General features: G+C 48.9%; 6 protein-coding genes across 16 annotated transcripts; 3 read left to right on the forward strand and 3 right to left on the reverse strand.

Annotated features, from left to right (window-relative positions):
- Positions 1-4,925: 4,925 nt before the first annotated feature.
- On the forward strand, positions 4,926-32,853 carry NHSL3 (NHS like 3; the record flags this gene model as incomplete). 3 transcript variants are annotated; one of them, XM_080657000.1, is made up of 7 exons in its annotated part: positions 4,926-5,151; positions 26,419-26,589; positions 26,673-26,728; positions 27,014-27,137; positions 27,705-27,821; positions 27,913-30,450; positions 30,845-32,853. In XM_080657000.1, the coding sequence occupies 7 exons, from the start codon at positions 4,926-4,928 to the stop codon at positions 30,865-30,867; spliced, it is 3,255 nt and encodes a 1,084-aa protein (XP_080513126.1). In that variant the 3' UTR covers positions 30,868-32,853. The 3 variants fall into 3 exon arrangements, with proteins under 3 accessions (XP_080513126.1, XP_080513127.1, XP_080513128.1); XM_080657001.1 differs by lacking the exon at positions 4,926-5,151 and adding an exon at positions 14,821-14,942; XM_080657002.1 differs by lacking the exon at positions 4,926-5,151 and adding an exon at positions 24,421-24,507.
- A 306-nt stretch (positions 32,854-33,159) lies between these two features.
- Positions 33,160-55,294, reverse strand: YARS1 (tyrosyl-tRNA synthetase 1). Of its 2 annotated transcripts, none has more exons than XM_080657003.1 (13): positions 55,033-55,294; positions 51,525-51,671; positions 51,210-51,385; positions 47,900-48,029; positions 45,535-45,615; positions 42,137-42,229; positions 39,709-39,844; positions 39,132-39,217; positions 38,605-38,740; positions 37,572-37,669; positions 36,216-36,409; positions 35,577-35,718; positions 33,160-34,029 (listed from the first exon to the last, which is right to left on the reverse strand). In XM_080657003.1, exons 1-13 carry the CDS (start codon positions 55,204-55,206, stop codon positions 33,919-33,921), a joined length of 1,704 nt encoding a protein of 567 aa, XP_080513129.1. In that variant the 5' UTR covers positions 55,207-55,294; the 3' UTR covers positions 33,160-33,918. The 2 variants fall into 2 exon arrangements, with proteins under 2 accessions (XP_080513129.1, XP_080513130.1); XM_080657004.1 differs by having other exon boundaries at positions 51,525-51,731; positions 55,033-55,229.
- A 127-nt stretch (positions 55,295-55,421) lies between these two features.
- On the forward strand, positions 55,422-93,596 carry S100PBP (S100P binding protein). Its single transcript, XM_080657005.1, has 7 exons — positions 55,422-55,541; positions 62,282-62,398; positions 63,826-64,532; positions 65,607-65,689; positions 67,907-68,010; positions 88,131-88,212; positions 90,201-93,596. The coding sequence occupies exons 3-7, from the start codon at positions 63,828-63,830 to the stop codon at positions 90,298-90,300; spliced, it is 1,074 nt and encodes a 357-aa protein (XP_080513131.1). The 5' UTR covers positions 55,422-55,541; positions 62,282-62,398; positions 63,826-63,827; the 3' UTR covers positions 90,301-93,596.
- A 2,454-nt stretch (positions 93,597-96,050) lies between these two features.
- On the reverse strand, positions 96,051-106,010 carry FNDC5 (fibronectin type III domain containing 5). The gene is made up of 7 exons (XM_080657006.1): positions 105,857-106,010; positions 103,859-104,164; positions 102,167-102,282; positions 101,516-101,714; positions 101,032-101,121; positions 98,487-98,620; positions 96,051-98,124 (listed from the first exon to the last, which is right to left on the reverse strand). The coding sequence occupies exons 2-7, from the start codon at positions 104,064-104,066 to the stop codon at positions 98,119-98,121; spliced, it is 753 nt and encodes a 250-aa protein (XP_080513132.1). The 5' UTR covers positions 104,067-104,164; positions 105,857-106,010; the 3' UTR covers positions 96,051-98,118.
- An 11,891-nt stretch (positions 106,011-117,901) lies between these two features.
- Positions 117,902-126,478, forward strand: HPCA (hippocalcin). Of its 7 annotated transcripts, none has more exons than XM_080655929.1 (6): positions 117,902-118,126; positions 118,451-118,550; positions 119,533-119,625; positions 120,894-121,292; positions 125,333-125,438; positions 125,554-126,478. In XM_080655929.1, exons 4-6 carry the CDS (start codon positions 120,915-120,917, stop codon positions 125,649-125,651), a joined length of 582 nt encoding a protein of 193 aa, XP_080512055.1. In that variant the 5' UTR covers positions 117,902-118,126; positions 118,451-118,550; positions 119,533-119,625; positions 120,894-120,914; the 3' UTR covers positions 125,652-126,478. The 7 variants fall into 7 exon arrangements, 4 of the variants coding, with proteins under 4 accessions (XP_080512055.1, XP_080512053.1, XP_080512054.1 ...); XR_013959919.1 differs by lacking the exon at positions 117,902-118,126 and having other exon boundaries at positions 118,445-118,550; positions 119,485-119,625; positions 125,554-126,020; positions 126,154-126,478; XR_013959920.1 differs by lacking the exon at positions 117,902-118,126 and having other exon boundaries at positions 118,457-118,550; positions 125,554-126,020; positions 126,154-126,478.
- TMEM54 (transmembrane protein 54) lies at positions 126,470-131,346 on the reverse strand (the record flags this gene model as incomplete). 2 transcript variants are annotated; one of them, XM_080655926.1, is made up of 6 exons in its annotated part: positions 126,470-126,706; positions 127,068-127,202; positions 127,341-127,529; positions 127,672-127,731; positions 129,646-129,839; positions 131,076-131,346. In XM_080655926.1, the coding sequence occupies 6 exons, from the start codon at positions 131,089-131,091 to the stop codon at positions 126,632-126,634; spliced, it is 669 nt and encodes a 222-aa protein (XP_080512052.1). In that variant the 3' UTR covers positions 126,470-126,631. The 2 variants fall into 2 exon arrangements, with proteins under 2 accessions (XP_080512052.1, XP_080512051.1); XM_080655925.1 differs by lacking the exon at positions 131,076-131,346 and having other exon boundaries at positions 129,646-129,867.
- Between the last annotated feature and the right edge of the window lie 8,686 nt (positions 131,347-140,032).

Genomic DNA, 140,032 nt, shown 5'->3' on the forward strand with positions numbered 1-140,032 from the left:
ACTCCGTCCGCAGGCCGACACGCTATTCACTGAACCAAACCAGCTAGGGCTAAAAGCAAAAGTTTGAAACCACTTTTCTACACGGTGTATAGAGTGAGGAGAGTGACAATGTGGTCCCAGAACCTGGTCAGTCTGGAAGCCTGGAGCACAGAGCTGGTCTCAGGAGTCTGGGCAGAGGCAACAGCTACTTTTCCTTTCTCTTGTCTCCCCCTGATCTCCCACGTCTTCCCCCTCCTCTCTGGAACCCTCCCTCCCTCAGCCTCCTAGGAGCTGGCATCCACTCAGAGCTGGGAGCCCGCAGCACTCCATTGATCCAGCCACACACTACTAACATCTTGCGGGTATTTCACCTTTCAACCCAGCAGGGAAAACGGGTGGAATTAGGCTTGGGGCCTGATTCTAAGAGACACGGGAGGATCAAAGAAGACCTCCGCAGGGCTGGTGTTTGAAATGTTAACACACTGCACAGATGTCAGGACACAGGAATGCCCGCTGTAGAGATAGGACCAGCAGAGTTCTCCCCTCACCCTTGGGTTAGGAAGGAGGGGGGGAGGCGCATCTGATGTCTGGAACCCCTTCCTATCTTTTTTTAAAATATATTTTTATTGATTTCAGAGAGAAAGGGAGAGGGAGAGAGAGAGAGAAACATCAATGAGGAGAGAGAACAAAAACAGTCAGGGTTGGGGAGCACAACCCAGGCATGTGCCCTTGACCAGAATTGAACCCGGAGCCCTACAGTCCACAGGCTGACGCTCTATCCACTGAGCCAAACCAGCTAGGACCCTGCTGACCCTTTCCCCAGATAAACACATGAAGGTGCATCCAAATGAATCAGAACATTTCCAGTGGTTTCTGGAGGCCCAGCTATGGCCCCCGGATAGATACTCCCCTTTTCCAGGGTCTTAACTGCCAACTCTTTTTTTTTAAATCCTCACTCAAGGACATTTTTTCCATTGATTTCTAGAGAGAGAGTGACAGGGAGGGAGGAGCGGGAGAGGGAGAAAAACATCAAAGTGAGAGAGACACAGCCATGATTGGTTGAACTGGGAATGGAACCTGCAACCCTTTAGTCCACAGGCCGATGCTCTGAGTCAAACTGGCCTGAGCTTAACCACCAACTTTTGAAAGTAGCTTGCGTGGAGAGGGGGAGGGTGCTTGACACAAAGCAGGTGCCTAATCACACACGTAGACACAAACACACATGAACACAAATCACTTTTATTTTTTTCACAGCCCCAAGCCAGAGCAGACCACATAACGTCCTCCCTCAGCCATTTCCTGGTTGTTCCCATGCTTTCGGCACAGAGTCCTCCACCTGAAGAATAACCCTGTTTCCTAAGCTGGGGTTTAGTTTCAGCTCACCACTGGATTGCACCAGCCAAGAACACAAATCACTTTAAAACCCACCTCTGGGCTGGCTGGCAAGTCACCCCACCTCTCCTTAGGCTTTCTTGTCCATGGAATAGGAATACCATTAATCTCTCAACATCTTCAACTTTGCAGAACTGCCCCGCTTTCCACTACAGTTCCAGCCCCTCCAATTGGTCTCAGCTCTGAGGGAAGCCACAGGTACTCCCCACCCCTGACTGTGTGGTTTGCAGGCTCTTTCCCTTCCTGGTGTTCCTATAAAATGAGGGAGGCTGCCCTAACTGGTTTGGCTCAGTGGATAGAGCGTCGGCCTGCGGACTCAAGGGTCCCCGGTTCGATTCCGGTCAAGGGCATGTACCGTGGTTGCGGGCACATACCCAGTAGGGAATGTGCAGGAGGCAGCTGATCAAGTTTCTCTCTCATCGATGTTTCTAACTCTCTATCCCTCTCCCTTCCTCTCTGTAAAAAATCAATAAAATATATTTAAAATAAATAAAATAAAATGAGGGAAGCTCAGCCACACCTTGGCCTTGGCCTGACTGTCCAGGCTGGAGTGTGTGGGAGGAGGCCAGGCCCCAGGAAGGGACAAAGCGACAGAGCTGTTGTCCCTTTGTGGGGGTAAGGTCTCCCAAGGTGGACGGTGAGGGAAGGTTGGATGGGTGTGAGGGCAATATCTGGGTGGTCCTGGGTTTCCCAAAAACAGAGGGGGCAAAGCTAGAGGGTGGTGTGGTGTGGTGTGGGGCTGCTTCCCTAAACCTGGCTGTTGCTGGTTCCACCCTGGGGACAGGCTGGTGCACTTCCTCCCTGGTCAGGTGATAGCCTGGCTCCAGGATGGACTTTGGGCCCTGCCCACGGGGATGCTGGGAAGTCAATTTTCTCAGCTGCTTGTAGGGCCAGCAAAGAAATGTAGCTGAGCTGAGCAACCGTGAATCCAGAGAGCAGGGTTGCAGGTTAGCCCTTCCCAGGCTAGCCCTCTCTGGGAGTCTTAGAAGCATGTCTGTCCATTAGGTCAGAGGACAAGCGGGAAAGCTAGGAGATGCTGGCCTGAAGTCGGTCCAGGTTGGAAATGGGAGATGAGAATGTCTGAGTGGGAATATAACCCGGACCCCTTGCCACCACCTACCTTCCCCTCCTGACTTCCAAATCAGGGGACCCTCTCTGTAGGTTAATTCCTGGGCATCCTGGTTTGAGAGGAGCCTTCAGTGAAAAATTATATGAGCCACTGGCAGGGTCAACTTCCTGGGTGTAGTCACACATTGTCCTGTATTTGGAATGGCTCATGTTTGGTTGCATGCTGTGCTGTTTTGCCCTCTTGAAATTTTTAGTGAATTTTGAGCGAAAGGCCCTGCATTTTCATTTTGTATTGAGCTCTACAAACTATGTAGGCATCCTGACTTCTGGGAAGAGAGTGCTGAAAGGGTTGGTGGGAGCAAGACTAACCAATATTCCTCTCCCGATCACCCTTCCCAAGAGCCTTCTTCTCTCCTCCCTGCCCAATGCATCCAGACTATCTAACAGGCCAAGACCCGCACCCAGCTTTCTTTCCAAGTCTCAGCCCTGCCCCTAACACCAAGAGGCAGGGTCCTTAGGGCTAGCGTTGGGCTGGGAGAGAGCACAAGGACAGGGCCCAGCGTGATTCCTGTGCTGACAGTGCTTGAGCCAGAATGGGTGCTCTGGGATTGTGGGTCGGATCAGAATGAATGGCTATTAGATGGGAAACAGAGGCTCAGCAAAGACAGTGATCGGCCTCACACCCCCCCAGGTGGGGAGAGTGTCAGTGATGGTCCAGTTTTGCCACAGCTGAGCCCCTCGGGACCCGCAGGGGGCTAAAGCAGGTGAAGGAGGTTACACTCTACACTCTAATCATCCTACAATATTATAGTGAGTGCTGTTTACATTATGCCAGGACTGACTGGCTGGGTGCCCCCCACAAATGGGTCTTTGCCTTCCTGGAGACCAGGACCAGGAGAAAGCTACCTGACCAGGGTCAAGTGGGGTGACTAAGACAAACTCTAGGGGGCGGAGTGATGATGATGCCCTTCTGGGGACCCAGAGAGGGTGTGCAAGGCCTCTGAACCCACGGCTAGCCCCTAGCCCCTGGGGACCAGGCACAGATGAGACCAGCATTACTGGTCTTCTCTGCTCCCGACCACTTTTGTGCTCTCAGGCAAGCATTGTCCCCTCCTGGCCTCAGTTTCCCTTCTGTATTATGGGGGTAACACCCTCTGCCCTGCTTCCCTCTTAGCTTGTTGTGGGATTAAATGATATAGAAGAGCTTGTTAGCTATAATAAAGAGCTAGAGGCACAACCTTTTCCTGATTGTTTTTTTTTTTTAAAGATATATATTTTTTATTTCAGAGAGGAAGGGAGAGGGAGAGATAGAAACATCAATAATGCGAGAGAGAATGCTCGATTGGCTGCCTCCGGCACGCCCCACAATGGAGATTGAGCACTCAACCAGGTATATGCCCTGACCAGGAATTGAATCATGAACTCCTGGTTCATAGGTCCATGCTCAGCCACTGAGCCATGCCCACCCGGCACTTTTCATGATTCGTAAAGGCTTTCCTCCCTATCAGTTTCCTGGGTCACTTCTCACCTACAGAGGATCTCAAAGCACTTTATCCCTTGTGAGTTAATGAAGGCCAGATTAGCCCTAATCAGTGTTGAGCATATCAGTGGGAAACCCAGAGCCAGGCAAGGGGAGTCTTGGGGTCTCACAGCCTAGCCCAAGGGTAAACTGAGGCACTGCTCTCCTCAGTCCCTCACCCGGGAGACGGATTCCAGCTCCACACTGAGGATTGTAGGAAGCTGGGGAAGGTGTGGGGAGGGTGGGGAAAGGAGCAGAGGGGCGAGTTCTAATCGCCACAGGAGAGAGGTCTGTCCACTGTCCATCACGGGCCTCGGGCGCTCCTGAATCCCCAGTCTTTATGCCCGGGTCCTGGACAGAATTCTTAGAATTCCCTTATTCCAGGTGAAAAATTCCAGAACCCCCCATCTCTTTCCAGACCAAACTCAGGACACCAAGCTCTCTCAGGTCCAGCCCAGCATTTCTCCTCGCCTTCCCTGAGCAGCCCCCATCCTCCAGCCACCGCGGGCGTCTTCCTCCAGCGAACCCAGCACCCCTCCGTGGCCCCGCCGGGACGGAAACTCTGATCCGCCCCCTCGGACCCGCCCTGCGACCCCGCCCTCTCGGTCCCGGGCCGTCCGCGCGATTCCGGGGGCTTGGGCCGCCGTCCCTCGCCACTCGACCTCGCCCTCCTCCAGCCTCGAACCGCGCGGGCCGGGCGGCGGGGAGGAGCAGCAGGCAGCGCCACTCCCGCCCCGCGGCCGCTCCCTCCCCGGGCTCCTTCCCTCGGGCGGTCCCCGCGCCCCGCCCGCCGCCGGCCGGCCCCTCCCGCCGCCGCCGCCACCCACTCACTCCTCGCTGGCTCGGCCTCCGCCGCCCAAACTTTTCTCCCGGCGCGTCTCCCGCGGCAGCCGCCCGCCCGCCCACCCCACGCATGGGCGCCCGGCCGCAGGGGGCCTGACCCCGCCGCCAGGTCCGCTCGCCGCGCATGGCGGCCCGCGCGCCCCCCGCCGCACCTGCGGCCGAGGAGCCGGGGGGCCCTGGGAGCCCCCCGCGCAGGAAGAAGTCCCGCTCCGGCCTCCGACGCGCCTTCAACTGGCTGCGGGGCAAGCGGCGCAAGAAGAAGGCGGCGGGGGCTGAGAGCGCCGAACCGGCCGCCCCCCGGGCCAAGAAGGCGGACGACAAGGCCAGGAGGGCCAAGGGCAAAGGCCGAGGTAAGGCGCCGGGCACCTGGGCTAGGCGCCGGCCAGCGCCCAGGTTGCAGCCAGGGTGTCTCCGCTGGGGATCCGCGGCTGCTGGAGGCGGGTGAGCCCCTAGGCGCTGATGCTGGGGCAGTGAGGGCCCAGGGCTCAGCCCAAGCAACCCCATTCTGTGCCGGCCCGCAGCATTTCCCATCCTCAGCCTTGCCCCACTTTAGGGGGTCGCGGGGAGGACCCTCTGCTGGGGCAGGGATCCCTGGCTTAATCACGAAGTGCAGGCAGTCTAGCTCTTGGGGATGAGGCAATCCCCCATCCCCCAGGCTCACACAGGTTCTGCCCTCTGCTGAGTCAGGGGGTCAGAAATTGACGCTGGCCTGGGGCCAATAGGAGAGGCGAGTGGCCCTGTGGCTTTGGTGGGGGTCCCTCTGGGTCTGGAACATCAACTACACTCAAAAAGTGTTTCAGCCGGCTAGGTGGATCTGGGTTTCCAGCCCCACAAAGGACCCATCACGGAGCATATGCTTTATTTAGGTTCTTAAAAGCTAACAGTGTTAGCTTTTCCCACCTGGTCCCTCTCACCACTCACCTGTGCCAAACCACAAACATTGACCTTCCGGGTGGTGAGCTGTTGGATGTGTTCTTACAGATGGGGGAAACTGTGGCCCAAGTTCACCAAGAGGCTGCACCTGGGCTGGGTGGGTACTTAAAACACATCAGCTAATTCCTGCCTCTGGGCTCCCTCTGGCCTGACCCATCCCAGCGGGGGCCACTTTTCTGTTGTCCACTTGCTTGGTTCTTCCCTCGTTTGTCCCTCATGTGAGGGAGAGGACGTGAGTCTCTGTAAGAGGGTGGGGCTCCCTTGGGGCTTGCCATGCTGTGAGGTCTATCTTCACCTCGATGTGGCTGCTGCGCTGGAGGTGAGGAAATGGCGGTGTGTGTGGCCCATCCCATTTTGCCCGTGTTTACTCTCCCAGTGTCCTTTAACCATCTCCTCTGGAGGAGAACTGAAGGACACTTTCGGGATCAGGAAGAGGGTGAAAAGCCTCTTGTGTGCTTGCATCCGGCCTGATCTTCCTTTTGGATGAGGGCCCTGCTCCCCTGCAGCCCAGCCACAAATAGAAGTCAGGGTGCTGGGGCTAGATGGCTGGGCTAGGTTCTGAGGAAGGGTTGGGGGAGGGTGTGGGGGGGTGTTTCCAAGTGCTCTGCAGTCTCAACAGGACCTGGGGTTTGTCCCAGGGCTGCCCCACTGGGATTCCATCCGAAGTCATCCCTGTCTCCCTCAAGAGTGGTGGAGCAGAAGTGCAACAGGATGGATTGTGGTCAGACTATCAGGATTGGAGATGGGAGGCTAGTGGTGGACCCTTTTCAGGGAGACCAGCCTAGAGGCAAAAGCTGGAAAAGCTGACCTGTAGGTCCCTCCTCCAACAGCCTGGGTTAGAGGTCATTGGGTCAGAGGCCAGGCCGCCCCTTGCCTTGTGTTTTGGCATCAGGTAGCACTGGGCTTTCTGGGCAGCAGGTCAGCCTGACTTGAGCCCACGTGCAGGAAACACCTCCCCTGCCCCACGCTGTTGTTTCCGCAGGTCTGGGGGTGGCCCCAGGTACAACTGGTAGAAGTCCTGCTCCTTTTTGCTCCAGCCTCCTATTATTCCAATTGTTTCCTTGTCGCCTGCCTGGCTCTCCTTCTTTTCTGTTTATTAAGAGAAATAAATCTGATCTCTCTAATCTCCACTGGCACTGCTGGTCCGGAAGGGGAAACCCAAAGAAGGCTTAACTCTTTCTGGGGAAAAGATCCAAATGGAGATGAGGAGGAGGGATACACAGAAAATTCCTGGGAGCTTGGCTTTTGCTGGGAAGGACATCATCTCCCTTATCACTTTCTTTCAACCAAAGACCCAGAGATGCAGGTCTTGGCTCCCTTAATCTGAGTCCTCTACTATAAAATGGACAGACTGAGTTTGGAGTAGAATTTTGAGCACCTGTCTTCCAGAATCTCCTTACTCCCCTCACTGGCCTGCACAAATTTCTAAAGAAAAGAGAGGAAATCTGACATTTATTGATTATTCGGAATGTGCCAGGAGGCCTATATCCATGATCTCATTTGAGCCCATTTGCAGATGAAAAAAATTGAGGCTCAGGGACAGTGAGTGAGTGATTTGCTTGAACCAGTGATTTTCAACCGGTGTGGCGCAAGAATTTTTTAAAACATGCAATAATACCTGACTGTGTAGTCAGGGGACTGACCTCTTTTCCCTTAGACTGTCAAATAAAAAAATGACAACAGCCCTGGCCGGTGTGGCTCCATTGGGGTTGGTTGGGTGTTGTCCTGTTCACAGACGGGTTGCTGGTTCTACTCCTGGTCTCCTGGTCAGTCGGAGAGGTGGGGGTGGAGTTCTATTCCTGGTGGGGCACTGGGGCAGGTGCCTGAGTTGCGAGCTCCTCGGTGGGGGTCGGGGGGGCCCATGGCTCTCACATCAATGTTTCTTTCTTTCTCCCTCTCCTTGCTCTCTCTTTAAAAATCAATAGAAATATTAAACACACACACACACACACACACACACACACACACAAAAAAAAAACAACAACAAAAAACAGCCAACCCAATAGCCGTCCCATGTGAATGAGTCAGAATTATACTTAATGTTTTGTCCGATCAGCAAAACATATAATAAACTTTTTGGTGTGCCATGAGATGAACAAGGTTGAAAATTGCTGGCCTAAACTGGGATTTGAACTCAAATCATCTGTCTCCCAAACTGGTACTGTTTTCATAACACTCCCAAGGACATGGACCAGTGGTTAAGGCTTAAAGATCTTCTCACCCAACCCATTCTACAGATGGGGAAAGGCCCAAAGAGAAGTGAGGGAACTTGATAGAGTGGGAAGAATATCAGAGTCAGGAAATGAGAGTTCAAATTCTGGCTCAGCTGCTAGCAAGTCCCGTGACAAGCAACTTCTCTATGGCCTCACCGATTCCATTGCTGTTACAGGAAAGAGAGGGGACATTGCCTTGATGGGTCTGTGACCTTTCTGTCTCTCCAAGATTCTCACAAGAGACGATGTGAAGATTATATAAAAGTGAAGTCACCATAAAAATGCAAGGGATTGCTATTATAGTGTTTATAAGTTTAATCACCTGTGATCTAGGACAGCGGTCGCCAACCTTTCGGATCTCACGGACCACCAGTGGTCTGCGGACCACTGGTTGGCGACCGCTGATCTAGGACACAGTCTGGAGGGAATGAGCTCTGAGGCTTATTTGGACAATTCTGCTTCCTTTTGGTCTGCCCCCCTCGGGCCATGAGACTGGGAGACACAGGCAGGTTATCAACTACCCGCCCCCAAGCCTCAGTTTCCTTATCTGTAAAATAGAGATAATAAATCCTGGCTTTACAGGGCTGTTTCAAGGATCCAACTAGAGAACAGACATGCAAGTGCTTTGTGAACTGTGCAGCATGGTCCAGACAGTGGCAGGTTTCTGTGGTTGTGATGCTGAGGATGTGGCATTAGCTAAGTTCATCCTGATCCATGTTTGGAAAGCAACTAACTCACTTTGTTACACCTCACATACCCGTGGTGCTGAGGATTATTGAGGGGGGATCCACAGAAGTGGAGTCTTACCTTTGTCCAGGATGCAGGCGTAAGAAAAGGTAAACAAACATGAATCCATATTTTCCAGAAATGTCATCTGATCTCGAGACAAGTGTGGGGAGGAAGTGTTTCTGGGCCAGATGCCTGGAAGGGAGCCCATTAATCAGGGGAGGCTTTCTGGAGGAGGCGAGCAGGGTGTGGAAGGGCAGGGTGCTGGCTGGTTTGAAGAGAAGTAACATGAAGGTTCTATGTGCCAGACCCTGGCCAGGCATTTTCATGCATGTTTTCCCTGTCCTCAAAACAACCTGGGAGATAGGCGTTTATCACCATTTATAGGTGAGGAAATAGGCCCGAAGGGGAAAAGTAGTTTGATCAAGGTCACTTGGCCTCATTCACTTGAAAAGACATATTCTTGACTAGATAGTGTTAAGCACTGTTCAGGGTAGTGTGAATATCTGGGCCAAGACAGGCCACAACACCTGTATGGAAGTGATGTTCACAGCATGGCAGTGACAGAAACGCTCAGTCTGCTACCAGATGCCACACTCTCCTAACAAAGCAATATGAGGTTGGATGTGTGTCTGACTCTGCAGAGGAGTTGCAGAGTCATTGTAGAGTCTTAGATAGGACCAGCTTTGGGGAAAGGAATTTGTTGCCCTCCTGAAGGTTTCTGTTGGGGAATGGGCAGTGGCTGGGCGTGGGAGTGTGAAGGGCTTCTATACTGATAGTGAGAATTCAGGAGCCATCCTGCCAGGCCCAGCAGATTTAACCGAGGCACTTTGGCCACTCATTCAGGGAGAACTGCCCTTGGTGTGGGGTTGTGGAGAGATCCCTGAGGTTGAATTCTGCTCTGCTGTATGACCTGGGGTAAGTCCCGCCTCACTCTAGTCCAGACATGCCCTGTTTTGAGAAAGAGGGTTTTATAGCCTCTGAGATCCTTTCTAGTTCTAGAATTCTGTGAGTGTGAGAATGGGCTGAAGGAGCAAGCTGGTAGGTGCTGGGGGTATGTGGGTGGGAACTATGTCCAGGAAAGGAGAGCCTACCTTTGGTCATGGACAAGTCATGGGGACCCAGTGGCTTGGATGTCATTGAAAAGTGGATGAGGAGAGTGCAGTGTAATAATGCCACGTCTCCCTGTTGAGAAAGAGGTCTGTGTATCATCCACTGGAGTCTGGGTTCATCTCCTCCAGGCCCCTGTGAAGGGATGGGCATTGTCTGTCTTGGGTCCAGATGGGAGAAGGAGCCTCACTGGTGTATTTCACAAATACTTATTAATTATTTAATATTATATATAAGTACCTATTGTGTGCCACTGTCTTGGGATGAATGAGAGACAAGGTCCCAGTCCTCACAATTTGAGAGGAGCAGGAACCTGGGTCAAGGAGGCAATTAAATTAAGGGTAAAAAATGTGACAAAAGAAGGAGCATAATGATCCCAGAGAGAAACCAGAGATGGCTTCTCTGAGGAGGTGACACATGAACTAAAATCGAAGGATGAGGAGACGGTGGGGTAGAGGGATTTGCAGCGCTGGAATCAGGCAAGGCACCTGCTGGGGACTGGGACCGGCTGACTGTCTGGGTCCCATGGGGTACAGAAACCACCGTACCTCACTGTTCTACACACCCTGAGGGCAGGAACTGGGCTGACTGTCTTTTCCCTCTCCTCAGCACAGGGCCTGGCACTAAGTGGCTTTGGGTGATAGGTGGGTGACCGGATATGGGCCCCCAGTTTATGGGCATCTCTGGATCCTAGACACTCAGAATTGATGGCGTGAGATATCACAGGGAGCCCTCACAGCACATGTAGGTGGGCAGCGGAGGCCCAAAGGAGGAACAGGAGCCCACACCTGTCAGCTTTCCCATTTCTGTTCAGACTTTAAATGGAAAATCCCATCCCAGAGAGGTGCCTCTAGCAGGGGTGGAGTGAGATGAGCAGGAAGCTGAGGCTAAGAAGACTGCCATCCCCTCCCCTACCTCCGACACCTTCTGGTACCTCGGGTTCCAGCTGCCTCTCCCTCCTCTGCATCCGCGGCACCCATCCCAGCATTCTCCTGGAAATCCCCTCAGGCAGGGGCCCCTCCCCCGGTATGCTCTTCCTCTGGCCCCTGAACCCGGATGGCCAGCAAAGTTTGCTGAACTGGGGTGGCTAATCCTGTGGCCAGAAAAATCTACACTCTGTTTTCAGCAGAGGGCTGAGGGGGAGCCTCCCCTCACCACTGCCCCTGGGAAATCCCCCTCTCCCCAAACCCTGAGAGCCGTCTCAGCTGCTCCTGGCCTGTCACATGCTGCTGAAACTAATGAGAAGAGGCATTGTTTATTATGTGGGCCACCGTGAACGTGGTGGGTGGGGAGAGCAGGTATACACACCTCTACCTTCCATACAGACCCCATGGCCACCTCTAGCCCTTGGGCTGACTTGGGGAAGGAAGCAGGTGGAAACATTCCTTGGGCAGGAGGGGGACATCTATGTCCACCTCCCCAGTTATTACATTCCACTTCTGTTCACTGTCCTCAGGGACCGGCTCATCAAAGGCTGTCAGCTCCACTGACGGTGCCCGGCTCTGTGCTTGGCATGATGTGCTGTAGAATTTTAGTAATTAGTTTATGCGTGCCATGAGATGAAAAAGGTTGAAAATCACTTGCAAAGGGTTTAAACCTCAAGTCTTCTGGCAAAATGCATGATTCCCAGGAGGCTACTGGTGGGGTCTGCTCCAAGTAGGGCTTCCTGGGTGCTTAGGACACCCTCTCCTCCAAGCCTTTAGCCAGGTGAGGCCTTCGCCACCATTACCCAAGAGGGTCATGAGGCACTCAGGCTCAGTGTTGTGTTTCCAGGAGTTCTGGTGCATTTGCCTTCCATACTGCCTACTTCTTCCCACCAGTCCTACCCCAAGCTCTCCCAGGCTCATGGCTGTGGCGTACTCCTCCTCTAAGATCCTGGAGCAAGCACAGCCTTTGTAGCAAAAATATGTAAGACCAGGAGAGTGCCCTGGGCTCTCCTGCTCATGCCTCTTCACCTCCACCAGTACTTACGTGCCATCATCACCACCTCCACCAGTAAGCAAGCCCAACCATCTGCACTGCCCCCAGTTTCTGTTCAACATGTATGGCATGCCTACTGTATCGACTGGGCCTGGGGTTACTAAGAGAAATGAGACCATCACTACCCTTGAGAAATTTGTTTTCTGGTTGAGACAACTGCCTGGGAGTCCTGAGCTGTGATCAGGTCTATTTCAGCAGGCAGCACTAATGCCTCTGGGAGTAGGGAATGCAAGGAAAACTTCATGCAGGGGTAAACTATGGATCGGGCCTTAAGGATAACAAGGAATCTCCCAGGCAAAGGTGGAAGAGGAAGGGGCATGTGTGAAGGTCTGGAGGTGTGTACTGGGGAGTGGCAAGCAGTTTTGTGTAGCTGAAATTCTGAAATGAGAGGGGTGTAGTTGGAGATGAAGTTGAACTGGTGGGCAGGGACAGCTCCTGCATGGCCTTCTGTCCTCACTCAATTCATGCTGAAGGATTTGTACGTTACCCTTTTTTTAAAAAAATATATATTTTATTGATTTTTTACAGAGAGGAAGGGAGAAGGATAGAGAGTTAGAAACATCGATGAGAGAGAAACATCGATCATCTGCCTCCTGCACACCTCCTACTGGGGATGTGCCTGCAACCAAGGTACATGCCCTTGACTGGAAACGAACCTGGGACCTTTCAGTCCGCAGGCCGATGCTCTATCTACTGAGCCAAACCGGTTAGGGCATGTTACCCTTTTTTAAAAAAAAAATTTTTTTTTATTGATTTTTTATAGAGAGGAAGGGAGAGGGATACAGAGTTAGAAACATTGATGAGAGAGAAGCATCGATCAGCTGCCTCCTGCACACTCCCTACTGGGTATGTGCCCACAACCAAGGTACATGCCCTTGACTGGAATGGAACCTGGGACCCTTGAGTCTGCAGGCCAACACTCTATCCACTTAGCCAAACTGGTTGTACGTTACCCTTAAGTGTTCTTTCTGTTCCCCTACACCACCTTTCCCCTTATGGGCCTCTGTTTCCCCATCTGTAAATTAATGGAATTGCGCTAGGACAGCGGTCGGCAAACTCATTAGTCAACAGAGCCAAATATCAACAGTACAACGATGGAAATTTCTTTTGAGAGCCAAATTTTTTAAACTGAAACTTCTTCTAACGCCACTTCTTCAAAATAGACTCGCCCAGGCCGTGGTATTTTGTGGAAGAGCCACACTCAAGGGGCCAAAGAGCCGCATGTAGCTCGTGAGCCGCAGTTTGCCGACCACAGGGCTAGGAGATCTCTGACACTAGGACCCTCTTCTCTGTACAAAGCAGGGAGCCTTGTGTATACAGCTTGGTATATAGCGTGTGCTCAATGAGTATTTTCTGGATGGAGGAATAAAATACAGCCCCTCAGAGACTGCACTGTTGGCAGCCTCAGACTCTTAGCAAGAGATGGGCATCAGAGAGTAGGGGAGAACAGCTGTGACTCTCCCATTTTGCAGAGAAAGGGTGTTCTGGAGCCCCTGGGCCTAAGAGGCAGCATGGTGTAGTGGAAGGGTTTGCCTAGGTGGCAGAAGGGATCAGCCATATAGAGATTAGAACTGAGGGCTCTGGATTCCCAGCCCAGCATTCTGTCTGCTACACCATGCTGCCCCTAGTTGGAGAGACAGAGCAGAGTGATAGTAAAGGAGAATAATTTCCCAGGCTGTGGGGCTCTGGGAAGGTCCCTGGGCACAAGGGTGCTCATGAGGACACAGAGACGGGGGGCAGCCTGGCAGCCAGGAAGGCTTTCCGAAGAGGTGAGGTTTGGCCTGGAGTTGAAAAAACAAAGGCTTGTATAAAGGGAGATGCATGAGGGGCACACATCTCTACAGATGCACAGACATGGCTGGTTTCATATATGTCTATCTGCTATACTTTCCATTATTTAAATTTACACACACAAATGTAGATATGGGCATATGTTCAATAAACATAATTGTACAATCATACCTATACACAAAAGCACATGCAATTACACAATTTGTAGATAAACAAATTTACACTTACATGCACACAGGCAGGTTGTTACCCACACAAATGCATAAAACCAGTGATATCCAGCCACCTTGAGCGAGACAGTCACAGTTACATAGGCAGATACACAAAAATGCACATCCAGACACTTGAAAACAGACTAAATGATGTGGATATAGGCACACAGTTACACACAGATGATTACATAAAGAGGAAACCATATATTCAGGGTCACAGATGTACACACAGGTACAAAACTAGATAGCCACATTCAAGCACAGTTACAAATGCCCAATTACATGCCCTTCTTCCAGGTCTAGGGGCATAGATAAACTGGAGGAGTGGTAGCACGGAGCAGTGGGCATTGGAGTCAGTTCGGATTTGAATCCTAGCTCTGTAGTTTAATGTTGTTTGACTTTGGACTAGTCAGTTGACTTCATGGAACTTCAATTTCCCCATCTGTAAAATGGGGATGATAAAAGTACCTACCTTAGATAATTGTTTTGTGGATGAATGAAGTAATGCATGAAAGCGGTTACACAGTGCCTGTACACACTACATAAAAGGGTACTACTATTATTTGGAACACCATTATTACAGAAATACGGTCAGATTGATACATTTGTACCGCAGGCACAGAGACAGGAGATACACACACAGACACGTGACACTCACAGTGTAGTGTTTAGTGGGCCTTAGCAGCAGGAGGGCTCCAGAACCCGCCTGTCTGGATCCTGGTGCCCAGTTATCTCCATTCCACTGCAGTCCTCAGATTGGAGGCCCCTGGGCTGGGAGAGCGAGCTACCTGCTTGCCTCACCTGGACAGGCCCTGCCTTTCCGGGGAGCATTCAGGGCGGGGCGGCTCCGCTGGTCTCCCAGGTCCTGGGGGCGGAGCCTATGGGACGCGAGCCAGGCCCCACCCCTCCGCCTGCCCACCCCTGGCCCGGCCATTGGCCACAGAGCCCGGGGGCGTGGCCGAGCTGGGGCTGGGGGCGCCTGCGGTGGCCGCCCGCGAGTCTCTGCCTGCCTCCCGGGGCTGCGGGCCCGGTGGCCCGGCTGGTTGGGCTGTGCTTGGGTTCCCGCGCCGGCTCCTGCGCCCGCCATGGGCAACTCACACCACAAGAGGAAGGCCCCCAGCGGCCCCCGGGCCCGCAGCTTCTGGCGTTTCGGGCGGTCGGGGAAGCGGCCCGCAGGTAGGGGCTGGGGTGGGGGCGGGGCAGGAGGGGAGGAGGGTCTCCCTGCCGCAGCAGCCGCCACCGCTGCTGCCCCCTCCCGGGGCTTGGCGCGTGTGAGTGTGGGGCCGGGTATTCCCCGCATAGACCCGACTCCTCACATGCACACACAGACACATGTAATACCTACCGGGCAGGCACATGTACATGTTCACAATTTACAGTCACACACAACACTCAGATGTATGGACATACAGACCCAAAATCACATACACATTTACACCCACACCATCGCTGTAGGACGCACAGATCCTGAGACACAGACACATATATCTATGCATATGATTTACACAGTCACACGAACTACATCACATCACAGATTCAGACACAGTCATACACACAGAGTCATGTAGGTACAGTTGTCCAACGTGTTAGGTACACACAGATGTACCCACAGGTTCAGAACTGCACAACCAACCAGACTCACACTCAGGGTTAAAGGCAGACCCTAAGGAATGTACACACACACACAAACACTTGTTTCTCAGGCATTAGCCCCCAACAGGCTGAAAGTTTGCAGGAGGCAGGGGAGACAAAGGTGAAGGGGAGAAGCAGGAAACCAGAGGCTGGAGGCTCGGGGCCACCTCCATCTGGCGCGATCGGGAGTCAGACTGGTTCTGGTTCTCTGGGCTCCCTCCCCACCCCCACTCCCTCCGCCGCAGCCTTTCAGGCCCTGCGCCCCCCCGACCCCCCCGCGGTCCCTGTGGTCGCTGCCGCATCTCCCCCTTTCAGTGCAGCCACCCAGCTGGAACACAGCCTTTCCCGGCGTGCTGCGGGATCCCTCCGCGGGTCACATTCCAGCCTCCAAGTCGGGGGGGAGGAGGGAAGAATGGGGAAGGCTTCCCACCCCAGAGCTGGGAGAGGGGATTCCTGGTTTCCCCCAGCGGGTACGGCAGTTCAGGGTATACCTCAGAATCCCAAGGGCTGCTGGAGGAGGGACTGTCGAGGGTACCTAGTTCCCCCACCTGGTGAATCTAGAGAAGGGGCTGGGGTGGGATTCAACCCTCCCCCTCCCCCCAGGATGATAAAGGGTCTCCAACAGAGGTAGGTATCAGCTGGTCTTTGGAAGTGAGAGGATCACGGAAGGGATGGGGTGGGGCCCCCCCTTTGCTGTGGTGGGAGAATCCACCCATGGCTTCCCAGGATGGCCCACATTCCTAGAAAATTCTGAATGAGATGATCTCATTCCTTTGGGCTGGGAATTTGGGGGTCTGGGTTCTCAATGTGGCTCTGGTATGGGCTCCCGTGACCTTGAGCAGATTGCTTTCACTTCTCTGGAACTACCTGACTCCAATGGCAGGGTGTCTTTCTTTGAAATTAGGGGGGCTTAGCTTAGGTGACTGCTTGGGACCCTTACAGTGTGGTTAGCCATTTCATGGATAAAGAGACTGAGGTTTAGAGAGGGTGGGCTTATCCGAGTTCATTTGCTTGCTGTGGTTTGAAGATTAATCCTGATAATCAAAATAACAGTAGGAAAAGGGTTAAGTCCTGGTAGGCTCTCTAAGGATTCCTCAGAAGGTGTGTTGATGAGAGATTCCAGGACTTTCCAATAGACTCCCTGTCCTAGCAATGCTGAAAGCCAGGCTCTGCCCACCTGCCTCTCCTCTGAGATCTGCATTGAGGGGGTGGGGCCGGGCTGGGGCTCTTCATCTGCCCTCCCATGGCCACTCTAAACTGATGGTTTCCTGAGAACCAACTGTGGGTCCAGCCTTGTGACCATTTGTGGGGGGAGAGAGATTAGGAGGGCTGTGTTTACAGTCTCCTGCCCGCTGGCCCTGAAGGAAGAGGCCAGGGGCTTTCAGCAGCCCTTGTGCTCTTTGAGTTCCTGCTGTAGCTCCAAAGCCAGCCAGGCGTCAAGGTGTACAAAACAAGTGCAATGTCAAGGCAACACAGAAGTAAGTGTGGAGGCTGGACATACTCTAGGTCATCTGTCAAAAGGCTTTTGGGTTGGGGTCAGTTTTAGAAACTAGGGAGGTGGTCTTAATCTGGTCTTGGAAGTAACTGCAAGGTTGGAATTAGTCCTGAATTGTTGATTAAATGAGAGATACATTTCATCTCTGGGGTACGGTTGTGAGCAAAGGCATGGAGTTGAGACTGAGCATGGAGGTTGGAGAGAAAAAGTAGTTGAGGCTCTTGCCTGGGAGAAGTTCTGTTGTGAATGCAAACTTCAGCCCTTTGGTTTTACTTGTGTTGAGGATTCCAAGGCCTCCCTAGCCTCAGCCTCTACTATCACAGGCCCAGGTATGGAACTGGGACTTGAGTACTATCATTTGATCAATCTGTGAGAGGATGAGGGAAAGAAGGGAAGGCAGGCAGGGAGGGCTGGAATCTAAAGGCCAAAGGGAGCCAGTGAAGGTGTTTGAGCAAGGGAGGAGCCTATGAAAGTGATGTGTTAGGAAGATGGCTCTGGGTGCGGGCAGGTGCAAGGCAGGACAGGTTGGCGGGTGGGGTGGTGAGAGTGGAAGCTCAGAGAAGTCAGGAGGCTGTTGCAGTAATCCAGGGGAGAGGTGATGAGATGAGGGTTAGGGAAGGGCGGGGGCTGTGGGAGTAGAGCGGAGTGGCAGCTGCAGAGACACTGTGGAGGAGGTGACAGAAGTGCTAGGACCTGGGATTAATCAGATATTGGGAGTAAGGGCCAGAGAGAGCTGTAAAGGCTCTGTGCTTGATGCTGCTTGGGAGGATGGTAACAGAGATAATGCAGAGGTGAAAATGAGGCCCAATGCTAAACTCTTTATATCAATTCATCTGTCTTCCAACAGTCTTACATGCCAGAAGTTACTATTCTCCCCATGTTACAGATGAGGAAGATGGAGCTCAGAGAAGTGAAGTCAGTTGCTCAAGCCACTTAGCAGGGAGGTAGCTGAATCATGATCCCAAAGCCTGTACCCTTAATCTGGTTTGAGATAGATGGGTTTCCTCTTAGGATCGAGGGGTCTGCTTGTCCTCTGGGTAAAGAAAGCCTGAGGTCCTGGGGGATTTGGACTCCAAAGAACACAAGTGGAGAAAGCTCTCTAAGGGAGGAGAGGAGGTTAAGGACTAAACAGGGAAGCCCTCAGGGCTCAGAGAGGGGCAGGTGGAAAGTGGGAGGGAAAACTGAGAATCCAGGAAGGGTTCCTTCCGTGGATCAAAGGCCCTTGGACCAAGGAGAAGAGTGAGAGTGAGGATGGAGGGGAGAGGCCTCCGTATGCTGGGGTTGTTGGGCCCAACCCTCTCCTCACTTCCCCAGACGGCTGGGCAATTGGTCCTGGACAGTTTGGGGGACTGGTGGAGGAATGGAATTGAGAGCCCAGGGAGCTTCCCCCTTTCCCACTACCCTCCTTTTCCAATGCATTGTTCTGTCAGATTTCCACTTGGACCTCCTCTTGGTAGGGTTTCTCATTCCCACCTCGTAGATGAGGAGATTGAGGGAATGACCAAGTCTTTGGTGGAGTTAGACTGCCTGAAATTCTTTTCATCCCTGCCCCTGCCTCTGGACCTCGGGCACCAGGGGTCTTTGGTAGATCCCACAGCTCCTTTCCAGGGGAGGGGAGAGACTTAGGACTAACTGTACGTCTGAACTTGCATGTGGGAGCCCTGGGCTTCCCTCTCTGGTCTGAGATAAGCTGAACCCCCCTTGCTGCCCTAGGCGCTGACTCAGAGCGAGGGACTGCCTTCCTTCTAGGAATAGAGTTATACATACTGCGGGCTCTTTAGAGAGTATTTCTTCCACCCTCCTGCCTCACAGATGAAGAAACCGAGGCCCAGAAAAGGGCAGTGCCTGGCTCAGGATCATGCTGCAGCTGCGGGGCAGTGAGAGTTCAAACCTAGAACTCCTGACTCCCAGAGCAGGGGGATATCTGGTCTGGGCTCCAGTTCCCTTCCCTCCCAAACAGGGGCGGCAGGTCTGCCAGATAGGGCTCAGTCACTGAGGAGCTGATACGGAGCTTGTGTTAAGTGTCCCTTATCAGACCTTATCTTAATGGTCCTTAACTCCACTTGAGATTTCAAGAGAGGTCTGGAAGTGGGTGGGAGAGGAGGCCTCTGGGGGCACGAGAACATGATTTGTCTTCCGGTCAGAGGGCTCACATCCTGACTCTGCCATGACTGGTTTTGTGACCTTGGGCAAGTCACTGACCCTCGGGGCGTGCCTCTATATGATGAGGGAGAGCTGTGTGTCTCACTTAATTGGCACTCTCTAATTGCTCGTTTACTGTCTTTGTGTTGTAAGTGGGAAGGCAGAGGGGCCTGAGAGGGCCCTTTACTCCGCACTTTGAGAGGCAGAGGCTCCCTCGAATGACATTTTGTGTTTGCACTTGGTTGCATGGCTTTCACTTTCCCAGGCACCATACGAAGTGCGTTAGTCCCAGTTTACAGATGAGCAGACTGAGGCCCAGGGAGACTTAGTCCCAGATTACAGATGAGCAGACTGAGGCCCAGGGAGACTGTTTCATTTGTCCATGGCCTGGCATCCAGATCTCAGGACCCCCAGCAGTTTCTTCTCCTGACTTCATGGTGGCTGAATATAGGCCTCTCCAGCATTTATATGGGGATAATCATGCCTTGAAGCAACAAAGGAAAGGGCTTTGGAAAGTAAGAATTGCTCCTGGCCCAAAGAGATTATTATATCATTGTTGGGAGCAGATACTGACCTGGAAACTCATTATGACATTTATTAATATTATTGTAGCTAATTCCTCCCTGCACTGCTGCCGTTCCCCTAGGCGTCTGTGGGATGGGATCGCTCCCTCCCTGTTGGGGCACTCCCTGCCCCCCAATATTTACCGTAGAACCGGCCTGTCAGCTCTGCCCCAGCTGGGTGGGGCTTCCCACTGAGGGAAGGAAGGAGGGGGATTCCCCTTATGCAGAGGTAGGTGCAGAGCTCCCCCTCTTTGGATAGGGACCCAGGCTGGGGCCCCGACCCAACTCCCTTAGACTTAGGACTGCTAACGCCTTTGGAGTGAGACCCAGGTTGGAATGTGAGCTGGGCCACTTCCTGGTTGGGTGACCTTGAGCGAGTCACTTTCCCTGGTGCTGCCTCTTGCTCATTTGAAAAAAGGGAATGTCACAGGTACCTTCCGGGATTCTTGTTAGGTGTACAAAACTGTAGAAGGAAAAGTGTTTTAAGAATTGTAAAAGTGCCTCCACCTGAAACATTTTGTTATGTTCATTTCTCTTAGTCTTGCCCCTAAGAGAACAAAATCTACATGTGCTTTGGATTCTGTTCCCACGGGAAGGCCCGCCCCGTGGGCCTTGGTTTGTCCACTCGTACAGCCAGGGGTTGAGACTTAGAGCCTCTCAACACCCTGAATCCTGGCCCCTGGGCTGGCCAGCGGCACAGTCAGAATGTGGAGGGAGGGTGGTGGAAGGGGGACAAGGTCAGGCCATGAGGGTTCCAGCGCTTGAGCGAGGCCACCTGGGCAGCTGTGCCCGCCCCCCTCATTCCTCTCCCCTGAGTCAGGCCTGCTTGGCTGTGGGTGTGCCATCACCCCCGCCCCTTGCTCTGGAATGGGGCAGGTTGAGGCCTCACCCCATGGAGGATGTTGCCAGGACAGTGAGTACACATGCGCACAATGTTCGTGTGGCCTTGAGGGCTGGGCTTTCCTCCCCCATTCCTTCCTGTCTCCAGGATCAGGAAAGCCCCAGAGTGGTGGGTACACACACCTACCTTCATGCACACAGCCAGCTGGCAGGACCGTGTGAGTCTGCATCCAGCTCATGTATGAAGAGGACATGGACTAGGGTGGCTTCGGTGTGCTTTGTGGATGTAGTCCTGAGAGCACCCACCTGTGGGATTGGCCCCAGTGGACATTTTGGAGGTGTGTGCCCGCCTACCCCTGCTGGTAGACCAGATCAGAGCTCCAGAACTTGCATGTCTGCTTCCTGGTGTGCCCTGTGTTGGGGTGGGGGTGGGGGGACGTGGCCAGGAGCAAGGTGTCTTCTCACATCCCGGAAGCCTCCCTCCTTCAAGCAGGTGGAGGGTGAAGGGAGGTTTAGGCTGTACTTCTGGACTGCTAGAGCAGAAGGTCCTAGAACACGGACTTTTAAGTGTGCCCTTGGCAGAGATCCTTCCACTCTCTGGGCCTGGATTTCTTTATGAGGTACCTGTCCTTCACCTGAGATTCAGGTTGCTGAGCCCCTCCCCAGCAAGCCACAGGTGTGTAGACCTGTGTCTGGGGTGGCTCAGAGAGGCCTCAGGCTCTGGCCATGCTGTGGGCGGGTGAAGGGAGGGGTGTTGCTGGGCAACCAGGCTTTATCAAGAGTGTGAGCCTTGGATCTGGCTGGGGAATTTGCAGCTATGGCCCTGACTCTCAGCCTTGGGCCTGGGACCTTGAGGAACTGATGTGCCTCATCCATGACTTAGTAGGAGCTCAGCCTTTGCTTTCCTTGGTTAGGAGGAAGCTGAGGATGACTGTCCTGCATGGTTAAAGGCTGCAGTTTTGGAGCCAGCCAGAGCTTGGGAAGGCCCCTAGCTCTCTGAGCCTCACAGGTCCATGATCAGTTACCAGGAGAGTACCTGCCTCAAAGGACTGATGTTGTAGTAAGATCCATGAGGGCAGAGACTGTTTGCCTTCCACCAGCACCTGGCATGGTGCCTGGCATGAATTTATCACCCTGCAAGTGTTGGTCTACTGCTCTTTTCTGGTCAAGTGGGACTAATACTAGTAAGAGGGGTGGATCGGTCTGGCCTAAGAAAGAGGGAAGAGGGAAGTATGTAGTCCAGAAACCTCAAATTTATGGTGATGGGGTCCCTCAGCCCTCCTGCAGAGTGGAGATAGGTTTGTAGCTGACACAGCGGACAGAGCATGGCTTTTGGATTCAAGTTGTCCTGAGTGCAAAAGCTACCTTGCCCTCTCTGGCCTCCATTTCGTCATCTGTAAAATGGGAATTGTTTAGATTTCAGTGATTTGTGCATATATACTATCCAGCTCCACAGAAGTTTTGTTTTCCAGAGAGCAAGGGCTCCACCATCTGCTTGAGTGCTCTCTGAGAGGTGGGGCAGCAAAGGGGGAAGGGGCTACAGGAGGGTCTTGAAGCATGGGAGCCACTGCGAATCCTTAAGTCCCTAGCAACTCAGAAGGATGCTATGTGAGAGGGACGTCTTCAGGCAAGGGTGGGGAGGGGTGGGCAGCACTTTGTAGCTCACAGACTTCCTCTTCTACACCTTTTGGAGTTGCCAGGGGGATGGATCTCTTTTAACAGGGTCATTACCCAGCTTAACCTTCATTTTTACTGACCAGCCTTTATTTTTATTGACCAGCCTCCTGGGGCTCTGACTAAAATTCAGGCTCTGCCAAGGCCTATCTATGGGGCCCTACCAGATCCGGCTCCTGCCCTCTTCTCATCTCCTGCCATTCGCTTCCTGGCTCACCATGTTCCAGCCACCTCTGCCTCTGCTCTGGGAATCCCACCACTCCTGCCTCAAGGTCTTTATAGTTGCCGATGGATGCCCCTGTCTAGAGGGCTCTGTACTTTTGCTGGCTGGCTCCTTCTCTCTCTCTCTCTCTGCCCTTTTTTTTTTTTTTTTTTTTTTTTAGCAAAGTTGAGTCTTAATCTTTTATTTTGTGTAAATAGATTGGCAGGAAACTGCACCCTTAGAATGAGGAGTTCAGCCACAGACTGGGAAATTTTCTTCACACAGTCACAATTTCTAGGCTTCAATACTTTTCTCCAACACAGCTGACTGTCTGTAATTCAGGTTTAGGATTTGGTACCCACCTCCATCCTTCTCCTTCACTCTCAGTCCCAAAGGTCTTTCCTTGGAGAGGTGCCCCTTGATGCCCTCTGAAGGTACCCCCTTCCTGTCACAGTCCTCAGTCCTCAGTATCTAAAATTATGTTGTTAGTTTACCTCATTCATGTATTCATCAATTCATCAAATACTCATTGAGCTTATGGTATGTACCAGGCACGAATTTAGGCACTGGGAATATACTGGTGAACAAAATAAAGTTTTCCACTAGGTATAACCCCCAGGACTAGCTTAATAAATATTTGCTAATCGAATGAATGGATACAATAATTTTATAAGGAGGAGTTATTGGTCTTGTTTCTCTATGAGGTCATGGCTTGTGTGTGATGGAGCTGGATTTGAACCTGGACCTGACTTCCCTCAAAGTGCTGCTGCCCTTACTGCCCTCACCTGTGAGCTGTTTTTTTTTAAAATATATTTTATTGATTTTTTACAGAGAGGAAGGGAGAGGGATAGAGAGCCAGAAACATCGATGAGAGAGAGACATCGATCAGCTGCCTCCTGCACACTCCCTCGTGGGTATGTGCCCGCAACCAAGGTACCTGCCCTTGACCAGAATCGAACCTGGGACCCTTGAGTCCGCAGGCCGACGCTCTATCCTCTGAGCCAAACCAGTTAGGGCTATGAGCTCTTTCTTGGTTAATTCTGTTCTCCCTGCCTGGTGATCCAGCAGAGTCACTGAATCACAGAGGGAGGCCGATGGGAAGAATCTTGGGCTGAAGGGGCAGGAGGTCTGGACTGAAGGCCTGCTTTGCTGTGTGACCTTAGAGCAGTGGTCGGCAAACTACGGCTCGCGAGCCACATGCGGCTCTTTGGCCCCTTGAATGTGGCTCTTCCACAAAATACCACGTGTGGGCGTGCACGTACAGTGCGATTGAAACTTCGTGGCCCATGCGCAGAAGTCGGTTTTCGGCTCTCAAAAGAAATTTCAGTCGTTGTACTGTTGATATTTGGCTCTGTTGACTAAGGAGTTTGCCGACCACTGCCTTAGAGAGTTCACAGTGTGTCTCTGGGCTGCTGATGTCACATTACCAAAGTGACATTACCCCTTTGGAAAGTGTGGGGCTGAACATACATGTGAGGGTTACAACCAGCAATGTGATGCCACTGTGGGCATCCCCGGCTTCCCAGTACTGTGTCCCAGGCTGGCTCCCACCTCTGCAGCGGCCTCCATCAGTGGCCTTGCCCTCCCCTCAGGTGTCACCCCGCAGGCATTTCTGGTCTGCCTGGCTGCTCCATGCTCTAAACTCCTTCCCTGGGGAATTGCCCTCATCAGCCAGGAGGGCCTGGGGTGGGCACCATGCCAAGTCTAGTCTAGTGGCTCTTCTACCTACCATCTGGCAGCTGGGAGCCCTGCCTTAGCTTCGGCTCCTGACTGTTTAGAAAAGACTTGGGGACAGGGTTGGTGGTCTGCCCCTTGGATTGAATATCGTCAGCCTTCCTAGTCATACTGCCCACCAGAGCTGAGCACCCACAGGCTCCGACCCGACCCGCAGATACCCTGGGAGTCTAAGAGGGTTCCTGCCCCTGAATTCCACTGGGGGGCGGGGTCAGTAGAGGGGCGTGACCAGCGGCGAAGGTGGGAGGAGGACCTGGATAGCAGCCCCGCCCCCTCTGCCTGGATCGGCGCTCTGCAGCTGGGCGGACAGGCGGGCGGGCGGCCCGCTTCCCTTAGTGCTAGGTTGTCGCCTGGCATTCTGGAGAGGTCAGGGTAGGGACGTCTGAGTGGCGCCCGCAGTCATGGTGGTGATCCTGGGCCGCCACCTCCCGGCACTCCTCGGGCTCTTTAAGAAGAAGGGTGAGTGGGTGTGGCTGGGTGGGGGGAGAGAAGGGCTCCCCCATAACTCCATTTGCCAGACCCTGACGTAGAATGGGGGGATCAAGGCTGGGGAACGGTAATAGTTGGGGGATGGGGCCAGTAATGAGGCCAGGCTCCCCTGTCCAGCCTTTGTCCAGCCGCTTTGCTGCTGTCTTTGTCTGGGCTCTGCTTGTGTTTGGGAGAATGGATCCAGGTGTCTAACCTTGAAGCCTGCAGCCCTAGGGCAAGACAGCCTCCCTGCAAGGGTACCCACGCTTTCCTGGGTACATCCCAGCACCTCAGTTCCTAGAGGAAGGGCATCCCCTCCTGGGTCCTGTGTCTGGGAGGAGGGAATGTGGGGAGCAGAGTAGAGGGGAAAACAGTACTGCTGGAAGTTGGGGAGCATGATCAATGGAATTCTGTGTAGAGGTCTGGGGGTGAAGTTTTGGAAGGAGGGACCTATGTCCACTTCCTTGTCCTGGAAGCTGGGCTTTCAGGCCTGGATTAAGACATGGAGACCAGAGTTTATTGGACTTTTTTTTGGGGGGGGGACTAGAGGACCCCCAGGTTGAGTGTGACCTAGGAATCCCTACTGAGAACCTGGTATTTAGTCCTGGAGTTTAGTCTGACTGATTTGTTGGGTGACCTTAAACAAGACCTTTTCTCTTGTTTCCCCGATTAGACAAAAGGATGAGTGAGAGACCTAGCTCTGACCTGGGGGGATTCCTGTGGATTCCCAGGAGCTGACCTTGGAAGAATGGGCTGGGGCAGGAGGAACCTGCAGGTGCTTGAACTAAAGACCCTGATCCCTGGGCGTGGCCCTTTAAAGGGCTTGTTTTGTTCCTGCCCCTCTACAGGGTGCTGCCAGGGTCACATGATCCTCCCAGCGCTTTTGCTTGTGCTGTGGGTTCCATTTAAGGGGGCTGGAGCTGCAAAGTGCTGACACAGCCCCCCCCCCCCATTCCCAGGATTAGGTGACCAACTTCCCAATGGGCGGGGCCTGTAACAGGATCATTTGTAAGGGATCTCTGGCTCCTCTGTAGGGGGGTAGGGCTCCAGGAGAGGGGGATGCCTAGGACTGTTCTCCCCAGAGAGGCTGGAGCTTCCTTTTCTGGGGGTGTATAGGCCTGGGTCCCTCTTCTCCCTTACCCTGCTTATTCTTCCACTAACGGACAGCCACATGGGTGAGTAGGTGACCCAGAGGCCATATCCCTGGTTTGTCCCTCTTGGTAATCTGGTTATGACTCCTGCTAGCCCCCATCTCTTCCTAGTGTCCCATGGTCTCTTCTGCCTGGACCTGGGCCAGGGTGTGTATGAAAAGGGTGTTTTTGTTTTGTTCGCCCTGTAAAGTAGAGCTTGAGGTCTGGAGATCAGAGAAGCGTATTTGCTATGGGCTGTATGTATATTCAGTGTCTGAGTGACATGAGGATACACAGTTACGTGTATGTTTGGGTGTTGTTTGTATATGTATAGAATGGGGTCTGTGGGTGTTGTATGTATACATGGGGGCTGGGTGTGCTCTGTGGAGCCCTTGTGTGCAATGTGTATACACAGATGTATTTATACTTGGGTGCTTTGTTTGTATACATATTGAAGCTTGTGGGTGTTATGTGCATACACAATGGGCCTGTGTACCTTGGGTGTGGTGCCCTGTGGGGCTCTTTCTGAGGTGTGAGTTCTCAGATCTATGTGTGCTTAGATATAGTTTGTATATGCTCACGGGACGGTGTGTGTATTGACTACATACTCCAGAATGGTGTGTTGTGCCTAGATTGGCAGAAGTGGGCATTGCATGTATGTACAGGGGCCCTGTGCCTTCTGGGCACTGTGAGTGCCCTTGTCTGGTGCCTGTGCATCCTGAGGACCCAGATGCCTTTGGGCCTCACTTCTCTCCCTCTTCCATACCACCAGGTTCAGCCAAGGCTGAGAGCGACAAGCGTCTAAGTGTAGGGCCCGGCCAGGGGCCAGGGTCTGTGGTGGATGAGCACCAGGACAATGTCTTCTTCCCCAGTGGGCGACCGCCTCACCTGGAAGAGCTGCACACGCAGGCCCAGGAGGGGCTCCGTTCCCTACAGCACCAAGGTAACTTCCCCTTCCCCGCCAGGGCTACTCTCAGCTCCCACGATGAGATGCCTAGCCCAACACACCTTTCCGGTATCTTCCAGAAAAACAGAAATTGAACAAGGGTGGCTGGGACCATGGAGACACCCAGAGCCTCCAGGTGAGCCCTGCCCCCAGCTCAGTCTGACTGCTCTTCCCTCCCTGCTTGACCTCTGGCAAGTATGTCTCTGAGCCCTTTTGGATCTCAGTTTCCTTCCTGTATCATGAAGGGGGCTAGAGTAGGTGACCCCTGGGGGGCTGGTCCAGCTGCTGTCTGCTCAGTGCTAGGTGATGCTGGGGACAAGCTGAGTCAGAAGTTCCAAGGGGGAGCTCTGAAGAGGCAGCAGTAAGCCCCACCCAGGCCTCTGCGGTGGTCTCGGGTCTGATCTCCTTTTCCCCTCCACAGTCCTCCAGGACTGGGCCGGATGAAGACAGCATCTCCTTCTGCAGCCAGACCACATCCTACACGGCTGAGAGCTCCACGGCAGAGGATGCTCTCTCCATCCGCACAGAGATGATCCAGCGCAAAGGTGTCTGCTCACCAGCAGGGATTCTTGGATGGGAGGGGGGATGGGCACCATCTGGGTCCCCACCCCTGCAACTTGCCCCTTGCCTCCTGTCTAGTGTTTCTCAGGAAACACAGTGCCCTGCGTGCTCTTGGAGAGTCGTGATGCACATTAACTACAAAGCGGGATAGTTGAGAGTTGGGAACCCTGGGTTTGGGCCTGATATTGCTACTTACCACCTGTGTGACCTTGGGCCAACCCTTAACCTCTCTGAGCTTCCGTTTGGTATTCTATAAAAAGGAAGACTAGAGTACTTATGCTATTGGGACGAGTGCCAAGTATTTAGTGTGCTAACACTTAATAAGTGTTTGCTAAATGGAAATTATCATTATTGACCTAGTAAATGTTAAAGCCTTCCAGAAGTCTTCCAGAAAAGAAGCATCTAACTTTGTTTAACTAGCTTTGCCCATGTCTACTTGACTGTGGAAGTCTTTTTTCACAGAGTTCTTACTAATATTCTACAAAAGGACTGCTCTGCAGAATGTCCTGAGGCCTTCTCTAATGCTTTCTCTCTCCTGCACTGGCCCCCAGGCTCCACCTTCCGACCTCATGACTCATTTCCCAAATCATCTGGGAAGTCGGGGCGGAGGCGGCGGGAACGGCGGAGCACGGTGCTGGGACTGCCACAGCACGTGCAGAAGGAACTTGGTGAGCCCTGGCTTAGGGGGGCAGTGGTGGTGGATAGGAAGCCCTGGCCAACCCCTTCTGCTGACTCCCAAGTCCTTCCTGTCCATTCCAGGCCTGCGGAATGAGCGTGAGGCACCAGGTACTCCTCGGCCTCCTGGTCCACGGGATGCTGTACGAATCCCCACGGTGGACGGCCGCCCCACGAGTCTGGCCTCAGGAGCAGGCGTCCGGGTGTCCCTGCAGGCGCTGGAGGCAGAGGCGGAGGCTGGGGCCAAGGCAGAGGCCATGCTGCAGCGCCACATCGAGCGCTTCTACCGGGATGACACCTTCGTTGGCCGGTCCACAGGGGCTCAGCCCCCACCAATTCCCCGGCCCATGTCCCTCGCAGTGCCTGGACTGACAGGAGGGGCAGGGCCTCTAGAGCCCCTGAGCCCGGCCATGTCCATCTCGCCCCAGGCCACCTACTTGTCGAAACTGATCCCACATGCTGTGCTGCCACCTACAGTGGATGTGGTGGCCCTGGGCCGCTGCAGCCTGCGCACACTGAGCCGCTGCAGCCTGCTCTCGGCCAGCCCGGCCTCTGTCCGCTCGCTGGGCCGCTTCTCCTCGGTCTCCAGCCCACAGTCCCGCAGCCGCCACCCTTCCTCCTCCAGTGACACCTGGAGCCACTCTCAGTCCTCTGAGACCATCGTGTCTGACGGCTCCACCCTGTCCTCTAAGGGTGGCTCTGAGGGCCGGCCAGAGGGCTCTGTAGCTAGCAATAGTGTGGCACCCCCTCCTCAGGGGGGCAGCGGGAGGGGCTCTCCCAGTGGGGGCAGCACTGCCGAGGCCTCGGACACTGTCAGTATTCGGAGCAGTGGGCAGATGTCTAGCCGGAGTGTGTCCCTACGTAAGCTGAAGCGGCCCCCACCACCTCCCCGCCGGACCTACTCACTCCGTCAGCGGGGCTCAGCAGCCCCTGATGGGCCCTTGGGGTTGCCCCCCAAGCCAGAGCGGAAGCAGCAGCCACAGGCGCCTCGGCCGCCCACCACTGGTGGGCCAGAAGGGACGGGGGCAGCGCCCTGTCCGTCCAACTCAGCAGGCAGCTGGGTGCCTGGCTTGTCTCCAGGCGGCTCCCGCCGCCCCCCACGCTCCCCGGAACGGACGCTCTCACCCTCCAGTGGATACTCTAGCCAAAGTGGTACCCCTACCCTCCCTCCCAAGGGTCTAGCGGGGGCCCCTGCTTCCCCAGGCAAGGTCCAACCCCCTAAACCCGAGCGTGTCACTTCCCTCCGATCTCCTGGGGCCTCTGTCTCCTCCTCCCTCACATCTCTGTGTTCCTCCTCCTCTGACCCAGCCCCCTCAGACCGTTCTGGTCCCCAGATATCGACCACCCTTGGTGACAGGTTTGTCATACCTCCTCACCCCAAGGTGCTGGCCCCCTTCTCCCCACCTCCTTCCAAGTCCAAGAGTCCTAACCAAGCTGCCCCTGCTCCGGTCCCTGGGCCTGTCTCTACCACTGATGTCAGTCCTGAGCCCTCTTCCACCCCCCAGACATCCCTGACTCCAGCACAGGAGTCTCCTATTGCCTCCAAAGACCAGTCACCCCCACCCTCCCCGCCCCCATCTTATCATCCACCCCCTCCACCCACTAAGAAACTAGAGGTGGTTGAGGAGGCCCCATCTGCCCCAGAGACTGAGGAGCCCCTCCAAGATCCCAACTGGCCCCCACCCCCACCTCCTGCACCTGAGGAGCAGGACCTGTCCATGGCTGACTTCCCCCCACCAGAGGAGGCCTTTTTCTCTGTGGCTGGCCCTGAGCCTGAAGGCCCTTCAGAACCCCCAGCCCTTGTCAACTCCCTGGCTGATTCACCCTCAGCTACTGTCTCTTCTCAGAGTCAGCCCCATGGTACCCTAGATTCTCCAGCTCCGCCAGCCCCCGCTGCTGGTTCTGTCACAGGGCTGGCCAAGCTCCCTCGGAAGGAACCAGTGGGCTGCAGCAAGGGCAATGGGGTTCCCAGGGAGGATGCCGGTGTGCCCCTGGTCACGCCCTCACTCCTGCAGATGGTTCGACTGCGTTCTGTGGGTGTTCCCACTGTGGTTCCAACCCCAGCGTTGGGGCCATCAGCCCCCCAGAAGCCACTACGAAGGGCCCTATCAGGGCGGGCCAGCCCAGCACCTGCCCCTTCCCCAGGGCTCCATGCTGCCGTCCGACTCAAGGCCTCCAGTCTGGCTGCCAGTGAGAGTCTTGTGAATGCCCAGCCCAATGGGCCGCCTGAGGCAGAGCCACGGTCTCCTCAGTCCCCTGCCTCCACGGCCAGCTTTATCTTCTCCAAGGGCACTAAGAAGCTGCAGTTGGAGCGGCCCGTGTCCCCTGAGAACCAGGCTGACCTCCAGCGGAATCTGGTGGCCGAACTTCGGAGCATCTCAGAGCAGCGGCCACCCCAGTCCTCAAAGAAGCCACCCAAGGCTCCTCCACCTGTGGCCCGCAAGCCCTCTGTGGGAGTACCCTCACCCACATCCCCCAGCTTTCCTCGGGCTGAGCCTCTTGCTGCTCTTCCGAGCAATGGGCTCCCTCATGTCGAGGGCAGGACTAAGGGGGAGCCGGCCGAGAATGGAGGTGTTGTGCAGCTGGTGGGCCTAGAGGAGAAGCTGGGTCCGCCTGGCTCAGGTACAGTGGGCAGTGGTGGGTGTGGTGCCATTGCTGGTGAGGGGACTAGACATCTAAGTCCTACCATTCGGGATTGCTCTTGGGTCTTCAAGGCTTTAGGGCTCAGGATGCCTGGGAAGAGTGAACTGAACTACAGTGTGGGGGGCTTTAGAGTCAGAACTAAGTTTGAGTTTCAACTTTGCCATTTAATCTACCCATCCTAGCCTTGAGCTCCTCACTGTCGAGTGTGGGCAGTGGTGCCTACATTGTAGTGTCAGAATGATTGTAAAGTATTAAGTGCAGTGCTACTAGCATGTTCAGTAATTGAGGTTGGGGGATGAGGTAAGAATGTGCCTTGGGTTTTGTCCAGAGCCAAGTGAGGAGGCCCCTGGCTGAATCTCCCTTTTCCCCACAGACCCACAGAAAGAGCTGGTCTAACCACCGGGCACCTCCCTGGCACTGCTGACCCATCCCAGGAATACAATCTCAGGGACCTGAGCAGCTCCGAGGATGAGAGGATACGGCAGACACTTAACCTAACAGAGAGGATGCCTGCAGCCTTAACCTCCACGGCCTTCAACATTTATGCAAGCCTGGTGTTGACCCTGTCCTCCAAGTCATCCAGCTCTCATGCCTTTTCCCGAATGGAGTCACCTCTGGCGGCTGCCACTTCAGTCTTGGCCTTAGCCTCATCTTGAAGGAGGTAGCTGGTGGGAGCGGGTGGCTATGCTCCATATGCTGGCCCTGAGGCCAGAGTTGGGAGCAGAACACCTCACTTGAGTTTTTTTTTTTTTTTTTTTATGTCCAAATCATGCACATACTGTAGTCCAGAATCAAAGCACTTTTGAAAAGAGACTGCATGGCCATCCTCCAGGGCCCATGAAGCCACATTCCAAGGGCCTGTTTACATGGCAGCAGCATCAGTTATAGCCAGCCCTTAGCTGGGACCATCCTCTTCCTCCCATCCAGTTTGCTCCTTTTCTTAGTTCTTGGAGGTGGGCAAGTCATTGTATTCCCCCCAGGCTGGAGGCAGGAGTGAGGCTGTGGAATTCCAAAGCACAAAAGGTGCAGCAAGGGTTAGCCTTCCTGTGCCTCAACTTACCACCAACCACCCTCCTGCCTTCCAGCGATGCTAGGTGCTCCAGGCAGGGAACAGTGGGAGACTGCCAGGGCCCAAATGGGTGGGGAAAGAAAGAACCAGAGAGGAGGTCCTCAGGCTCCCCTGAGAGCACAGAATAGGGAGTCATCTCGGGGGACACTGGCATCTGTTCCTTGTTTTACCTGGTCAGGTTGGGGTGGGCAGGCACAGCACTTCAGACAGGAGCCCACGGGCTGTGTCCCTTTCAGCTGGTCAGAAGTACTGAGAAGGGGATGCAGGGGAGGGTCTGGCAGGGGGAGAACTTATTTGGGCAGTGGGCCCAGTCCCAGCCCTACAAATTTCATTTTCTGGCCTTTCTTTCCTTGCCTGGGTTCATGTCCTCTGTGCAGCTGCTTTCAGCCCAGGTGGTTCCACTGGGGGGAGCTGACGCCGAGTGGCAAGGGTGGGAAGCCAAAGGTGCATCCTATTCCAGACTCTTCCCTAGTCAATAGAGGGGAGCACTCAGTGCTCCAAGGGGGCAGGCTGGGTGATTGCCCCCAGACATCAGTGTCTTCTACTGATCTCTCCAGGAATTTTAATGACCTTCCTGTTTTCAGCCTGTGCCACCTATCTAGGTAGGCTGGCCCCTATGGCTCCAGTGACCCAGGCTCGAGTCTGGCAAGGAACCTTGCCATTAGCTGTTTTTCTTCCACCAAGGAGAGCTTGACCTCATTCCAGAATAAGAGCTGAGAAACGGGATGTGGTACGAGAGCCCAGGTTCCCCTGGCCCTCTCTCACTGCTTCCTCCCTAGAGCTGTAAACCGATATTCTTCCCTTGTCCTTTGGGTAATGAGCTGCTGCTAGGGACGCATTGTGCCTGCCCAGTGAGTTGGGGAAAGATGGTCAATAAACATCGCTCTGCTCAGCTCCTGATCCAAACCCCCGAGAACCAGGTCCTGGTAGCAGCCTTGGAGATGCTGGAGGTGGGAGGGAACCCAAATTCTCTTTCCCTCCCTGCTGTCAATGTTACCCAAGCTCCTTTTCCTCAGTTAGTCTTCTGAGTTTATTTCCCCACTGGGTGGGACAGAGTACGGAGAAGGGAGGACCTAGAAGCAACCCTTCTTTGTCCTCTGGGGTAAAAGAGCTTGATCTAGTGCAAATGGAGAGACCAAAAGCCTCTGATTTTTAATTCCCATAAAAATGTTAGAAGTATATATATATATATATTTCTTTAAATTTTTGAGTCTTTGATATGTGTGTACAAACAATCCATTCCCTCTATCCTGAAGCCTGAATGAGACACATGAAAAGTTGTTTCAAAGGTGTTAATTAAATGATTAAGACTTGGCTGTGGCCACTGCTTCTTAATGGGGGAGGGGCATGGTGGTGGTTGGGGCCCACATTTAGAAGGGAAAATGTTCTCGCTGCAAACATCGGACCCTAAAAGTGGGGCTCCTATGCTTAGCACTGCCAAAGGGAGAGTCAGGTGTCCACCCTCCAGCCTCTACGCCTCCTCCCTCCCCCCACCCATTACAAGGTCAAAAATACAAGATACAAGCAGCTCCGGATGGGGTCAGGGGCTCAGCAGCTGCTACATACTTCTGTTCCTCTCTCCTGAGCTGTCCAGTTTACAGACAGGCCTCATCCAGACACCCTTTTTCAGTCCTTTTATTTGAATTCATGATGGCTAGTGATACTGATTGAGATCCCTTACGGAGAAGTACCCCACCCTCTGTGAAGAAAGAACCAGGCTGTACCATCCACCCTACTTCTGACGTTAACACATAGCTGGTTTAGGGACTGCCCAAACTATAAGAATCAAGGGAAATGCCAGGAGTCCAAGGCAGGCCCCATCTCCAATGCCAAGCCTTAGAGCGGGCAGGCATTGGTGAATGCTGCCAACCACGTGGTAGGCCACTAGGTCCTCTTGTTTTCCCTTCCCTTTTCAAATCCCACAATTTCCTGTTGGGGAGAAGCCGTAATTAATACAGTTCAGGCATCAGATCCCAGGCAGAGGCACAGCTGCTGGGATAACTCCAGGAAAACCTGGAAACCAGTGTTTTTCCAATTAGAAGGATTGTGGCATAAACATTTTCTGTGAGTTATATTGAAACCAGATTTCTTAAGTCGGCTGCCAAGGGAAGAAGGTGGACTACACACCCTGCTGCTGCCCAGCCCTTGCTACTCCCTGGGAGGTCGGCCTCCCACAGTAAGCCAGACCGGGACGATCCTGGATTCTGGGGCGATCCTGGATTCTGGGGCCGTTGAGCTGCCTCTTAGCAAGTTCTGCACCTGATAAAGCCCCAAACTTCTTGTTTCACTGTCCCGGGAGATGGGTAAACGGATGATAGCGCAAACTGAGGAGACAGATGACTCAGGATGATGGGAGAAGGGTGGGAGATGCAGGTTAGCTAGCTAATGTTCCCCCCCTTCAGTGATTTACAGGAGATGTACCCCAGCTTGGTCATGAAGTTGGTTTGCTTCCACTGTGCGATGCACTCCTCAGAAATTTTAAAGTCAGCCTGGATAAGAAACAAAAAAGTGATTATAGAGATGGTGATGGAACTGCAAGAAAACAAAGACTCTCTTACACTACCAGAGTGTAAACTGACTTAACTTTTCTAAGAGCCCTCATCTTTTGACTCAGGTAAACCTGAAACATTCCTGGAGGCAAAAATGACAGAATTGAAGCTGTCTTACTTTGGGTACAGCATGAGAAGGCAGGTTCCTTGGAAAAGACAACAATGCTGGGGAAACAGAAGGCAGCAGGCAAAGAGGAAGCCCAAGTATGGGATGAATGGACGCCATAAAAGAAGCCAAAGATGAGTCTGCGTGAGCTGCTGTGAACAGGACACTTGGTATCACTGGTTCATAGGGTTACTGGGAGTCGGAGCCAACTCAGTGGCACAAAGTTCATTTCAGGGACTTAGTTTAAGAAAATAATCATGAATAAGTGCGAAGAACTATGTACCAAGACATCCATCATGGCATTCTAATAGTGTAAAACAGAACCACCTCAATGTCTAATAAGGGTAAATAATTTAGTTAAATAATGATAATTATGATACAATACTATACAATAAGATCTCCCCTCAATATTTAATAGGGAAGCTTTTCAGGCATCAAGTTAAAAAAAAAAAAGAACATATGGTATGACTCAAACTGTAAATATGTCTATGTACAGAAAATATCCAGAAGGAAATAATCACTAATGACATTTTTCAGTATCTCTAGGTGGTAGGACTATGGGTGTTTTGTTTTCTTCTTTTCCCCCTATATTTTATACATATCTACGATGAAACGATATTTTATAGCCAGAAAAAAATAAATGATTCATAAAGCCATCCTGGAAAACCAGAAAGGAGGGAGGGGATGAAGCCATTTGGCACATACAGCAGATGGAGAAGTAGAAATCACTCGACATGCCCGCCAGAAAACCTTTGTGTAATTGAGGAAACAAGTTGTTTTAGTATGTGTGCTGCTGAAGCGAGCACCAGGAAACAAGTTATTAACTAGAAAAAGCCAAACGTTAGTGTTGGTTCCATGAGGAGAGTGAATTTTTGCTCTTTTATTCACTGATGTAGTAGCCCAGGCACCCAGAACAATGCCTGACATATATTAGGGACCCAATATTTGTTGAATGAATGAACTCAAGGGTCCCAGGGGCAGGCCACACCTGAGTCAGTGCCCCAGAAGGGGAAGAGAATGAGTGCTCCAAGATCAAGGTGGCGACAGGGACCCTGGAGGGTTTTGATCCTGGCTCCACCACCTGTGGTGACCCTGTGTGGCCTTGGCAGGTATCCTGCCAGGTAAAATGGGGACTGTCTATCACAGACAAGATTCAAATGAGGAACTGTATGTGCCTCAAGGAGCCTGTTGGTGCTCAGACTTATAGGGGCCCCCTTGGTCCTTAGGCACCTCGTTCAGAAAGGTCTGGAATGAAGAAGGAGGAGGAGCTTAGATGCAGAAAGGCCCAGCTGGAAGAGGGCAGGTTTGGATTCAGTACAGAGCAGTCTGGGGGGACAATCCAGGCAGCCCAGGTAAGAGGGGAACAATGGCAGCTTTTTACCTGCAACTTCTCAAAGACCTTCTTCTTGGGCTTGAGCTCGTCATCTGGTTGGCCCTTCTCATGGCCCTTCACAAACACTCGCTCCCCAGGAGCAGAGCCTGCAGGAGGGTCCAGAGGCTCAACCTTGCGGCTGCCCCCTTCCCTAGAAACACACACAGGACAAGGAAAGAGTGAAGATACAGGTTGCCTCCAGCTGTTATGAAACCAAAGCATTAGAGCCTCCACATGGAGGCCCTACTGGGATTTCAGGGACATCATCAGGGTTGGGTTAACCAGGGCTAAACTGAAGTCCTAGGTCAGGAGAGATACCAAAATCTGGGCTCTTTGGGGAGGAAGTATGACATAACAGAGAGAACAAGGCCTTAAAAGCCCATCAGAACTGAGTTGAATCCTGGCTCCATCTCTTATTAGTGTGAGAGGTGGGCATGTACACACTGCTTTGAACCTTCCATTTCTGTGTTAATAAAGTTAACTGTAGGTAAAGCGCTTCATTCATAGTACTTGTACAAGAAATAATTCCTCCATGCACCACCTTTGGGCCAGTGTTCTCATTCTCCCTGGCATGTGGAGGGGCATCGCGTGGGCCAATCTACCCTTGGCCTCCCCCAGTCCTGTGCCCCACCCCAAGTTCTCACTTACATAGAAGCACACAGAAGCATGCCTTGAGACTCGATTCCTCGCATCTTCTGGGGTTTCAGGTTGCATAGTACCACCACCAGCCTATTCTGCAGTTCCTCCTTGGGCACAAACTGCACCAGGCCACTCACCACAGTCCGTGGCTCTGCTTCCCCCACATCAATCTTCTCCACATACAGGCTGTCTGCATCTGGGTGCTGCCAGCAAGAGATGTTGGTCCCAGAGTGTCACAATGGAATAGATCATGGGGCCTGGTGAACCCTCTGGCTCCAGAAGGGGCATCTACTTCCTAGAGAAGCTCTTGAGGGACCATCTAGTACTCTCTTTCAAGGTCCCAGATAGCAGACAAGAGACCAGGCCTTGAAGGTATATTCTACTCTCAGCCAAGAGGTGGGATTTGAGTAAAATGAGTCTAATTACTTATGTAAGAGGTGGAAGGAAACTCTAAGAGATGAAATGGCCTGGACCAGTGTTCGGCAAACTCATTAGTCAACAGAGCCAAATATCAACAGTACAACGACTGAAATTTCTTTTGAGAGCCAAATTTTTTAAACTTAAACTATATAGGTAGGTACATTGTTATTAACTTAATTAGGGTACTCCTAAGATGGCCTAAGAGCCACACTCAAGGGGCCAAAGCCGCATGTGGCTTGCGAGCTGCAGTTTGCCGACCACGGGCCTGGACTATCTGGGTGGCTGCCATCATGGCCACAGCTGCATCAGATGAGTCCTAGGCACAATGGAAGATGGAGAAGGGTACTGCTGGTGTCACCATCTGAAAGCGCCAGCAGCTCTCAAAATAGTTCTGGTGGTTGGGTCTATACAGCGAAAAGCCAATCAATGCTGGGAGGAGAAAAAGCCCAAACAAATGGTCCCCACCACTGGTTGCATAACCTTCTGTCTCTGGAAAAAGAAAGTCTTTCTCCCTTCATCTCTTTCTCTCTCGCTCTCTCTCTCTCTCTTTCTGTGTGTGTGTGTGTGTGTGTGTGTGTGTGTGTGTGTGTGTGTGTGTGTTGGTGGTGGGGGTTGGTTTGGGAGACAAAGTGGCTGGCCTAAGACAATGCAGCTAGTCCAGACAAACTGGTAGAGACCAGGTGAGTTCATCAGATCAGATTTAACGGATCAACAAGTTCCCCCTGACTAACATCTGCCCCCAACTGAGTTCCTGGCTATGTTTGGCTGCATAAGGTCCAGAGGCAGCAAAGGGAAAAGCCTGAGGCCTGGAATTAGACACCTGGGTTCTGACTTGCAATATGATCTCAGGGATGTTACTCCCCATCTCAGGCCAGGTTTCCTCCAGATGGAAACAGACAAACCTGACCCCTATCTGCCTCTCTGGAATGTAGTGAAAATGAGTACCTTGTCCACACTGATGACTTTCCCCACACGGATATCCAGTCGGGATGGGACGACCTCCTCTGGTTCCGAATTCTTGGCAGGGCCTTTGGCAACTGGCTCTGGGAATAAGAAGAACCCCAAGGGGTCAGAACTGTCCTCTTTCCCTATGGGAAGCCAACTGCTGATCCGACCAAAGGACACTAGCAGTCTTTCTGCAGAATCGCCAGAATCCAGCCACCAATTATACGTTCATCTATCTATCAATCAAATCATTTAATCCTTCTTCCTTATTTACATTTACTGGAAAGATTTACAGAATTATATATTAGTCATGTAGGATCTCATGGAAGTAGCAAACTGAGGACCTGAATACTTTTATAGGACGTGGGAGTCCTGGCCTCTATTTTACAGTGGTCCAGACTTTTCTTGATCAATTACACTTTACCTTACCATGAAAGCTACTTCTGAGTTATATCTTCTTTAAAACAGGGTTGTGATACAACCCTTTGAGGAGTGACACAGTAGATTTTCATCTATTCTTACTGTTATTAGGCGGGAGGAGAGGGGAGGGGACAGTCGTAGCTCTGCCACCTTTAGGTGCTTCCATTCATGCACTCCATGTGTAGTAACTGAGTCTTTTCTGAGAGGAGTGGTTGGCCAACTAAGAGCCAGTCAGAGGCACATGGAAGGGAAGTGAGTGACTCTGAAGATGAGCTTCCCTGAGAAGCTGTGCAGGCTGGGCCTAAGCAGCTGTGTCACCGTCATGGTCTAACTGAAGAGGATTTAGTGAAAGGACCCAAGGACACGTCTCCCAGCGTCTCCCAGCAGTGCTGGTACAACAGGATATGGCCAATGCACACTATCCGCCAGACCAAAACCAAGATGACTCAAGTTCCATTCCAGGAGTCAACAGGGTGTGACATTCTTACACTTCAGACCCCCTGGCTTCTTGGGTCCTCACTTTAGGACAGACCTTTTTCTGAGACCCACTGACAGGCTAGTATTCCAGATGACGTCACCCCCTCTGGTCCTTACCCTCCCCCACTGGCCTTACTCTGCTTCGACGGATCTGGGTAGGCAGCGCTGGACAGTTTCTTCAGTGCAGGGGTATTAAACTTTTCCCGGATTGGATCCAGCAACTTGTTCAGGGCGACTTCAACAGAATTCTTTAGGTCTCCAGGGTGTACAACCTGCAAAAGTGTATGAGGCCTGGTGAGGTATGACACTGGAACAGGGCAAAGGACACCGGACACCTCAATCTATTAATATTGTCTGTACAGGATGCAGGGAGTTTTCCCAGCATACTTAACCAGAAACCGGCTAGGACAAGACGGAGAGGTCTGTCAGAATGAGTTCAGTGGGGCCCTGGCTGGGTGGCTCAGGTGGTTGGAGCATCATCCTATACACCAAAAGGTTGTGGGTTCGATGTCCTCAGTTGGGGCATGTATGGGAGGCAACCAATAAATGTTTCTCCCTCACATCGATGTTTCTCTTTCTCTCTTCTTCTAAAACATATCCTTGGGTGAAGAATAAAAAAAGAAAGAATGAGTTCAGTGGGGATTATGCCTCCTCTGGTATTACCTCATCAGCAAAGTCCTTTTCCAGATCCAAGTAAGCTGTGTAGGTTTTGTTTCCACCCCATTTTTCATCTCGAAGGATCACAAACTCTGTAAGAAAAAGGATCCACATCAACAAACTCACTGCTAATGGCAGAGTCAGCATTCCTAGCCCAAATATATGGGTATCTGTTGTTTCTGCCATACATGTATTTTGAACTTCATTGTGTGGTGTTTTAATTTTTAAAATTGGATGTGTGGCCATGTTGTATACCCAACTAGCATCCAAACTCAAGGGGAAGGATCGTGTCTTACATTTCTTTTTATTCCTCTAGTTCATGCCTTCCCCCCACCCTCATTTTATCACCGCTACCCACCGCACATAGAACCTAACCTGGTAACAACACACGGACAACTAAATGGTATTTCAACTCCAACCATTATTAATATTTGTGAATTCAGGGCAGAGAACCAGGGAAGCCATCCCTGGAGGAAGACTGTGACAAATCAAGAGTATGACACAGTATATGATCACAAGTATTATCACTACTAGTTCTGCTGTTTCGGCCTGGCCTCTGAGAAGAAAACAGGGAGTGTCTTACCAGACTTGAGGGGGAAAAGGACATGCTTAATGAAGGACAGAACCCCATTGTTCTCCACATTCCCTGGCTCACAGAAGGCCTTCTTCAGTTTTTTCTTCACATCCTCCTTCCGATCAAGGAGATCAATCTTGGACTCCTAGAAGCCATGGAAGGGAAGAGGACCTCTTGTGGTTGAAAATGAGAATATGCTCAACTAATCTGTGTACCCTGAACAACACAGGTTTGAACTGCATAGTTCTACTTATATGCAATTTTTTCCCAATATGTACAGTACTGTAAATATATTTTCTCTTCCTTATCATTTTCTTAATAACATTTTTTCTCTAGCTTATTTTATTGTAAAAATACAGTATATAATACATATAACATACAAAATATGTGTTGCTTGACTATTATTGTTAAGGTTCCCAGTCAACAGTAGATTATGAGTAGGTAAGTTTTTGGGGAGTCAAAAGTTATATTTAGATTTCAACTGCATGGAGGGGGATGTCGGTGCCCCTAACCTCCGCAGGTCAACTGCATTTTAATTTTTTAAACAAAGATTTAAAAATTATGAGACTATGTCATAAGCATTTCTGAGTGGCTAGCCTTCACTTATAACTTTTATGGTGTATTATATTCCTAATTATTAGCGACAACATAATTTATGTAACAGTTTCTAAACTTTTGGATTATATCCTAATTGTTACAAATTATATATCATACTACAATGAACATCTAATAGAAGTTTTTTTGCCTTCTCTAAGATTATTCCCTTAAACTACCAAAAAATTGCCAGGCCCAAACTGTTTTCTGAAAGGGGTATACAAATTGACATTGCCATCAGCAACGTGTGATGATACTTGCTTCACAAAAACCACCAGCACCAGATATCATGAATTATCTAGAGCCACTTTTCCTTTATAGGGTAATAGAATTTGTTTCTTATTTTGGAGTGAGTGAGATCATGCTCATTTGAGTTCAGTAGTCACCAAATTCTGGTCCACATATGGCCGTATATGAATCACCTGGGGTGCTTTAAAAAAAGATAAATTACAGGGCTCTACCCAAACCTCATGAATCAAAATCTCCTGGGGTTGGGCCAGGTATTATATTTTTAAAAAGCTCTGAGTCATTCTAATGCATTCATGTTTGGGAACTGCTGTTAGCACCTATTTCCAGGATTAAAATATAGTGAATGTCACCAATAGGATGAGTATTGTAATACTCAGAGAAATAATTGAGACATGGAGCACTGTAACTTGAGAGACAAAAGAATGAGTATATTCTTTTAAAAATTACAATAACAATTTCCATTCATATATTTATTCATCTCTGATCAAAGAACTAGATGAACGCCCAAACACAACTTTAAACAGAATCACGTAGTAGGATTTGAAAGAAAATACAGATTCCTGAATTGTTTCCCCGAACCACTTTATCAGAACCTAAGGACAGGGTCTAACCAACTTTAAAACAAAATTTCCTAGGTGATTCTGAAGAACAGCCATGTTTGGGAACCCTGAACGCAACCTTCCACGTCTCTGTTGGCAACCGCTGCTCTATTCTGTACCCTTAGTGAACAAAATAAAGTGTACATTCCTTAAATTGGACTGTTACATGTCAAAAGACAGCATATATATCATATTAATTATATCAAACATCACCCTAATAAGATGCTAGTTGGTGAAATGCAACCACAGCCATCTCATTAATAAGGCTGAATTTTATCACAGTTCTAGGAATAAAGAAGTTACTTTTGCTTGAGCTTTTTTTTTTTTTTTTTTTTTTTTAAATATATTTTATTGATTTTCACAGAGAGGAAGGGAGAGGGATAGAGAGCCAGAAACATCGATGAGAGAGAAACATCGATCAGCTGCCTCCTGCACACCTCCCACTGGGGATGTGCCCGCAACCAAGGTACATGCCCTTGACCGGAATCGAACCCGGGACCTTTCAGTCCGCAGGCCGACGCTCTATCCACTGAGCCAAACCGGTTTCGGCTGCTTGAGCTTTTTATCAGTAGCAGTAAAACTTCAAAAATCATCAGGACTGCCCTAACCGGTTGGGCTCAGTGGATAGAGCCTCGGCCTGTGGAATCAAGGGTCCCAGGTCCGATTCCGGTCAAGGGCATGTACCTTGGTTGCCAGCACATCCCCAGTAGGAGGTGTGCAGGAGGCAGCTGATAGATGTTTCTCAATGTTTCTAACTCTCTATCCCTCTCCCTTCCTCTCTGTAAAAAGATCAATAAAATATATATATTAAAAAAAATCATCAGGACTGCTTCTGGGTCCTTTGGTACTCAAGAACCACTGGAATTAACTGACTAAGATTACTTATAACTCAAGTATTTGAGACTTCTAGTTAGCTAAGTTACTCTTCTTTTGAGTCCTTAATCTCTTCATCTCTTATTGCAGATTTCTAAACTCAAGTCAGAGTTGGCACCTACCTCTTCTGAGGAACTCATTTTGCTACCAGTTAATCCTGGAACCATAGGATTCATCAGATGGACCCGTTTTGAGTATCCAAGTGCAGGGAGATACTGAGGGGTTAGAAAGAAACAATGCAGATATTAGGATAAACTCCTCCTCAGTACCCTAATCTAATCTAACTTGGCCAGCAACTTAAGTGTTTCATATATTCCTTCCAATATCTATTTTCTACTGAATGCCAACTTTCTTTATTTAAAAAATATGTTTATTGATTTCAGAGTGGAAGGGAGGGGAGAGGGAGATAGAAATATAAGTGATGAGAGAGAATCATTGATTGGCCTCCTCCTGCATGCCCCCTACTGGGGATCAAGCCCACAACCCAGAAATGTGCCATGACGGGTAATTGAACCATGACCTTCTGGTTCATAGGTCAATGTTCAACTACCAAGCCATACCAGCCAGGCCCAAATATATAGCTTTTAATGGTGATCATAATGTAAACAAAGTCCCCCCACCCTGCCGAGCTTTTCTATTAGCATTATATTTCGAGGCTAATGGATTTACTCTCCCATCATGAACAACTATAAAACCTGGCAATACATAAAATAACCATTTGCAGGCATTGACAGTAAGAGGTGTATTGCTACACATCTTGAGAGAAGGGAAAGCAACGGTGACCACATACTTACCCTGGCTTTCCCTGTGAGGGAATATTTTTCAAACCAGGTGCTGAGAAAAAGAGACAAAGCAGAAAGCAGCTGTCTGACTAAGCAGAGACTGAAGTGTAGGGCTGTCAGGAGGCTAGGATTTGGGAAGGGTTCTAGAGAGAAGGGATTCCCCCCCTTCTAAAAATCTAAGTCAAAATTCCCCACTGAGACGCATGGCTGTGCATGCATATGAAGAGACTCCAGAAAGCCCAGCAGAGAACAGGTTCTGGAGGCTGAAGACCTGAGCAGAGATTTCAGAGGCTGCACAGTGCTGGATCTTGAGACAGAGGTTGAAATTTAGGTTCAATCAAAATAGTGAGGGTTCTGCGAACACCTTGAAATTTCAGTATGAGACTCTAGAAAAGCCACAGCCTAAGAATAAAAACCACATCCAGGGAACAAGGGCAAAACTGTACTGGACCTGTTTTAACAAAGTCTAAAACCAACCCCTGACAGGATAAGTCAGTAACTTAACAGTCTACAGAAAACGTATTACTTTATAAACATAATCCAGAGCTTCTATAACGTATCTACAATGACTCCGATACAGTAAAAAAGTACTAGAAATGAAAAGCAGAAAAAAGTAACTGATAGTTAAAATAGTCAACAAAAGCAGAGCCACAGACCTTCCAGGTACTGGAATAAGCAGATCAAAGTGTCAGAATAATCATGATTAGTGTGTTAAAGGGAATAGAGGAAAAGGAAAAGATGGAAAAAAGATGGAGAGCTGTAAACAAGAATCGGCATGTATAAAGAAGAATCAAATGCAAGTTCTAAAAAGGCACAACACAATACTGAATAAATTCAACAGAAGATAGGATAAATAAACTTGAAGAAAAGTCAATAGAGAATATCCAAACTAAAGCACAGAGGGAACAAAGAAAGGAAAACAACAGACTATTAGAGGTCTAACATATATGTAATTAGGGTCCCAGGAGAAGAGAACGAGAATAGGACAGAAGCAATATTTAAGGAAATAATAGGGGACAATTTTCCAAATTTGATAAGCACGTCAACCCAGAGATTTAAGGAGCTCAGCAAAATCCAAGCAGGATAAATACAAAGAAAACTGTAGCAAAAAAACATCGTCGTCAAATTGTTGAAAATCAGAGACAAAAAAATAACCTTTAAAACTGCCAGAAAAAAAAAAATTATCTGATACAATGACACCTATAGGTGGCTTTTCAGTAGAAATTATGGAAGCCAGAGGCAATGGGACAACTCTTTAAAAGGCTAAAAGAAAAATAACTGTCAACCTAGAATTTATACCCACTGAAAGCAAAAGAAAGATATTTGCAGATAAAAGCTGAAAGAACTCGTTACCAAGAGACCTTCACTACAAACACAAAATACTAAGGGGGGCTCTAGACTAAAGGAAAATGATCTCAGATGGAAGCATGGAGACATAGAATTGTAGGAAGAAATCAAGAGTATCAGAAAGGGTGAGTAATGGTAAGTATTCATGAAAATTGTTTACGAAACAATTATAATAAAGTCTTTAAGATTTAAAGTATATATAAAAGTGAAATATATATAAAAATACAGGTTTTTGCATTGTTGGGAAGTGGTAAAAATATCTAACTTAAACTGTAATAAATTACAAGGATACAAGTTATCTCTAGGGCAGGAATGGGCAAAACTTTTCTGTAAAGGGCAAGATACTAAATATTTTAGAATTTGTGGGCCGCACATACAGTCTCTCTTACATACTTTCCATTTTTTTTATAATCCTTAAAAATATATAAAAACTGCCCTGGCTGGTGTAGCTCAGTTGGTTAGAGTATCATCCCGTACACTGAAGGGTTGTAGGTTTAATTCCTAGTCAGGGCACATATCCAGGTTGTGGGTTCAGTCCCCAGTTGGGGTGCATACAGGAGGCAACCAATTGCTATTTCGCTCCCACATTGATGTTTCTCTCTCTATCTCTATCCCTTCCTCTCTCTCTAATAATCAATATTAAAATATAGATATATTTAAAAAAATTTACATTGTAAACATTTCCCCATTCACTAAATATACCTAAAAACCATTAAAAAATTAAATAATATTCCAATGTGAGGCTTTATTATAATGTATTAACCAATCCCTTGTCATTTGATGTAAATTTATTTCTAGATTTTTGCTTTAAATTAATAATACGATAAATACTTTCATACATAATTCAAGTTGCACTTTTAAAATTATTTCCTTAGGCTAAATTTTTATACTTATTATGGCAAAGGTCAGAAACATTTTAGTGTTGTCAAACCACCCTCCAGCCATTTCCACTAGCAGTGTTTTCTCTCCACCCTTGCCAATGTGAGGTTTTGAGATGCTTACAAAAATACCAACTGCTTCTCAAAAGCTCTTTTCAACTTACTCAAGCTCTTTCCCAGAAAAAAAAACACAAAACTATTATGGGCTTGTACTAATTTCCTCCTTTAAGCACTATTAAACCTCATCTTAGAGCTGAGTGGTTTATATAAAATCCTGAGCAAACAGACCAAATGCTCTGGGAAAGAACAGCAGTGCCTTTCCCTGGAAACTGAGCTGTTTGCTTGGCCATTAACTGAGATACTGAACAACTTTCTTACTCTTTCTACCCTCAGTTTTCTCATCTGCAAAACAAAGGAAAATAATACTTACAATATGGTTATGAGTGGCGGGACTGGCATTTTCAGCATTTCTCTGAGGCTCAAAAGAAAAAAGATAGAGAAGAGGATACTAACCTTCTCTGCAAAGGTGAAAATCTTTCTCTGATCAACGCCTCCAAATTGGGCATCTACTTTCAAATATTCTTCATCCAAGGCCTGTGGAGAGAAAACACATGAGCATCAACTCCTACTATATTTCTTCTATATGCATCTAGGTAATCAGAAACTTTTGACCAGCCATGTCAAAGGCACCCACTGCATAATGAAGCCTATGAAAAATGTTAAATAAGGGGCAGAGGAAAGTGCTGAGAGAGCTCAGGAAAAAAAGGCAGGGCTAAACTAGTAAACAAAGACTTACTGTCACTTAATACATGCCAGGCCTAGTGTCAGCCCAGTGGATGCAGAGATGAATCAAACCCAGACTCAGCCTTCAAGGAACCAATTACCCAGTCGAGAAGAGACATATAAGCAGATAATTTTGTCATGCTAGGGTGCCTAGCAATATCCCTGACAGTGAATGGTTTTAAGGCAGGGAGAAACCTGACCTATATTGTAGAAAAATCACACCAGTAAGAGGGCAGAGCATGGAATGGAGGCCTATGAGTGGGAGATAAAGAAAATATCTAGAAAGCTGCTGTGAGAGTCCAGGTGAGAAATAATGATGAATCAAGTCAGTGGGGATGTAGAGCAAGACTGAATTTAAGAGATTTTTTTAAGAAGCAGAATTGATAAAATTTAGTGTCTGATTAGATGGGGGGGAAGAGTAAGGAGAGGTAGAGAAAGATGAGCAAGCAGGAAGAATCTAGAATAGCATTGTCCTAAAGAACTTACTGTGATGATAAATATGTTCTATATCTTTGCTGTCCAACCTGATAGCCACTAGTCACACGTGGCTCATGAGCAACTGTAATATGGCCAATGTGACTAAAGAACTAAAATTTTAATTACTTAAAAAAAAAAAAATACTGCCTTGACGGTGTGGCTCAGTGGTTGAGCAGTGACCTATGAACCAGGAGGCACAGTTTGATTCCCAGTCAGGGCACATGCCTGAGTTGGAGGCTCCAGCCCCAGTGTGGGGCGTGGAAGAGGCAGCCGATCAATAATTCTCTCTCATCATTGATGTCTCTCTCCTCTCTCTCCCTCTCCTTTTCTCTCTGAAATCAATAAAAAAATATTTTTAAAAAATTATTATTTTTAAAATCCTCACCTGAGAATATTTATTGATTTTTAGAGAGAGAGGAAGAGAGAGAAAGAGAAACATTGATGTGAGAGAGAAATACAAATCAAATCCTGACTGGGGATTGAACCTGCAACCTTTTGGTATATGGACGATGCTCCAATGAACTGAGTACCTGGTGAGGGCTAATTTTAATTACTTTTAACAGCCATATATGGCTATAACTAGAGGCTATCACAGTGGACAGTGTAGATCGATAATGTCTCCAGGTTTAACCTTTGGAAAGATCACTTGGAGGTGACAAGGGAGGAATAATTTTCTTACATCAAACATTATAGAAATATATAAACAGCCCTAGCCAGTTTGGCTCAGTGGATAGAGATGGGCCTGCAGACTGAAGGGTCCCAGGTTTGATTCTGCTCAAGAGCACATGTCCAGGTTGTGGGCTCAATCCCCAGTAGGGGGCGTGCAGGAGGCAGGCGGTCAATGATTCTCATCATTGTTTCTATCTCTCCCTCTTCCTTCTTCGAAATCAATAAAAATTATTTTTTAAAAAAGGAATATACAAAGAAAAAGTTGTCTATCTACATTTTCATCCTGCCTTCCTAAAGTAACCAATATTAACAGCTTGATTTGTATTTTTCCATCTTTCTCCTTGTTCATATAAGTGTGCACACATGAAATAGGATGAGCTTGTTTTGTTTAATGGAAAATAGGATCATGCCTAAAATTTATTTTCACACATTGCTCTGAAATTAATTTTCAAGAGATTGTGGTCAACTTAAAGAAGGTTTGCAAGATGAGCAGTGTTTTTTTGTTTTAAATATATTTTTATTGATTTCAGAGAGGAAGGGAGAGGGAGAGAGAGATAGAAACATCAATGATGAGAGAGACTCACCAACCGGCTGCCTCCTGCATGCCCCCTACTTGGGGATCGGGCCTGCAACCTGGGCATTTCCCCATGACCGGAATCGAACCCCGGACCCTTCAGTCCTCAGGCCGATGCCCTAGCCACTGAGCCAAACTGGCTAGGGCAGATGAGCAGTTAAATGACAGATAGGCAGGGGAAACTTACAACTGAAAAAGTCAGAGGGTTTTAGGAAATGGAGGCAGGTGGAGGAGGAGAGAGACAGAAAGGAAGGCCTACAGCATTGTGAAGGAACAGCAAGTGCATCCGTTTAATTAGGCTGAGAGAGAGGTTTCGCCCAATGGTTAGAAGCAGAACAGAAAAGGTCACTAGGTAACCCCATCCATCGTAAGTACCTGTAGTCCAGGGTACAGCAGACCACTCAGCAAAGGGTGCTCCACCTGCTTGACCACCTCAGCTCCAGCTTTCTTGGCATCGTGCTGTGTGACCACAGAAGAGAGTCTGTATACGTCTAGCGTGTACTCTCTGAAGAGGAAAGGAAGAGTAGACAGTTAAAATCACGCCCAGGCCTCAGTTTAATCCTAAAGCACATTAATTCACTCTCCCAATCTTAAGACATTTCAAGAGAGCACTGCCTAGTAGCTTTTAAAATGTGAGTGGCCCATCCTTTCATTCAAAATACTACTTCATTTTTATGTGTTTTTTTTGTAAAAAAGATGGCTTTAATCTTCACTTATCTCTTGAAATACTGCTTCTCAGCCATTCCCCTCCATTCTCCTTTTCTGGAATGCCTATTAAATAAACATCCGAATTTCTCAATCTATCTTCTATGTCAAAGAATAGTGTACCCATCGCTCAGTTTAAGAAAAAGGACCTAGTGCCCAGCCAGCATGGCTCAGTGGTTAAGCCTCAACCTATGAACCAGGAGGTCACGGTTTGATTCCCAGTCAGGGCACATGCCTGGGTTGCGGGCTCGATCCCCAGTGGGAGGCATGCAGGAAGCAGCCTATCAATGATTCTATATCATTGATGCTTCTCTCTCTCTCTCTCAAATCAATAAAAAATTTTTTTAAGAAAGTAGGACACAAAATTACATGTATTCTAACATCACAAACATGAATAAAACTGACAAGCAATAAAAGTTGTTGGGGAGGTGATAAACAAGTGAAATATTTTTCTTTCACATTTCTTTTATCAATATTTGCTGAGCCTGGAAAGAGAAAGGAAGGCTGAATTGTTCATCATTGCTCTCCCATAAGCTGTGAGCTCTGTAAGGCCAAGGACTTTTGTTATGATTACATTTATATCTCCAGCAAATGGAGATAGACCTAGGCATTTACTAGTCAGTACATTTTCTTTTTTTTTTTAAATTTAATAAATCTTTTTTGTTCAGATTATTACAATTGTTCCTCTTTTTTCCCCCCATAGCTCCCCTCCACACGGTTCCCATCCCACCCTCTGCCCTAATCCCCCTCCCGCACTGTCCTCATCCATAGTTGTACGCTTTTTGTCCAGTCTCTTCCCACACCCCTTTCCCCCCAAGAATTGTCAGTCCACTCCCTTTCTATGCCCCTGATTCTATTATATTCACCAGTTTATTCTGTTCGTCAGATTATTTTATTCACTTGATTTTTAGATTCACTTGTTGATACATATGTATTTGTTGTTCATAATTTTTATCTTTACCTTTTTCTTCTTCTTCCTCTTCTTAAAGAATACCTTTCAGCATTTCATATAATACTAGTTTGGCAGTGATGAACTCCTTTAGCTTTTTCTTATCTGTGAAGCTCTTTATCTGCCCTTCAATTCTGAATGATAGCTTTGCTGGGTAGAGTAATCTTGGTTGTAGGTTCTTGCTATTCATCACTTTGAATATTTCTTGCCACTCCCGTCTGGCCTGCATAGTTTCTGTTGCGAAATCAGCTGACAATCGTATGGGTGCTCCCTTGTAGGTAACTGTTTTTCTCTTGCTGCTTTTAATATTCTCTCTTTGTCTTTTGCTCTTGGCATTTTAATTATGATGTATCTTAGTGTGGTCCTCTTTGGATTCCTTTTGTTTGGGGTTCTGTGCGCTTCCTGGACTTGTAAGTCTATTTCTTTCACCAGGTGGGGGAAGTTTTCAGTCATTATTTCTTCAAATAGGTTTTCAGTATCTTGCTCTCTCTCTCTCTTCTTCTGGCACCCCCATAATTTGGATGTTGGTACGCTTGAAGTTGTCCCAGAGGCTCCTTACACTATCTTCATATTTTTGGATTCTTTTTGCTTTTTGCTTTTCTGGTTGAGTGTTTTTGCTTCTTTGTATTTCAGATCTTTGACTTGATTCTTGCAATCCTCTACTCTGCTGTTAGATCTCTGTATATTATTTTTTATTTCAGTCAGTGTATGCTTAATTTCTAGTTGGTCCTTTTTCATATCCTTGAGGGTCTCGCTAAATTTATCGGCCTTTTCTAGGAAATTCTTGAAAAACCTTATAACCATGGTTTTGAACTCTATATCCAGTCGTTTGCTTTCCTCCATTTCTTTCATTTGTGACCTGTTTCTTTGTCTCCGCATTTTGGCTGCTTCTCTGAGTTGACAGAGTGGCTTTGTATGCTAGGTGTCCTATAGGGCCAAGTGGCTCAGCCTCCCCAGTTACCTGAGGTGGACACTCTTGGTGCACCTCTTTGTGGGCTGTGTGCACAGTCTTGTTGTAGTTAAGCCTTGATTGTTGTTGGTATCACTGGGAGGAATTGACCTCCAGGCCAACTGGCTGTGAGGATCAGCTGTGTCTATCATGGGAGAACTTCTGTGCCAGAGATACCCTTATGAGACAAGACTTGCAAAATTGCAAAAGGCTCTGTGCTCAGCTTGGATGGGGCGGAGTCTCAGGACGGAGCAGACAGCATTGGTTTCCCGTCAGCCCTGCCCTAATAGGCCCCTGTGTCTCAGTGTCCCATGGTAATCGCTGCAAGCACCTCTGAGAGAAAGCCACTCTCGAGTTCCGCCCGCTGCCAGACAGTCCAGTTTCACCCCGAATGAGTCTGGGTCCCCAGAGTCTCACTAGGAACTGGAGTTCAGTGCAGTTGGGAGCTTTTGTCTCCCTCCCACTTGAGAAAGCCAGCCGTGTACTCAGTTGCCCGCCCTCTCCGCGCACACGCCTCGGTACCTCTGCCTTCCGCAATTCCTCTGAGTCTCAGTGTGCTTTTCTCTTTCCTGACAGTCCAGTTTCACCCCGTGTGAGTCTGGCAGAGTCTCACCCGGAACTGGAGTTCAGCACAGTCGGGACCTTTTGTCTCCCTCCCGCTTGAGAAAGCCAGCTGGGCACTCAGTTGCCAGTCCTCTCCGCGCACGCGTCTCAGTACTTCTGCTTCCTGCAGCTCCTCTGAGTCTCAGTGTGCTTTTCTCTTTCCTTCTAGTTGTAGAATTTCCACTCAGCCAGCCTTCCTGTGGTTCTGGATGATGTCCGTTTTATCTTTTAGTTGTAGTTTTGAAATTGTTGTGCGAGGCAGCAATTTAGGTGTTTACCTATGCCGCCACCTTGGTTTCTCTCCTAGTCAGTACATTTTCAATGGATGAATTAAAAGGACAAAAGGAATACATTTTTAAATGGTTAATAGGTAGAGCCAAACAGCTTCTAGTCCAAATTTAAGAGTACCCAGACTCCACAGACCTGTAATTAGCGAGGAGCATCAGAGCCATGAGGAAGGTGGGTGATCAAGCACTTACTTGCTGAGCTGGTAATCAGTGCCTTTGATGAACTTGAGCTTCTCCAAGGGCACCCCAATACTCTCCAGCATTGCCTTGATCACATTCTCATAGTAGCTGGTTCGGAGTTCTAGAAGTTCCCATGGGGCTTTCATGTTATCCAAATATGCATGAAGGTCCGCAAATAGAATTGTTACCTGGACATAAGAGATAAGGAACCAGCAAAATGTGAATTTGCCTGAGGACCTCCATACCCCCTCCCTGCCCTGCCCTTGTTAAGTCTCTCTTTTGGCCATTCCCCCAGGGCAGCGGCTTTGTTTAAATATTATTGCTTACCTCACAACCTGCTTTCAAGAAGTCTGCGATCTTAGACATAGGCACGAAATAAGCCACATGTGGTTTGCCTGTGGTTGCTGTTCCCCAGTAAACTTTAAGTTCCCGATCCTTCAGTATCTCCTTCAGCTTCTCTTCCCCCAGAACCTCCTGTTGTGGAAGCAGAAGAGCTGGTTTAATGCTGGTGCCCCACCTTGCTCATCCTTTACCCTGTGACAAGGAAAACAAAGGCATGTGTCACTGGGGGTCCAGGCTCAGAGCCAGCAGGGGGTCCAGCCATGGTCTCAGTGGAGAGTGAGAGCCAATATAAGTTGGTGTTGTTGCTAGTACCACTCCAGTGAAATGACACTGATATTAGGGGAATGGGGCATGTCCCCAACCGCATCTTCCCATCCAACTACCTCTAACTCATGCTCCTTCCTTTCAAAGCCAACTTCTTAAATAAGTTATCTCTTCTTCCATTTGAGTTTGAATTCCACGCAGCATTACACCATTGAAAATGCTCTTGCTGCTAAATTCAATTCTCACTCCCTTCCTGAAACACTCTCCTCTTTTGGTCTCTTCTATTTCATTCTTAGTTTTCCTCCTACTTTGGCTGCCGGGTCTCAGATTTTTTTGCATCTATTCTTCTTCCCCCTAATCACGAAATATTAGCAATTCTTGTAGCCCTACCTCTTCTCACTTTACATTCTCCCTGATCTCCTTCAGTGGCTTCAATTACTACGTATGAGCTAATAACTACCAAATCTCCTGCTCACACCCATGTACAGAATTGTGTATTTTTTATCCACCCAGTTAATTCAAACTTAACGTGTTCAAAATTAAAAGCTCATGTTCGCATCTTTCCACCTTATTCCCCAACCATCCTTTTCAGTAAATGGTACTATCATTCATCAAGTTGCATAAATTACTCTGAAGCAGCTTTTAAACCCTTCTACTTCTCTCCACCTCTATCCCACCACCTTACCTAGGCCACCATTAGATTACACCAAGATTATTACTACAGCAGTCTAACAGGTCTCCTGTATCTAATCTCTTGCTCTCTAATCCATTCTCCAAAAGCCAGCCAGAGAGATCTTTAAAACCCAAAATTTGATGAACTCATTCACCTGTTTAAATACTTTAATAATTTCCTTTTGCCCTAAGATATATTGGAAAAACCTTAATAAACTGGTATGTTACAGATAAAAAGAGATTTTAGTGTTTGTTCAAGTGATTGTTGGGAGGGCTGTTGGAAGCCATGGTGACAAAAATTGTTTTGCTGGTTGGATTTATCTATTAAAATTGGACTTGTTAAAATTCTGTGTTCCAAGCTGATTGGAGTTTGATCCTATATCCTCCAAGCTCTTGACTAATTTGGACACTTGGAAGGTTCTTACTACCCAAGGAAAAGTTCATATCACTTACCCTTTAAAATCTGAGTGAGTCAATGCCATTAGCTTTGTATATCCTTTGTCCCCAACCAGCACTATTTTATGGAGAGAGGCTAGGAAACAAAGGATCCGGCTAAGGGGAAGCATGCAAAAATCTCTGGTTAAGATTAAGTTATGAGTGGAAATAACTCAAATGTCTATTAACTGATGAATAGATAAACAAAATCTGGTTTAATCCATGTAATGGAATATTACTCAGCCATAAAAAAGAAATGAGGTTTTGACAGGTACAACATGAATGAACCTTAAAAACATTATGCTAAATGGAAGATGTCCGATATAAAGGCCATATTTTGTATGATTCCATTTATGTGAAATGTCCAGAATAGGCAAATACATAGAGATATAAATTAGTGTTTCCCTAGGATTGGGGGGCGGAGAGGAATGGGAAGTGGTTGCTAAGGGATATAGGTTTTTTGAGGGTGATGAAAGTGCTCTGGAAATACATAATGGTGATATTAGCACAACTTTCCACTGAATTTTACACTATAAAAGGGTGAATTTTATGGCATGTGAATTGTATCTCAAAAAAATAAAAAAAGATGAAAAAGGCTGTGACCTAATACTGCTCTTAGAATAAAACCCCAATTTTATTTTTAATCTATCATTCTTTCTTCCCATTTATCTATCTGTTACTCCACGCCCAAGGATATTTTTCCATTGATTTTTAGGGAGAGTGGAAGAGAGAGGGAAAGACAAAGAGAAACATTGATGTGAGAGAAACACATCGATTGGTTGCCTCCTGCACAAGCCCTGACAGGGGCCCAGGCCGGGGAGAAGCCTGCAACCAAGGTATGTGCCCTTGACTGGAATCGAACCTGGGACCCTTTGGTCAGCAGGCCCACACTCTATCCATTGAACCCAACCGGCTAGGGCTAAAATCCCAGCTTACAAGACCCTCAAAGACCTGGTCCCTGTACCTCTCCTAAACATACAAGTAAAATGTATAGTATGTTAGTTGGTGATAAGTTCTATGAGGAAGCAACCACAAAAAAGGCAGAGCAAGTGATACAATTCTGGTGGCAGGTGATTTGCTATGTAAATAAAGTGCCTCAGGAAAGGCCTTCCAGATAAAGATGACAATAGTCAGAGAGCCTGAAGGAGGCAAGGGAAAGAGCAATACATATAAAGATTAAGTGTTTGATCCGCATTTTGCTCACTCTACTCCAGCCAAATTAGCCTCCTATCTGAACCAGTGTTTTTGCTCTCCTCTGGGTCTTTTTATTTTTTTAATTTTTAATTATAATTTTATTGATTTCAGAGAGGAAGAGAGAGGGAGAAAGGGCTAGAAACATCAATGATGAGAGAGAATCATTGATTGGCTGCCTCCTGCACGCCCCCTACTGGGGATCCAGATGGCAACCGGGGAATGTGCCCCTGACAGGAATTGAACGGTGACCTCCTGGTTCATAGGTCGATGCTCAAACACTGAGCTACTTCGGTTAGGCTTTCCTCTGGGTCTTGATCTGTGTTCTTTTTACCTGAAATGTCCCACTCCCACCCCCCACCGCCATTCTGCCTCTGGTTAACTCCCACTCCTGCTGTTCCTGGAAACAGCAGGAACATAAGTGAAGAGGTGATCTGCAGCTTTCAGGATGCGGTTTAAAGGTCACTTCTTCAATCTTCCCTGACACCCCAGTTGTCTCCCCTAATTTCTTTTCAAAGTTTCGTGTATAGTAATTTACAGCACCTTCTTCAACTGTAATTAAGTGCTTGGATTACAAGACATTTTTAACGTCTGATTCCCTTCAGACAAAGTGTGGGTGGGCAGAGTCTTGACGTATCCCCATTACCTAGCACCGCGCCTGGCACATAATAGGGTGGGAGTCCGAATTCAAAGTCTGGTTCAACACAGGTAACTGCATACAGGAGGTGAGCCCAATGTGGTTTCTGTGGAACCCAGATAATTGAGTGACTGACTGACTGATGGACCCGCAGTGAGGACTGCAGGCTCTCTCACAGCTGCTCTGGCGCGGAGTCCCCGGCCCCATACACTTAGGATCTCGTAGTGGGGTTTAGGATCTCTGAACGTTGGGTCCTCAGTCCCCAACAACGCGTTTCCAACTCTAAGGCCTGACCTGAAGGTTCCGGGTGATAAGGTACAGCTTCTCTTCTGGGCTCAGAGCATCCCCCATGGCTCCGTCGCCCTTGTCTTCCGGGCTCAATCCAGCACTGCGCCCTTTCCTTGCTCTTGGTCTCGGTCGCCGCCGCCGCCGCCGCCTCGTGCCGGGAACTGTACTGTCAGGTTGCATCAGCTGAGCTCGTCGCTCGGCTTGCTCGGCCTGGACCCGTCGCCGTGAGGTGGTCGGAAGTCAGGAGCAGCAGAAAGTCGAGCGGGTTGATGAGACGAGAAGAGGTGGAGCCAGTAGTCGGGGTAGGCGGTGCGGAGGGAGGGGTTGCGGCGCCTGCGTGAGGCTCCACCCTCTAAGAGGCGGGGCGACTTCCTGCCAATCATTGCCTGTTTGCCCTCCCCCTGGCGCTGCCCGGGCTGCCTCGGGTGGGGGAGGTCGTGGAGAGGGGCGATAAAATGGCGCAGGGGGCGGAGTGAGGTGAGGTCTTCGCCCAGGCTTCGGCCCCGCTTCCGGAGGTGAAGTGCGGGAGGGGCGAGGGGGTCGGTACTCCCCGGCTGGGAGGAGGATGGGGGCGCCTGTTGCTTCTTTAGGGGACCACGTTCGCCGTCCGCCCCGTTGAGGGGTTGGGAGGCCCTCGCCCTGCTGGGAGAAGGGCTCGTTTTCGTCCCTGAGGTGATGGCGGCGGGAGGGGGGAGTGTCCCTGCCCCCATCTCCACGTCGGCGGGCTCTAGGTTCCCCTCACCCTGCTGAGGAAAAGGGAGGCTGTTTGGCGGCCTGAGGCGGGGAGCAACGTCGGTTCTCCCAGTCCAGTGGCGGTGGGGAAGGATGGAAATGTAGGCGGGTGGGCGCTGCCGCTACGCGGCTCCCCTACCCCACGGGGCGGAGGGTGTAGCTAGGGAGGTGACCGCGGTCTTTTTGCCGCGCCTGGAGTGCGGGGAAAGGAGAGGATGACCCGCCCCTCGGGAGAGCGGGGCCGTGGTCCCGCGGCGGTGTGGTGTGGGTCGCCATCCTCAGGGAGAGGGCTGCGGGCGCTGGCCCGCCGCGGGCAGGTTTTGCTCCTGGGGGAGGGGTGGGGATCAAGCCCGCGCTTCTCCCGCCTTCCGCGGGGTGGCGGGAATTCTCGGTCTTCTAGGAGGAGGGAGGAGGGAAGTGCGAAGGCCTTGCCCCGGGGCGATGCTGTGCTGGAGGCTGAGACTACCTGAGGGAGTGCAGGGAGAGGTCAGGCGGCTACCTCTGAAGGGTGGATTTGGCTCCCGGGAACTGGAGGCGCCCCACCCATTCCTTCCTGAGCCTGGAGGGAAGGCTTGGGCACGCAGGGTGGGCCCACAGAAAGTAATTGAATTGCCCACCTGCTGTCCTCACCTTGTTAGGTGGGCTCGGATGGTTTTCTCGATCCAAGCCGCGGGTTGTGAAAGAATTCACAGAGAAGAGTAACTGAGTAAAAAGCTTTACTCACTTTCCAAGGGCGGAAAGGGGCCAAGAGCTATGGAAAGCTAAGGGCCTATCTCGTGAGGGACTGAGGTTTTTAAGGGCTGTTTAAAGGTTAAGGTGGGGCTCTGGGGCGGAGCTGGCTCTGTTCCTCAGGCAGGATGCGGCCATATCTACTAGCAGAATAGACTCAGATGGGTGGAGCGAAGTGGTGGAAATTTACTGTGGGTCAGGTAAAAGGTGTATGGTCTCAGATGGGTCATGGGTCACACCTGACCTCCAGTGTCCTGTGAATATGTTAGAGGCTCCAACCTTTAGCAAATCTGTCTACATTTTTTTTTTTTTTTTTTTTTTTTAAGAAACCTGTTGCTGCAGCTTGGACGTTTGGTCTCCCATGCCTACATGGGAGGAGAATCCTGGGGCTCTTATCTAGTGAAATGTTACTTGCAGCAGAGATTTCCAGCTCTGGGTTGTTTTTCTGTCCTACAGCTTTTTCAGTTACCTCAAAGGGAGTTGCACAATTCTGACAGATAATTTTAGTTCACTTTGATTTTGTTTAAATGTTATGTCCCTTTTATGGAGTGGTAAAACCTACCGAGTGCCTTTTGTGTAGTGTGCCTCACACGGATTGCATATGGGGAAAGTTGGAAATCAAAGTTGAGTGGGGAAATCCTGTCCCTTGAAAATAATCCTTGCCCTTGGCCATATCTGTCAAATTCAGCTTGGTAATGATTTGGTTTTAGAGCCTTGAAAGAGGGATGTGGGGTTGTCTCTGGTGTTGCAGTTTTAGTGGCCTGAATAAAAAAAAATAAAAAAAAGCTTTGTGCTCTAAGGCAGTAGGTCTTTTAGGTATGATAAAAATAGAAAGGGAGCCAGTTTCTGAGGTTGCAACCAGGAGGTTAGAGAACAGCGAGGGCGGACGTGGTAAACTGAAGTGTGAAGAAGGGGGTGGACAGGTGAGAGACATAGAAGGACAGAATAGGGTCAGAAGGGATGGGGAACAGAGGAATTAAGAGAGAGACTTGGGAGATGGGAAAAATATTCTTCCCTTAAAAATAAAGAGATCCGAATATTTTTGGTGGAGGTTACAAAGTAAGTGCCAAGAAAGGCAGGTGATGGTAGAATGGCAGACAAGTACTAAGGCTGTCTGTGGAACTTAACTTTAGAACTACAGTTTTATCTGAGATCCTACCTCCCTACAAATTCATTAAATATCAACTTTCATTAGTATAGGGCTTTATGTTGAGTGCTCTCCCTAAACTGGCCTTCATTTGATCTTCGTGATAATCTGTTCGAAGTTAACAGTGAATAATTCCCATTTTTCAGATGAGTGTTCTCATCTGTTTTGAGGTTCAAACTTGAAGTGAATTGCTGAAGTTTCTGAATTTTAGTTCCTCTATACAAGGTACTTCATTATTAATTTACAGAATTTGCCTGTTAGTTCAGATGTCTATATAGCCTAGTCTTTAATTTTGTGGCAAATGGTTGAATTCTGGGTTAATGTAGAAGAGATTAGAGCTACTGGATTAATTCCCCAACATTCGAGGGCTAGGGCAAGTTTTTACCAGTTTAGCACTCTTTTTTCCTACTATTCCTGTGTTCCTCTTAAGATTTTGAAGGGTTCAGGGAGGTGATGAGGATGGAGTGAAATGTCTGTAAACTACTTATTTAGCTTTTATACTGTAGTATACTAAGTGCTTTATATTCATGATCTTATTTAATTTTTCCAACAACCCCATGAGGTAGTATTATGTGGTCCTTTTACAGGAGAGGACATTTGAAACTTGAGAATGTAATCATTGTATCCCCACTGACTTCTAATTTTAAAATGTTTTTATTATTAAATATCTTAAGGATATAAAAAGTATAGTAATGAATACCATTATACCCACCATCCAGCTTTATCATTTTTAAATAATGTTTTTAAAAAATATATTTTTATTGATTTCAGAGAGGAAGGGAGAAGGAGAGAGAGGTAGAAACATCAATGATGAGAGAGAATCATTGATCGGCTGCCTCCTGCATGTCCCCTACTGAGAATCGAGTCCACAAACTGGGAAACTGGGCATGTGACTTTGACCAGAATCGAACCCAGGACCCTTCACTCCAAAGGCCAACGCTCTATCCACTGAGCCAAACCAGCAAGGGCCAGCTTTATATTATGTTGCCATGTTTGTTTTAGGTTGTTTTTTTTTTTTTTTTTTAAGAAATAAAACATAGATAGAATTGAAGCTCTTATGCTCCCTTGCCCATTCCTCTTCCCTTCCCACAACCAGAGGTAACCACTATCCTGAATTTGGTGTTTCTTATTCCTATGCATGTTTTTATAATTTAATGATATATGTATCTATGGTATTGTTTCTTTAACAAGTTGCAGGAAAAAAATGGGGATGCTATAGATTGAAACACAAGACATATGTCAATTGCAATGTATGGACCTTAGTTGGATAATGATTTTTAAAAAATCTTTTAAAAATATATGACATTTATAAAATAATTGGAAATCTGAACCAGATATTTTATGATAAGGAATTCTTGTTATTTACAGATGAAATGATGTGATGCCTGGGATTTGCTTCAAAATAATCTGGTAAATGGGTGGGGTTAGATTAGCTATGGTTTGGTTGATGGTAGTTGTTGGGCCTGAATGATGGTATGGATGGTATGTGGGGTTCATTATGCTATTATGTTATTTTTGTATGTGTATTAAAATGAGGAACTAAAATTATGAAGAGAATGATTTATGCAGATTAAAAATTATATGTATACGAGAGGCCTGATGCACGAAATTTGTGCATGGGTAGGGTCCTTAGGCCTGGCCAGTGATCAGGGCTGACCGATGGGGCGATTGGTGAGGGGAAGCTCCCACTGGCACCCACTTGGCGGCCTGGTGCTGCCTGCTCACCGACTGGCCCCGCACTCCAATTGCCCCGCCGCCGCCCACCGCCGCTGCTGCCAGTTGCCTCCCTCTGCAGGGCGACCGGCGGGGCGATTGTAGGGTCCCTGCTGGCACCCACTTTGGCTGGCCTGGGGCCTTCTGGCTGGGGGCAGCTCCTGCATTGAGCGACTGCCCTCTGGTGGTTAGTGCACGTCATAGCGACCAGTCGTTCCACCGTTTGGTCGATTTGCATATTAGGCTTTTATTATATAGGATTATATAGGATTACTATATAGGATAGTATTGTTTTGCTCCTAGCTCTTTTGGAACATTATATGAGAGAAGCTCAGAAGAGCCAGCTCCGTGGCTCTGGATGTCGTATGGCATAGAAATTGATGTTTTCAGTGGTTGTGAAGGATATTGGTCCTTTTTGTGTGCAGTAACCATGTTTGTTTGTTTTCCTGTGAGGTTTGGCCCCATTCAGGGATATTTCTGATGTTCTTCCATTCAGCTGGAAAATCAAGGAAGTCTGTGATAATAAGGTGGCTTAAATTATTTTTGCCACAGCACCAAAATCCTCATTAGTATCCTTATCTTTCATGTCTATTAAAAGGTGTAGTGAATTTAGAGGGCTCTGCCATTTGCTGACTAACCCTGGGCAAGTCTTATTACAAAGGTGGTAGAAAAAACATACACAAGAAAAAATCATTGCCTTTGGAAATATACCTTAGTTTGAATCTTTGTTCTAGCATTCTTAGTTCTCTGTACTTGGTTGAGTTACTTTATGACTTTGAACTTTAGTCTTCCAAGAGTGAAAATATATTGAACTCTTCATTTGGTCAAGCAGGTGCTGGAGTGAGAATGGGGATAGGGGCTCAGAAAGGGCTTCTCAGAAATGTAGCTGCTTAACCCCAGTGTCTGTGATACTTGTGCTTTACAACCACAAACTTTATGTAAAAAAGAAATTTCCAAAAGTCAACTTTTCTTACTTCTGCCTAAAGAAATAATGTTAGAAAAAGTCACTGGGCAGAGAAATTACTTTTCTCTTCAATGAGGAACCAGCTCCAGTGCCTGGAACTCTCAGAACAATTGTTGGTAAAATCAGAGAAAAAGTCTTAGCAGCACTACGTTTAAATACAACAGAAACCTTAGTTTCTTTGATAAGATCTGTGTTATAGAATTAAGTTGAGGGGTTAAATTAGAGCTGTAAATGTCTCTCAGTGTCTGATTTATAATAGGTATTTAATATTTCTTTCCTTTCTGTCCCACCTCATTTCTAAGATAAAGTTTAATTAGTTCCTTCTTTCTTTTATTATCCCCCCCTAGTTTTATTATCTTAAGGTGTTCAACATAATGATTTGATATATGTACATATTGCCATATAATCTATATATTTAAAAGCCTAAATGACTGAATGACCAGTCGCTATGATGTGCACTGACCACCAGGGGGCAGACGCTCAATGCAGGAGCTGCCCCCTGGTGGTCAGTGCTCTCCCACAGCAGGAGCACTGCTCAGCTGATCCCAGGGTGCCAGATGCAGGACTCACGGCTTGCCGCTGAGAGCCTCTCCTGATCGAGACTGACTGGGTGCAAGCCTGCGGCAGGTGCAGTGGGCCCGGGATGAGCGGGAGTGGCAGGCAGCGTTGGATTGCTGATTTTGACCCGATTGCCGCAGGCCATGCTGAGGGACCCCACTGGTGCACGAATCCATGCACTGGGCCTCTAGTTATAAAATAACTTTAGTTAACAACATCACCTCACATAGTTACAGTTTTTTTTCTTGTGATGAGAGCTTTTAGGATATATCCTCTTAGCAATTTTCAAGTATAAAATCAGTGTTGTTAATTATAATCACCATGCTGTGCATTACATAGGTCCCTTTTAATTTTCAAATTACTTCCCTTCTAACTCTTTCTCTGGTACTTTGTTGTCCATGCCATTTTACATTTTTTCATAGTAGTGTGTAATTTTAAATCTTGTCTCCTGGCAAGTTATACATCCTTTGAGTGTAGAAATCATATCTTTATTTCTTAGAAATTTTATAGAGATGTATTATCTAGCTCAGTGCTGTGTGATGATAGTAACTCAGAAAATGTTTTCTGTAAGAATGTATGAACTAAAGCTAAAATTACAGGTGTGGTTTGGAGGGAAGTAGGGTAGGCAAAATTCACAGTAAAAAGGCTATCATGAATTTCCCAGATTATTGAGTTTAGTGTTTAATTATTTCTTATAGCTTTTCAGTTGTTTATATGAAATATGTGAAATATTAGCTTTCTCTCATTTTCTCCATTAGAAAATAATTATAGATCAAATTCATCATTAGCTGTTTGAAAACTAGGTTTTAAACTAGTAATATATAAATATTCAATTGGAAAAGTAAAATGATACCAAAATCTCCTTTTGACCTCTCTCAATCCCTCCACATGTTATAGCAGTCATCAAATTTGTGTTTACATTTTTTTCTATTTTTGCATCTATGTATCTATTGAAATGAGACTTTTGTATGTATGGACATGAGTAACTTAGATCTTGGTGGAATCTTAGACATTGCCTGGTCCCCTTTTCCATCCCTTCTCCGTTTTATAAATGAGAAAACAAGTACAAATGGTTAAGTGGCTTACCTAAATTATTATAACTAGTTAGTGACAGAACCAGGACTATAACCCAGGTTTTTGGACTCCTAACCCAGGATTCATCCTACTAGAGCAAATAAATGATAACCTTAAGAAAGTACAAATTGTTGGAACAAAACTAGTTCTTTAGTTGCATAATTTTTTCTCTAAAGGTTTTTCTTTTATGTTTTGACTCAAATTTAACTTTCTGGTATTAAAAAAAATCAAGATGAAAATTAATAGATGGAGCACCTTAAAAGCATAATACAGTTGACTTTGTAATTAGCAGAGTTGAAAGTGATGAGAAGATCCTCTAATTTTCTTTGTACCTTCAGGAAGGTGGGAGTCAATCATTTTGACAAGTCGGCTGAAAGGAACAGCTAGCAGGAGCTGAAACCTTTTTCCATTTGGTCTCGTGGCAAAGGCAGAGATCACGCCAGCAGCTCCACACAGTATGGAAGACAATTCTTATATTCTTAATTAAAAAAATTTTTTTTGAAAATAATATGTTTGTTTTTTAAAAAGTGTAAACTATGAAAATCCAAACATTTTACATATTATATTTGTATTGTTTGTATGTTGTGGATATTATTCAATTATAGTATATACAGATCACATTGTCTTTTTAAATACAGTAGTCCCCACTTGTCCGCAGGGGATATGTTCCAAAACCCCCAGTGGATGCCTGAAACTGCAGATAGTACTGAATCTTATATATACTGTTTTTCCCCTTTTTATGCATACATTGTCACTTAATGGGAAGTACTTTACAGCTTCTCTTTGGCATATATGAATTGCCAGCAATTCTACTCTTGCTCTTTGGGGCCATTATTAAATAAAATAAGGGTTATTTGAACATAAGCACTGAAATATCATGACAGTCCTTCCAATAACCTACTAAGTGACTAATGAACAGCATAAAGAGTGTGGATATGCTGGACAAAGGTATAATTCACGTTCTGGACAAGACAGAGTGGGAAGGCACGAGGTTTCATCACACTACTCAAAACTTAAGAATTATTTCGGGCCCTAACTGGTTTGGTGCAGTGGATAGAGCATCGGCCTGTGGACTGAAGGGTCCCAGGTTTGATTCCCGTCAAGGGCACATGCCCAGGTTGTGGGCTCAACCCCCGGTAGGGGGTGTGCAGGAGGCAGCCGATCAATGATTCTCTCTTATCATTGATGTTTCTATCTCTCTCCCTCTCCTTTCCTCTCTGAAATCAATAAAAATATATTTTAACAAAAAAAGAATTATTTCGGGAGTTTCCATTTAATAATTTAGAACCTCGATTGACCTTGTGTCTGAAACTGTAACTGCAACTGTGGAAAGCAAAACTGCAGATAAGGGGAGACTACTGTAGTTTAAAATATACACAGCATGAATATACCATAATTTTACTTAACTGATCTCCTGGTGATGGGCATGTAGATTGTTCAATATTTAGGTATTTTGAGTAATGCTGCTTTGGATATCCTTGTAAATGTATCCATGTGCATTTGTATAGGTATTTCTGTAGAATAAACTTCCAGAAGTGAAATACCTGGGTAAATTGGTATTGCCAAGATAACTATCCACAAAATATTGTGCTGACTTACACTCTCACTGACAGAGTATGAGAGTGCTTTTTCGCACATCCACACTAACCTGGATTATTATGTCTTAATTTTTACCATATTTATAGGGAAAAAGGTATCTCATCGTTCTATTATGTATTTCCATGATTCTGATAAAGTTAGATATCTTTAAATTGTTTCTCATGTTACAAGTCACAGTGTAAAGAATTTGAAATGTGAGGACACTACCACTCTATAGAGCAGATTGGAGTTGGTAGAAAGAGTATTTCCTGTTCCTCAGTGAACCTGCCTCTTATTTCTCCAGATATGATGTGCCCACTAGTGCCCTCTAGGGGTCCCTTGGATGAGGATATATTGGATGACTCCTTGCTGGACCTGAGTGAAGGAGAAGAAGATGATGGCCATTTCAGCTTCACGGAGGAAGAGATAGAGAAGTACTTGCGGGATGATGATCTATCAGATGAGGATGAGGAAAATTCATTGAGCAGCCGTGTACCAGTAGCTGAGACTCCTGGCCTCTTCAAGTTACCTCAAAGTACATCAGTTGGTCAGGGACCAACTCCTACGAAACCATTAAACAGACCCTTTGCACCAGAAAAGAATCTTGTAAAATTAACAGTTGTTGCACCATTTAATCCAACAGCTTGTGATATTGTGCTTAATAAGGACAAGACTGATACATCCAAAGATATTGAAAAACGCTCCTCCCTTGGAGAAGGGATGAGAGAAGATGGTCTTAGCCCAAATAAGAGCAAACTTTGCACTAATTCTGAAGGGATCATTCCCAATAACTCTCCCTGGGATGGGCCCTCGCTCCCTTCTCCTTCAAGTAATAACTTTCAACAAACTGTCCCTGAAAAAAGTATGCCTGATAGTAAGAAACCTACATCTGTAATCACTCAGATCTTGGACCATTCAGAGACTCCTCATTTAGGGTCATCCTGGAGAAATGGATCACATAAATCAAGTTGTGAAATGAAGTTTCCAGTTGTTTCCAATTCATCAAACAAAGTAAGTATATTTTTTCAAGATGAAGAGAAAAATAAAATTCTTTTCATTCAGAAGCTGTATAGGAGCAGAGCTTTGTATTCAGACAAATTGTGGTTTGAACCCTGTCTAATACCATGACCTTGGACAGATTATGTAGCCTCTCTGTTCCCTCACATTTCTTTTTATTTTTTATATTTTTATTGATTTCAGAAAGGAAGGGAGAGAGATAGAAACATCAACGATGAGAGGGACTCATTGATTGGCTGCCTCCTGCACACCCCACACTGGGGATTGAGCCTGAAACCCGGGCATGTGCCCTTAACAGGAATCGAACCATGACTTCCTGGTTCATAGGTCAATGCTCAACCACTGACCCACAATGGTTGAGCCTTCACATTTCTTATTTAAAAATAGGAGTGAATAATATTTCATGGTAAAGGGTAATTGTGTATTTGCATTAACATTCATGATATTAAATTACCATTTATTAGATAATTACTAAGTTGATGATTATTTCAGTATTATTTTTCCTTTCTTTGGGCTTCAGCCTACGCTTTGGTTATCTATAATAATAAAAGCGTAATATACTAATTACACCGGACATCCTTCTGGACGAAGCCAGGACTGTGAGGGAAGCCCAGGTCCCAGGTGCCTACCAGCAGCTGCAGGGAAGCCCGGGTGGCAGATGCCAGAGGGAAGCCGGTGCTGGCAGCCAGGGGAAGGAAGGCCTACTCTTGCACGAATTTCGCGTATCGGGCCTCTAGTATTGCTATATTAAATATAGTACCAGCTATTAGCCTCAGAAGAGCTGAAAAATCTTGGGCAATTTACTTAACCTCTTTGAGCCTGATTCCCTTTCTTCCAAATGGGTTTAATAATCCCTGCTGCTTAGGATTCTAAACCCCCTCCCCCCCACTTAAGATTGCAGTCACTATCTCATTTAAAGCAGCTATTATAGTGCCTGGTACACAGTGGGATAAGGATATGCCTCTGAGGCCTTTAGTTTAAGGGTGTTTGCATAAATGGTATACTCAGTTATTTTCTTGTTACTAAGAACCATCTTTTCTTATGCATTTCTTTTGCTCTGAAAATAAGGATGTTCTTGACAAGGATTCTGGGAAGCTGAAAGTTCCTGAGAGAATAGGCAAAGTCATTCCTGTTCTGCAAGCCAAAACAAGGTAATAGTGTAATGAAATATTCTGGTTCCTTCCTCAGTTTCCCCATAGTGTGGGAAAAAACCCTGAGTAAGCATACTTGAAGTTTTAGCACCACCTACTAGTGTGATGTTGGGCAAGTCAAATAATCTCTGACTCATCTATACTAATAAAAGGGTAATGTGCAAGTTGGTTGGGATGCCCTCACAGTAACAACCGAACAGCAGTCTGTGTGGGGCGACAAGGCCGGCAGGTGGGTTAGTGAGGGACGACCAAACGACTGAACAGCAGGCTGTGTGGGGCGACTAAGCCGGCAGGGGGGGCAGTTGGGGGCAACCAGGACGGTAGAGGGGGCAGTGAGGGGTGACCAGGCCAGCAGGGGGGTTAGTGAGGGATGACCAAATGACTGAACAGCAGGTTGCGTGGGGCAACTAGGCCGGCAGGGGAGTTAGTGAGGGATGACTAAAGGACCGACCAGCAGGCTGCATGGGGCGACCAGGCCGGCAGGGGGGCAGTTGGGGGCAACCAGGTCGGTAGAGGGGGCAGTGAGGGGCGACCAGGCCGGCAGAGGGGGGCAGTTGGGGGCAACCAGGCTGGCGGGGGAGGGGGGGCAGTGAGAGGCAACCAGGTCGGCAGAGGGGGGCAGTTGGGGGCGATCAGGCTGTCGGGGGGCCATGAGGGGCAACCAGGCTGGCAGGGGGGGGCAGTGAGGGGTGACCAGGCTGGCAGGCAGAAGTGGTTAGGGGATATCAGGCTGGCAGGCAGGTGAGCAGTTAGGAGCCAGTGGTCCCGGATTGTGAGAGGGATGTCTGACTGCCAGTTTAGGCCTGATCCCCGGGATCGGGCCTAAACCGGCAGTCATACATCCCCGAGGGGTCCCGGATTGGAGAGGGTGCAGGCTGGGCTGAGGGGAACTGTCTTTCTTCCCCCATACCCCCCGCATGAATTTTTTGCACCAGGCCTCTAGTTTTGTCATTAAAATGAGGCCTTTTCCACTACCTCACAGGATAATTTTGAAGACTAGAAAAAGACATATTAGTGAAAGCACTGTATAAATGTAAGATTTCTTTTCCTGTGTATGGGCAAGCCTGGTCACAGATATGTTAGGAGGTTAGAATAATTTTTAACAAAAATGTTAAAATATAACTGTAGAAAGTCATTTAGTCATACAACTGTCTTGGGGAAAAATTCTTATAGAGGTTGCAGATTTGGGTCACCTTTTCAATCTATGCTCTTGTTGCCAGGAGATGGCAGTGTCTCCACATGGGCCTTTTTAATTAGCAAAGCTGTTTTTTAGGTTGGGTCACATTGGCTTCCTTACAATGATATTTAAAAAATTATAAATGTATCCATGTGCATTTGTATAGGTATTCTGCTTTTGAAATTTTAAAACATTAAAAATAAGGCTAAAGTCCCTTTTCTGTTTTTTTTCTTTCTTTTGTTTGCATAATTTGAGGGAAACATACTGAATTGCTCACAATGGAAATTATATCAAAGAATATAAGTCAGGCTTCTTGGAACCGTAATAACTTGACTATCGCAATATTCTCATCCACAGACTCCTCAGTATAGTGCAGTCAGTATGAGTAAGGGCCAGATGTTGTTCTTGCCAAGGTCACCAATTTTCTAATTGCCAGATCCAGCTGGTTCTTTTCTTCTTTAAAAAAAATTGTTTTTAATATATTTTATTGATATTTTACAGAGAGGAAGGGAGAGGGATAGAGAGTTAGAAACACCGATGAGAGAGAAACATTGATCAGCTGCCTCCTGCACACCTCCCACTGGGGATGTGCCCGCAACCAAGGTACGTGCCCTTGACCAAAATCGAACCCGGGACCCCCAAGTCCGCAGGCTGACGCTCTATCCACTGAGCCAAACCGGTTTTGGCCAGCTGGTTCTTTTCTGTGTTTATCACATTCAGTTTTTCTGTAGCTCTATGAAGTTAGCTATTCCCTGACCTTGAATTACTCAACAAATGCTTTTTTTCCTAGGGACTAAGTTGTCTTCACTTTCCTATGCTTTGTTAACAGGAGGTTGTTAACCTCTTCTTTTTTCTCTCAACTCCATACTTGATTTCAGCTTCCTATGACTAACACTATCTTATGTCACTGAATCTTAGAGAGTATTTTGCTTCTGAAATTTAGTTGTTCTGATTAATCAGCAGTATATATCTTCTGTCAATAAAACATTATACTCATAATTCTAATCGACTGTTTTTCCTTCTGGTTTGCTTTGTTCCAGGACTAATGTTTCAACATTTTCACAATCAGATCTAGAACGGAAGAAGCAAACTTATGTCAGGAGTGTTTTTGCTCATATAAAAGACTCAGTGGATTCTAACCAAGGTAACATGGTAACCAAAAATGGCATGTACAGATGTGATGGTACTGTTTTTCCAGTATAATATCACTTAATTTTCTTAAATTGGTGAGAAAGATAACTTCCATACCCCAAAATTTTCACTTCAGGTGATTGCCTAACCAGATTATCCGGAAAGTGGCTGAGCTAACCTTAACGAGGGGTCCAAAGAGACTCATACCAGTACATGAAAAGTACGTTCCCCATGGTTGAGGGGTGTAACCAGACCTATACTTTTTTGCCAGGGATTTGTTTTTTGTCTGAAAAACAGTAGAAGTGGATGACCAGGCACTGCTTAGTAATCATTGATTTTTATTTGGAATTATTTCCCTCTTGTCTTTAGCATTTAAACGTAAAAAAGCAGGCATTTCAAATTACATCCTGCATCTTGCCATCTGAATAAAAACTCTTTTTTTTTTTTTTTAAATATATTTTATTGATATTTTACAGAGAGGAATAGAGAGCTAGAAACATCAATGAGAGAGAAACATCAATCAGCTGCCTCCTGCACACCTCCCACTGGGGATGTGCCCGCAACCAAGGTACATGCCCTTGACCGGAATCGAACCCGGGACCTCTCAGTCCGCAGGCCGACGCTCTATCCACTGAGCCAAACCGGTTTCGGCTGAATAAAAACTCTTGAAAGGCTCTGACTACCTTCCTGATCCTTTAAGCTGAGTCATCCCTAGTTCATTAAAACCTATTGCAAACCAAAATGGCTAGCTAGACTTTTTCTCTAGCCACCATTCATCCTGAACTATTGGCTGATGGGAAAAAAACTCCTAAAGGGAAACTGGGCTGCACTGAAGGTGCAGAAGTTAGAGAGATACTTACAAAATAATTCCTTCTCATAAAAGATCACTCCATATTTTGTCATCTTTGTGTCTTTCCCTATTTAGCAAACCTATCTCGAGTACTTTCAGTGGTGCTAATTTTGAAGATTAAGAATAGTAAACTTAAAGAGAAGTGAGGTAGAGTCTTAGCCCTCTGGGAATTAATAGCCTAGAGAAGAAAAGGATAATTACACTGCAATATGGATTAGTGCTCTAATATAATTATATATAAAGTGCAGTAGGAGCAAGGAAAGAGCCCTTCTGTTTGTGTTTGGGGAGAGTTGGAAGATGGGAGAAGAAGGATGCTCTAGGTAGGCTCTACAGAGAAGATAATTAGTTCAGTTACTCTGAGATCACTATAGAGGGCTTTTGAAGAATTTTTGGCCAAAGATCAGAGGGAGTCTCCCCTTTCTTTGACAAATCTTGAATGATTAGTGAGTTTTTCTTTTTTTGTTTTATAAGGCTATGAGTGAAAGGTTTAGAACTGTTGAGACATCAGTCAAAAGAATTTTTTATTCCATTCATTTTATTTTATTTATTTGTTTGTTTATTTATGTTAATACTCACTAGAGGATATTTTTTCCATTGATTTTTAGAGAAAATGGAAGGGAGGAATGAAGGGTGAAGAGAGAGGAACATCCATGTGAGAGAGAGACATCGATTGGTTGCCTTCTGCACGTGTCCCAACCAAAGCTGGGACCCAGGTACCTACCCTTGTGCAGTAATCGAACCTATGACCCTTAGATGCATGGGCCAATGCTCTAACCATTTAGCAACACCAGCCAGGGCCAGGTGCTTTTATTTTTTTTCTCAAAGATTTTATTAAACAATCAAATACTACTCATACTGATTGCTCAGCCCTTTGGTTTGTGAGATCCCTTTACTTGAACTATTTTAAAGATCTGATGGAACTAGGGACACTCCCCCACTTGCGCATACACACACACACACACACACACACACACACACACACACACAGTCACTGGAGGGGCAGATTAAAAGAAGTTTGTCTATATGCAGCCTCTGTGGAAGAGGCTTGATCATTTTATTTAAAATATTTGTTATTGATTTCAGAGAGGAAGGGAGAGGGAGAAAAAGATAGAAACATCAATGATGAGAGAGAATCATTGGTTGGCTGCCTCCTGCACACTTCCCACTGGGGATCGAGTCCACAACCTAGGCATGTGCCCTTGACCGGAATCAAACCTGGGATCCTTCAGTCCGCAGGCCAACGTTCTATCCGCTGAGCCAAACTGGCTAGGCCGCTAGGGCATTGATCATTGTTTTTTCTTTCATGAGGTGACTTACTTTCTTTTATATAATAGATAGTTGGCACTGATATATGCAATTATACATTTTTCTTTCTCACTTGGGGCATTTAAAAAAAATTTCACAAGAAAAGCAATGACCAGCTGCTCATTTTATAGCATCTTTTCTAATCTCTTCCCCCATTCAGCAGTCCCTCTCCCATTTTATCACAACAATCTATATCCCATAAGAAGCAGCTAGAATAGCCCTAGCCAGTTTGGCTCAGTGATTAGAGTGTCAGCCTGTGGACTGAAGGGTACCAGGTTCGATTCCTGTCAAGGGCATATGCTCGGGTTTCTGGCTCGATCCCCAGTAGGGGGCGTACAGGAGGCAGCTGATCAGTGATTCTCATCATTGATGTTTCTATCTTTCCCTTCCTTTCTGAAATCAATAAAAATATATATTAAAAAAAAAGAAACAGAATAACTGGTATAGAGGAAAGGCAGAATATTTTAGTAGTTGGGAGAATAAAGTCTAGTCTAAAGTTAATTTCTGGGTTCATATCTAGCACCATTACTTACAGGCTGTGTGACTTTGAACCAGTAAAAGCACAGTTTTCTCATAAAATGGGGATAATAACAAGGCTTATTTAGCATATGTGAAAATTACTTTTTAAAAAATATTTTTTATTGATTTCAGAGAGGAAGGGAGAGGGAAATAGAAACATCAGTTGATGAGAGAGAATCATTGATTGGCTGCCTCCTGCCCGCCCCACACTGGGGATTAAGCCCACAACCTGGGCATGTATTCTGACCAGGAATCAAACCTTGACCTCCTGGTTCAAAGGTTGATGCTCAAACACTGAGCCATGCCGGCTGGGCTCATTTTATCAATAATGTGAATATTATTGATACAAGATATAATAATATAATTCACCCTTTAACTCCATTATTCTAATATAGGTCTAATCTCTCTTTAGTTTAGTGCCACCTGGTTCTTCAATAGCATTTACAAAGAAGTGGCAACCACTATGATATCCCAGCTAATGGAAAACTTTGTATGAAATAAGTTCTTAAGTAGAAAAGGACCATTAAGATCTCTTTAATCTCCTAACACACAATTCTGTTCTGTGTATCTTTGCCAAGTGACCATTCAGCCTTTGCTTAGAGTTCTAATAGTACAAAACTCATTACCTCATGAAATAGGCCATTCATTGATTAGAAAATTGTTAGAAAGTTATTCCTTACATTGAGCCAAACTCTGCCTTCCTGTAATTTCCAGTGGTAGTTCCTAGCCCTGCCCTCTGGGATCACAAAAAATAACTGCTGTCTTCCATTTACATAATGTATTTTAAGGATCTTTGCCTGTTAAATATCTCAAATTAAGATTTTTAATGATTATAAGTCTAACTTGTTATTCCAGCTTGGATAATTAGGTTGTGTTTATTTTCCTTAGCAGTGCTGCAGTGAACATTCTGGTCAAGAAAGGTTTATGTAGCCCTAACCGGTTTGGCTCAGTGGCTAGAGTGTCGGCCATCAGACTGAAGGGTCCCAGTTTCGGTTCCGGTCAAGGGCATGTACCTTGGTTGCAGGCACATCCCCAGTAGGGGGTGTGCAGGAGGCAGCTTATTGATGGTTCTCTCTCATAGATGTTTCTAACTCTCTATCCCTCTCCCTTCCTCTTTGTAAAAAATCAATAAAATATATTTTTAAGAAAAGAGAAAAAAAGAAATGTTTATGTATAGCTCTTATATCTATAGGACGAATGCCTAGAAGTGGAAGTGCATAAACATTTTTAAAACTTTTGATACATGTTACCAGATTGTCCTGCCCTCCCCAATTGTATTTATTTTTACTGTCACCAATTTGATAGGTAAATTTTAACAAATTTTGTTTTAATAATTAGCTTAAACATTTTTCTTATGTTTATTGGCGATTTATATTTAATCATAATTTTTTTTAGTCTAGTGGTTCATTTATTGCAAAGTTCAAGCTGAACTTGGAATGGAATTTACAACATCTATTTAAAGTAAATAACTTACCTGAAATACAGATCTGGCATAGATATAAGATGTGAAAATCAAAATTAATGACTTGAACCTGTATGTTTCATTTGCTCACAAACTTGCACACCCTAATATTCTGCAAAGAAGACAACTACAGCAAAAGAAAAACTTCCCTTTTGCAAATAAGACTAAAAGCATCCCTCCAAAGAGGACAAAATTAATCATAATTTCTTAAAATCATCTAATATTCACACCATATTCCAATTTCCTTGTTTTTCCAAAAACGTCTCTTGTAAATTGTTAAAACAGGATCTAATTAAGGTTTTTTTATTAATTTAATAAATCTTTATTGTTCAGATTATTATAATTGTTCCTCCTTTTTCCCCCCTATAGCTCTCCTCCACCCAGTTCCCACTCCACCCTCTGCAATTAACCCCCCCCACTGTCCTTGTCCATAGGTGTATGATTTTTGTCCAGTCTCTTCCCACACCCCCCACAGCCCTTTCCCCCCGAGAATTGTCAGTCCACTCCCTTTCTATGTCCCTGATTCTATTATATTCACCAATTTATTCTGTTCATTAGATTTTTTATTTACTTGATTTTTAGATTCATTTATTGATAGATATGTATTTGTTGTTCATAATTTTTATCTTTACCTTTTTCTTCTTCTTCCTCTTCTTAAAGAATACCTTTCAGCATTTCATATAATACTGGTTTGGTGGTGGTGAACTCCTTTAGCTTTTTCTTATCTGTGAGCTCTTTATCTGACCTTCAATTCTGAATAATAGCTTTGCTGGGTAGAGTAATCTTGGTTGTAGGTTCTTGCTGTTCATCACTTTGAATATTTCTTGCCACTCCCATCTGGCCTGCATAGTTTTTGTTGCGAAATCAGCTGACAGTCGTATGGGTGCTCCCTTGTAGGTAACTAACTGTTTTTCTCTTGCTGCTTTTAATATCCTCTCTTTGTCTTTTGCTCTTGGCATTTTAATTATGATGTGTCTTGGTGTGGTCCTCTTTGGATTCCTTTTGTTTGGGGTTCTCTGTGCTTCCTGGACTTGTAAGTCTATTTCTTTCACCAGGTGGGGGAAGTTTTCTGTCATTATTTCTTCCAATAGGTTTTCAGTATCTTGCTCTCTCTCTTCTTCTGGCACCCCCATAATTCGGATGTTGGTATGCTTGAGGTTGTCCCAGAGGCTCCTTACACTATCTTCAAATTTTTGGATTCTTTTTTCTTTTTGCTTTTCCGGTTGAGTGTTTTTTGCTTCTTTGTATTTCAAATCTTTGTCTTGATTCTTGCGGTCCTCTAGTCTGCTGTTAGGTCTCTGTATAATATTTTTTATTTCATTCAGTGTATGTTTAATTTCTAGTTGTTCCTTTTTCATATCCTCGAGGGTCTCGCTAAATTTATCGGCTTTTTCTAGGAAATTCTTGAAAAACTTTATAACCATGGTTTTGAACTCTATATCCAGTCGTTTGCTTTCCTCCATTTCTTTCATTTGTGATGTTTCTTTGTCTCCGCATTTTCGCTGCCTCCCTGAGTTGGTATAGTAGCTTTGTGTGCTTGGTGTCCTATAGGGCCCAGTGGCTCAGCCTCCCCAGTTACCTGAGGTGGACACTCTTGGTGCACCCCTTTGTGGACTGTGTACACAGCGTTGTTGTAGTTAAGTCTTGATTGTTGTTGGTATCATTGGGAGGAATTGACCTCCAGGCCAATTGGCTGTGAGGATCAGCTGTGTCTACACTGGGAGAACTTCTGTGCTGGAGACACCCTTATGAGACAAGACTTGCAAAATTGCAAAAGCCTCTGTGCTCAGCTTGGATGGGGAGGAGTCTCAGGGCGGAGCAGAGAGCCTTGGCTTCCCGTCAGCCCTGCCCTATGAGGCCCCTGCTTCTCAGTGTCTCTTGGTAATTGCTGCAAGCACCTCTGAGAGAAAGCCGCCCTTGAGTTTCGCCCGCTGCCAGACAGTCCAGTTTTACCCCGAATGAGTCTGGGTTCCCAGAGTCTCGCCCGAAACAGGAGCTCAGCGCAGTCTGGGGCTTCCGTCTCCCTCCCGCTTGAGAAAGCCAGCCATGCACTCAGCTGCCAGTCCTCTCTGCGCTCGCGTCTCCCTACCTCAGCCTTTTGCAGCTCCTCTGAGTCTTAATGTGCTTTTCTCTTTCCTTTTAGTTGTAGAATTTCCACTCAGCCAGCCTTCCTGTGGTTCTGGATGATGTCCGTTTTGTCTTTTAGTTGTAGTTTTGATATTGTTGTGCGAGGCAGCAGTTTAGGTGTTTACCTGTGCTGCCATCTTGGTTTCTTCCTCTAATTAAGGTTTAACTGTTGTCCGGAACCATGTGCACTGCAACATACTGGGCAGGCTTGCTGGTTGCCTGCGCCAGCTGCTAGGTGAGTTCAGAGAGGAGCCCGTTTGGTACCGAGGCATGGGGCACATTGGTATTCACCACAAACATCAATGAGGACTGGGGTCATGAACCAGCATGTGCCTGTGTCTCTCTCCTTAATCTCTCTTAATCTAGGTCACTTTTTTTTGTTGTTTTTTTTTTTGTAATATATTTTTTTATTGATTTCGGGGAGGAAGGGAGAGGGGCAAGAGAGATAGAAACATCAGTGATGAGAGAGAATCATTGGTTGGCTGCCTCCTGCACACCCCCTCCTGGGGGTGGAGCCTGCAACCTGTGCATGTGCCCTTCACTGGTATCGAACCCAGGACCCTTCAGTCTGCAGGCCGACGCTCTATCTACTGAGCCAAACCAGCTAGGGCGGTGTCACCTTTTTTAAAAAAATATATCTTTATTGATTTAGAGAAGAAGGGAGAGGGAAAGACAAAAACATCAATGATGAGAGAGAATCATTGATCAGCCACCTTCTGCACACCCTCTAGTGGGGATCAAGTCCGCAACCCTGACATGTGCCTGACTGGGAATCGAACTGTGACCTCCTGGTTCATAGGTCGATGCTCAACCATTGAGCTGCACCAGCCAGGCCAGGTCACTTGCTTTGTAGATTGTCCCACATTTTGAATTGTGTTTGTTTCCCTTTTTTGGTGTCATTTAACTTGTTCGTCCATCCCCTGTATTTACTATAAACTGGAAGTTGGGTCTAGAAGATGGATTAGATTCAGATTAAGCATTTTTTGGCTGGAATAATTCATAGGTACTGTTGTGTATTTATCCTGTATCAAATTAGGAGGTACCACCTAATGACAGGTACTTCCACTAATAGTGATGCTAAGTTTAATCACCTTGTTAAAGTGTTAATTGAAACATTTCTCCATTGTAAGGTACATTATTTCCTTTGTAATTAGTAAATCATCTGTGGAGTGCTGCTTTGGTACCATTCAAATATCCTCTTCCACAATTATTCACCTAATGGTTTGAGCATTCATTGATGATCCTTGCCTGAATCAGCCACTATAGAGAGAATTGGATAGAAAATATTCATTTTCTAAATATATAATTTTTCTGTAATTGTTAGCTGGCATTCTTCTATATAGATTTTTTAGTATCACTTTTACCTCATGGATTTATTGTTTTTGAAAAGGTTTTATTATATACAGAGGGGATGGGACTCAGTCCTTGGCTGTTGCCTTCCTCATTACTGTACAGAGGTTGCTGAGCTCCTCTCTCTCCTTTTTGGCCCAGTTGTGTGTCCCCACCCAACTTCAGTGTCTGTTTGTCCTTGGAGATCTTGAGCAGCTTCATGGTGGATTGTTAGAGGGCAAAACCGCACACCCCTCAGATCATGGCTCACATGAACTTAGTGTGCTTGGTAAGGCACTCCTGGCTGCAGCTGTGCCTCGCCTTGTTCATGTTCTCGGTTACCATGTAGCTTTTTTGAGGCTCATCGCCATGGGGTGGCGCAGAGCCATGGCTACTGCTCTTCATTGGCTGTCGCCACCGAAAGGCCCACATTGCATAGAACCCCTCATGGATTTTAAAAAAAACGATGTGTTATAATCAATGCATTTTTTTATTTTTCCCCTGATTTGACCAATAGGAACTCCTTCAAGTGGGTTCCTGTGTCTTCTGACAACCCCATTACTCTTTTTTTTAAATTGTGATAAGAAAACAACATTTACCATTTTAAGTATACAGTTCAGTAGTGTTATGTTTATTCATATTGTTGTGAAACAGATATCTAGAACTTTTTATCGTGCAAATCTCAAACTCTCTACTCATTAAAAACAACTAGGCTTCCCTCCCTCCTAGGAGCCCCTGATAACCACCATTCTACCTTGTTTCTATTAATTTGACTACTCTAGTTACCTCATATAAATAGAATCATACAGTACTAGTCTCTTTGTGAACGACTTATTTCACTTGGCATAATGTCCTCAAGGTTCATCCGTGATGTAGCATGTACCAAAATTCCCTTCCATTTTCTGGCAGAACTAGGCCCGATACACGAAATTCATGCAAGGGGCTCGGCCCTCACAGCCCCGGCTTTGTCTGGATGGTTGTCTGGATGGTTTTTCTGCTGTTTGGCCTAATTAGCATATTAGCTCTTTATTATATAGGACGAGAAGCCCAATGCACGAAGATTCGTGCAAGAATAGGCCTTCCTTCTCCTGGCTGCCGGCATGCCGCAGGCTCGCTCAGGCAGCCTGTGCAGTGGCGGCGGCGGTGGCCAGCCCTGTGCGCTCCAGTGGCGCCGCTTCCTCCTCACCCGCCTTCTCTGGAGAGTTCCTCTGTGCAGCGCTGGCACTCCCGGGGAGTTGCGGAGGGGAAGAGGTGGGGAAAGCGAGGCAGGCGGGGAGGACTGGAAAGGTTGGGTACGCTAGTGCATTTCACTTTCCCATTGTGAAAGTGGGATGCAACTGGCCCCCTTCCTCATCCTCTTCCTCCTCTGCCCTCTTCCTCCTGCCCACCCACCCTCCTTTCACACCCATCGCCCCTCCCCTCTTGATTTGGCGAGATAGGGAGGAGGGAGATCTGATAATTTGGGTTACTGTGTAGGTGGCCTCTTTGATCTATTCAAAACAAAGTTGAGCAGCCACCATCGCCCCTTAGCTGGCCCGGGGCTCCCAGGGTGGGCTAATGTGTACCGAGTGAGCTCGGGGCTGCTCCAATGCTAGGGTTTTGTTTACCAGAGCAGCGGGGCAGGAGTGGGGTAGAGGGAGACGCCAGACACTGGGAGCTGTGACCTCAGGCACCAGAGGGTTGCCTCTGAGGGGCGGGGGTAAGGGGGGGCTGAGCCATAGGGAGCTGCAAGGACAGTTGACAGGTGTGGAGCACAGCAGGGAGGCCCTGAGGAGGCTCACTGCCCAGAGGCCAGGAGCGGCCAGTCGGGGGCGGGGGGGGGGGGCAGGGCTGCCGCCAGCTTTGTTGGGTTAATTTGCATACTCACTCCTGATTGGATGTGGGCGTCGTGAAGTGATGGTCAATTTACATGTTTCTCTTTTATTAGTATAGATAGTATTCCATTGTATGTATATCCCACATTTTATTTTCCATTCATCCTTCAGTGGACATTTAGGTTGCTTTTTGCCTTGACTACAAGGAAAATCAGTCAAAATTTGTACTAGATCAGTGCCATGTTGTTGACTTATAGGCGACATGTTTACATTATTCCTTTCTATTTAATCTTTTTTTCCTTTTTATTTCCATTTTATTAATCTATTCATAAAAGCAGTAGCCTAGCCTTGGCTGGTGTTGCTCAATTGGTTGAGCATCACCCCATGCACTGAAAGATCGTCAGTTCGATTCCTCATCAGGGGACATACCCAGATTTTGGGTTCGATCCCCGGTCAGGGTGGTATGGGAGGCAGCTGATCATACTACTCTTTCTTCTCCCTCTTTCTCTAAAATCAATGAAAATGTATTTTATTTTTTAAAACATCTTGATTTTTTCATGTCAATAAGTCTTTTTTTTAATATATTTTTATTGATTTCAGAGAGGAAGGGACAGGGAGAGATAGAAATGTCAATGATGAGAGAATCATTGATTGCCTCCTGCACTTGCCCAACTGGAGATCAAGCCTGCAACGGGGCATGTGTCCTGACTGGGAATCAAACCAGTGACCTCTTGGTTCATAGGTTGACGTTCAACCACTGAGCCATGCTGGCTGAGCTGAAAACATTTTTTTAAAAAGAAGAAGAAAAAAACAGTAGCCCACACCCCTATAGCACTTTTTTTTTTCCTTTTTCTTTTTCTTGCCTCTTCATTCTTTACCCTGTACTTGGCATTTTTTTTAATTACATGGCATAGAGACATTGTGAATGCCTTTAAGTAACTGAGGATTTACAGGAGAAAATGAAGATTAATAAATGCTCAACAACATAGCCAGGCCTCATAGTAAAAAGTATCAGCCATAGAGCCAGACCCCTTCAGAAATGGTGTCTTTGTTCCCTACATAGGTTTTCCCTGCTGATTTAGTGCTTCTGCTCTCTATTAGCTATCTCAAGTTCTGTTCCCTAGATCCCTGTCTGTGTACTCTTCTCTCTCCTCATTGCTAAAGCTCACATTCACATTACAAAGAGAGTATCTGATTTATAAGCCAGGCCAGCTTATAAATTATTAGTCAGCTGAGAGAATCCCTGTTCTTGGATCATGTGCCAAACTTGATTTAGTAGGGTCATGTGATGCCAGATAAAACCTGTGAGAAGGGCCATTGGCATAGCAAGCACTCAGCATTATCATTCCTCCTCCTCTAAAAATTGACTCACTTTTAACTTATTAAGGACAGTTATTAGACTGGATTTCCCTCCAAACCAGTCAGCTACATATTTATAGATTAAGGTTTAGATGAATTGCTGATCTCATTCCTGAAATGTTGAGGTTTTTTTCCTCCTAATTTCATTCTTAGGTGAATTTCCTTTTTAGCCACAAAACAAAAGATAGCCTTCACCATCTTTTAGCCACAACTTAAAATAAACTCATGGAACTAATTGTTAGTCCAAGAAAGCCCATCTGTTAAGAGACTATGAAGGGAAGAGAAAATTCAGAATTCGAAACCAAAATGTTTCCATTCTTGTTAGTATGTCTAAATTTGGAGGAAGAAGATTGAAGCTTTGAGCTGGTCTTACGTTTTTTTTTTTTTACTTCACAAACTTTCCTTTTTTATTTTATTTTATATTGCCTTTTTAAAAGAAAATCTTTATTGTTGAAAGTATTACATAGGTCCTCCTTTTCCCCCCGTTAACCTCTTCCAGCCCACTCTCATCCTCCCCCTGCCCCCAGGCCCTCACCACCCCATTGCCTATATCCATGGGTTATACATATATGCATACAGGTTCATTGGTTGATCTCTTCCCACCCACCCTCTCCTACCTTCCTCTGAGATTCAACAGTCTGTTCATGCTTCTATGACGCTGGATCTTTTTTTGATCATCTATTTATTTGGTGTATTAGATTTCACATATGAGTGAGATCATGTGATACATATCTTTTATTTATTTATTTAAATTATTGTTTAAAGTATTACATATGTCTACTTTTCCCCTCATTGACCTCTCCCCAGCCATTCCCCCCCTACTGTCTGTGTCCATGGGTTATGCTTATATGCATGCATAAAAGTCCTTCGGTTGATCTACCCCACCCACCCCTTCCCTCTGAGGTTGCCAGTCTGTTCAATGCTTCTGTGTCTCTGGATCTATTTTTGTTCATCAATTTATGTTGTTCATTATATTCCACAAATGAGTGAGATCATGTGATACTTTTCTTTCTCTGATTGGCTTATTTCACATAATGCTATCCAGGTCCTTCCATGCTATTGCAAATGGTAAGCGTTCCTTCTTTTTTACAGCAGTATAGTATTCCATTGTGTAGATGTACCACAGTTTTTTAATCCACTCATCTGCTGATGGGCACTTAGGCTGTTTCCAAGTCTTAATCTATTGTAAATTGCGCTGCTACGAACATAGAGGTGCATATATTCTTTCAGGTTTCTTAGGATATATTCCTAGAAGTGGGATGACTGGGTCAAATGGGAGTTCCATTTTTAATTTTTTTGGGGAAACTCCATACTGTTTTCCACAGTGGCTGCACTAGTCTGCATTCCCACCAGCTATGTACTAGGGTTCCCTTTTCTCCACAACCTTGGCAACACTTGTCAGTTGGTTGATTTGTTGATGATAGTCATTCTGACAGGTGTGAGGTGGTATCATTGTCATTTGGATTTGCATCTCTCGGATGATTAGTGACTGAGCATTTTTTCATATGTCTCTTGGCTTTCTTTATGTCCATTTTGGAGAAGTGTCTATTTAGATACTTTACCCATTTTTTAATTGGATTGTTTGTCTTCCTTTTCTTAACACATTGCAGGTGGATCACGAGCATTCTCATGTTTTCATATTACACAGTGTTTTACATAAAAGTTAAGGGCACACCTTAAAATTAAATACCCATTGCATTTTGAAGTTATTTATTACCTGTTCTTACAAGCTAATATCTTTTTAAAGTATGATACTTTGTAAAACGTTTTTTGTACTCGTTCAATTGAAACTTATGTGGCCACTGGGTAAAGCTAGCAATAAAACTATTGGTGGCAATGTGTTAAGTTGTATGAGTTCCCTATATATTTTGGAGATTAACCCCTTATCAGATGTATCTTTTGCAAATATGTTCTGCCATGTAGTGGGCTTTCTTGTTATTTTTTTTTTTTTTTTTTTTTATTTTTAATATATATTTTATTGATTTTTTACAGACAGGAAGGGAGAGGTATAGATAGTTAGAAACATCGATGAGAGAGAAACGTCGATCAGCTGCCTCCTGCACATCTCCTACTGGGGATGTGCCCGCAACCAAGGTACATGCCCTTGACCGGAATTGAACCTGGGACCTTTCAGTCCGCAGGCCGACGCTCTATCCACTGAGCCAAACCAGTTAGGGCTTTCTTGTTATTTTGATGATGGTTTCTTTTGCAGTGCAGAAGCTTTTTATTTTCATTTAGTCCCATTTGTTTATTTTCTCCTTAGTTTCTGTTGTCCTAGGAGATGTATCGGTAAAACATACTGTTATGAGAGATGTCTGAGATTTGGGTGCCTATGGTTTCTTCTAGGACTTTAGTGATTTCACGTCTTACATTTAAGTCTTTTATCCATTTTGAACTTATTCTTGTGTATGGTATAAGTTGGTGGTCTAGGTTGTTTTTTTTTACTTGTACGTGTCCAGTTTTCCCAACACCATTTATTGAAGAGACTATCTCTGCTCCAGTAATTAAGCACAGTGGCTTGGGTTGATTTCTGGGTTCTCTGTTCTGTTTCATCCATCTATATGACTGTTCTTGTGCCAGTACCAGGCTGTTTTGAGCACAGTGAGTGGCTTTGTAGAATAACTTGATATCTGGTATTGTGATTCCTCCAATTTTGTTGTTCTTTCTTAAGATTGTTACAGCTATTCAGAGTCTTTTTTTTGGTTCCATGTAAATTTTTGGAGTGTTTATTGTAGGTCTGTGAAATATGCCATTGGTATTTTAATAGGGATTGCATTGAATCTATAGATTGCTTTGGGTAGTATGGACATTTTAATGATTTTGATTCTACCAATCCATGAACATGGTGTATTCTTCCACTTACGTCTTTCTCTGTCTCTTTTTTCAACGTCATATAGTTTTCAGAGTACAGGTCTTTTACCTCCTTGGTTAAGTTTATTCCTAGGTATCTTATTTTTTTTGTTGCAATGGTGATCATTAAGTCTTATTAATAATAAAGGTTACCATAGTCCATCAGTAAGTTCTTAGTGCTAATGAAAACTTAAATGTTTTTTGGTGTATGAGCTGAGCCCTAATTATTGAGCCCTTGTTTACACAGGCTGTGCCATGTGCCAACTGGGTATGCAAGATACATACTGTGTTACGTTTTTTGCTTTCTTTTTTAAAAAAATATATTTTTATTGATTTCAGAGAGGAAGGGAGAGGGAGAGAGAGTTAGAAACATCAATGATGAGAGTGATTCATTGATTGGCTGCCCCCTGCATGCCCCCTACTGGGGATCGAGCCTGCAACCAAGGCATGTGCCCTTGACTGGAATCGAACCCAGCACCCTTGAGTCCATAGGCCAGTGCTCTATCCACTGAGCAACACAGGTTAGGGCATGTTTTTTGCTTTCTAATCCCCACTACAAAATGTCAGTCCCAGAAAAATTTTTTAGGAAACTCAACCCATGGTATTGTTAGAATTTGGGCTCTGTCACTAGCTATGTAACTGCCGGAAGCTAATTCCAGCATGTCATAAATGCAAGAGTTTCATCAAAAGGTTGATGGAACTTGGGGACTCAGTAAGGGCTGAATCACATATGTTATTGCCTGTTGGAAATGGCTGAGGGCATTTCCCCAAACCAGAAAAGGATGCAAAAATGATTGCTTGCTGCCAGACGGCTAAGGGCATTTCAATCTACATGTTATTGTCCCCTACTGGCCAAACACCTGAACAGCCGAAGGCAATTCCTCCAATCTGACAATGGATTCTGTATACTAAACCTTGCTTTAGGATAATTTGGGTTAATAAAAAGCAAGGAGTCCAGAGAGATGAGAGAACTTAGTTTCTTTAGCCAAGCTCCTCTGGCCCCCCAAATCCCTTCCAAAATTCTGTTTCGTCTCTGGACTCTTCAATAAATTTACATACAACGCCCTAGCCGGCTTGGCTCCGTGGATAGAGCGTCAGTCTGCGGACCAAAGGGTCCCAGGTTCGATTCCGGCCAAGGGCGCATGCCTGGGTTGCGGGCTTGATCCCCAGTTGGGGACGTGCAGGAGGCAGCCAATCAATGATTCTCTTTCATCATTGATGTTTCTATCTCTCTCTCCTTCTCCCTTCCTCTCTGAAATCAATAAAGAAATATATAAATAAATAAATAAATAAATAAATTTACATATAGCACCTTCTCCAGATTCCTGAAACACACACCGGCATGTAACCTTGGACAGATTGCTTCTCTGTGCCTGTTTCTTCATCTGTAAAATGGGGAAAATACCACATATGATTGTTATCAGAAATAAGTAAGGTAGTTTATACAAAACGCATAGATAATGCCTAATATATGGTAAGTGCTCCTGCTGGATTATGATGCCTAGTAGTTGAATACATGAAGCCTCCTTGGGCCTCATCGATCAGTCTTTTTCTTCTTTTAATTTAAAATGTATAGGTTTCTTGGTAGAAGGTTTATAGTATATCTTTAGTTTCCATCATCAAGGCAGTTTTCTAGAGATAAGTGAACTAAAGGACATGGTCTATAGATAGTCTTGTTTCATTTTGAGGTTGTACATCAAAATTGCATATCTTGCCAGCCCTCCTTTGGTGATGCTTTGGCAGGAAAATTTTAGTTTGAAATTCTTACAAAGCTGATTTTCCCCTCATTGCAACATTCTTTTTTGGGAGCTAGAGGGAATAGGGTGCTAGTGATGTGAAAGTAGGGTATAGGAAAGGGGCAATTTAGTATCAAGACCTTTGATTTTAGATGGACAAACCTAAAGGCAAGGGATTTTCTAATTAAAAATTACTTTCTTAAAGGGGAAATTTATATTTCTTTATCAAGAAGTGAGATTAGAAAACTTGCTGGGGAGGAGAAACCAAGATGGCGGCATAGGTAAACACCTAAACTGCTGCCTCGCACAACAATATCAAAACTACAACTAAAAGACAAAACGGACACCATCCAGAACCACAGGAAAGCTGGCTGAGTGGAAATTCTACAACTAGAAGGAAAGAGGAAAGCACATTGAGACTCAGAGGAGCTGCAAAAGGCTGAGGTACGGAAACGCGCGCGCGTGCACGGAGAGGACGGGCGGTTGAGTGCGCGGCTGGCTTTCTAAAGCGGGAGAGAGAGGGAAGCTCCCGACTGCGCTGAACTCCAGTCCCGGGTGAGACTCTGGGAATCCAGATTTATTTGGGGGGAATCTGGACTTCCAGGAAAAGAGAAAGCACACTGAGACTTGGGAGCTGTGGAAGGCAGAGGTCTGGAGGCGCGCACGCGCAGAGAGGACTGACTGCTGAGTGCACGGGTGGCTGAGTGCACGGCTGGCTTTCTAAAGCAGGAGGGAGACGGAAGCTCCCTACTATGCTGAACTCCAATTCCGGGCGAGTTTCTGGGAATCCAGACTCATTTGGGGAGAAACTGGACTGTCTGGCAGCGGGCAAAACTCAAGGGCGGCTTTCTCTCAGAGGTGCTTGCAGTGATTACCAAGGGACACAGACCCACGGGCCTCATAGGGCAGGGCTGATGGGAAGCCAAGGCTGCCTGCTCCACCCTGAGACTCCTCCCCATCCAAGCTGAGCACAGAGACTTTTGCAGTTTTGCAAGTCTTGTCTCATAAGGGTGTCTCCAGCACAGAAGTTCTCTCAGCGTAGACACAGCTGATCCTCACAGCCAATTGGCCTGTAAGTCAATTTCTCCCAGTGATACCAACAACATTCAAGACTTAACTACAACAAGGCTGTGCACACAGTCCACAAAGGGGTGCACTAAAAGTGTCCACCTCAGGTAACTGGGGGAGGCTGAGCCACTGGACCCTATAGGACACCTAGCAAACAAAGCTACTCTACCAACTCAGGGAAGCAGCGAAAATGCAGAGACAAAGAAACATCACAAATGAAAGAAATGGAGGAAAGCAAATGACTGGATAAAGAGTTCAAAACCATGGTTATAAGGTTTTTCAAGAATTTCCTGGAAAAGGCCAATAAATTTAGCGAGACCCTCAAGGATATGAAAAGGGCCAACTAGAAACTAAACATACACTGAATGAAATAAAAAATATTATACAGACACCTAACAGCAGACTAGAGGACCTCAAGAATCAAGACAAAGATTTGAAATACAAAGAAGCAAAAAACACTCAACCGGAAAAGCAAAAAGAAAAAAGAATCCAAAAATTTGAAGATAGTGTAAGGAGCCTCTGGAACAACCTCAAGCATACCAACATCCGAATTATGGGGGTGCCAGAAGAAGAGAGAGAGCAAGATACCGAAAACCTATTTGAAGAAATAATGACAGAAAACTTCCCCCACCTGGTGAAAGAAATAGACTTACAAGTCCAGGAAGCACAGAGAACCCCAAACAAAAGGAATCCAAAGAGGACCACACCAAAATACATCATAATTAAAATGCCAAGAGCAAAAGACAAAGAGAGAATATTAAAAGCAGCAAGAGAAAAACAGTTAGTTACCTACAAGGGAGCACCCATACGATTGTCAGCTGATTTCTCAACAGAAACTATGCAGGCCAGATGGGAGTGGCAAGAAATATTCAAAGTGTGAACCTACAACCAAGATTACTCTACCCAGCAAAGCTATCATTCAGAATTGAAGGTCAGATAAAGAGCTCACAGATAAGAAAAAGCTAAAGGAGTTCATCAACACCAAACCAATATTATATGAAATGCTGAAAGGTATTCTTTAAGAAGAGGAAGAAGAAGAAAAAGGTAAAGATAAACATTATGAACAACAAATACATGTCTTATCAACAAGTGAATCTAAAAATCAAGTAAATAAAAAATCTGATGCCAGAGCCAGTTTGGCTCAGTGGATAGAGCGTCGGCCTGTGGACTCAAGGGTCCCAGGTTCGATTCCGGTCAAGGGCATGTACCTTGGTTGCGGGCACATCCCCAGTAGGGGGCGTGCAGGAGGCAGCTGATCGATGTTTCTCTCTCATCGATGTTTCTAACTCTCTATCCCTCTCCCTTCCTCTCTTCCTCTCTGTAAAAAGTCAGTAAAATATATTTTAAAAAAATCTGATGAACAGAATAAATTTGTGAATATAATAGAATCAGGGACATAGAAAGGGAGTGGACTGACAATTCTCAGGGGGGGGGAAAGGGGTGTGGTGGTGCGGGAAGAGACTGGACAAAAACCGTACACCTATGGATGAGGACAGTGGGGGGGAGTAAGGGCAGAGGGTGGGGTGGGAACCAGGTGGATGGGAGCTATGGGGGGGAAAAAGGAGGAACAATTGTAATAATCTGAACAATAAAGATTTATTAAATTTAAAAAAAAGTGAGATTAATGTTTTATATCCATGTTAGTGAGACTGAACATTTTTTTCATTATGTTCTACTTGTATGAATTGCCTATTCGTGTCCTTGACCTATATTTTGTTTTATGAGGAGACTTATTGTTGTAGAAAAAGGATATTAAACCTTTGCCAAATATATTTCATATATATTTTGTCAATTGTCTTCTTTTATCCTTGGTTGTGCTTTTTTATATTACTGCACAGAAACTTTTAATGTAATGAATCTATAAATACTTCCTGAAAAGTATTATCTCATTATGGTTAGAGAGAGAATATCTGCTGAGTGCTGCTGAGTGTCATAGTTTATATGTAGACTTATCCATTTAATAAGCATTTTCCTTACAAATAGGTAGTTGTCATAGGATTTGAAGACTCATTGCAAACTAACATAGGCCTGAGGCTGTAACATCATAATAATAGCTACTACTTACTGCACACGGGCTGTATGCCAGGCAGTATGCTATGTCTTTTATGTACTGCTAGAGGACCAATGCACGAAATTTGTGCAGGAGTAGGCCTTCCTTCCCCCAGCTGCCAGCACCAGCTTCCCTCTGGCACCCGGGACCTGGGCTTCCCTCCAGCCGCCAGCAGGCACCTGGGACCTGGGCTTCCCTGGTAGCCCTGGCTTCATCCGGAAGGTTGTCTGGAAGGACGTCTGGTCTAATTAGCATATTACACTTTATTATTATAGATGTTCCTAATACTCCAAGCTAAATATTATTGTCCCCCACAGTGCCTTGATGAGTAAAGTGGGGCTAGAAGAAATGAAATGATTTGTCCAGGGTCAAGAACTAGTTAGCGACTGGATTGGAAATTTAATTTGTCTGCCTAACTTCAAAGTTTATATACTTTTTTACAAAGGTCGGATTCTTGAGGCTTTGAATAAATTGGTCGTAAATATTTTTTACCTGAACTTGAAAAGATGGTCTGTACCTTAGTTAGAGTGCTCTTGGTTCCTGAGAACATAGTAGATAAGATAATGAGAAGTATGTAAACTAGTGAAAGAAAGATCTCTGCTGTCTAGGGCAGTGGTTTTCAAAGTGTAATTCCCAGACCAGCAGCATTAGCATCACTTGGGCATTTATTAGAAATGCAAAATCTCATTTCCCACTTGAACCTACAGAATCAGAAGCTCTGGGGTTGGAACCCAGCAATCTGTTTTATAACACCTACAGCTGATTGTGATTCATGTTAAAATTTGAGAGCCACTGGTCTGGAGAAATTATTTTGTTTTCTCAAACCATAATTTCTTCTCTTGTGAGCTTCAGCCTAAGTCTCAACCCGTAAGTGCAAAATTAGTATCATCAAATAGTGGCAAAAGCTGAACTCAAAGCAGGTTGTTTTGAGTCCAATTTAATAAGCACTTAAGGCAAGTGTATTTCCCTGAGCTATAGATTTTCATCTCTAAAATGATGTTAATAACATCTCTCTCCATATAAGATATTTTTTTAGAATTAAGGTAATGTGTAAAGTGCTTACTAGCAACTTGCCAGACTCCCAGATAGGTGTTTGAGAAATTGCCTCCAGCAGTTTTTCTAGTCAAGCAAAAAGCCCCCACCCCTCTTCTATTCTCAACTTCTCTTGTTTCTTGAATGTATTTTGTTATCTTGTGTTCTAGGCCTTTGTATTCGCTATTTCTCTTGGACACCCCCACCGCCCATCCCTCTTTATCTCACCAACTTCTTACATCTTTAGATCCCTGCTTATAGTTTACTTCCCTTGGAGGCGACTTTCTCTAATCCCCATGCCCCAGTCTCTGCGTGTCACTGCACATATCACCTAGGGCAGATACAGTCTCTTAAAAACCACAACATTCTAGGGGACAGTAAAGTTCCTCACACATTGTAGGAGCTAATAAATGTTGAATGAATGAATGGTAGCTGTCTTATTGTCTCATCATCATCACCCAAAAACAAGCTCCCCTCTCTGGCTTGTAGTTTTTGTGCTGACTGGTTGTGATGATCAGAAATAGATAGTATTAGGACCAGTGCTTGTTTTCTCTTTCTCTGAAAGCTTTGACCTAGGCTGACATGGCAGTTCACTGAGCTGCTTTTTAACCACTGATCTCTCTGTATTGCAGGTGCCTTGGTGGAACTGTGTTCTCTGATGGATCAAGTTCATCATATGCATAACCATCCGCATCCTTCGGACCTCACCATTCGGTGAGTGGGTGATTAAAAGGAGGAGGAAGAGGGCAGAATTTGGCTATACGAGGATTGTGGTGGGAAGTTGAGGTTATAATTGTTTAAAATCAGAGGTGGAAAAAGAGGAATACAGTATAATGGAATGAGAACTGGACTGACATTCAGGAAACCTGGGTTCTAATACTAGCTTTGCAGTTTTTCATCTATATGATTTTGATCTAATCACTTTACTTCTCTGGTTCTTGCATCTGTAAAATTAAGATGTTGGACTAATTAATGTCAAAGGGCCTTTTAAAAAATATTTTTATAGGTTTTAGAGAGAGAGAGAGAAAGAAACATCAATATGAGAGAGAAACATGAGTCAGCTTCCTCCTGTAAACCCTACTGGGGATTGAGCCTGCAACCTGGGTATGTGTCCTGACCGGGAATGGAACCAGTGACCCTTTGGTGCATGGAACAACACTCAACCAACTGAGCCACTCTGGCCAGGGTTCAAAGGGCCTTTCTAGTGCTGAAATCTTACGGATTCTTGATGCAGTGTAATTTTATAGATTTAGTCACTTTGATCAGTTAACCAGAAAACTTAGAGTCATTTTTGTCTCCTTTCTCTCTCTCCATATATTTAATCCATTAGCAAATTTTATAAGCACCACATACAAAATATATCTAAAACCTGATCATTTTGCATCATTTTCACCTTGATTATTGTAAATCTAAATCATCTCCTGCTTCTGCCTTTGCCCGTCGACTGTTCTTAGCTCAGTAGCCAAAGAGATTCTTTCAAAGCATTAGTCATGTTAGATTCTCTTCTTTGCTCAGGATTTTCAAGTGGTTTTTGATTTCCCATCTTCTCATCTTCACGATCCCCTACATCTCCTATAAGGATCATGGCCTAGTCTGACAGCTCATCAACCTCATCTCCTACTACTCTGTGCTTTATTCATTCTGCTCTAGTCACTGGCTTCCTTGCTATTTTTCAGGTATGCAGACATTCTCCTACCTCAGCCTTTACACTCATTGTTTCCTCTGTAGTTATCAGAAAGACAATGTAGTGTAATGGTTATTAAATAAATTCTGGTGTGAATTCAAATCCAGGCTCTTCTGCTTACTCCACTGTATGACCTTGAGCAAGTTAGTTAACCTGAGGATCAGTTTCATTATGTGTACAAGTTGATAATGAGAGTGCTTTTCTCATAGGATTGTCATTAGCATTAAATGAGATGAGGTGTTCAAAGAATTGAAGTGCTTGTGTATAGGTCTAGGTAAAAATCAGGTATTGTTACAATTATTTTCAACCTGGCTGTTCCTCATAATCATCTGTGGAGATGTCCAAAAATATAGGTGTCCAGGCTCTGATTATAGGGATTCTAAATCATTAAGTCTGGAGGTGAGGGAGGGGCCAAGAATCTGTATCTTTAAAAAGATTCCCAGGTGGGTTATTAGGAACAGCTAGAGTTGAGAATGGGCTCAAATGATCTCAGTGGTCCTCTTCAGAACCCAGCCCAGCACATGACTAAAGGAGACTCAAGAAACTCTAAGTCTGTGCCATTAATTGTTAAGTCTCTAAACTTGCAGTGTGATGCTCACATGATGACTTACCTTCTCTGGGAATTTTATTCTAATTTTAACTGCTGTGTTCTGAGCAACCTTGAGCTGTGTCAGACAGTGAGGTCCTGTTGGAGGTAGAGCTCAATGAAATGTAGATCCTGTTCTAAATGTTCCCAGAGGGGGAAAGTATTTTTTTTCCTACTTAATCATTATTATACATTGTACATTAGGTTTTCTTGGGACATTTGTTACCACATAATACCTGACTGGGAATTAGGTGGTTTTGGAATTTGGAAGGAAATAGCAATTATAATATGACTTGTGTATAAAATTTTGAGAATTGAAATGTAAAATTTGATTTCTTAAAATAATGATATTCTTAAAATAGAAGTATACGAAGAGCCATCCCAGCTGAAACCATCATCTTTTCTGTTTTTATTTTCTCTCTCTCTTGACAGAAACTATGCCCGGTTCCGACAGAAACCTCTAGAAAGATACAGTCTGACTCAGTGGGTTGACAGGAACAAGCGAAGCCACCAGCGGTTCCAGAGTCTCTAAGATATCCAATACAGTCCGTGTGTCTCACCCCATTAGCAGTGAAGGTCCCTGTCCAGGTCCTGTCCAGAGCAGCATCTCATCTTCTGCTGTTTTGTGCTTGGCAGATTTTGAATTTTATTTTTCACAAGATTTTTATTTAAAGAACTTTTTGCCTTTTGGAAGTGCCCATTGCCGACTTGAAATTTTTTGTATAAAATCCTTCAGGCGTGCGTGCGTGTGTGCGTGTTTAAGCAGTGTTAAGATGATACAGTTTTTGTTTCTTTAAACTGAAGGTGGCCACCTCCTGAAAGCTGACATTAAGTCAAAACATCCAGGCTCAAACTAATCACCCACCTTTATGCAGGAGTGAAGTCTACTGGTGCCCAAAAGAAATAATCTTGTAATCTTCTATAAGGAAGAGATTCTTTATCAGGCTGCAAGCCATTGTTAATTGCTCATGATTTATAAATGGATACAAATAACTTTTAACACCCCTCTTTTTTATTATAATCTCTAATTACCTGTCAAAATTTTAAAGTTGGTAATCCAAAATATTTGAAATAGGATAGATGTCCTGTTGAAAGGACAAATTAAAAGTATAAATCTTCTCTCCTTTTTGTATCTACTATCTGCCTTTGTTTTTTGGCTTTTATTTCATTCTTTATCAAACTTACTTTGCATAGTAGTGTTTGCAGAGCGTATACATCTTAACTTTGCCAGGAGACGGCTGACTGAGTAACCCATGTTGATTTGTGGTCTTGTAACTGTCTTCTCTGCCTTTTTTCAAGGATTTGCCTTTTTTTTACCCAGTGACCACTGTGCTCTCTAGGGTTCGACCGATAAATTCCTGTTAGACATGGATGTGCCTCTTAAGAACAGTGTCCCTACTCTCTTTATTGAAGAGCTGCTCACCCAGGGTCTCGCTTCCAGGACAGTCCAAAAAGTCAATTCTATTGAGGTGTCAGTCTTCAGTTTCATCTGCTGAACCCAAACTGTAAGGATGAGGTCATGTGTTAGTGAGCTTCCATCCTGTGGGAGAAACTTTGGAGAGGCACTTTTTTGTCTCCGTTATTAGTCAACAAGAGGTGCCTTTAGACCCTGGATGTTATCATCTCATTTGGTTGAACCTCTGATGCACAGTTTCACAAAACTGCTAACGTGGGTCTAATATAGTTGTGATTAAGCCTGTGCACAAAACATTACCTGATCTTAAGGTTTGGTTTTCTAACCCAAGTTGATAGACTACAGCCATCTTAATGGATGCCTTAGGAGTTTGCTGTTCTTTCTTTAAAGACAGCTCTAGACATCTTTCAGGAGATTTTGCAGTCCAGCATTCATGCTGTTGCTCACTCGCTGTGACAGTTGTACATAGTTGCTGTAGCACAGCCTATGATACTGGCTAGCTGCCTCTCTGGTTTTGTTGTTTCATCAGCTCCATCTTTGTGAGTAACCCTTCTTAAACATCCTTCCCTGCTTTAGAAACTGACTTGGGAAGCGCTTGGTCATTCGTGCCACCAATAAATTTAGATAGATATCCCTAAGTATTGTTTTTATCTGGTTCAGGATTCTCTTTTCCTTGGACATTTTGTTTAATTCTGAGACCAAAATGCTAAAAAGTTACATGCAAAGGCAAGAGTCAAATCTATTTTTTCAGTTATCATTTAATATATCAGTTGCTTCTCCAGGTTTCCCTAAATTAAGTTGATAGAGTGAGACAAGCAAAAATCTATCTACCTTTGGAACCACAACATAGCTAAAATTAATCATAGCTGGAATAACTAGCATTGCAATTGTCTAGTTCCCCATAGATAACCCAAGTTCTGAAGAGACAGTGTTTTGCTTAGGCCAAAATCTAGGACTCATGTTCCTACCTTCCTGGTACAAAAGGGTTTAAGCCTGAATCTGTAATGGGAGCATTGCCTTTGCCAAATCATATGAGTGACAGGTTAACTATAAAATGTGACAATCACATTTCCTCTTTGCTCAAATAATTCTGTTTTTCCAAAGCTTTAGCAGCTTAATTAAATCTGTTGGACTGGAGGAGGAGAGAACTGTTCTCTAGCAGTTAACATAATATTCTTCAAGGAGAAAAAAACAGCCAAAGAAAACTCATTATTAGGCATTCCCGCCTTAAAGAAGCTGGTGGGTAAAATCTGGAGTTTTAATATGTTTTTAAAGATGCATATCTTATACTTGGTGTTGGCCTCTAAGTCTAGTATTTCATGTGGAATTGTTACTGTATTTTATGTTACATACATTGAACTGCCTACCTACCTTTCTTCATCCAGGATGACATTCTCACCACAGGGGTATTGATAAAGCAGAGTAAAAATGTGCTGTTTATGTAGTTTACTTAGAGGCAAAGAGCCGGAAATAACCTGCAATTTTGCATCTAATGCAGGCCCTGCTTTGAGTTTTTGTCAGGATCAGTTATGAAACAAGTTTGGTGCCTCTTTATCATGGTTTTTCCCTTGTAGCAGTTGTGTTTAATGTCATTAAAAAGAAATAAAAGTTCTTGTCAGTGGCATATGTACTGTGACCGTCTGTTGCAGGCTTTGAAGGAGGGTTCCTTCCTCCTTTGCGTAGGTAGGTTAGTGGGGTATAGAAGGGGGTGGCAGTTAGTAGAATGTGGTGCTGGGGAGGCGGGGGTGCATGCTCCCTATTCTTTTGAGGGTAAATTACAGTGTTGGAAAAGGCGTTCCTGCAGCTAAGAAATGTTGAAATTGATTGAGATTTGCAGCTACATATAGTGCATGTCAGGAGCCTGACACTGGGAGAGCCTGAAATATCACTGGGCTGCTGTTTTTGCAGAGGGGAAAATGGCTCAGCCTGATCAAATAGACATTGCCTTGCATTCCTTCCCATGTTTGTGTTTGACCTCTGTGCCTCTGCCACTCCAGAGTTAGCCCTGATTAAGGAAGAAGCTGAACCATCCTGGGACATTCTCCCTTTGAAAGGGATGTGAAGCCAGAATTGATAGTGCAAAATTGAAGCTTGTTCTTCTCCAGAAATTGACTATTCCTAGAATCTGGGGTGAAGGTTGGATAAGTATGGGTCGATATGCGAGACACAGTGTTCCTTAGATCCTTTCTGTGAACCTAAGCTTCTTAGTACCCCCCAGGAACAAGGATGACAGGGAAGGCAATAATCGCATGGCACCTAGGTTAGCCATTGCTTTTTAAAATTCAGCTCCTGCTGAGAAAATAAGGGGCAACATGTTTGGACAGGCTTTCTGAGCTGCTGTTCTATAAATTTCATGTAGTATATATTTTACAGTCCAAGTAGAAGGTTCAATATAAATTTGCTAAGTACTCAGCTATTTGGTATTGTCTGAGTCAGAGGTGCTTCTGACTTGTACATACCTATTTTGTTCCTATCAGGTAGACAATCCTTTGTCCAGGAATTGCTCATTTCCTTTTTTGCAAGGTGTGACTGTAGGCTTCAAAGGTTTCAGAGACCAGGCTGGATTCTCTGGCATGATGGTGTCCCTTACCCTTCGTTTGTTTCATGTTATGGAAAAGTGAGGAGAAAGACAAACGGACCTTCTTGAAAATGGGCTCATTCTGTAATCATTCTTTAAAACATTCTCCTGTTTTGAGCTTTTACAGAAAGAAAAAACCCCAAGTACTTAAAACTGGAAAGCTGAGTTCCTGTCTCTTCTGGGTATTGTCCTGCTTTTCTGAGAGTAAACAATTATTCCTAAGCTGATTCTAAGGTATGCCTGGCTTTGTATGCCAAAGCACCTGTCTGGAAAAAAATTCCCACTTGGCACAGGAAGTATCAGCTGGTCAGTGGTGGAATTCCTTAATGAACAAGCTCCTGCCTTGTCAATCCTCCCCACCTGTCTTCCCCCTATGACAACTGGAACATGCCATAGACAGAAAATCTGACCCTCCCTAGCACCCAGTGAGAAGGCTGTGGACCCTAGCTGATTTGGCACATCAGGGGACTGAAGGATCCCAGGTCCGATTGCAGTCAAGGGCACAAGCCCGTCTTGCGGGCTCCATCCCCAGTAGGGGGCGTGCAGGAGGCAGCTGATTAATGATTCTCATCATTGATGGTTTCTAGCTCTCCCTCTCCCTTTCTGAAATCAATAAAAATATTTTTTTTTAAAGAGAAGGGGGTGGAATGTAATGATTTGGACAATCTTCAAAGCAGTCCATGTGATAGTCATGAAATGTATCATTAAGGAACTATTTGTATACAAAGATTCCCTTCAATTTAGCTTCAAGTAGCTTGATGAGACTGGAGCTGGGGGGATAGTATCCCATTTACATAAACAATTTGTTGGAGGCTTCTTCTTAAAAGCAAAATCCAAACTCTGACAAATAGGTTTAAAGAAGGTGAGAAAGTAGAAGTCTGAAACGTGATGTTTGGGGAGATTTTACATATTTCTGTAAAGGATTGAATCAGAGATCTTAAAAGTGGATTCTAGAGGAGGCCCATACTGAAAAGCTAGTGGTTGAGGGGACAGGATTACAAGGAGAAAAGGGCTCCTGCCCCTATGAAAACAGTCCACAGTCCTTCCCTAAATTCTGGGGTTTCCCTCTTGTTCCTGTGAGGAAGCCCCTTAGCTCCCAGTCTAGGTGGTGAATGGGGTCTGATGGATGAGGAAACCAAGACCCACTCTCCATCCCACCCTCACGTAACTGGCCTGAGGAGTTATGTGTTACATGTATTATAACGTGGGGTCTCCTGCCTCTCAGCCCTGCGTTCCTCCCACAGGCCTACTGTGGTCTGCAGTCAGGTCTCAGCCTCAAAGAATAAGCAGTGAGCAATCTGGATCTATGTGAGTGGTGAAGAGAGACCACTTCCCAAGTCAGCTGTAGGGTTCTGTACAACTACAGTTGATTCAGGAAAAGCTCAGTCATTAAAGAACTTAGGGGTATAGGTAGGTAATTAAAGGCAACAGAGTTTAAAGCAGGACTGTTGTTCGTTCTTCTCCCTTCACGCCCTCAGCTGATGTACTATAGGCATAGATAAGGGGGAGACAGGAAACTCCCATTAGCAGTGCTTCCTGAACCCCACTGACAGCTTTCTACACCTGATGCCGACTTGGGGGCTTCTCCATCATTTGGCACTATGTGAGCACAGAGGACCTGGGAAGTACTCCTCAGGTTTGGCTTAGAGTTCTGTGTGCTAATCGACTTCCCACTCAGCCTCTAAGACCTGCCTGCCTTTTGTTCTCAGAATCTTCCAGAACAGCCTTCCCTAAGCCCGATCACCAAGTTCTTGCTGGTTCTGACCGAGATGTTCAAGGTGCGCCATTTACTGGTTTGCTCATTGGCTAATGGCACTATTACTCCACCTTTCAGCCTGCTGTTGGGATCATAAGGATGTTCCTTTAACAGCCCAGAACGGCATGCTGTGAATACTGAGCCGCAGCAAGCAGCTTTGCAGTTCCTCTTCACTTCCCTGCTCACCCCTGGGAGAAACAGACTGCATTCCTTTGGCCAGGGAAAGCACCCAACCCCATCCAAGGGGAAAACCCTTTGTTTTAAAAACTGAGCACCAGTCTGCATACCTATGCGGTGAGGCAGCCCAAGCTTGGTTTAGGGTCCGGGGGCGGGGCTCAGTAATAGGATGATGGAGCAGCTATTTTCTCCTCCTACACGTGCACCCCCATCTGTTCGAGATTTCCCTTCCAACTCCAGCTTGGCTGGCAGGCATGTCCCCAGGAAGCTGCAGGCCAAAATGGAGAGAGAACTGAGTGGCTGCCAACTGCCAGAAAAAGAGGGCAACATTTGAGCATTTACCAGAAGACAAGGATGTGCCTTTTCATTTGTCTTTTTATTTTACATTTAAAAAGTGGTTATTGCTCTAACTGGATCAGAGGTAAGGACCTCTCTCCCCTAAGGAGCCTTGGCCTTGCAGCCCCATTCAGCAGGGATGGAAGTCACAAGACAATGAGTGAAGCCTCATGCCCTCCCATGAGGAAGCCCTTAGTGTTGCTGACATCTGCCTTTTACCCTGTCTCTCCTCCCTCCCTATGTTCCACACTCAGAAGTGGTGGCCGACCTAGCCGTGAGAGCTCTTGTAGACCGGAAGGAAGGGTGGTCACTGGGTGATGGCTTTCAGCTCTCTGGCTTGGGGGCTATTGCTCTTATTCAGTTCAACAGGTATTCATGAGCACCTACTGTGTGCCAGGCTATTGCTAGGCGTAGTGCTCCCACACTCCTGTCCGTAGCCACCATTGGAAGACGCAGAGGTCCTTCTCTTCCGTGCAGGCATTCAGCTGCCACAGCTTGTCAGTCCTAGGGAAGGGTCTGCCTTCCCTAATCAAGCACCAGGTTTTTTTTGTTTTTGTTTTTGTTTTTTACCAGAAAGGGGCAGTGGAGAAAGACCTGTCACCTCACACCACACAGGCTCTAGGGAAGGACATGAGGACCCTGGGTAGCTTTCATAGAACCCTGGATGAGATGGCAAGATATGGAGACCCCAGAGGCCACGGCTGCTCTGACTGAGTGGCTCAGGCCTGCTTTCCAGCAGCTTCCACCACAGCATGGTGATTTAGCAGCCCTCAGGATGTCCCACGGGAACGTGCCTTTCAGTTGTCCAAGTCAGCACTGTTACAACTCCAAGAGACTTTTCTAAAGAAATGGGGCCAATACCTTCCACGTGTCTTTCCTACTTTTTCTTCTTAAAACCCCAGACTGATGGTCTTACAGTCAAAATAAGGGCCAAAGAAGATAGAAGATGCAGGCAACCAGCTCGGGGAATCCCTATGGCCCTCTGGAATGAAGCCCTTCAATTGTGTTTTCCAAGAGACAAAACAGATAAATCTCACACACGCACAAAGTTGTGCATCGCACCACAAACAAGACCTTAATGGCTGAATCCAGAAAAGGCTCGACGGCAGCCACGCCCCTGCCCGGCAGGCAGCCCCATGGCTTCCCTGACGGTTCTTCTTCGTCTGAAAGAGCTTCAGTCAGTCTCGGTGCTTGTCATCTCCCAGCAGCTTTGTGCATCTTCTCAGAGAGGAAGGCCGTCCAAGAGACGAGAGGAGGCAGAAAGAAGGCCGTGTCTCATGCAGCTTTGCCTTTTCCAGAATGGGGCCAGGACTCAAGTTGTGTGGCTTGTTTATTTTTTGCAGAATTTGGGTTTGTAGTTCAGTCTCCTTCACTAGACTAGGACATCGGGGAGAGAGAACTGTGCAGCTAGCAGTGGCTCCCCCTCCACCGCAGTCCTCCCCCTCCCTGTGCCCGCGGACCTGGGGACCAGCAGAGAAGAAAAATGAAATCCTTCTCCCTGTAGACAGGTAGTCACGCTTCGATGATGATCACCAAGAGCTTGTTTGGAAACGGGGAGGAAAAAATGAGAGAAGCGGCCAGGGCTGACTGAATAGACTTCTCGCAAGGTTGCAAACAGAGGACATGAGGAGGAAGGGAGCCGGAAAGCCAGGCTCTTGTCCCCTGTGGAGGAAAGGAGCAGCCCTGCCTGCATGTCTTGTCTCTGCCGTCGCAAACCCAGCCTTCGGCTCACTCAACTGAATGGCCAAGACTGGGTCCTGGACCCACTGCCCCCGAACCCCGTCCACCCCCAGCAGAGCCATCCTGCTGGCTGGTTCTCACGTCCTGCAGATCTGCCTCTCAGCGCAGCCTCAGCCACTGCCATTGTTGAGGTGCTTCTGGAGATGGGGGTTAATAAGAGGCTTCAGGAAAATGCGCCAGAAAGAGTGAAGCCAAGAGAGAGGACAGTAAGCCAGCGGGTGTGAGGAGATGGGGGAGGAGGAAATGTAGAGAGGGCCAGATGTTTGTTGGATATCATCGCCTGAACCATGAGATCCTCTCACATTCTCTACTGTCTTCTGAGCTGCTCAGAGCCAGCAATGAAAAGGTTTCATATCTGTTTTACACAAGAGGAAATGAAGGGACAAAGAGGTGAAGCACCTGCCCAAGGTCATAGCACCGCCGCTGCAGAAATGAGCTCAAAGCCCATCTCTTCTTGTCCCACATCAACCAAGAGTTTTGCCCTCCCCATTCACTGCCCCCCCCCCCACTTTTTAACCCCTACTGGCACCTGGCACCCTGCAAAAGGAGAGGATCCAAAATCAATTTGCAGTGTCCCCTGGGTCACACAGGCAGCAGCCAAGCTTGGCTCTGCCCAGCTGTAGCCATGCCAGACCCTGAGCTGACCCCTCTACAGTCCAGGGACTCCCAGTGCCTGAGCCATGGGGCCACCCACCCAGGTCCAAGCCCTGCCCTCACCTTGCTGCGGAGAAGCCCCCCGCCTTGGTGTTCTGGTGTGCTGGTTTCTGACGCACTCTTGGTTTTTTCCTTGTTGTTATTGGGTTCATTGTCCTTGATAATGTCATATTGGCGGCAGAAGAGGACAATGACACCTGGGGGACAGGGGAGGCAGTCAGAGTCCTTGCCCGCCTGCTCCCTCGCCCTGAGCCCTTGCTGAGCTCCTGTTAGGTACTGAGCTCCAGATGGTCTCTCACCTGCACTACTGCCACAGCCTGACCCTGGCCTCTGGATCCTGTGTCCACCTGTCCCCTGACCATCCCCTTCACTGCTGCTGGGTTGGTCTTCCTACAATATGCATTTGATCATGTCTCCTCCCTTCCCTTCTTTTAAACCTCTGAATCCTCCCCCTTTCCTTTAGGGGAAAATAGAAGCAACAGCGTTTGTTGAGCACGTGCCAAGCTGTGCTGTGCACTGACATATTCCAGCTCACGGAGTCCGTAGCACTGTGAGGGTCCCGATGACCCTCCCCAGGTGAGAGTGAGGACACTGATGCAGAGCTTAGGTGACTTACTCAAGGTCGCTCCGGGGTGGAGCTGGGGTGTGCACCCGAGGCCTGCACTCTGCCAAATGTTTATTTTATTGAACTAATACATGAGCATAATAAGCTTTTTTGAAAGTTGGATAGTATTAAGGCAGCCAACTCCAGTTCTTGTGTTTTCCCTATTTTTACTTCTATTCTTGATTTATAGTGGATATTTCTTGGCCTATCTATTTTAGATATTATCTCTTGACTTCCCACCATGGTAGTGTCAGGGGTGGTCAGGGTGGCCTCCAGCCGGAGATAATACTCTGCGTCCTCAATTCTTGTCTTCTTGTAGGGACGAATTCAAACAAGAGACAACAAGCAGGCGAGAATGTATTTGCAGAAAAGGAATACACTCAGATATTGTCTGAGCGGGCAACTCAGCCACCGGAAACCAAACCAAGTGCCCTGCTTAGTTGGGCTTTGGGTATTTATACCCTTAAACTGGAGCGCGCCTAAGTAAGTCTCTCCCTCCCTTATTTCTCAAAAACAGTATCTTCAAATTATAAGGCCCCCTCCCCCAGGTGTTATGCCACCAGTTAGACCGCATCCTGGAGGGGCTCTAGCTCTTCTCACATAGGGGCCTGCCACCTCCATCGTCTAACTGTGGCATGTCATGTCTCACACGTATCCCCTCCAAGCCCTAGCTGCCTTTCCCAGCTCCTATCTTTCGAGCTGCCTCCTCTAACAGTGGATAAGGCCTAACAACTCCCCCTGCTTCCTTCCCCATCACCCTAACAGAATTACATGACCATTTTGGGTTCATTCACTATGTTTATATTGTTATGATTTCGTAAATACTCCCTGTGCCAAGTCTAATAAAGCATCATAAGCAAACCCTTTTCCCCAAGTGCCTGTTTTTCTATGAGCCTATGGACCCTTCCACCCCCTCGCCCCCCGCCTCCCCCAAATTATTCTACCTGAGAGAGCCTGCCCCTCACCTACATGCTAACACAGCTTAGGCATTCAAGTTCCTCCACACAGACTCCAGTCACTTCACAGCCTCGCCATCCTTTACTCCCCCACTTTCTAACTTCTTTCTTGGGCCACAGCTGCACTGAGCTGACTGAGCTTAATTTGTTTCTTGAACACACTGTGCCCGGAACACCCTTCCTTCCTTTTTTGGCTGCTAGGTGAACTCCTATTCACCCTTCAAAGCTCAAATCCCATGCTACCGCTCTTTGTGTTTTTCCTGTTTTCTAACTCCCAGCCCCAGAATTAATTCCCTCTCCGCTCCTCCCATACACAGTCCTATCACAGCACCCATCTCATTGAATTATAGTTAATACGGGCCTGGCTTCTCCCAGACTTTATTGTAAGTATGAGGCTCTTCTTAGCCATAGCTAAGGAATGTAGCACTATATACAATGAAGTGGCTGTTCAGAAAATGCTGATTGAATACAAAAATGAAATTTGATCTTTATCCTCAGGGAGCTTACAGATAAGTGGAAAGGGGAGAGAGAGATAAGCCCAAGTAACTTATCTAAGAAGGGCTGAAGAGGGGCAAACAGTGTGCTGTGGTGGCATCGTGGCAGGAATGACCTAGTGACCGGGCTGGGGAGGTTATATGGAGGCGGTCTCAGAGCCCGTCCAGGAGGAGGAGGTTAAGAGCGAGTCCCAAGCCTGAGCTGCCCAGGCCTGCAGCACCTGGAGGCTCAGGAACCCGAAGGAGGAGAGGCTGCTGTGCCACGGCCAGAGGCAAAGGGGCTGTGGCTGTGCCCACCCCTGCCTGAGGGAAGGGGAGGGAAAATACTCCTATGGTCCTACAAGGCAGCTCTCCATAGGCTATTTTTTTGGTGAGGGCTGAGTTAGGGAAGGGATGGGATCTGGTCCCCAGAGCTGTGCCAGGCAGGACTTAGAAACTTCTGACCTCTTAGCTATCTCCATGCCCCTTACCCTTCGTTTCTGTGAGAGAAGGGGTTAGGTCAGGGTCCTTCCCTTCCCAGGTTAAGTGAAGAAGGGCTGGGAGGCCAGACTCACCGGCCCACATGAACAGGACCACGACGATGATCAGCACCTCGCCTGTCTGCAGCTGCTGGTTCCTCCCCATCTCCTTCATGGTCACCTCATCTGTGGGGAGAGAGACACTGGGTCTGGGCTCCTTTCCTCCCCCAGCCACTCCTCTGTGGCCAAGCCCAAGAAAGTAAGCGCTTATCGCAGTATCGGTGCCCACGCACCTAACAAAAAGAGCTTCTAGAACACGCTGATGGCTACTCGGAGTGGCAGCGATAAGGCAATCCAAAATAAGTGTTTATATACCCATTTATTGGGTCACTAGATGACCTCCTCTCTCTCTCTTAGGTACTGCTTTACTAGGCAGCGGGGGGTGGGGTGGAGGGATGGGTAGGGGGATAGCGAAGGGAGGAGTATGGGAAATTAGTGCTTTCTTCAACCTCTACTGCTCTGGCCTGACCAGCCCGCACCCCACCACACCCCATCCCTTCCTAACAGTGCCCGGGCCTGCCTTTGTTCTTGGAGGCCATCTTCTCAGCCTCCCGTGGCGTCTTGAAGAGCACTGGCTCGCTAGCCGGACTCTGGCCCTGGATGGAGATGGCTTGCACGTGCACGATGTATTCTGTGTCCTCCTCCAGGTCCCAGAGGGCGCACGAGCGGGTGGTGGTGTTCACCTCCTGGATGAAGCGCAGCATCCGCACGTCCTTCTTCTGCCAGAGCAAGAGCCAGCCCAGTGTTTTCAGTGCCCAGTCACCACCCCATCTGCCACCTCTCCAGCGGCAATAATGGGCTCACCTGGCTACCATGCTAAGCCCTTTGCAGACATAATCTTACTTATGCATTCCACCATCTCTGCAGATATCCTTATCTCTATTTCACAGATGAGGAGGCTGGCAGAGGGGTGAGGGAAGTTGCCCAAAGCCATACATTTCATGAGAACTGGAGCCAGGTCCAAATCTCAGGTCTGTTTAAGATCAAAACCACACTCTTAAGTCCCAGGTTCCGAACAAAGGCTCCAGAGCCCTCCCCTCCCTCACTGACCAATCCCCTCTGGGGCCCCCTTTTAAGCCGTCAGTGCCACTTTCCTGCCAGTCTGTCCTGCGCCTCAGTCCTTTTCTTTCTCCTCCCTCACCCACCACGATCTTCCCTCCCAGAGGGTTACCTGCTGAGAGATGGCAAATCCGATGACAACCTCATCCTCCAGGACATCCCAGCTCACCACCGCGGAGTTGGCCTTGAGGTGCCTGACAGTGACATTCACTGGGGCGGAGGGGCTGTCTGGGGGTGGGAGGCACCTGAGCCTGAGCACCCCCTGCGGGGAGGCCCAGGCCCACTGTCTCATGAGTGAACCTGGGGAAGGCTGTGCAGTGGGGAATGGAAGAAACCAAGGCCTCCCTGGGGTTGGCACATGGACCTCAGTTCCTTGGTGGGTTGCAGGGCCAGGCTGGAGAGGCCCCAGGCTCCTTGTGTCCAGGATGGGAACCCCAGATGCCCACAACTGGCCCTACAAGGGGTGCAAGCTAAAACTGAGGGGCCTCGGCCAACGGCAGATCTAATGGAGGGGCGTTAAGAGGTGAGGAGACGGGTGGGGGAGACCTAGGTGGCCAGGGTTCAAGAGCTGAAGGTTAGTCTGATGAAAAGCAGTCAAAAGCAGTCCCCGTCCAATGCTCTTTCTACAGTACTCACTGCACTGCCAGGTGAGTGACCTTGAGGACAGGGGAAAGCCCACAGGTCGAGAAGAACCAGGCTGGGGGGAGCCCTGGGACGGGAGTTAGGGTCCAGGGAGGAACCCTCGGTGTTGTGGTGACCCAGGCAGAAAGATGCCTGTGGAAGGGCCTCTGTGCGCCCCAAAGAGGCAGGCAGGGAGGTGACAGGGGAAGATGGGGTCACTCAGAGCAGGGCCCCTCAGCCGAGAATCAAGAGTCCAGGGTAGGTAGGGCCTTCTGGATGTGGGAAGAGGATGAAAGGGCATCAGCTGAGAAGAGAGGAGGAGGAAGTGATGGGGGCAGAGGGGTCAGGAAGGAAGACCCTTCCAGGACAGGGGCAGTGGAGTCACAGCCTCTGTATCTCACAAGGGGTGGGTGCTGACGGGAAGATCTGGGCATGAGCAGCACCCCTCACCCCACAGATGATGGACCGAGGCCCAAGGGGAGACAAAGCCAGACGTGGACCCCGAGAGAGACAGAGGGACACAGACAGGTGGTGGCAGACACAGATCCAGAGGACAGACAAGTGGGGTATGTGAGGCAGACACAGAGATGGGAGCAGTGAGCGAGACAGCAGTGAGGCACGGAGAGAGGGAGAGAGGGAGAGATGAAGGAGGCAACAGCAGCCAGAGGGGAGGCTGGGCGAGGACGAGGCCAGGCCCCACGGGGCAGGCCAGATGCTGACTGCACAGGGCTCAGCGGGCCACCGTGGCCCACCCGGTGCCTGGGTGCCAGTCCCTATCCTCACACACGCTCACGCACACTGGGACCCCACTGGGCCCCCTCCCTCTCTGACCTGCAGAGTTGGCCTGCAGGGCTTTGGGGACAGGGAGGGAGGCCCTAGGTGGGGGGACTGGTGTCCTTAGCTGCTCCCCGGCCAGGCAAGGGGGCTAGGGACCTGAGGCAAAGTCTTGGGCTCAGGGCAATGGTATGAGGGGACTGAGGTCACAAGACCCTTGCCCCAGGGCTGGGGTGGCCGGCAGGGATCTGGAGACTGGAGGAAGGATTTGGGGGTCAAGAAGGCAGGGAAGAGGCTGGGGGTGGCATTAGGGAGCAGTGAGGGGCAGAGACGGAGTCCCAGGAAGCAGGGGAGGGAACTGAGGACTCCCCGCCGCCCCCGTCCCCCCTCAGGGCCCGGGCCCCCTTACCCGCCTGCACCAGCGCGAGGCAGACGCAGCCCAGCCACAGGCGGAGCGCGGCGCGGGGCGGCCCGGGGTGCATGGCGGCGGCTCCGGCCGGCCGGCCCGGGGCGGCGCAGGGGGACGCAGCTCTGGCACCCGGCGGCCGCTGGCGCCCGCAATCCGGCCCGCGGCCCGCCCGGCCCGGCCGCCCCGCGCCGCCCCGCGCCGCCTGCATGTCGGTTCCGCGGACAGCGACTCCCGCGCGGCGGCGGCGGCAGCGGCGGCAGCGGCGGCCGCGTCCACGTCGGGCGCCCGGGGGGCGGGGCGCCCCAGCTGCGGGGAGACGCGCGGGGCGGGGTGAGGGCCGAGGGCGCCCCCCCACCCCTGCTCCCCACTCGGCCGGCAGCCAGATCCGCGGGGCTCGCCAACTGGCCGCTCCCCGCTCTCGCCGGTGCAAGAGCGCAAACGGGCTCCTCCGCGCCCCACCGTGCTCAGCCCCCGCTGTCCCTCCGCCTCCCCTCCCCCCGCCCCCCACAGCCGGCCGGCCCCCATCGCTGCCCTCTCCCAAGGGAGGACAAGTGCTGTGCAGATGCTCCTCTGTGCCTCTCCCACCCTTTGGCCTTGGGGGTCTCCACTCACCCCAGACCCAAGGCCTTCTGGCTGGGGCAGAAGTGAGCTGAGGGGCGCTATCCCAGCAGGGGTGGGGTACTATAGAGTGCGGGGTAAGTGCTGGGTGCACACAGTAGGTGTTCAGTGTCGGCCATGCGGCCAGGGAGAGGGGCTCTGACTCACTGGAGGGCCTGGCTCGGTGACCCTGCCAGTCCGCCCCCTTCCTTGCGCCTCCATCGGTCTCTCCGTGAGGAGAGTAACCACGAGCATCTGCTTTCTAGGTGCCAGATCCTGTGCGAAGGGCTTTGCTTGCATTATGGCACTTACTTCTCACCTATAAGGCCTGGCTCTACCGTTCCAATGACTTTGGCACGGGCGGAGACTGCAGCCTGGGGAGGTTACTTGACTTGTCGGGGACCCACGGCAGAGCCAGGCATTGCACACAGGCTGATCGGATTCCCAAACCTGTGCTTGCCACGACTGTCTCCCCACCTAAGCGAACTCAGTCACTTTGGGATCCCTGGGACCCTAGAGTTTGCTCGTGCCAACTCCTTCCTGCCCAGAGAACAATCTGGAACAGTCTCTTCCCAAGAGCAGGGTGAGGGAGGGGTGGCTCCAGTCCTCCCCTTTCCCTGCCCTTCCCTCCTCTATCTCCCCCCTCCCCCCTCATTCCGGCAGGCTGAATGCTGTGGGCAGTGAATGAGCTAATGACTCTAAAGTGCTTTGGAGCCAGGGCAAGCAGCCACAGTGAAAGGGCTGGGATGACCCCTCCCTCATTACCCTGGGACACCTATATGCCTATTACTGTCCCTACCTCAGTCCCACACACCATTCTACCCAATCCACTTCCTTTCTGATCTTGGAGCGCCAGGCACCCACCATCTGATCACCCAGCACCCTCCTCTCCCAAATGATCTCTGAACACCAGACAGCTAGGGCACCTCCCCACCCCACACTGACACTCTCCACCCGGGGTCCCTAAGAAACAGGCTGAGGAGAAAGGCATAGACCAGGGCCCTAGGGCCCCTGACACGGAGGGGCCACTCATCTCTCCCCACTGTCCGACATTAAAGGCCTTCTGGTCTTCCAGTGGCCCCTCTGCAAGGGGACACCTTGCAAAGTCACCCCACAGAACCCTCTTCAAGATCTCCTCCCGCCCCCCTTTAGAAAAAGAAACTGAGGTCCAGAGATGGAAAGAGCTTGGTGCAAATTCACACAGTGAGTCAAGAGCCCTCATCGGATGCTCATCCCAAGGACTCCTTGCACTGCATCCTTTCTACCTTGTCTCATTGGGAGGGGCTCAAGGGTTCTTGCTGAGCAGCGGGATTTAACTGGCCAGCCCCTCAGTCCCCCCAGGCCTGCTCTGCGTGGCCGGCTGACCCTCCCCCAGCCCCATCTGCTCCCTCAGCCACATACCTCCTCCTCGAGTAAGTCTCAGTGGGACCCTGGTCCAGAGGGCAGTCCCCTGGTCAACCTGTTTGGTGCGATAGGAGCCTGGGAACCAGAGCACCTCTCTCTGTCCTTTATCTCTTCTCTCTCTTTTTCGTTTTTTTTTTTTCCTCTCTCTCTTTCTCCTTTCTCTTTTCTTTCTCTCTCTGGCAGCTGCGTTCTGCCCCGCCCCACCCGGCCCCGCCCCACCAGCTGCAGCTGGGCCCCTAGGGACCCCCTCACCCACCAGGCAGGAAAAGACAGCCCAGGGCCTGCAAGAGCAAATGGAGTCTCCTTAGGTCTCCTCGCAGGGGCCAACAGGAAGGAGAGGCATTATCTAGAGGTCACAGAGCCCACTCCTGTCCCTGCTGAGAAGAGAAGGAGGGAGGGACACGACAGGGTCCTAGTGGGGTCTGGAGTCCAGTCCAGCGCTGGAGAAGAGGGGACCTCGGCGCCACCTGCTGGTACATCCAGGTATAACCCCAGGTAGATATAGGGCATTGGGAGGAGGGAGATGGCTTGAGTTTGAGAGGGATGGGGAAGGGTTGCTGGAGTTGGGACATGAAAGACGGGGAGCATTTGGAGAGTTGTGGATGTGGGGTGCAACCTTCCCAGAGCCCATGATGCATGGGGTGCTTGGGCATTACCTCGATTCTGGAAAAAGTCCTGATGCTTGGAGCATGGCAACCCGTGGAAACTGGGTTGGGAGTAAAAAAAGCGAGGAGGATGTAGAGGCACCCTGGTGATCTTGGGAGAGGGTTGTCAAGGCCATTTATTTGATGTGTATCTCTTAGCACAGAGCTGGGAGCAGTAGGTGCTCGCTAATGTTTGTTGAATGTATGGAACAATTTTATTTTCTCCCAACATACATTTATTGAACACCTATTCTGGGACTATAGCAGTGGAAGAATGAATAAATGCACGAATGAGGATCTGAATGGAGCTTGGAGGGTGAGCCTCTATCCTCCCAAGCTGCACTGGTCTCATTTGGAGGACTCCACAGACATCTCCTAGGACAGTGGTTGGCAAATGCATTAGTCAACAGAGCCAAATATCAACAGTACAACGACTGAAATTTCTTTTGAGAGCCAAATTTTTTAAACTTAAACTTCTTGCCGAAACCGGTTTGGCTCAGTGGATAGAGCGTCGGCCTGCGGACTGAAGGGTCCCGGGTTCGATTCCGGTCAAGGGCATGTACCTTGGTTGCGGGCACATCCCCAGTGGGAGGTGTGCAGGAGGCAGCTGATCGATGTTTCTCTCTCATCGATGTTTCTAGCTCTCTATCCCTCTCCCTTCCTCTCTGTAAAATATCAATAAAATATATTAAAAAAAAAACAAAAACAAAAACAAAAAAAAAACTTAAACTTCTTCTAACTCCACTTCTTCAAAATAGACTGGCCCAGGCCATGGTATTTTGTGGAAGAGCCACACCCAAGGGGCCAAAGAGCCGCATGTGGTTCGCGAGCCGCAGTTTGCTGACCTCTGTCCTAGGAGGCTGACCGGTCACTTACACATTGACACCTGGGAGGTCACGAGCGTTGGATCCTCCTCAGTGTCTAGAGCTTCCCAGAGTCACAGCACTAACCCAGGCTGCAGGCACCTAAGCCAGATCCTGGGTAACCATGGGAAGCTCCTCTTTGCTTTCTAGAATGGTCATGAGACTAGAGACTCCCCCCACCCCCGAAGCCCCCAGAAGAATCAGGAGAAGGGCAGGGCATTGCTTGGAGACATAATAATCAAGTACCCACGAAGGACTGGGCTGTTTGTCCATGTAATTTTGAGTCTCAGGCTATAAGTGTCATTAGCTCCCATTCCAGATCAGGAAGCTGAGGCTCACAGATACATGGGGACTTGCCCTGGGTCACACAGCCAGTGAATTACAGGATCGTGTCTCAAATTCGGTTATATGGCTCCAAGTTTAGGGCTGGATCCAGTCTGCCTTCTTCCTTCCTTCCCCTCTGAGGATGTGTCAGGGCAGAGGGCCAGGGCCAGGGCCACGGCTCACTAGAAGACATATATTTTCCATCCCTGAGGGCTCAAGGGGGCTTGCTGCTCACACAGGCGGTTGCTAAGACAACTCCTGGGAAAGGACCCACCACGCCCCAACCTTGTCCACATGCCAGCACCTTACATACATGAGAGAAGCTTCTCAACACTGAGAAGTTGGGATTATTATGCCCATTTTACAGATGAGAAAAATGAGGCTCAAAGCAAGGAAGTGGCTTGCATGGGTCATATGGCTGGGAGACACTGGCCTGGCCTGTCTAATCCCCAAAGTCCCATCACAGCAATGATGAGACCAGCCCAGCTCAATGTTTCCTGAGAACCTGTGCCACACCAGCCTGGGGATGGGTGCTGAGGACATAATGATGAACCAGATGGGTCCTGGCCATTGAGCTCCCACGGTAGAGAAGGAGAGACTCAGAGAGGGGACTGCCCTCTGAACGAGGAGGCACCAAGGATCTACAGGGGCCAGGAAAGGAAAGCATGGAGGAGAGCATGGAGGACTTCCGGGAGGAAGAGCTAAATTATTACTAACAGACAGGTGAAAATGAGACAAATGAGGGGCAAAGGGCAGAGGGAAAAAGAATAGTTGGCTCTGAGGCCTGGGAGAGTAGAATTTATGTGAAAGGGAAGCAGGGCAAACAGGTAGGATGGCAGGCTCTGGGATGTGACAATGAGAGTGGGGAAAATAGGACTGATTTGAAAGACTGTTCTAAGCCCTAGCTGGTTTGGCTCAGTGGATAGAGCATCAGCCTGTGGACTGAAGGGTCCCAGGTTCGATTCTGGTCAAGGGCACATGCCTAGCTAGGTTGCAGGCTTGATCCCCAGTAGGGAATGTGCAGGAGGCAGTCGATCAATGATTCTTTCTCATCATTGATCTTTCTATCTCTCTTTCCCTCTCCCTTCCTCAGAAAGACTGTTCTAAGCTTGCAAAAGCAGTCAAGGCTAAGGAGGGCTTTATTCATTCAACAAATACTTATTGAGCATCTATTAAGTGCCAGGCTCTATGCTAGGTCCTGGGGACACAGCTGTAAACCAAGACCCTCACCCCCCCATGTATTTCACATTCCAGTGGGAGAGACTCACAGGGGCTATGAAAAAAGTGGGGTAACGGGGTAGAGAATGGCTGGGGTAATGGTAGGTAGTGTGGTCTGAGGGGGTGACAACTGAGCTAAGACCAGAAGAAGGAGAAGGAGGCAGGCATAACACACATCACAGGAAAGGCAGTCCAGCCACAGGAACCACCAGGGCAAAGGCTTTGGAGCAAGAGCGAGCGTGGTGCGTTCAGGAAACTTGGTCAGTGAGACGGGGGTTCCTGAGTGAGGAGGACAGAGATGTGGCTGAGGAGCAGTGGAGGGCCTGGGGTGGGGAGGGCTGGGAAAGAGAGTTTAGATTAACTCCACTTGTGATGGGGAGCTTCAAATAGAGATGTGATGTGATCTGATTTACAGAAAATAAAAGGCTCACTGTGCCGGCTCCAGCATGTAGACTGGACTGCAGGGCCAGGTGACCTGTGGGGAGGCTGGGGACTGCTAGGGTCACCTGGATGGGTCTTGCCCTGGCCGAGTAGCTCAGTTGGTCAGAGAATCATCCCATAGTCAAGGCTGCAGGTTCCATCCCTGGTCAGGGCACATACAAGAATCAACTAATGAATGCATGAATAGGCAGGACAACGAAGTCAGTGTTTCTCTCTCTCTCTCTCTCTCTCTCAAAAATAATTAAAATAAAATAAAATAAACGATAGGCCTTGTCCTGGGTGGTAGCAAAGGACAGGGAGAGAAGTCGATGAAGGCTTTGGGACACTTTTTGCAGGAGGAGCTGATAGATGAGATGCAGTGAGTGAGAAGAGGGAAGATGAAGAAGGAACAGGCCAGGGGTAGACTATCCAAAGTCTGGATTCTAAGTCAGAAACAGCTGGCTGGGTGCCACTGGGCCAGTTACTCTACCTTTCTGAGTCTCAAATGCCTCCTTGTGAAAAGGAAGAAATAATATCCATACCACAGAGAGGTGGAGGAGGTGATGGAGGCTAGAAAAGAGGAAGAGGGAAGAGAGGGAGGAGAGGGAAGAGAGGGGTGTGGGAGGGAGAGGAAGAGGGCCGAGGAAAGGCCTTCTAATTGGGTGAGGGAGACCTCCTCAAGCCTCTTCAGTGTTTCGGAGTCTACAAAGGCACCGACTCCCACCTGCCAGTGCTCGGAAAGGCTGAGAATCTTCCCTAACACAGTCTGTCAGTGGTGACTCCCTGTCTCAAGTTGCCTCAAGCCCTGGACCCCAGCTTTGCTCTAGGAGACAGTCTCAGCTACAAACCGCAGTCTCCAAGACCCCTCAAGAGCAGTGGGACCATAGGTCCTGTTTTAGAAGTGGAGGGGTGTGTGGCAGGAAGTGAAGGCAGCTGGAGTAAATCTCTTCCCCACCAGGGAGGGATGAAATGCCCAGAGCCTGGGAACTAGACCGCCATTAGGCTCAAAACTCAGCTCAGCCCCTGAGTAACCTCAGGCACCACCATCTGAAGTCAGGGTCCAAGGCTCAAGGGCCCGCCCACCTCTACATCCCAGGTACAGGAGGATCTGGTGCCTCATGGCTTTGCAGGGCCAGGACGTGGCCAGCAGAGGGCGCCCACCTTGGTCCTAGTGAAGCCAGTGTGGCCCAGAACAGGAAAGGCTCCAGGGACAGAGCACCCAGCTGGGAGAGGCTGCCCTGCGGTCCCTTAGCCTGGTCCCAGGGGGCAGACTACAGACTCAGCAGCCAGGCAGAGCCTGCGTCTTGCTGCTGCTGCACTGTGCACACGTCACTGAACCTCTCAGAGCCTCAGTTTCCTTATCGGTCAATGGGCCTAACGATAGTGTTTGCTCACAGGGTTCTGTGAGTAATCAGTGAAGATTAACCACATATGGGGCCAAACACACAGGCGCTGCTATTTTTATTGCCAGTGGTAGCCGTTGTAACGTGTCTTAAAGTGTCTGGCACAAAGAGTATCCAATCGGTGGTAGCTATGATAACGAGGACGACGATGATAACGATGCAGGACTCAGTTGCTGTTCATTTGGAATTTTCCTAACTCTGAAGCATCCAGGGCCTGTTGGCCTGGGACGCCTCCAGTGACAGGGAGCTCACTACCTTCCGGCAGCATGTTTTCACTACTAGAGCATCCTCCTGCTGAGAGCTGCCTCCTGGAATACATACCCCTGCCCACCCTCCTGCTCAGCGTGGCCGGCTGGCCTAGCTTCTGGCCTCAGGCCCCCAACTTCCCCAGGGTCAGCCTAAGAGGCCCACAAGGTCGGAGAGCCAGGACCCCGGCATCTGGATCCCTGCTTTTACAGGAAGGGCGGGGAGCTCACAAGTGGTTTCACCAGCAGGAGATTCCCAGTGGGTTTGGCTTTTGCTGTCCCAAGTTCCTTTTCTGCTCACAGGGAGGAAATAAGTGGGAGGAAAGCCCCTGCTGTCCTCTGGACCTCCCTTCGCTCCTCAGTCTCAGGAACGGTAGGAGGCCAAAGAGCGACCCGGACTCACCAATTCAGGAACCCAAGCGTTCCAATTGGGAGGCCTCAGCACCGGGCCACCTGCACCAGGCCTCCCCATCTGAGTTTGTGGGTCTCAGGTGAGTGCTTGTGGGTCTGGCATTGAGGGATCTGGTAGAGAGGGCAGGAGCCAAACAGTCCTGGGCTCAAATCTTGGCTTGGCCATGCTGTGCGACCTCAGATAAATCACTCTACCTCCCTGAGCGTGTTTCCTCCCGGGGCACCTGTCTTAAAGTGGCATTGTGTTACATGTGGAAAGGAAAGCACAGTACTGGACACGCAGTAAGGATCTGTAAATGTAGCCATGGGTATTATTAAAAAGTGGACGTCCCTCATCTCCCCAAGACCTTGCCTGCGTCTGAGCAAACCAGGGTGGCTGTGGGAGTGGAGCATGTCAGACAGGGTGATGTCCTGACCCACTTCTCGGCAAGCAGGCTCATCGTGCGTGTGCCTACACGTGCCTGTGGGTGCAAGAGTGTGTGTGTATGTTCATAAGGGGCGTGGGTGTGTATATACACATGCATTGGGTGTGCACACATGTGTAGAGTTGTGAGTGTGCATGTATATGCATGCATGTACTCAAGGCTGCCCATCCAGGGATTCCCGGGCACATGCGTACTTGCAGGTCCCAGTGCAGTATTTCTGCAGGGATTCAGGAGGCCCCTCTGTTCACTGTTACTATGGAAACATGGAGGCAATCCCCATCCTCAGGGAGAACCTAAGGTGCTAGAAATGAGAAGCTGACCCAGCCTTCCCAGCAAGAGAGACAGATGGGGAGCACGTGGCCCCTGGGATACGGCACCTCGGCCTCTGGGGTTCGGGTTCTGGGACTCTGGGTCCCTCTGAACCCTCTGGGAAGCCCTCGCTTCTTCGAGGCCCCGGGCCCACTGGAAAGGGCTCAAGAAACAGAGCCGGGTCCCATCTTGGATCTGGCTCTAACCCCAGGCAGTCTCAGGCAGGTAACCTGATCGCTCTGTGCCTCAGTTTCCCCTTCTGTAAAATGAGGATAATAGCAGGGGCCAGCAGGGCCGGGAGTTGGGATGTTGCCTTCCTCTCCCTGGGGACGCCTGTCCTCGAGGCTGTATGAGTGTCACCCCGAGGCCCGGAGGGTCCCTGAGCAGCCTCCTCCTCGCAGCGGCCCTGGAAGGAGGCATTTCGCAGATGAAGAACTGAAGCTCTGGGAGGGCCCGGCTGGCCAGCAGTGGGTCAGGCCTGCGGCCCGTTTCCCCCGCCCAGCTCTGCACCACAGGAGCACAGAGGTGACCGGGGATTCCAACCACTTTTCCGATTTGTGAGGCGCAGGCCGGGAGGAGAGCCACCTGGGGCCACGGGCACTGACTGGGTGCCGCGTTCAGCGTGGGCAACCCCCCTGGCACAGCTGGGCTGCCAGAGGCTTCTGGGAGGCAGATCCCAGTTTAGGAAGAACTTCCTTTATAAAGTCTTTTTTTTTTTTAATATACTTTTTAAAATTGATTTCAGAGAGGAAGGGAGAGGGAGAGAGAGATAGAAACATCAATGATGAGGAGAATCATTGATCGGCTGCCTCCTGCAAGTTCCCTACTGGGAACTGAGCCAGCAACCCGGGCATGTGCCCTTGCCCGGAATCAAAACTGGGACCTTTCAGTCACAGGCTGACGCTCTATCCACTGAGCCAAACCGGCTAGGGCTCTGCATAAAGTCTTGACTCAAGTCTCAAATGCCCTGTATGCACCCTGTGCACACCCAGACAGAATTGTGTGCACAGTCCACATGAACACACCTCCGCCCTTTGTTCACTTCCATTTGCTGTGAACCCAGGGACAGTTTCAAACCGTCAGAGACAGACCAGGAGGACGGTCGGGAGCGAACTCCCCAGCAATGGGACCGTGAAGGGTCCTAGGCTTGTCTGTCAGAAGAGCTATGCAGGGGTCCCTTCTGATTTGGGGAGGGGCCAAGGGGTGAGCCTGGCTGGGCCACCTCAGGCCAATCACTATTCCTCTGTGGCTGAGCCCGAGGCCCTTCTAGCTAAGAGCTGCTTCCCCAGCAGAAGGAAGAGGGATTATGGCTGCAGGCAAGGTTGGCTGGGACATGACCCCAGCTGCCTGCATCTCACTCCCCATCCAGTTTAAAACCCATATGCAGGATATGGGGGTGAGGGCGCCCCCTTTCCACAGCTTGGCTCCAGGCCCCCTTTTTGGGTGCAGGGGAGATGCTGGTCATCTGGCTGAGGAGGTGCTGGACTGATGGGGAGCTAAAGGGAAGGTGGAGGGTAAGGCTGAGGTGGGAGGTGAGGGCTGGGACATGGCATGGAGAGCCTCGACTGTCCACTTGCCCTGGAAGGCAATGGGGAGCGCTGGGAGATTGTTGAGCAGAGCAGGGGACTTGGCTGAGAGAAACTCAAGGTGGGGAGAGCTGTGAGAGGCCAGTGTGATAATAAAGGGCCAGCCACCAAGGCCGGGGGCAGGGGAGGCGGCAGGGAGGGGGCAGGCGGCCCGAGAGACATCCTCTAGTAAAAAGGGCTGCCAGGGAAAGAATGGGGGGGGGGGCGGTCCCGGATAGGGTGGAGCCTCGGGTTTGTTTGATGGATGGAGAGGGACCCAGGACAGGGCAGGCTGGGTTGGGGGGATGAGTTGGATATTGGCTGCTTTAGTCCAAGGTGTCTGTGGGCTTCTGGGAACCAGTCCAGGAAGCAGCTGGAATGCGGGCTCTATTGAGAAGGAGCGAGGGCCAGGGGGCTTTGTGGCGGCGTTTGCACAGCTAGGAAGGGGCCACCCCAGGATCTTAGCCTGGGCGGTGGGCCTGTGAAGTCTGTGCGCTCATATCGAGGGACCAGCCAAGAGGCAGCCCCTTTCTGTCTCCTGAGAGCAACTGCCTTCCTGGGGTCAGTGCTCTGCCTGGGGCCTCGAGCCACCCCTCGGCTGCAGAACCTTCAAGTCCAAGCTGCTGCCCGGTGCAGGGACCATCTCCCACCATCTTCCCGATCCCCCAACAGCAGGGATTCCCCGTCATCTGCTTGGAACCCCCGTTTATTGGGGGGAGACTGTGTGCAGGCCCAGTGCCCGAATTCTCAGGTTTTCCCTCCCTTACTCCTCACCCCGGCCCGGGGAGGGGCTGGTATCATTCTCCCCGTTTTACAGGCGAAGGAACCAGCCGAAGCCTCCTGGGCCTGCCCCTCTGCACCGGCGGGGGGTGGTGGGCCAGGGTTTGTCCACTCGCTCGCTCGGTGGGAGCGACAAGGCTGCTGTGTGACCGGGGCAGGCGTGGCAGCTCCCTGAGCCTCATCTTCAGAGCAAGATCCACTCAAGGGACCCCAGCTCCCCCACAACGCCCTCTCACCCCTGACTTCAGGTGGTCCGCGCTCCCAGGACTTTCCCAACACCCCACCCGCCCCCTCTGTTCCTCCTGGCCCAGCCTCCTTGGGCACAGCCAGGCTCAGGCTGTGCTCCCGGCAGTGCTGCCACCTGGGCTCTGGTCCGGGGGTGTCCCCAGCGGTGAGAGGGGCGGGCAGAAGCTGGGATCAGTTGGGCTAAGATGCTGGGCATCCAGAGATCCCCAGGTCCCCATCTCAGGGTCCACTGTGTGCCAGGCTGGGGTAGGCAGGGCCCTTTGGAAAAGGGTGGCTTGAGGTTTTAATCACTTTATCAATGTTTGTTTTTGTAATTCAGCCCCGAGATGCTTTTCCCTCCATCTGTCCCCACCATCTGCTCCCATCAGGATTTTCCAAACCATTTGGAACCAAAGAGGGAGGGTGGGGGCTGGGCCTCTGAGGGGGGTGAGAAGGGACTACCTCTGCCTACCTCACTGCGAGGCTTCGGGGGCGGGAGGGGGTGCTGAGCTCCTGAGTCAGACAGAACTGAGTTCAAATGCTGACACCGTCACTTTCTTGCTGTATTACCTCAGACAGGAGACTTCACTTCTCTGAAGCCTCAGTCTCCACATCTGTAAAATGGCAGTAATATTAGTGACTCTTCAGGATTAGTGCCGATCAAACGAGGTGACACATGCAAAGCACTCCGCATACAGTGGGTGCTCAGAGCTACCTGGTCCCCGCTCCGCTCACGCCCCACTGCTTCTCTCTCTGGCATCCTGGGAGCTGGTCTGATCCTCTTTCAGTGCTAGGGCAGGGTAGCCACTCTGCATTTGTCTTTTGACTGCTCAGCTCCTCACTGGTCAGATGCTGGGACTTGCCCTCACGTCTGTCTCCCATGGCCACGCCCACTGCTTCACCCTCTACATCTACCCTAAGACGGGCCTCTTCTCCCTCCTGGATGCCTCAGCCTGGGGTGCGAGGGGCTGAGTGTCATCAGCAAGGACACCCCCACCCCCACCCCCATAGAAGGCACGCTGGCAGGGTTCCAGGGCCACTGGGGCCTCATCTGTGTGTGCTCATGTCCAGAATTCCAGGCCCGAGGGCCGGTGAGGCAGTGCGTGAGGCCTGCCTTGTCAGTGCTCTGGTCTTGGGAAATGCCAGGCACCCAGGTGACCTGCCTAACCTTTCTGCTCAGAAAGGGGAAGATACCCAGGCCTCTGACAACTGCCCCTCTGCCCCCCTTTCTGGGCTATATCTCAGGGCACGAGGTCTTGGGCCAAGGGCTTGGTGTGCAGCAGCGGGGGAACCCCAAGCCTTCCCCCTTTGCTCACAGAGGCCTCCCAGAGCTTCTTAGCAGGGAGAAGTGGCTGATGGGAATTACCCAGCAGAGCCTACCAGGGCCCAAACTCTACCTCCAGGTCCACCTACTCACTTGAGGTGCAGGGAAAGTCAAAGGGAGGTGGGGTACGCAGGGTGAGGGAAAGCCACGGTCCTGCCTTCAGAAGCCCCACTGGGGAGGCAGGATGCAGACAGGTCCTGAGGGCAGGGCATCAGTCAGCTTCACAGAGCAGGAAGACAGCGGGACTGGGAGAAGTGGGCTCAGAGGGGCCGAGCCTAGGAGCCCAGCAGAGGAGAGGAGCTGAGCTGAGGAGCCGCCTGGAGGAGGTGAGGCTGGGGCAGGGAAGTGGAGGGAGCAGGGAGTGGCTGAGCAGCCCACGTGAGGGTAAACTGAGACCACGGGATGGGAGAGGACCTAGAGCGGAAGGGGAGATTCTGGCTTCAGGCAGGTGGGAGAGGAAGGAGGGGTGGGGAAGAGGGCCTGCAGCAGTGACCGCAGGGCAGGCCCCTCTTCCTGCCCAGACAGCAGGCCCTCCTGGCCTAGTGGGGAGAGGGGAGAGAGCCTGTCACTCAAAGGGCCTGAGGTGGGGGCTGAGCAGCAAGTCTCTCCCCACCCCCAGGTCCTCATGCAGGAGGCAGCTGGGAACCACCCACACATGTCTGGCGTCTCTCACGCCTCCACCAGGGGGTCCCAACACCAGTGCCAAGGCACACAGAGGAACTGGTGTTCCGAGGGCCCAGCTGCCCTCCCGGTCTTCCACAGCCTGGCTCCTGGCTTAGAGACTGACCGCCTGAGCAGCGTGGCCTGGGAACCTGGAGGTGGGGCTTTGGTCTGAGCCCGGGAGCCAGGAGGGCCCAGGCAGCGGCCACAGAATTGGGAGGAGTTGTCCAGTCAGAAGACAGATGCAGTGGGCCCCCCTGCCAAGTTCCCCCGGAAACCAGCCCCTTCCGTGCCACCCTGCTCATCGTTTAGCCTGAGTTGGCCCCTTGCTCCCACCGTGGCTGCCAATCCTCAAAGTCTGTTCTTGACAGGAGGCCTGCGTAGGCTTGACCTGGAAGCCAGACCCTCTCACTGCTCAAAGCCCCGAGTCTCCCATCTCATCTGGAATAAAACCTAAAGTCCTCGGCATGGTCCGAAGCACTGCCAGCATCCCAACCTCTGCACGCCGACCTCCACTTTTCCCAAAACACGTGTCTAACACACTATAGGCTTGACTTGTATATTGTGTCCATTGTTTTTTTTAAATATGTCTTTATTGATTTTAGAGAGTAAGGGAGAGGGAGAGAGAGATAGAAACATCAACCATGAGAGAGAATCATTGATCTGCTGCCTCCTGCACGCCCCACACTTGGGGATCGAGCCCACAACCTAGGCATGTATGTGCCCTGACTAGGAATCAAACCATGACCTCCTGGTTCATAGGTTGACGCTCAATCACTGAGCCACACTGGCCGGGCTATTGTGTCCATTTTTTACTGTCTACATCTGTAACACCACTGCCTAGAACAGTGCTGGGCCCAGAATTAGTGCTTGATAAGTATGTGCGATGAGTGCTTGAGGGCACATGGATTCAACTCCAAGCCTTCCACTCACTACTGTCAGACATTGGAAAAATCATTCAACCCATTCGAACCTCAGTTTCCTCATCTGTGAAGTGGGGATACTAAGGACCACCTCTTAGAGACAGAAAAAGGACAAAATTCGAGCTCAGGATATAGGGATTGTTGCTGAGGCTGGGCCTACGCACCTCAGAAGCCCCCAGGCTGGAGATAGATGGTCCCCAGTCCTCACAGGCGGAGGCTGGGAGGGAGGCAGGGGGTTTCCTTGATGGGGGATGTGAGTGGGAGGAGCACGTTAGATCAATATTGGAAGGTGGGATTAATTCTGAGGAGATCTGGAGTGTCAGGCAGGATATGGGGGTGCACTCTGTTCTCTAAGGCGGAGGTGGGGTAGCGGGCGTGCCTGCCCGCCCAAGACCTCAAGGCCTGGAGGAGTGGGCACTGCCCCCTCCCGGAAGAACCCTCAGCTCAGTCCCGGAGTTGAGGCGCGGGGGCAGCAGGGCAATTAGCGCACCACTAAGATCCGGATTCGACGTGCGGCTCCGCGCCCAGGTAGGGGTGGGGGAGAATGGCAGTGAAGGGGGGTAGTGGGGGTTCTTGGGCTTAGGAAAGAGATGTCTGGGCACTGACCTCTGGCCACCCCAGTCAGGCTACCTGAATCGAGATGCTAAAGAGATGGGACCTCGGTCCTCCTCCCCTGGCGGGTGCTCCCTCATGAGGGGGGCGGGGAAGTGAGGGCGTCCCCTTCCCTCTCCGGGGTAGGGGAGGGGGTGGAGGCTAGTCCCTAACCCCCAGGGCTGGAGGGGAAAGGGAGAAGCCGGGACCCCCACCCCAGGGGAGGGCTCGGGCAAACGCTGCGGGGCGTCTCCCTTGCAGTCCCTCCTCCCGCCCCCCGCCCGCCCCTCCGGCCGCCTCTGTCGCCGCGCGCCGCAGCAGCGCCGCCTTCCCTGCGCAGTCGGTGTCTCCGCGTCGCTGGGTGAGTGGGGGCCGCTCCGGTCTGGGCTGGGGGATGCGGGGAGGGGGCATGCCGGAGGGAGGGGGCCACGTCCAGGGCTCCCACCCCGCCGCTCCCGCGCCTCCCGGAATCCTCCCTCCGGTGCGCGGGGCGTGGGGGCTCCCGGGGGAAAACGCGCGGAGCTCTCCAGGGTCCTGACCTCAGAGTGGCCAGCGCGGAGGAGTCTGGCTTCGGCCGCCTCAGAGCGCCCTCTCCAGGAGGGGCCGCTCGCCCGGCGCTGCGAGGATTGAGGCGGGGGCTCAGGGCGAGAGCTGCGGAGAGGTCCAGGGAGGGTCCCCAGACAGGTTCCTCAGGTCGAGCTGTGGGTCCTTCTCATTTTGGGGACTGGGGGTCTTAGGGAGACAACAGAATCTTCTACCACCGTCATTTCCACGTCTTCCAAGCGGGAGGGGCAGCTCTGAGGGTGGCAGGGAAGAAGGGGCACTGGAAGATCGCTCCTGCCCAGTGCATCTCTCTGCCCCCACCCTGATGACCCAGTTCCTTGGACCTTGAGGAAGGGACTAGGGGACACCCTCGGCCACCCCAGCCGCAGGCATTTCCTCAGTCCCCTCCCACACACTTGTTCTGTGGGTCCTCAGCTCGGGGCAGAAGAGGCTGGTTTAGGAGGGAGGGTGGCCAACTTACAGAAACATGCATATGAGACACTGCTGAGGGCACACACAGGTTCCCCAAATGGCCACACAGGCACATCTCCCTCACACTGTGACGGGTGCATACCTAGTCACATGCACATGCACAGATATGGATTGAAACACATGGGGAGACACATGCAGCACAGAAACCAGGGACACACATGCATACAGGCGCACATGCACTCACAACACATGCTCACCCACATGTGAACAGGGCTTCGTGCAAAGTCACACACAAGGAACCCCCTCGCCTTGTCTCACAGCCCTAAGCTGGGGAGATTCACCTGCACGTACCCCGCATCTTTGCCCAGAACTGCCTGGCTGTCTCCTCTCCGTTGCTGTCCCCTCAGCCCTCCACACTCTAAGCTCCTGCACGGAGGGGACCTTTCTGGACTACACGCAAGGTGAGTGCTGGGGAGGGTTGGCTGGCTGCAGGTCTCCCTGGAGTAGGGACCCATCGTCAGTCTGAGAAGGGCTGCAGCTCCCCTTCCTGGGACCCGGCAGCACCCCGCGAAAAGAAAGACGGCAAGGGAGCCTGCGGGTCCCATGTGCAGCTGGCCACATGAGAGGTGTCGGCATGGGAGTTGCTTGTGATGACATGTGGGATCGTGGGCTGGCATGTTGTGATGGGTCAGGTATGGGAGTTGTGCATGCGTGGTGCCCTGTGTCATCCCATGTGAGTTGTAGAGCAGGGGGAATGTTGTGTGTGGAGGCACGGTGACCCATGGGTGGGTGTGGGCTGGTATGTGGCATGGGACCCAGCATATGGATTTGGTGAGCTGTGTATCATATGTCAGTATGCATTCATTTGTGTATTGCGCACGAGTCTTGTGACATCTAGTACATGGAAATCATTTTTATCTATTTAACACGTATCTAGCACTTTTGTGTGCAGACATTCTAAATGCTTCCCATGTATTAACTAATTTCATTCCACAACCCTAATGAGGTAGATACTACTATCCCCACTTTACCAGATGAGGCAGAGAGAGTTTAAGGAAATTGTCCAAGGTCCCATTGCTGGTAAGAGGCAGAGCTGGGATTTAAACCCAGGTGGTCTGGCTCTAGAACCCACGCCAACATCTATCTTATGCCACCCCTTGTTGGGCACAAGTGTGTGGGAGAACAGGCCAGCGGGTGGGCTGCAGGTGTATCTCGTGGTAATCAGGCATATGTGAGACAATGAGGGGGCAGTGGGGAGGAGGGAGGAGGTCTAGAAGGCCGCTCTGCACCCCCTGGGAAACGCTGGGAGTCAGTCTTGTGACTCCATGGCTGTGTCACTTGAACCAGGTCACCTCACTTCCTTGATCCTGTCTTCTCATCTGTAAAATGGGACTAATCCCCAGGCTTCGCGTTGGGAGGGTGAAGTGGTGTATATCTGTGAAGGCCCAGTGGCTGGTCCTGAGCAGGGCCTTAGTAAATGTAAGCCCCCTTCCCTTCCTGTCTCCAGGCCTGTTCCCTGGGGAAGGGGGAGGTCTGGGGAAATGGTGTGGAGCCTGTCACAGAGGCGGGATGCCTGGGTGCAGGCTGTGTGACCTGGGCCAGCTCCTCTCTCTCACTGAGTCAAAGGAGAGGCTGCGTGCCTGGTGTTTGGGGGCCTCCTGGAGTGGTGTCAAGGGACCAGGAGGGCCTGATGTCCCCTCTCCATTCCTTGACTCTCTGGGGGACCTAGGGAGGACTCAGCTCAGTGGCCATGGGCAAGCAGAACAGCAAGCTTCGGCCAGAGATGCTGCAAGACCTGCGGGAGAACACGGAGTTCTCGGAGCTGGAGCTGCAGGAGTGGTACAAGGGCTTCCTCAAGGACTGCCCCACCGGCATCCTCAACGTGGACGAATTCAAGAAGATCTACGCCAACTTCTTCCCTTACGGGGACGCCTCCAAGTTCGCCGAGCACGTCTTCCGCACCTTCGACACCAACAGCGATGGCACCATTGACTTCCGGGAGTTCATCATCGCGCTGAGTGTGACCTCGCGTGGCCGCCTGGAGCAGAAGCTCATGTGGGCCTTCAGCATGTATGACCTGGACGGCAACGGCTACATCAGCCGCGAGGAGATGCTCGAGATTGTGCAGGTGGGCCCCTTGGAATGCCAGGTGCAGAGCCCAACAGCTTACACCCCCATCCCTTTTTATCCTCTTGACAGCCCTGTGGGTAGGAGGTAGCAGGTACTATTCTTACAGCCCATTTAAAAAACTCTTTAATTAGGAAATATGTTCTAATTTAAAGAAAAGTTTAGTAAACTCCCATAAACCCTTTAGCCAGATTCACCAATTAATATTGACCACTATTGCTTTATCATTATGTGTGTGCACATGTGTGTAATGTTTTGTTGTTCTGAACAGGACCCTTTACCCCCAAATACATCGGGATATAGTCCCTAAGAACAGGGACATTCTCTTACATAACCCAAATATGATCATCAAAGTCAGAGCATTTAACATAAAAACAATGCTGTTATCTAACTTACAGACCATGTTCCAATGTTGCCAAATGTCTTCATAATACTCTTTTTTGCCCTGACCTAGGATCACACATTGCATTTTGTTTTCATGTCTCTTTAGTCCCCATTAGTCTGTAACAGTTCCTCAGCCTTTCTTTGTCTTTCAAGATTTGACATTCCTGCAGAGTACAGGCCAGTTATGTTTAATCGATTCTCATCTACTCAAGAGAAAACAGATGCTCAGAGAGGTCAAGACATTTGCTCGAGGCCACACAGCCAGTGAGTGGGCCACCTGGATTCACAGTCTGCATTCCATCTGGATACCCAGCCACAATCCAACTAATTAATTCAGGGCTCTCTAATAGCCTCATGCATATAGCCATAAGCTCTGTGCATCTTTACAACAGCCTCATGAGGCTCAGAGAGGTGAAGTGACTTGTCCAAGGTCACACAGCATATAAGGAGGGGTCAAGCTCAAGCTGGCTACCACTCAGCTACCTCTTGAAAAGGGTCTGGCTTCCAATTCTGGAGTTGGACTCAACTCTTAGATTGCTCACCTGAAAAATAGGGATGGTGATTCTGATCTTACAGGGAGAATTTAGGACCTGATAAGAATACCATTTTAATACAAATTAAATGTGACATGTTAGCTTTATCTCAAAAAGCTTTCAGAGTGTCCATCCCCTCAGTCCAGCACTAAAGACCATTAAGGCTCCGGTTCTATTTTTACCTATCCAGTTCCTTGTACTAAGCTTCTGTTTCTTCACCTGTAAAGTGAGGATGTTAACTCTCAAGGCTACTATAGGTATAAAGTGGGTTAGGACTCTGGCAGAAGGCCCAGCATACAGTTGGTACTTGGTAAACGTTATGATTCTCTCCTCTGCACATTCTCTGCTCCAGCCAGAATGGCCTTTTCAGCATCCTTGGAGCGTGCCCTGAGCAATCCTGCTGCACAGCGTTGCTCAAGCTCTTGCTCCCATTCCTTCGGCCTCTTTCTTTCCGTCCCTCAGCTCTACCGGCTGCTTCCCACTTCCAGCTTACCTAGGCCCTGCTGGACTCTGTCACTCATGGCGTCTCTGTCACTAAGGGCCTGGGTCTGCTCTCTCCGGCTAGAGTAGAATGGACTGCCTTGGGATGTGGTGCCTCCCTTTGCCTATCAAGAGGGGAAAGCCTTTACGTTTGTCAATGATTTCCGTGGGCCAGGCATTAAGTCTCTAGTTGATGGATAGCGGGGAGTTCTGGGGGTTCTGGTGGAAAGGTTGAGGTAGCCAGAGTGGTGGAGGATTACTGAGGGATTGGGCAGCAGCTGGATACCAACCAATGTGGAGGGGTGTTCATGTTTTACCACTTAGTGTGGTTGCACTGGTATATACTGGTAAATCTCAGCCCTGCTGGAGGCACCAGCCAGTCCCATTCCCTGGGCATCCTCGGGACGGCCCGGCTGGCCTCTGCTGTCTGGGCCCTGGTTTCCCTCACTACAGCCCATCAGTCAGCCCCAGAGGCCAGTGCAGACAGAGCTAGGCAAGCCCCAGTGCCTGATTAATTACAAGTCAGCTCCAGGGAAACAAGGAGTGAGCAGCAATTCCAGACAATTAATTAGGAGGCCCAGGAGGAGAGTCGTCACCAGGGGGCGTTCACTAAGTCCTTCTCAGGACCCTGTCCTGTGGTCAGGAGGCGAGCACACTAGAACGGAAGAAACTGCATCCAGGCTGCTTGGGGCTCCCACTCTGTGGGCAGGCCACACTGGCCAGCTTGGTGACAGGGCTGTAAATGTGGCATCTGGGAACTCAGGGGACGGAAGGTCAGGGAAGAACTGAGGATGTGGTAGATGAGTAACAATGAGTATACAAGCTGCTGTTTACTGACTACTTACTCTAGCCAGTCACTGTTCTGTACACATGATCTCATTTAATCCGTTAGACAGTCCGCACCAGGGAGATATGATTACCCCATTTTACAGATGAGGAAACTGAGGCTCACAGAGGTTAAGTACTTGTCTAAGGCTACATAGCAAGTGATTAGTGGAAACAGGATGCCACTCCAGGTCCACCTTACGTCAAAGCCCCCGCTGATCATCACCACCCCACAAGCATCTCTCCAGCAACTAAGAGGAAGTGGGTTCTAATCTGGTCTCTGCCATTAATTCCCTTTCTGAGCCTTTATTTCTTATCTGGAAAATAGGGACAAAGTACCTGACACATAAATGGAAGCTAGTATTATTGTCCAGGCAGAGGCTGAAAATGCTGGGAAACCTGAAAGGTGCAGGGTGTTTAGTTGTGGCAGAATCACCTACCAGTGGAGGCCTGATAGTGGAAGGGTCAGAGGGACCAGACTGTAAAAACTCTGAATGCCAAGGGCCAAATGGCTTGGACTTGGTACAGAGGCAGTGGGAGGTGCCATGGCTTTCAAAAGGGAAGTTCCTGCCAGGTGCCGGGCATTGTGCTAAGCTCTGGGGATATGGGCGCTAGCTAGATGTCCATGGTCCTTATTTGTATGTTGGGGACTAGGAACAATCCAATAAAGGCGTCCCCTGAGGTGTCCCCAAAGGAAAAGCCCAGGAGGCTCCGTGCGGGCATATGGGCCCTGACTTGCATGGATCAGAGGACTCCCTAAGCAAGCGCCATGTAAGCTGAGCCACAAGGAGTGGGAGGCAGCAGAAGAAGCGTGGGGCAGCATCCAGAAGGAGCTGAGTGCAAGGCAGGTCTGGAGGGAGGCCTGTGGATGACTGGAAAGAGGGGGCGGCCCGCTGGGCTGGGGATGTGGTGGGGGAGATCTGTGTTTAGAAAGAGCTCTTGGAGGCAGCGTGGGGGGGACAGACCCAAGGAAATGAGGCTGGAAGAGACCAGTGTGGAGGCTAAAGCCGGATCTGAGGCAGGGTACATTTGTGGTATGGGCGAAGGGAAGCAGGTTTCTTGGAGGTGGTTTCAGTAGCAAAAAGCTGGAAGATTGAGACGATAGGTCCGACCGCTCCTTGAGCCTACCCCACTGGCCAAGCCCCACGTGCTCTGTGTACTTTTAGCGCAAAAACCCTCCTTGGTGTGCCTCGGAGTTCCTGCACGTGGGCGACTACTGCCTAGGGTCGGCAGAGTCCAGGTGGTCCCCGCCCCCGGCAGATGCTCATTTGCGTTTATTTGCATAATATTCCCCGCCCCCTCCGGGCCCTGCAGCCTCCGGCCTTCCAGCCCTCAGGGCGGCCCAGCGCCCCCTGCCGGCCACAGTGGTACCGCAGCCCCATGCCACCGCCACAGCCCAATTCCTTCTGTCCGCTGCCCAGCGCCGGCCGCCCAGAGTTTCCGAGAAACAGCGCTAAAACCTTACTTACCTGGGAACCTTCAGTCCGATGTCTTCCAACATCTCTACTCACCCCCTGCATTCAGCTACCCCCAAATTTCGGGCGCCCACTCGGAGCTCCCCGCTGTGGTCTTGGGATATGCATATCCCTGCCAGCAATCCTCTCCCACCCAGCGCTCCACGGGAACGTGGTCAGGGCCCAGGCCTATAGACCCTCTCCTGGGAAACCTTCCCAGACACTCCTTCCCGAATGTCCCGGTTCCCCACGCCTCCGTGACCCCCTCTCCACTCGTCAGTGGACCTGGGGGCGTTTCTGAAGGTTGGGTGGGGGGTGCTCAGGCAGCCTCCTCTCACTTCCCGCCTTCCCCTCCCGACCCCCAGGCCATTTACAAGATGGTTTCGTCGGTGATGAAGATGCCGGAGGACGAGTCGACCCCGGAGAAGAGGACTGAGAAAATCTTCCGCCAAATGGACACGAATAACGACGGTGAGGGGCAGGGGCGGGCGCCACTTCCTCCCCCTCCCGCGGCTCTGCTCTGCTCTCTCTGCCTCCCCGCGCTTGGGGGCCGCCTTCCCCCCGACACTGTTCCCTCTTGCTGCAGGCAAGCTGTCCCTGGAGGAGTTCATCCGCGGAGCCAAAAGCGACCCGTCCATCGTGCGTCTGCTGCAGTGCGACCCCAGCAGCGCCTCCCAGTTCTGAGCGAGGAGCCAGGTTCCCCTCCTCCCCGCCTTCACCGGCCGCTCCCGGCTCTCAGCTTCCCCTCCCTTGTGTCTCTCCAGGCTGGGGGTCAGACTGGGCCTCCCCCTCCCATCCCCAGGGTCTGCACTCTGGGGGGAGCCTATGGAAAAGGGAACCCTGCAGTCCTCCCAAGGCCCAAGCAAGCGGTTAGCACCCCCCCAATCCAAGAGGCCACATCTCCCTTCGGCAGTGATAGGGAGACAGGCTCTGGCGTGGTCCTCCCCTCTGAGCCAGCCTTCCCCTGTCTAGATCTTAGAATTTCAACCATCCTCCCTCCTAACCTACACGCACAGCTCCGAGGCCAGACTTCCCTCCCCCAATCACCGGGCAGTTCCCCCTCCCCCGTTCCCCCTCCCCCCCTCCCGTAGGTCTCAGCCTGGGTGGAGAGCGGTGGAAACCGAGCCCAGGTGAGGAGCCAGACTTTTTATTTGGAGGGGAGAGAAGGATTGGGGGGCGGGGGCAGTGGCGTGGAGGGATAAGGAAAAAGCTTCCTTGAGCCATCCTTCCCTTCCTGCTGCAGCTTTTGTTGGCTGGAGGCCATGCTGCAAAAGGAAAACCTCCCAATTGCAGTTGTGAGCCCCATGAACCCCCCGCCCACCTTTCAGCACGTGGATGAACACAGGCCCACAGACACATGGGCAGACACACCTAACCGCCCCCTCGCCCCCTCCCCCGCATCCTGCGTGGGAAAGCACAGGCCCTGGCCGAGCCGCTCCCCTGCTGCATGCCTCCCGCCGAGCGTCTCTGTTCTTTTTAATAACTTCAGAATAAAGTCTCTTCAGTGCAGAGTCTGGGTGGCTGGGGAGCGGTTTACAATCCCCACCCAGGTCCGGGAATGGCCACTGAGCCCCCATGGGCCAGCTCCAGGAATCCTGGCCTGGTCACCGTGCAGACATGGTTGCAGGACCGCGAGCTCATGGGTGTGGGTGAGGCAGCAGCTGTCAGAGGGTCAGCGGGGCAGAGCTGGGGCAGCCCATCAGGTCATGGCCCTCCACAGGCTCCGGGCTCTCCTGCATCTGTGGAGACACGACAGGCTGCCAGGCTGTGGATCTGGGTCTGGGTCTCCTCCAGGCCCCTGGGGAAACGAGGCTCCCTGAAGCAGAGTGGCATCACTGCATCCCCCCACAGCAAGAGCCAGGCCACACCCTTGGAATGCCCCCAGTTCGAGCCCAGATGACCCCCCCCCCCCAAGTCCTGGGCCTTGGGTGAACCAGGAGCCAGCTGTGTGACTTAGCTGGGAGATCTCCCTTTGGTCCTGGGGAGAACACATTGCTGCAGTTCTCAAGTGGGAACCCCATGCAGAGGGATGGGGGCTGCCCAGCGGGGCTCCCAGAAAATGAGGGGAGTCAAGGCTGTGGAGGGGATGGCAGGCCTTACCATGTGGTGGCTGCTTTTCCCCCACCAGGGCCTCAGTTCCAGCAGCTGGTGGGCGAGCTGAGCGCATCGCACAGCAAACACACTCTCTGCCACGCAGAACACAAGTGAGATACCCCAGAGGCATAGACTGGAGCTCTGCAGGGACACGGGGGCAGAGATGGCCACGCGTTGGGGGTGGGTGGGCGAGGCTCCAAGAACCCTTCCCACCTCTGATGAGCACTTGGATGACCCCCCTCCCCCACTCCCCACCCCATCCCAGGCCTAAGCACTCACATAAATGCGTGTGGGGTCAAAGGGACAGTCAGGTGCCAGGGCCAGTAGTTCGGGGCTCTCAAAAGTGCAGGCGGCCAGCAGTGCCCGGCCCTGGGTGGCAAAGGTCACAGCGATCGAGGCCAAGAGTCCGAGAGCACAGGTCAGAGAGAGAAGGGCACAGGCCACACTCGAACTAAATACTGCCCAGCGCTGGATAGGAGAGACCACTGGTCAATGGATATCAGGCTCCACCCCACATGGGCAGTTCTGGCCCCCATGGGATCAGCTCACCCCCTCCAAGCAGGCCAGGCCCTTCCTTCCCCTAAGCCCCATTCCAGGAGGTGCCACATACCAGGGGGATGCTGGGGAGGTAGCGTGACAACACGATGGCTGCGATGCCCGAGGTGATGACCTGTGGGGAGACTCAAGTCAGCCCTGACCCTCCTGCTGGAGGAGAGTGGGCAGTGAGGTCAGGGCCACCTTCAGGTTAGGATCCCACCAATGACAGCTGGAGCCCTCCGAGCCGCCTCCTTCCCCTGCTTAGCCTTAGCCTCATTACTTTGATCTGCATGGAGGCGCTGCCCCCAAGTGATGTTTCTAAAGCACAATCACTTCCTGCCTACAACCTTCCATGGCTCCCCACTGCCCATAGGTGTGTATCTCAGACAGGGACCTGTGTATCCCAGGGCCGCAGGGGCATGTACCAGGATATGTATGACTTGCCTCCCTGGAGTGGAAGAGATTTTGGAAGAAACTAAGTAGCTCGACTGTCAAGGAACTAAAAACAAAATAAACAAATCGGGGCACTTTATGGAGAATTCAAAATCTTAGGAGTACATTATCTCAAGCTCTCAGTGACCTGGCCTCAGTCCCAGCAGCATCTCAGCCCCGCCCTGCCAAGTCTCTTCCTCATTGCCCTGGATGTGGACACCCACACACAGCCTGCTCATGACGCTGTCCACACAGCACCCTCTCAGCCCCAGCAGTTGGCTGTTTAACCCACCAGCTGCCCCCTGGATCTTTGGGGCTCCATTCAGCCAGGCTTCCTTCCTGAGCTCCCTCACTGTATCAGGCATGGGCTGCACCCATAGGAGGCATAACGGGAGTCCAGCAACGTCTTTAATTCACTGTGCAGCCATGAGTAGGTGCCTCAACGTCTCTGGGCTAAGTCCTGCTCTGCAGGATGAGCTTATGGAAAAGACACTGGCTTTGGTGTCAGACACATTGTGTCAAATCCAGCTTGGCCTCTTTGCTTCAGCAGGAGGGTGGGTGAGTCCCTGAGTCTCGGTTTCCCCCTGTCGGGATAATAATGGCCCCATGTTGCTGAGAACAGTGAGAATTAAATGAGGAAATGAGGGTGAAGCGGAAATGGTCCATCCTTGGAGCCCATAACCCTGAGCTCACGGCCTTCCTTGCCTTCTATCCAGGCTGGTGAGAGGAAAACACGACAGTAATAGTAACTCCAAAGGACACTGCACACATGGGCTGGCTGAGCTTCATCATGCAGGGGAGGGAACAGGCTGACAGGGAGAAGTAAGTCCCTTAGCCAGGAGGTGGCAGGGAAGGGCCTGACGCTGATGTGTGGACGTGGCCACCTCTGTTCCCAGGTGGGAAAGAACTTGATGCACTTGAGAATACCGGGCTCCTTCATTCATGTATTCATCAAACAGGTCCTGACATCCAGGCATAACCGTGGCTACCATTTATCCAGTGCTTAGCGTAGACCAGGCCTCATGCTAAGCTTCTGATACATGGGTTTTCAGTGTCTCCAGAACAGATCTGAGCGACTCCCACCCCCATACCTTTGCATCTGCCATTCTCTGTGCTTGGAATGCTATCCCAGCTTCCTCTACTACCTGTTGGCCACACACCTGGGTGATGGTAATTGCACCCTATCTTGGAATTCCTACTCATCCATCAGTACCCAGCTCAGGGGCTTCTACCTCGGTGAGCCCTCCTGAACCCCCTCAAGCTGAGCGGATGCTCCTTCCTTCGTCCAATGGCGTCTTGCCTATTTCCCATGATAACAATCACCCCAGCTCACAGTAGTGAGGCTGAGCATGTGTCAGACTCTGTGCCAGCACTTCATGTGGATGATCTCGTTCAGTGCTCCTGAGGACCCTCTGTGGTGGACACTATTAGACCCCACGTTACAGACGAGGACGCGGAGGTTAAGAGAGGCCGAGTGGCTGTGTCGTTGGTAAGTTGTAGAGCAGGGGTAGTGCTTGGGCTCTATGCTTGCCCACCCCAGGCTCTGGGTGGAGACTCATCGAAACCTTTCAGGCCCCCTCCAGCCCCGCCAGCCCCCCTCCCAGCCTGGGCATACCAGGATGGCAGAAATGACCGAGAGGATGTTGACCACGCAGTACTGCAGAGCCACGGCATCGTGGGGGGCGACCACGTAACGCAGCACAGTGCCATGGAGCAAGGCCGCTGCGATGAAGCTCACGTGGCCCAGCACCACCAGCACCAGCCCCGTCTTCATCAGCACCTTCCGGAAGTCACCCACACTCAGGCCACCTGTGGGGGACAGCTGTGTCAGGGCCATGGGTGGGGCTCATCCTGCCACGTTCTTGGGGACCCTGTGCCAACAGGTAGTTCCCAGGAATTAGGGGGGGATGGGGCCATCCAGTCACAGACACTCTGTGACCCGCCACCAGCCCCTCTTTCTGAGGCCCAGATTACTCCTGTGCAAAACGGGGAGGGTTTGGTCTGGCTGTTCTGAGAACCCAGAGCCTGCAGGCCCCTCTGGAGCTGGAGCTGGATCAGATGTAGGAGAGTCAGAGGGCAGGTGACAGGCTGGACAGGCATGTGGAACTGGAATGGTGTCGTGTAGATTAACTGCTAGTCAAACAGGAAGGGGCACAGCAGCTTTGTCCCAGGGCCCCGACCCACCTCGCTGCATCCACCCACCCACCCACCTGGCAACCCAGATATCACTGGCTCTGAGCCGGCCCTGCACTGGGCCTACGCCGGGAGGGCTCATAAACAATAGCAGCAGCCCAGGCCCAAGGCTTCCGTCAAACTGGAGGCACCGTGCCTCCACCGCGGGCTATGCCTGGAGCACTGGGCAGAGAGTCTGAGGGCAGGCCCTGGCTTCTTTGTCTCTAAGTCACCATTCTTGGCGCACTTAGCGTGTGGTTGGCATCCTGGTAAGCACTTTACTCTTAGAGCTACTTTATCGTCATCGTGGTCCTAAGGAGGAGGGGCTACCACCCCATTTTACAGCTGAGGAAACTGAGGCTCACAAGGTCTCTTGGACTCCCAGGTGTGCCTGATGCCGAGCCCAGGGCGTGAGGGGAGGGGACACATCCACCCCACTCCTCTCTGGATCCTGTTTGCCAACGGTCCTTCCCTCCCAGCCGGGGTGGGGAGCCCAGGGCATGGAAGTGGGAACGCTTGGCAAGGCGAGGAAGCGGAAGGCAGGCCGCCTCTGGCTCAGAGCTCCCTGGGCCCGGATTTCCTCCTCTGTCTTCCTTCTGGGCGAGGTGGGGGCTGCTCTCTCCAGCGTTTCTTCCTCGGCCTGGGAGGAGGGGGGTCCCACCTCCGCAAGAGAGGAAAGTGGGGGAGAGGCCGGAGGGGCACGGACAAGATACCAGCATCCCTCCACATCACCGCTGGCACAACTCAGGCCGAGCTGAGTGCCCTGCAGAGAAGGCGGCCTGGGCTCCGGGTCCCGGCTCCCCGAACAGTGCTCCGCCCCTGCCGCAGCCTTGGGTGGGTTCGGGCCTCCCGGGGCGCACCCTCTCGGCTCACCAAGGCGCAGGCACATCTCGGCTCCCGCGCGGGGTCCCCGCGGCCGGCTCAGCGGGGCTCCAGAGGCTGCGGGCGGCCTGGGGGCTCCGCTCCCATCCTGGTCGGCGGCCGCCGCGCGCCCGCATCCGCGCCGCGCCCACTTCCCGCCGGGAGCCCGGGCTCGCCGGCACCGCCGGCCTCCCTTCCCGTCACCCCCCGGGCGGCCCTGCCCCGGGAGGGCCCCGGCGGCCGGCTTGCATCCGGGCCGGTCAGACCGGCTGGGCCGCCCTTCCTGGCCCGCCCGGCTGAATCACAGCGCTGGCCCCACCCCCCCCCGCCCGCCTGGCACACTGAACTCAGTAAACTATAGCCAGGATTGGTGAAGTCCCTACTATGTGCTCCTGCCAAGTCTACACTTTGTAAAGGGTCTCCAGAGAGTTTTCAAAGCATTTTCTTATTTTATCTCACCACGAGCTTAGGGGGCAGAAATTATTATCCCTGTAGACAAAGGTAAACAGGCCAGGAACAGAAGAGAAAGCAATTGCCTGAGGTCACCCTAAGGACAGACCCTGTCCCCCAGGCAGTGCCTTCCGCCACCCCCTGCTGCGCTCCCCACGCTCTAGGAAGAAGAGGATTCCCAGCCTTCACCTTGATCACAACAACCCAGCGAATATGCACACGACCCACCCTCTCCCGCTCCCTCTCTCTGAGCTTGTTTCCATCTGTAAAATGGGCATCACTGAAGTGGGGGCGGGCCTGGTGCACAGCTGTACCAGGGCCCACTGCGTGCCCTGTGTGTTGGACGCCCGGGTCAGCCACCCAGGGCCTCTGGAGAGTTAAGGGAGCACAGTAACACCACAGGAGGGAGTGGGGCCCTCTGGCCGGGCCTGGAAGCCCCTGTGACATCCGCAGGCCACCACCGTCAGGCAGAGTGCTTCCCTGTCAGGCGCTGTCTGAAGGGGGACAATGCAGGACAGGTGCAGGTGGGAAGAAAAGCGTGTGAGGTAGGAGAGAGATGGGGACAGTTCCCAAGCCATTGGCTGGCACCTGAATGCTGATGTCCCTGTGGCCGGCCTCCTCCTGGGCGATTGGGCAGGACTCATCTGTATTGTAAATGGTCAAACACCTGTACTCGTGACCCAGCAATTCCACTTCCAGGTCTTTACCCTACACCCCAGAGTGCAAAGGGACGCATGCCTCTAAGGATGTTTACGGACAAGCTGTTTCTAACAGCAAGTCACAGCACTAAAATGACAACCAAGAGAGGTACGGGCTGGAACAGTCCTGAGAGGGAGAGAGTATCACCCGTTTTACAGATGAGAAAAGTGAGGCAGAAGGTAAAGGGCTCTTTGAAGATCGCACAGCATATATCAGCGGTAGAGCCGAGACTTGACTCAGGCCTAACTGTGAAGGCTGCCCTGACTTCTGAGTGTGGTTGGGGACAGTGGGGAGCCATAGCCCCCAGGGAGTGGGCCTGTTTTCTAGGGCCCTGAGGAGGGAGATCTGTCCACCCGTTTCTCCCCAGACACAAGTTCCTGGTTAGGGCCCAGCCTTAGCTGCCTGAAGTTATTGCCGTTTCTCTTCCTTATTGCCAATTGGTCAAAGTCCATTAATCCGAGCCACCCAGTGCCCCTTGCCTCTGCCCCACCCCTCTGCACACTGGCCTTGGGTTCCAGGAAGAACCCCAGGCCAGAGCTCTAGTCACTTGTCCTCTACCAACTCCCTGGACACGCTGGCAGCTCACTGTCATTCTCTGGGCCTCAGTTTCCCCATATGTCAAGCAGAGATAATGATTGCCTTTCCTGCCTCCCAGATTTTGGAGGCATAATCCTTTGAGGGATATGAGAAGGGGTTGGAACCTAGCCAGAGAACTATAAGTAGTAATTCTCTCTCTTCCTGGAACATTTAACAACCAGGTATGGCATAAACTGGAGGCTGGGTCTTTCCAGGGCTGCTCAGCTGGGGGTGGCGGTCCAGGCTTCTGTCCCTGTGCACGCCCTCCTCACCTTAAAAAAGGCCTCTCCCCAAAAGAAGAACAGTTCCTCCATGTAACTTAAGCAGTCACCCACAAACTCTACCCTATTCCAATTTAGGTATATGTGTACCTGCACACAGAGCTGAAAGCCAGCTGATCATGCTTGTCTGAGAAGAGGAGGCAGTTAACGGGGACTTTTATGTGTTTACCATTACAAATTCTAGATGGTGTGAATGGGGGCGTTTGTTATTTGTATTTTTTATATCTTTTACATTTCTAAAAAAAAAAAAAAAAGCTCATTGTAGAAAACCTGAGGGGCAAACAGGAAAGCATAAATAAGAAATTAGAACTACCCACAATCCTCTCTGCCCTCACAGAAAACCACCATTCACATTTGGAAGGTTTCCCTATGTGCACCTATCATTTTGTTCTTGAGACGCCTGCCCCCTGGCTTTACTCTGCCAGTCCTTCTCAGCACCTCATGTGTCTCCCTCCCTGTCACCCACCTCCATCCATCAAAGACTTGGGTTTCCAGATTTCCATCAGGCAACCTGTGCTCAGGTCCTGCTCATCACGTGAACGACCCTCCTCAGGGACCTTCATCATGACCCCAGCCATCCTCTCTGGGCCATGCCCTGAACTACCCCCTCTGACATCCCAACCTCAAGCATCCCTAGAGGCACAGCACGCCCATCTCCTGACGCCCGCTGCCTTATTTCCTGACTTCACAGAGGCCACTGGCCCATTCTCTTTTCTGCTGTTCAGTTAGCCCCTGCTGGTCTCTTCACCACCAAACCTACACCTCAAGTTTGAGCACCTGAAGGCCAGTTCAGTTGTTCAGGTGAGAGATGAGAAGTGTAGGGGACTTGGGACTTGGACCAGGATAGTGGCTATGGAGATGGAGAGCAGAGGGGGGATTTGAGAGATGTGATTCTAATACACATGAAAATTTGGAAAGCACTATTTTATTTTATTTATTTATTTTTTAAATATGTTTTATTGATTTTTTACAGAGAGGAAGGGAGAGGGAGAGAGAGTTAGAAACATCGATGAGAGAGAAACATCGATGAGCTGCCTCCTGCACACTCCCTACTGGGTATGTGCCCGCAACCAAGGTACATGCCCTTGACCGGAATCAAACCTGGGACCCTTGAATCCGCAGGCTGACGCTCTATCCACTGAGCCAAACTGGTTAGGGCTGGAAAGCACTATTTTAAACCCGTTTACCTCCTTACCTTATTCTCCCAGTTGCTCCTCCAGCCCCACATGGACACTGCTCCATGCCACATCCTTCCCCTTTCTGCTAAGTCCTTCCCATTGGCCTATAAACATGCCCAAGTCTCTTCATCCTACAAAAACAAACCCTCCCTCCACTCCCTTTGCATTTTTAGTTACTTCTTTCGCATTTCCTTTGCAGTCCCTTCCAGACTTCCAGAGTGGATTATCTTACATGCTGTCTCCATCCTCTCCACTCCCACCTCCTCCTCAGTCCACAGCAATGTGCGTCAGCCCTTGTCTAGGTCACCAGGACATCACTCCCCTGAATCCAATGGAAGCACCTCTTCCCTGGCTTTCCTCCTAACTCTGGTTGCTCCTTCTCAGTCTCCTCTGTGGGCTTTTGTCATCAGCTCGACCTTTAAACATTGGTGTTCCTTTGCATCCTTTCTGCTCCCTTTCTTGTTTGCATTGGTTGGTTCATGCATTGTTGTGGTTCCCTTTTTATATGGTGATTCTCGAATCACTGTCCCTCAACTAGACAGCTCCCCTGAGCTGAATCAGACTCAAGTATTCTATTATCTTATCTCTCCCCCTGTGTGTCCTCAGTCACCTCAAGCTCAACATGTACCAATTGATGGCTTCATCTTTTCTACTAAACTGCTTCTCGTGTATTTTCTGTCCCGGTTGGTGGCATCATGATGTACTCAAGCCAAAACCTGGGACCCATTCTTTGCTCTTCCATCTCTTTCTGTATCAAGTCAATGATCAAACCCTGCTGATTTACATCATAAATGTTTCTATAACAAGTGCCTTCCTCTTTGTCCCTGCTATTACTGCCCTTGCCCTTGTTCATGGAGCATCTCTTGCCCCACAATTGTTTTTTTTTTTACACAACTAAGTAATCTCCCTAAAGTATAAATCAGATCACATTACTCTTCTGCTTAACATCAAAAGTAACACAAAAGAAATTAAAGAAGACAAATAAATGGAAGGGTATCTGGGGTTCTTGGATTCTAAGGTTTAATGTTGTTAGGATGACAATTCTCCCCAAACTGATCTACAAATTGAATGCAAATCCTATCAAATGCCTATTTTTTAAAATAGAAATTCACAAGTTGATCCTAAAATCATATGGAAATGCAAAAGATCCAGGGGGGAGAAACCAAGATGGCGGCATAGGTAAACACCTAAACTGCTGCCTCGCACAACAATTTCAAAACTACAACTAAAAGACAGAACGGACACCATCCAGAACTGCAGGAAAGCTGACTGAGTGAAAATTCTACAACTAGAAGGAAGGAGAAAAGCTCACAGAGAATTGGAGGTACGGCAAAGGGTCTTTGTGCGCGCAGAGAGGAAGGGCGGCGGAGTGCCTGGCTGGCTTTCTCTGGCGGAAGGGGGAAGGGAGCCCCCGACCGCATTGAACCCCAGTTCTGACTGCACTGAACACCTATTCCGGGCGAGCCCCTGGGGACCCACGCTCTTGTGGGGGGAGTCTGGACTCTCGGGCGGAGACTCGGGAGCCGGGGAAGGCGGAAGACTGAAAGTCCGCTCGCGCCAGTGCGCACAAAGGCTGCGGGAGGCTGCCACAGGCTTTCCCTAGCGGAAGGGAGTGAGAGGCTCCTGACGGCACCGAACACCAGTTCTGACTGAAGTGAGCCCCAGTTCTGACTGCAGTGAACCCCAGTTCCAGGCGAGCCCCTGGAGACCCACGCTCTTGTGGGGGGAGTCTGGACTCTCGGGCGGAGACTCGGGAGCCGGGGAAGGCGGAAGACTGAAAGTCCGCTCGCGCCAGTGCGCACAAAGGCTGCGGGAGGCTGCCACAGGCTTTCCCTAGCGGAAGGGAGTGAGAGGCTCCTGACGGCACCGAACACCAGTTCTGACTGAAGTGAGCCCCAGTTCTGACTGCAGTGAACCCCAGTTCCAGGCGAGCCCCCGGAGACCCACGCTCTTGTGGGGGGAGTCTGGACTCTCGGGCGGAGAATCGGGAGCCGGGAAGGCAGAGGACTGAAGGCACACACGTGCTAGCAAGGGCAAGGCTGATGGGAAGCCAAGACTGAGACTCCACCCCATCCAAGCAGAGCACAGAGGCTATTGCAATTTGGCAAGTCTAATCCTATAAGGCTGTCTCCAGCACCGGACTTCTCCCAGCATAGACACAGCTGATCCTTACAGCCAACTGGCCTGGAGGTCAATTCTTCCCAGTGATACCAACAACAATAAAGACTTAATTACAACAAGGCTGTACACACAGTCCACAAAGGGGTGCACCAAGAGTGTCCACCCCAGGTTAACTGGGGAGGCAGACCCACTGGGCCAAATTGGAAACCTAGCACACAAATCTACCAACTCAGGGAAGCAGTGAAAATGCGGCGTCTAAGAATCAGATCACAAACGAAAGAAATGGAGGAAAACAAACGACTGGATATAGAATTCAAAACCACGGTTATAAGGCTTTTTAAGAATATCCTAGAAAAGGCCGATAAATATAACGAGACCCTCGAAGAGATGAAAAAGGACCAACTAGAAATTAAACATACACTGACTGAAATAAAAAATATTATACAGAGACCCAAAAACAGACAAGAGGAACACAAAAATCAAGTCAAAGAATTGAAATACAAAGAAGCAAAAAACACTCAACCGAAAAAGCAAAAAGCAAAAAAAAAAATCCAAAAAGTTGAAGATAATGTAAGAAGACTCTGGGACAACTTCAAGCGTACCAACATCAGAATTATGGGGGTGCCAGAAGAAGAGAGAGAGCAAAATACTGAAAACCTATTTGAAGAAATAATGACCGAAAACTTCCCCCACCTGGTGAAAGAAATAGACTTACAAGTCCAGGAAGCCCACAGAACCCCAAACAAAAGGAATCCAAAGAGGACTACACCAAGACACATCATAATTAAAATGCCAAGAGCAAAAGACAAAGAGAGAATATTAAAAGCAGCAAGAGAAAAACAGTTAGTTACCTACAGGGGAGCACCCATACGACTGTCAGCTGACTTTTCAACGGAAACTATGCAGGCCAGACGGGAGTGGCAAGAAATTTTCAATGTGATGAATAGCAAGAACCTACAACCAAGATTACTCTACCCAGCAAAGCTATCATTCAGAATTGAAGGGCAGATAAAGAGTTTCACAGACAAGAAAAAGCTAAAGGAGTTCATCACCACCAAACCAGTATTATATGAAATGCTGAAAGGTATTCTTAAAGAAGAGGAAGAAGAAAAAAGGAAAGATAAAAATTATGAACAACAAATACATATCTATCAACAAGTGAACCTAAAAATCAAGTGAATTAAAAACCTGAGGAACAGAATAATCTGGTGAATACAATAGAATCAGGGGCATAGAAAGGGAGTGGACTGATAATTCTCAGGGGGAAAGGGGTATGGGGGGGTTCATAAAGAGACTGGACAAAAATCATACACCTATGGATGAGGACAGTGGGGGGTAGGTAAGGGCAGAAGGTGGGGTGGGAAATGGCTGGAGGGGAACTATGGGGGAAAAAAGGAGAAATAATTGTAATAATCTGAATAAAGATTTATTTAAAAAAAAAAACAAAAAAAAAAAAAAACAAAAAAAAAAAAAACAAAAGATCCAGGATAGCCAAAATAACCATAAAAGGAAACAATCACACTTCCCAATTTCAAAATGTACTACAAATCTACAGTAATCAGTACAATGTGGTACTGGCATAAGAATAGACATACAGATGAGAGGAACGGAATTGAGTGTCCAAAAATAAAGAAACCAGAAATAAAAATACACACATGATCAACTGATTTTTGACAAGGGTACCAAGATGATTTAAGGGAGAAAAATAGTTATCAACAAATGTAGCTGGGACAAATGGGTATCCACATGCAAAAGAATGAGGTTGGACCCTGGCTGGTGATGCTCAGTAGTTAGACCATTGGCCTGAGCACTGAAGGGTCATAGGTTCAATTCCTGGTCAAGGGCACATACCTGGGTTGCAGGTTCAATCTCTGGTCCCAGTTGGCGTATGTATGGGAGGCAATCAATCAATGTGTCTTTCACATTAATGTTTCTCTCTCTCTTTCTCTCTCTCCCCTTCCACCCTTCCCTTCCTCTCTTCTACTCTTTCTAAAAATCAGTGGAAAAAGTATCTTCAGTTGAGGATTAACAACAACTACAACCACCACAACAACAAAGAATGAAGTTGGACCCCTACCTCATACCATATACAAAAATTAACTCAAAATGTAAGAACTAAACTATAAAACTCTTAGGAGAAAACGTAGGCATAAACCCTTGTGACCTTGGATTAAGCAATGCTTTCTTAGGTATGACACCAAAAGCACAAACAAACACAGATAAATCTGACTTCATCAAAATGAAAAACTTTTGTGCTTCAAAGGACATAAGAAGAACATTAAGAACAGAGGCCTTAAGTATCTCATATATAGCTCACCACTCAATATTCAGCACATAGAACAGTCACATGGTAGGCGTTAACTGATGAATAGAGCATTAAATCGTGGTTCTCAAAATATGGTCTGGGAACCCATGAGGGTCCTCAAAGACCTTTTCAGAGGATCTGTGAAGTCAAAATTATTTTCTTAATCTACTTGGATGTTCTTTCGCTTTTTGATGGTGGGAAGGCAATGACGAGTAAAACAGCTGGCCCCTCAGCACAAAGGAAGGCAGCGGCTCTGGGCTATCCATGTAGTCATTGTCACTGCCATGTGCACACATACGAGAAATAAATATGCCAGTTTCACTTGAGAATGATGTGATGAAGCAGTGAAAATCATTAACTCTATTACATTTCTACCCCTGAGTATACCTCTCTTAAATATTTTGACAGAACGGAAGCATTCTGCTGGCTGCCTAAGTACCATGGTTGTCTCCAGGAGAAGCACCTGTGCCATTGTTTGAGTTGCAAGCTGAACTAGCTGCTTCTTTTCATGAACACCATTTCTCCTGATTGAAAGACACACTAAGCTTATGCAAATGTGGGTTTTTGAAGACATTTTCTCTAAAATGAAGGAAGTGAGCCTGTCAATTCAAGGGGAAATATTGAAAATATTTGCTGCCAATGATAAAATTTGAGGTTTTGAATGAAAAAAAGACTTTTGGAAAATTCAACATTTGGAAGATCTGTACCATTCAGTGAACCAATGTTTTCCAAGCGACCAATACATGATGTTACAAAATCATGAATGAATAATAGATGCATTCAAAGTGCAAAATAGCCTGACCGGTGTGGCTCAGTGGTTGAGCGTCCACCTATGAACCAGGAGGTCGCGGTTCGATTCCCGATCAGGGCACAAGCCTGCGTTGTGGGCTTGTCCCTAATGGGGAATGTGCGGGAGGTGGCAGGTCAATGATTCTCTCTCACCATCATTGGTGTTTCTATCTCTCCCTCCTTCTCCCTTCCTCTTTGAAATGAGTAAAAATATATATTTTTTAAAAAGTGCAAGATAGACCAATGTATTTTAATTTAATGAAAAGTTGATTGATATGGTTTCAGGTTCCATACTGAAACCAAATTTTACAAAAGTATCATTTGTCAAGTTTTGGTATGGTATCCAAGAGGAATATCCACAATTATCTGCAGAGGCTTTGAAAATGCTCCTCCTTTTTTCAATTATATATTTGTGTGAAGCTGAATTTTCTTCATATACTGCAACCAAAACAACATATCTCAACAGGTTACATAAAGAAGCGGATGGGAATCTAGATGCCTTTGATAAAGCCAGACATGAAAGCAATTCGCAAAGAACCTCCAACAATGTCATTCTTCTCACGATGCCTT

This window comes from Plecotus auritus (genome assembly GCF_963455305.1).
Source record: "Plecotus auritus genome assembly, chromosome: 2".
Classification (NCBI taxonomy): domain Eukaryota; kingdom Metazoa; phylum Chordata; class Mammalia; order Chiroptera; family Vespertilionidae; genus Plecotus; species Plecotus auritus.

Coding starts and splice junctions, on each gene's coding strand:
- FNDC5 (XM_080657006.1), bottom strand. CDS start 104,066: ATGCAGGCGGCGCGGGGCGGCGCGGGGCGGCCGGGCCGGGCGGGCCGC. Junction 101,715..102,166: donor GATTTGCCATCTCTCAGCAG/GTAACCCTCTGG, acceptor TTGCTCTGGCAG/AAGAAGGACGTGCGGATGCT. Junction 98,621..101,031: donor GGTCCTGTTCATGTGGGCCG/GTGAGTCTGGCC, acceptor CCTGTCCCCCAG/GTGTCATTGTCCTCTTCTGC.
- HPCA (XM_080655929.1), top strand. CDS start 120,915: ATGGGCAAGCAGAACAGCAAGCTTCGGCCAGAGATGCTGCAAGACCTG. Junction 121,293..125,332: donor AGATGCTCGAGATTGTGCAG/GTGGGCCCCTTG, acceptor CCCGACCCCCAG/GCCATTTACAAGATGGTTTC. Junction 125,439..125,553: donor AATGGACACGAATAACGACG/GTGAGGGGCAGG, acceptor CTCTTGCTGCAG/GCAAGCTGTCCCTGGAGGAG.
- S100PBP (XM_080657005.1), top strand. CDS start 63,828: ATGATGTGCCCACTAGTGCCCTCTAGGGGTCCCTTGGATGAGGATATA. Junction 65,690..67,906: donor GTTCTGCAAGCCAAAACAAG/GTAATAGTGTAA, acceptor GCTTTGTTCCAG/GACTAATGTTTCAACATTTT. Junction 68,011..88,130: donor CTCAGTGGATTCTAACCAAG/GTAACATGGTAA, acceptor TCTGTATTGCAG/GTGCCTTGGTGGAACTGTGT.
- YARS1 (XM_080657003.1), bottom strand. CDS start 55,206: ATGCAACCTGACAGTACAGTTCCCGGCACGAGGCGGCGGCGGCGGCGG. Junction 42,230..45,534: donor TTTTCACCTTTGCAGAGAAG/GTTAGTATCCTC, acceptor CTAACCCCTCAG/TATCTCCCTGCACTTGGATA. Junction 36,410..37,571: donor AAGTCATCAGTGTGGACAAG/GTACTCATTTTC, acceptor TCTTGCTGGCAG/CACCCAGATGCAGACAGCCT.